This window comes from Sphaerodactylus townsendi, linkage group LG09 (assembly GCF_021028975.2).
Source record: "Sphaerodactylus townsendi isolate TG3544 linkage group LG09, MPM_Stown_v2.3, whole genome shotgun sequence".
NCBI lineage: Eukaryota > Metazoa > Chordata > Lepidosauria > Squamata > Sphaerodactylidae > Sphaerodactylus > Sphaerodactylus townsendi.
The window spans coordinates 66831664-66957489 of NC_059433.1; the positions used below are offsets into that span (position 1 = coordinate 66831664).

Here is a 125826-nt window from a genome sequence, read left to right on the forward strand (position 1 = left end):
AAAGCCTGTACAGCGCACATCATCCTTGGCCTCTAACTTCCAAAGAGTTCCTCCCAGGCTTCATCCAAACAGAGCTTGGGTTCCTTCAGCGGAGTAGCCAGCAAGCGACAAAGCTAAAACGAGCGCTTTATTGCAACCTCCCACTTGTCCCTGCAAATATAACCCATTTTTACAAAACCTTTATTTTTGTATCTAACAATAGCAGACCCTGCTCCTCTGATTTACTCAGCATCTGTCCTTGTTATAGTAGCCTGTGTGTTTACAAGCTGCCTTCGGTGCTACAGAATTGACGACTCGGCGGCCCAGCTATTCCTGGAATGGTGCGCTGATTAAATCATGGCGAAGACAAGGTCCTTCTCTGCTCCTCTGCCCCTTTTGCCCCATGAAATACCAATTATGGCCCGCACTCTATGGACAGAAGGGATGGGGGTGGGCCAAGCCTATCTTAGATAACAAGGATTACTCATTAAAGTGTTTTTTGCTCCTCAGCCCCGAAGAGGTTTGTTCAGCAAATGAAGTTTCACAATTTCGAGCAGGGCGCTTCCTCAATAGCTATACGATGTTGCTAAATCTACAGTAAAGGAGGCATACCTTAATGGAAAGTCTTGTACAATTACTAAGGAGAAGAAGAGTTAGGATTTCTATCCCACCTTTCTTTCCTGTAAGGAGACTCAAGGTGGCTTACAAGCTCCTTTCCCTTCCTCTCCCCACAACAGACACCTTGTATGGTAGGTGAGGCTGAGAGAGTTCTGAGAGAACTGTGACTAGCCCAAGGTCACCCAGCAGGAGTGTAGAAGTCAGAGGTGGGATCCAGCAGGTTCTCACAGGTTCCCGAGAGTAGGTTACTAATTATTTGTGTGTGCCGAGAGGGGGTTACTAATTGGTGATTTTGCCATGTGATTTTTGTCTTAGTTATGCCCCTCCTTCGCTCCTCAGCAGTAGCGCGCAGAACTTGAAGCAGTCTAGCAGGAGGTGCGTGGCAGCTTGCAACTGCGTGCATTCGTTTCCCGCCCAAGGACCGGTGCAGTGGCTGCATCCTTGCCACAGCCCCGCCCAGGAATGCCCCAACCCAGAATGCTTGGCCACGCCCCTGTCGTGCCCGCCCAGCCCCATTGGCGCTACACCACTGTTTGAATCTCACCACCATGGGAACCTGTTACTAAAATGTTTGGATCCTACCACTGGTAGAAGTGCAGAAACACATTTAGTTCACCAGTTAAGCCTCTGCCACTCAGATGGAGGAGTGGGGAATCAAACCTGGTTCTCCAGATTAGAATCGACCTGCTCTTAACCACTACACCACGCTGGCTCTAAGGAGCAAGAGTGTAGCCCTATGGATAACCATAGAGCTCAGGGATCCCCAACATGGCATCTGTGGATACTGTGGAACCCTCCAACACTTTTTACAGTAACCATCTATTATTTTAGAAATTGAGTGGGGACAGTAGAGCTTTTGTAGTTTTAACAGCTACAGTTGCAGGGTTGGTTTTATTGTGTCTCTCAATCCTCTTTCCTGATGTATTTTGTAAAATTACCCCTCTCTTCCTCTGAACTTGGCCTTGCTGTATGTGTTCTAGTTCCAGCTTGCATGGCAGCCATTTTGTAGTTGGCTCTATATCCCATGGCGCCATTTTGTGGCTGGGTCCACAACACTGTGTCAGACTCAGTAAAGTGCTCATAGGCTCAAAAAGGTTGGGGATGCCTGATAGGGTTGGTTGAAAGCTTGACCTGTGCTCTGGTCCCATCCTGTTGGTGGGATTTGGGTCCAGATTATATACAGCTATACAAAGCTGTTTCGTCTTACTGGAAAAGCTGTGTATTTAGTTGGCGTGTCAATGCAATGAACCAAATCCATCAATTTAATCCCGATGAGAAAAGTTCAGTAACCGCCTCTCTGAGCTCGGGTTTCTGTGTATTTTAGTGTCTACGAATTGTTAGCTCAAAATATATATCAGCTGAGCAAATAAAGGAACTTTTGAGCTCCAAAGCTTTTTATCTCCTTAAAAATGAACATTTTCCTTAAATAGGTTACCCCATTCCTTTTGAATCACCCTGGCATATTCATAGTCATAGTATTTAAAGGCAGATTCAGAGGTGAGATCCAGCAGGTTCTCACAGGTTCCCGAGAGTAGGTTACTAATTATTTGTGTGGGCCGAGAGGGGGTTACTAATTGGTGATTTTGCCATGTGATTTTTGCCTTAGTTATGCTCCTCCTCTCAGCAGTGGTGCGCAGAACTTGAAGCAGTCTAGCAGGAGGTGCACTGGTGTGCATGGCAGCCTGCGCCTGCGTGCATTCGTTTCCCACCCAAGGGACTAGGCTTGGCATGCATGGCTGCTGTCCTTGCCACAGTCCCTTGCCCAGGAGATGCCCTGTCCCTCGGGAATGTCTCGGCCATTGCCTCCGTCGTGCCCCACCCAGTCCCATTTCTCATGCCACGCTGCATACAGTTTGAATCCCACCACCATGGGAACCTGTTACTAAAATTTTTGGATCCCACCACTGGGAAGATTCCCTCCTTGTCCGTGTAATAATAATGAAGAAAGGAAAAGATTGGATTTATACCCTGCTTTTCTCAATTATAAGGAGTCTCAAAGCAGCTTACAAGCTCCTTTCCTTCCTCTCACCAAAACAGACACTTTGTGAGATAGGTGTGACTGAGAGAGTTCTGAGAGAATGGAGAGTACTATGTTTGGCCCAAGATCACCCAGTAGGCTTCATGTGGAGGAGTAGGGAAACAAACCCTGTTGTCTGAGTCCACTGCTCTTAACCACTATACCACTCTGTCTCTCTCCATGCTGAAGGAGATATTGAGTCAGAGATATAGACTGTTGGGCTAGGACCTAGAAGACCCATGTATGGATCTCTGCTTTGCTGTAGAAGGTTGACTGGCTAGTCCAGTCATATGCTCTCAGCCTAACCTACCTCAAACAATTGTTGCGGAGGAGAAGAGAATGATGTGACCTGCTTTGGGTTCCCACTGGGGAGAAACGTGATGTACAAATGGAAAGAATAGATACATTTTGCTATCAGCAGATCAAAGAACTCACAGCAAAAAACTGCACAGCCTGGAAAAGTGACTGGTGTGGTTTTGTGATATGGTCAGAAAGATAGATCCAAAAGATGTCTTTGCTTTCCTTTCCTGCTCTTTGCTCAGCTGCTTTGCTTAGAATCATAGAGTTGGAAGAGAACCCCAAGGGCCATCAAGTCCAACCCCCTGCCATGCATGAACACACAATCAAAGCACTCCCGACAGATGGCCATCCAGTCTCTCTTTAAAAACCTCCAAAGAAGGAGACTCCACCACACTCCGAGGCAGTGCATTCCACTGTTGAATAGCCCTTACTGTCAGGAAGTTCTTCCTAATGTTTAGGTGGAATCTCTTTTTCTGCACCCTGAATCCATTATTCCTGGCCCTAGTTTCTGTAGGAGCAGAAAACACTCCCTGTTCAACATGACATTCCTTTAAATATTTAAACATGACTATCATGTCGCCCCTTAACTTTCTCTTCTCCAGATAAAACATACCTAGCTCCCTAAGGTGCTCCTTATAGAGCATGGCATATGGATCTTTTACCATTTTGGTCTCCCTCCTCTGATCCCATTCCAGCCTAGCACTAACCCTACTTAGCTTCCAAGATCTGATGAGATTGGGCTGTACCATGTCACCACTCAGCCATCCCACCCTCCTTCTGTTACCTGAAATAGTGGGGTCTGCTCTTTTATAGTGGGGGGATCAGGAAGGGCAAACCTAGCTTAACGAGAGGCTGGATAAGCTTGAGATCTCTGTCACCAAAGTTTATGGAGGTGGGTTTGCTCAAGAAATCCACAGGAAATGAGAGTAAAAGTTTAACAATTTTTCATTAACAATTTTTATTAAAAGGGTAAAAATAATAAACGTACAAGCACACAAATCAAATAAGCAGAGAATTCGCAGTCCTAGACAATAGACAGTGCTGAGGGTAAAGATCTGGAACAGGTAGGGTTCGGGGAATAGAGACAATATTTGCCATATCTTGAAGAGGATTGGTCTGATAACCAGCATTCGGTGACCTTCACAAAACTCCAGTAAAAGAACAGGGAGGAAGGCAACTTATTGGGAACACTAATAGCCAAACAAAGAGATGTCCAGGGAAATACTGAGTGCTGAGTTCTGGATGAGGGGGGTAGTTATAGGGAGAAACAGACCCTCCGGTCAGGCTAAATGACCCTAATCCCCCAGGACAAAGGAGGCTCTTACCTTCTGGAGGGAAGCCAAGAGAAGGACACTTAATTTAAATGCTGGACACTTAAGTTAAACAGTGAATAGTTAAACTTAATTGTTTGGCACTTGGCCTAATGGTCTAAGCCAGGGAGCACCTGAAGATAGTTAGCTTTTAGGGTGAAGCTGATTTAATAACATCTTTGGGACAAAGCCAAATCAAATGAGGGTGGTCTTTGGAGAGGTTAGTCAGAAACTAGAAGATGAGATTAGTATTTTGGCAGGAGCTCTTGAGGAAACCTTTATTAGCATATCCTTTGGGTCACAAGGCATGTGAGTCAGGGCTAAAGTTGGAAACTGGCTTTTAAGGCTAAAAGCATTGTCTTTTCCTAATCTTTTAAGGAAAAGGTGAGGTGAGTTATTTCGCAAGGCTGATGTTGGCGAGAACTAGTCCAGTCAAGGTTTTCTGTCCTCATGGGTGACACTGAGCCAATGCGGAGGATGGCATCCCACCTTGGCGCCACATTCCTGGACCACCCTACACGGTTGGCAGAATAGGTAGGTGCATTTGCTTTGAAAGCAGGCCCCCCTGCCCCCATGGGTCTGTCTGGCAACACTTGTGCTCACTTGCAAAGGGGACTGATGCATGCTAGAATGCAGAGGAGAAACTGTCAACGAACAGAATACACATTTGAGCAGATGTAGGACTTCCGGTTGACTTCCAAATCAAGCAACTGCAAAAAAACTGACCAGGGTCGTGTGCAAAAATGGCCAAAGCCAATTCAGGCATAGTCCTAGGAGGTGGGTTGAATTCTAAAGGACAGAATGTGAAGCTTGCTGTACTGCTAACAGGTATGTTGAAAACCAAATTTCGGCGTGTGGCTTTTTACCACAGGTGGCAAAACTTCCCTTTCCCATGGAATCAGAACTGCAGAGGAGTTTTCAAAAAAGATATCTGCATATAAAGCTGCCTTATCTTGAGTCAGTCCATAAGACTGTGAAGAGTAGTAGTAGTAGTAGTAGTAGTAGTTTGAATATATATCTCCCTTTCTCTCCTGCAAGGAGACTCAAAGGGGCTGACAATCTCCTTTCTCTTCCCCCCCCCACCCACAATGAACACCCTGGGAGGTGGGTGGGGCTGAGGAATCGCCGAAGAACTGTGACTAACCCGAGGTCACCCAGCTGGCAGGTGTTGGAGTGCACAAGCTAATCTGGTCCCCCCGATAAGCCTCCACAGCTCAAGCGGCAGAGCGGGGAATCAAACCCGGTCCCCCAGATTAGCGTGCACCTGCTCTTCACCACGACACCATGCTGGGTCTCAGGGGCAGGTCACGGTGCAGCACTTCTGAACGTCTCTTGCCCGGAAAACCCTACAGGGTTGGCAAAAGTCAGCTGCCACTTGATGGCCAAAAAAGGGGAGAAAAGAGGGGAGAAAATCACCATGTGCTGATTTTTAGCCCTTCCAGATCAACTGTGTAAATTGTTCCCACCTCTGCAATGGAATACAGTAACAATGACTGTTTCTTTCCTTCTTGCACTGTACAACATAGCAGTTCCAGTTACGTTTGGTGGTCGATGTAGCAATTTAAAACGTTGTGTGTTTGTTCCTTTAAAATGAGAGGTAAATTGTAGTGGGAACAGTGTGTGTGAAAGGGGGCTGAGAGAGTGACGTCGTCGCTGGACCTTGACTACTGCGAGAGAGGCTGTATCTGCTAAACTTATAGTGTTATATGAAGTGTAGAATTGCCAGAGAAATAGGTAGAAACCTCGAGAGACGAGGAAAGGAATCAAAGCCTAATATGATGAGTTCCGCGAAGTGAAACCCACCTCAATGTCGGTTTCCACAGATAGTTTTATTTATTGTAAACCATTTCTTGAAACCTTTACTCTAAAGAGCTTATATAAATAATTTTTTATTTTGTTAAATGTAATCTGGAATCCCACACTAGTAATTTCCTCAGGACTACATAGCCCCGTGGTGGTGAACCTTTGGCACTCCAGATGTTATGGACTACAATTCCCATCAGCCCCTGCCAGCAAGGCCAATTGGCTATGCTGGCAGGGGCTGATGGGAATTGTAGTCCATAACATCTGGAGTGCCACAGGTTCGCCACCACTGAGCCATTTGAAACCGCTTGGAAGTTACGAAGGGGTTTGGAGTTAAAGGCATAGAGAAAGGCATAAATAAACATTATTTCGCACCTGTTCTAGTTATTTGCTAAGAAATAAGTGAGTGGGCATTGCAGTCATGTTGTAGAGGGTATCCTGCTCCTTTGCAAGATCTTACAAACTATGCTGACAATATGTTAGGCACAGAAAAGGGTGTTGGGGGAATCTTTGCAAAAGTCCCTTTATTTAACCTCTCAGAACTCTCTCTCGACTCTTGCAGGCTACCTCTTCAGGAGACCTTTGGCTGGGAAACCGAGAAGTGAAGTCACCTTTTCCCGCCACACGCCTGCTCTGCGGAGTGATACCCCCCAAAAAAAATGATACGGGAATATAAAAATAGAACAGGAGAGACAATTCAGGCTAGACCAGATGCTCAAATTGCTGCCACCTAGGTTGATTTAACGCCGCCGTGCTTCAACTGGAGAACAAAAAAGGAGAGAAACGACAAGTGCTAAGTAGACTGCAGCCTTTGAAGATTGCGATGGTGAAATTATGTTGGAAACAAACAGGAAATCTCCCTGTTTGGAGTATTTTACTAAATCTCAGTTTTGTGAGCAGATGCAAAATGCTTGACGTAGGTTGGCCGGTAGAAAAGAAGAAGAGTTTAGATTTATACCCTGCTTTTTCTCAACCGTAAGAAGTCTCAAAGCAACTTACAAACCCCTTCCCTTCCTCTCTCCACAGGAGACTTCTTGTGGGGTAGGTGGGACTGAGAGAGTTCAGAGAGAACTGTAACTGGGTCCAAGGTCACCCAGCACGGTCCATGTGGAGGAGCGGGGAAACAAATCCACTTCCCCAGATAAGTGTCTGCTGCTCATGTGGAGGAGCGGGGCATCAAATCCTTTCCTCCAGATTAGAGTCCGCTGCTCTTAACCACTACACCACACTGTTTTGAGCCATGTTACGTTTGGTTTGGGATCACAGAGGCACTTGACGCCTACAGAATCACACGTGCAAGCCCTTGATCGGGGACCACATAGCGAGCTTTGCTTATCAGCTCCCTTAAGACATAGTTCTTGCTCGATGGAAGCCAATTCACACTTGTGGCAACCAATCACGGAATGATGAGAAAATCATGTGATATACTAAGACCTATGACGTGGCCCTTTTGGCTTGGCAGCAGTTGGAGCAGCAGTGGCGTAGTGGTTAAGAGCAGGTGCATTCTAATCTGGAGAAACCGGGTTTGATTCCCCGCACTCCCGCTTGAGATGTAGAGGCTTATCTGGGGAATTCAGATTAGCCTGTGCCCTCCCACACACACCAGCTGGGTGACCTTGGGCTAGTCACAGTTCTTCGGAGCTCTCTCAGCCCCCCCCCCAAGGTGTTTGTTGTGAGGGGGGAAGGGCAAGGAGATTGTAAGCCCCTTTGAGTCTCCTACAGGAGAGAAAGGGGGGATATTAATTCAAACTCTTCTTCTTCTTCTTCTTCTTCTTCTTCTTCTTCATGGGATAATATTTGTATAGACATCAATCCATATTCAAGAGCAAAGGGACAAGTTCATTTTTCGTTTTCACTTTCATTTGCACGTAGTTACGAGGCCAGTTTCATAACCTTTTTAATTAGATCAATATTCCATAGCAAACATAGCATATGCTATAAGCCTTATGCCAAGGACATAAGAAAGCAAGTGAGGTGCAGTGGTTAAGAGCAGGTGGGTCAACAACAGGTCATACGTTTGATTCTCCACTCCTCCACATGAAGCCTGCCGGGTGACCTTGGGCCAGTCACAGTTCTCTCAGAACTCTCCCAGCCCCATCTACCTCAGAAGGGGCCTGTTTTGAAAGATGGACAGGGGCGATGTTGAGTGAACATTAAGTCAGTGGTCATGACGGTCAAACAGCCTGGTCGGAGTGAGTTGGCTATTGGTTCCTGGCTAGCAACAAGGAAGACTCGTGGTCATCCTATTCTCAGGGTTATTGAGAATGGTCCTTGTTGGAGACAGTATACTGGGCTAGATGGCCAGGTCTAGCTGTGTGATGCTCCCATGGATGGGGCTGCTTCTCATATATGTTTGTTAGTCATACCTACATACATAAAACCTTTATTAGGCATAATACCAATATAACAACCAGCATTATCCAGACAAATGTTCCATACATAAAACCACCACAGGTATTATTCCAAAGTTCCTAAAAGGAACCTAGCTACAGAATTTAAAATCACAGAAGAAGAGTTGTTTAGTAGGAATGCAACCTTCCCAGCAACAGAGTATTCCTCAAACTGAGCAGGAAGAAGAGTCAAAAGCCTGGTCCTAGCTTCCTGGTATTTGGGGCAGTTAAGCATTATATGTTCCATGGATTGTACCACTATAGTACAGTGGGGGCATTTCCGCTCTTCCATGTCAATTTTAAGAAACCTCCCTTGGAGTACAGAACAAGGGAAGGAATTACAACGAGCCCTTGTGTATATCCACCTAAGCTTGGGCTCTTGGGGTATACTCAGATAGTCTGCCATCAGATTGGTTTTGAATTTGATGTTGAAAAAGAAGGGGGAGCAGTTACTTCACGCTTGGTCTTGTAGAACTTGTAGCTCCTGGTATGTTTGTTAGTCAATAGAGAAATACACATTGATGGGCTACCATGTGGGTGTCAGTTTCCCATAATATACTCACAAGCCACCTGAAACCACCTTCCCAGGTAGGCAAAAGGTTGCAAGCCAAGTTATCCTAGCTATCCTGGAATTGACCCAGGTGAGGAGGCACTCAAATCACATGTCAGTGTGATGGCATAACCAAGATGATTGGGACTCCCTTAAAATATAGGCCTGGGGTCTCCAGTGTGGGTGTCCAAAGCCCATCGTTTCTGCCAGCACATTTCTGTGCACCCATCTAGTGTTTTGAGAAAGTGGATGGGGTCAGGTAGGACTTTTGCCCAGCAAGGACTCTGAATAGCCAGTAGAAATCTGATTGGCTGCATAGATTTACAATGTTGCTTTGGCAACGGCTATGGCCACCGCACAAGGATCTTTATTGTGTGACTGAAGGGGAGCAGCAGCAGCGGGTGTTTTATGATTGGCGCCACCTCCTGGGGTGGCATTTTACGTCAGCCATTCTATGCCTCTGCCCACCACGCTTTGTCAGAAATCAGTGGCGTAATGAGGGATGGTACAGGGGTGGGTGGGTTGGGCGCTGGAAGCCACTTCCCAGGTGGGGATGTATTGCCGGACCACCCCTTTGCAAGTACACCCTGCCACGGAACTACCCATGGCGTTCAGGGCAGGGGCACAGTGGAAAACCGACCAGTGGGACTTGCCATGTGGAATTCAAAGGCAGGTTATCAGTGGTGGGATCCAAAATTTTTAGTAACAGGTTCCCATGGTGGTGGGATTCAAACAGTGGCGTAGCAATGGGGCTGGCTGGGGCACGACGAGGGCGTGGCCGGGCATTCCAGGGGCGGGGCATTAATAATTTCTCTGTTACTGTAAAAAGCTCTTACTGAAAAAAAAACTGCCTAATTTCCAGCTGGTATCTTTCTGTCCATAATTTAAACTCATTATAGCAAGTCCTATCGTCTACTGCCAACAGAAACAACTACTTCTCCTCTAATTGACTGCCTGTCAAATACTTAATACTTTCAAATACTTAATTTTGTTTCTAGAAATCAAAAGAAGGAGACTTTCCTTAAACCAGGAACTTGACCATATTTCTAAAACTTGTTTTGAAAACAGCCCAACAGGGAGAATTATCCCATTTTCTACCTTCGCTAACCAGCCACACAGGAAAAACAGGACTTTATGATGTTTGGCCCTAATGGAATTTCTAACAGAAAAGCGGACCCAATTAGTAACCCCCTCTCGGCACACACAAATAATTAGTAACCCACTCTCGGGAACTGGTGAGAACCTGCTGGATCCCACCTCTGCAGGTTATGGAGTGGGTAGGAGCTGGGGCATAGCCGTGTGTGTGTGTGGGGGGGTACCCAGGGTTAGTCCCAGGCCCCATTTCACACAGCTATGCCCCTCATCAGAATTTCAAAAGTGCTGCAGACTCAAAAAGGTTGGGACTCCTGGTGCAGGCAAGGAGACTCCAGCAGAGAGATCGGCCTGAGCATTCTGCCTCTTCAGTTCCTGATTTCTCATCTCATATTTTGGGGCAGGAGAGTCCCAGACCTTGACAAAAGTGATTCAGAGGTGAATAGAAGGCATTCTGCATGTGTTCAGAGGCACATACTGTTTTGCATGGAAGCTCCCAATTGAAAGCAGGAAGGTAGCTTGCAATGAATGATTAAGAAGAAGAAGAGTTTGGATTTATATCCCCCTTTTCTCTCCTGCAGGAGACTCAAAGGGGCTTACAATCTCCTTGCCCTTCCCCCTTCACAACAAACACCCTGTGAGGTAGGTGGGGCTGAGAGAGCTCCGAGAAGCTGTGACTAGCCCAAGCTCACCCAGCTGGCGTGCATGGGCGTGTACAAGCTAATCTGAATTCCCCAGATAAGCCTCCACAGCTCAGGCGGCAGAGCTGGGAATCAAACTCGGTTCCTCCAGATTAGATACACGAGCTCTTAACCTCCTACGCCACTGCTGCTTCTGGATTGAGTGGCAGCAGGCATTTATTTTTCTGCTTCTGCCCCTGCTTGACTTCATGTTCTTCTGATGGAAATTCCCTACTGCAAACAGGGATAGGCAACCCCAAAACAGCACCCATATCACTCAGATGTCCCCCCCCCACTTGCTGTGGGGATAAAGAGAAGAGCCACAAGGAAGAAAAAAAAACCCAAAGGTCCGAGGGGATCAGTTATGGCACACAAGAAATGAGAATGGATTTGATCGGTACAGAGTTAACAAATTCATCTCCACGGCCTTCCTGCAGTTTCCCTGTCTCCATTTCTTTCTAGGCAATCCCACAGAAAATGGACTGCACGTTTCCCCTTACATCTCTGCAAAGACAAGGGCTAGAGGTGCATCTTTTTAGAAAAGGAAATCAGAGAAGGGGCTTGGGGGGATCACCTGAAAGTGGTACAATCCAGAAATATTAGACCTGTTGACTAGCCTTGTCTCTCGGCCCTAGGAACCAAAGACCCATGTATGCTGTAACGAGAATATATTCATGCCCGAAATCTGCATTGCTTTTGTAAGCAGAAGGAAGAATTAGGCAGGGCCCCGGGGTCCTTCGACCAAAGGCCTTTTAGCCAACAGCTGCGAAGAAAAGGCAGGATGGGAACAGAGCAGTAATAAAGGCCTGCCTGAGTCAAGAACTTTGGGAGGCCCATGTCGTAAATCTATGATTAACCAATTACTCTTGATTGATCGATCGATGCATTTCGCTCCAGAGGAAAAGCATGGGCCGAGCTTGGTAATCTGATGCTACCTAGGAGCAGGGAGAGGATGAGAGATGTCAGATCGTGGTGCGGTTTTTATTCCCGGGGAAGGAAGAGAGAGGGGGAGAGAAATGGCACCGTCTTGGGTAACTGAATGTACTGTGCTGCATTTCTTGGGATGGTGCCGACGGTCCCCTCCGGGAGTTCCTGAGTGTTATTTGCAGGCCAACCTTCCACTGAGCCCTTAAGCTTCCCTTCCCAGCAGAAATGGGTAATCATTCAAGGGGACATTTTCATTCCAGGCAGCTGCCCGCAGGTTGCGTTCCTCGGCTGAGCGCTATTTTTAGCTCGGCTCCTTCTTCGCTATTGATCCCCGGTCACCCGCTGTTAATTAGATACACACAACACACACCCAGCCTAGGCGACTCATTTATCAATTCTCTTCAGCACCTCCGTCCCTGGGAGATGTAATTCGGAGCCCTGCCTCTGTACCAGCTATCGATTCACACCACCGGTTTTTACTCCAGTGTTGCCAATTGTATGTAGAACCTTCCTCTCTGCCCTGCTTGCCCACAGAGGGAAACCAGAAGTGGCCGACATCAGTCAGAGGCTGAGGTGTGAGAAGAGGGGTGGGGAAGGAAGGAGAAATGCCTCGGCATAATTATTCTCCATTTCTTGCCAGGCAATCCCACGGAAAATGGACTGCACATTTCCCCTTACACCTCTGCAACGAAAAGGGCTAGAAGTGTACCTTTTAAAAAGGGAAGGGGCAAGCGGTCTTACTGAGGGAGCATGGCCACCAAGTGCTCCCCTGACTACAGGCCTGTGTAGTTGTGGCTGAAGCTGACCACACAGGATGTGGTAATTGCACAGTAGGGACCGGTAGGTGGAAGAGAAAAATGCTTTTGATGGAGCAGACCAAATGGTCATCTGGTTCAGGGGTGCTCATGGGGTCCATGGCTTGGTGCTCATGGGGTCCATGGCTCCCACTGATACCCTTTTCTGATGCCTGCCAAGTATCCAAGAAAGTGGGTGGGACCAGGTAGGACTTTTACCGAGCAAGACTTCTGATTGGCTGTGGATATTTTCAAAACACAGTACAAGGATATTTACTGAGAGCCAATATGGTGTAATGGTTAATCTGGAGAACTGGGTTTGATTCCCCACTCATCCAATGTCAGTGGCAGACTCTACTCTGATGAACCAGGTTTGTTCCCCCACTCCTCCACCTGAAGCCAGCTGGGAGACATTGGGCTAATTACAGTTAACTCAGAGCTCTCTCAGCCCCACCTACCTCTCAAGGTGTCTGTTGTGGGGAGAGGAAGAGAAAGGAGTTTGTAAGATGCCTTGAGTCTCCTTAAGGGAGAGAAAGGTGGGATATAAGTTCAAATTCTTCTTGTTGTTGTTTTTCTTGTTTTTCTTGTTCTTTTTCTTGTTGTTGTTGTTGTTGTTGTTGTTGTTGTTGTTGTTGTTGTTGTTGTTCTTCTTCTTCTTCTTCTTCTTCTTCTTCTTCTTCTTCTTCTTCTTCTTCTTCTTCTTCTTCTTCTTCTTCTTCTTCTTCTTCTTCTTCTTCTTCTTTGTGATTATAGGCGTGCTGCAGGAGCCATTTTGAGGTCATGCTCACAGTGCTGAGTTAGAATTCCAAAGGTGCCCATGGGCTCAAAAAGATTGGGGACCATGATACAGTTTTGACACTAGTTTTCCAGTTGTCACTGAAAAGCTTACAGGCAGATCAATTCTACAGGGGTTGGGGGTGGGGCAGGAGTGGGTTGTCCATGTACCACCAGATTTGCAGGTCTCATGTTATCCCCAGATGCTTGACAGTTGACAGCAGAAGAGGGCTATCGCCAGTGGGCCCTGACTCGAGCTTCACTCCGGTGGCATATGGCTGACCACCATTGGAGACAAGAGGGAACATTTGTCAGATCCAGCAGGACTTCTCTTAGATTCTGCTTCAGAGCTGTTGAAGACTCTTCCCAATAAATCTTGTTTTGCACCCTTGACTAATCCCGATGTTTTGATTGACTTCATTTGCCCCATGCTTTTCTCCCCACTGAGCCCCCAAAGCAACTGACGTTGTTCTCTCCTCTCCATTTTATCCCCATAATAACTCTGTGAAGAAGGCCTCCACATTCCACGCAGCTTGGTTTCCCAGACTGTACTCTGACATTGTAACCATTCTACCACACTGGCTCTCAGCCGATTTACTGTAACCACTTGAGAAATTCCACATTATCCTGAACCTGAACACAGAACTCTTAAAATAGAGCTCTTGGTTGTGTGTTTTGATGGCTTAGCCATAGAGGGCTGTCCCCTTTTCAAGTAGTCCCCCAACATATAGCAACATTTATAGCATCTCAGTATTTCCTCTCTGCAATTCCCACTAGCCTTTCATGGATCATCATAATGAGCTATTTGCAGCTTGTATAGGCAAAAGATCTAAGAACATCGGAAGAATCCTGCTGGATCAGACTAGTGGGGCATCTAGACCAGCATCTGGTCTCCCATGATGGTCCACCATTTCTACTCCGGGGTCAGCTCAAGAGTCCCCTTTTCTTCCTGGAGAAATGACCGCTGTCTATCTGGCTGTCCGGCCCTGTATATATTTATCAGGGGAATGCAGGATGGGATGGGGGAGATCAGAGGTGTATTCTCACAATACTAGAACCAGGGGGCATTCATTGAAAATGCTGGGGGGGAAGAATTAGGACTAATACAAGGAAACACTTCTTCATGCAACGTGTGATTGGTGTTTGGAAGATGCTGCCACAGGAGGTGGTGATGGCCACTCACCTGGATAGCTTTAAAAAGGGCTTGGACAGATTGATGGAGGAGAAGTCAATCTATGGCTACCAATCTTGATCCTCCTTGATCTCAGGTTGCAAAGGCCTTAGCAGACCAGGTGCTCAGGAGCAGCAGCAGCAGAAGGTGGCCATTGCTTTCACCTCCTGGACGTGAGCTCCCAAAGGCACCTGGTGGGCCACTGCGAGTAGCAGAGAGCTGGACTAGATGGACTCTGGTCTGATCCAGCTGGCTTGTTCTTATGTTCTTAGGTATATCTAGGGAAAATGTAGCCCGGTGCAAAATCTGAGTTTTTAACCCCCCCTCCTCCATGTATGGGCGCCCCCCCATGACCAAACAACTTTTTTACACCAGGTCATCTCCCGGGGGAAGAAGAAGGGGTGTGGCGGGTGAATTTCCACCCCCACATGACTAAATGGTCATAGCCCAGGGACATTTGACCCTATATGTCCCCCTGGGCGGTTTGCCCCGGGGAAGATCCTTGTTTCCAAACTGTCTTTATTTCTCATTTATAAGGACTGCGTAGAAGCGCCTCCGCTATTATTCCAGCAAAACGTCACCTACAATTAAGCAGCAGGATTAAAAAAGCAACCCTGCTCTTGTCGCGTCTTGCCTTTGTTCTGTTCTTCAGCTTTTTGGTGGAGGGTTTGTTGAACACACGTATTAAGTAGTGCATTAATTGTACGGACACCCTGAAACTTCAGGCGCTGCTTATATAAATGGGGAAAAAAACACACAACTAAGCTGGAAATCCCGCCTCTTTGCATTTCTATAGAGATCTTGAAAAGGAAAGCGGACCCGCGGTTGAGAAATGATGGGGAAGGGGGCTTTGGAGGCTTCATGGGGGCTTGCTTAACCCATGGATTGGTGCTGAGACAGACGACGACTGTTCATTTCTGCCCTGACCTGGATGGTTAGTATGGGGATGGGAGACCAGACCACCACGGAGATCCCTAGCCACTATGCCAGTGGTGGCGAACCTTTGGCACTCCAGATGTTATGGACTACAATTCCCATCAGCCCCTGCCAGCATGGCCAATTGGGCATGCTGGCAGGGGATGGTGGGAATTGTAGTCCATAACATCTGGAGTGCCAAAGGTTCGCCACCACGGCACTATGCAGAGGCAGGCAATGGCAAACCTGCTGTGTTCCTTTCTTGCCTCGAAACCCCTGTAGGGTCACCATTAAGTCAGCTGTGGCTTGGCAGCACTTTACATAAACAGCAGTGGCGTAGGAGGTTAAGAACTCATGTATCTAATCTGGAGGAACCGGGTTTGATTCCCTGCTCTGCCGCCTGAGCCGTGGAGGCTTATCTGGGGAATTCAGATTAGCCTGTGCACTCCCACACACGCCAGATGGGTGACCTTGGGCTAGTCACAGCTTCTTGGAGCTCTCTCAGCCCCACCTACCTCACAGGGTGTTTGTTGGGAGGGGGGGAAGGGCAAGGAGATTGTCAGCCCCCTTGAGTCTCCTGCAGGAGAGAAAGGGGGGATATAAATCCAAACTCTTATTCTTCTTCTTGTCAGTGTGTGCCAACTCCGAAGTCCTAAATTCAAGCTTCCTAGATCCCTGGTGTCACCTGAGGCTATATGGGAGTAAGATCATTTGAGGAATTTATTATGATCTGATAGGGTGATTTTAAGCACAGTCCCATACAACAAATTCAGCTATATTGAAGAGTAGTAGTAGTAGTAGTAGTAGTAGTAGTAGTTTGGATTTATACCCCACCTTTCTCTCCTGTAAGGAGACTCAAGGCAGCTTACAGACTCGTTCCCCTTCCCCTCCCCACAACAGACACCTTGGGAGGTAGGTGGGGCTGAGAGAGTTCTGAGAGAACTGTGACTGGGCCAAGATCACCCAGAAGACTTCATGTGTAGGAGCAGGGAATCAAACCGGGTTCTCCAGATCAGAGTCCACTTGCTCTTATCCTCTACTCCACGCTGGCTCTCCTCACACATATACACACAATTGGAAGTTTCTTTTTTATATATGCATATACATATATACACATACACACATACACACAATTAGATGTTTCTTATTTATATATGCATATACATATATACACATACACACATATACACACAATTAGATGTTTCTTATTTATATGTACGTATACATATATACACATACACACATATACACACAATTAGATGTTTCTTATTTATATGTACTTTATATGTACATATACATATATGTATAGGTATACGTATTTATATGTACGTATACACACAATTAGAAGATACACACATATACACACAATTAGAAGATTCTTATTTATATATACATATAAACACACACATATATGTGTGCTTGTGTGTATATATGTGTTGTGTGTATATATGTGTTGTGTGTGTGTGTGTGTGTAGCAGAAGGGGCGGGGCCGCCTCTGGGGGCGGGGCCAGCGGCCGAGAGAACGAGCGAGCCGGAGCGTGGAAGACCCGGAGCGCCGCTGGAGAGACAGCAGCTAGACGCGTCCGGCTTTTTCCAGACAAGGTGGGTGGATCAGACGAGCCAGGGGTTTTCTCTCTCTCCCTTTCCCTCTCTCTCCTCTGGAGGAGCCGGGCAGCTCCGAGCGAGCCAGGCGAGCGCAGCAGCAGAGGGGTCGCCTCCCAGAAAAACCAGTCTGGAAAACCAAACTCGAAGGAACTCTTTCTCTGGAACATCTCAGGGGCTGCTTTGCTTGGAGGAAGGAGTGGGGTGGGGGGAGAGGGAGAATTTGGCTGGCGCCCCCCCTCTTCCCTGCTTGGGCGTGGAGGTCCCCCCAACCGCTTCAGGGAGCGCAGGGCGGCCAAGCCCAACCGCCTTGCCTTCTTGGCTCGGGTTTTCGCCTGGCTCCGTGCGCGCAAAGCCAAGGCGCCGTCTCCCCTCCTCGCCCAGCCACCCCCTCCCCCCGGCTCCCCCTCCCGCTCCTTAACCATGACTGGTGTTGCTTCTCCTCCTGTGCAGCCGGCATGCTAGCGAGGGACCCGCCTCTCCTCCTCCTCCTCGCCGGGATCCGGACGCTTCCATGCGCAGGTGCCTGCCCCAAGGGCCACGCGAGGGGACAGCCCGGCCTCTCCAGACGGCCCCCGGAGCCCTCCGGTGATTCGGGGCTTCCCTGGGACTCTCAGACGCCTCTTCTGCCCCTCCTTTGCCAGCCAGCTCTGGGGCTGCCCCTTCTCCGCCTCCCCGTCCCCTCCAGCCAAAGCCCTGCAACTACAGAAGCCGCCCGAGGGCGCGCAGGTGCCCGCGACGCTCCCGGGACCGCCTGGACTCCAAGCCGCCGGAGCTCCGTTCAAAGTCGGGCTATGGTCACCTGGGCCGGCGGGCTGGCTCCGAAGGCGCGCTCCTGCCCCCCGGATCGGACTTCCAGAGGCTCCTTGTGAGGCCAGCCCCCTTGGCCAAAGCCGGCAGGTCAAGCCTGGATCTTCCAAGCGCCGTCAGTCTCTTCTCCGCCCCCCCTCCAGCCATTCCCCCCTCCTTTGAAGGAGCAGCAGGTTCAGCTGCGAAGGAGCAAAAGTTAGCCATTGATCCCCAAGACGGGTGGCTCCCTCGCTCGCCTTCCACTCCCAGCCGGTGGGCTTGCCCCGAATCCAAGACTCTGCGCGCATCCAAGACGCCCCGCGGCCCCGGATCCTCGCCTGGCCTCTGTGGAGGGATTTCACTCCGCCTCAACGCCCTCCTGGGGAGCCGGGGTCGCCTGCCGGAGCCGAGCTCTTCGCTGCGCCCTGAAATTCGCTTTGGGGCACGGGGGAGGCGCGGCTGCAAGCGGACCAGTTGCCTTCCCGTTTAGGGAAGTTCTTCTTTGCACCCCCTCCCCTAAAAAAAGACAGTTCCCCCCTCCCGCGAATAGTCTTGGGACGCAACCGATGCTGCGCCGGGATCCAGACCGACGGCAGCTGGAGAAGGGAGCTCCCAGCCTCTCGGGGTTCCTTCGGGAGCGCCCTCGACGTCTTGGCTGGACTGGAAGGGTCGCTCCGCTCCGCTGATGGGACCCCCGCACCCTTTCCCCCCTCCCGGGGCTTGAAAAGTGTTCCTTAAGAGTAGCCCCCATAAGATCCGCGCTCCAGAGAGGAGGGAGACAGGGGGAGAGAGCAGACCCACCCCCCACCCCCCGGCTGACTGGACTCCTCTTTGACAGGTGGTAGGGAGTTGGAAGGGGGGGGGGGGTTGCCAGAGTTGGGGCGGGTGGGAGGGGGCGGGTGCAGCTCTGGTGCCTTGTCGGTCCCTAGGAGGGGGGGGTCTGAGGCCAGCCACCCCCCTTGGACTCCCGGTGGGCAAACTCTGGCTTCCCCCAGGAGGCGCCGTTGATGGCCCTGCAAGCCGGGACAGCTCGGCTTGGGCAGGTCTGGCGTAGAGTCCGCCGGCTGAGAGGTCCTTGGGCGAGGCGGTCCAGCAGCCTCTTGTGCCTGTCCGCCTCCCAGGAGTCCGAGCAGGGAGGCGGCGAGCGGCGAGGGCCGTTTCAGCACCACGGACAGCAGCCCCCGGGGCGGCTCAGCCTCCGCCGCCCCCTCCCGCTGGCCTCAGCCGGCAGCTGCTTCTGCCGCACCCTGTCGGACCCCCAGGAGGCCAGGGGGGGACATGGTCCCCTCCGAGGGGCCTTGCTGGCGGCCATGAAGAGGCAGAATGTGCGGACCCTGTCCCTCATCATCTGCACCTTCACCTACCTGCTGGTGGGGGCCGCCGTCTTCGACGCGCTGGAGTCCGACTACGAGGTGCGGGAGGAAGAGCAGCTGAAAGCCGAGGAGACCCGGCTCAAGGGGAAGTACAACATCACCCAGGAGGATTACCAGCAGCTGGAGCTAATCATCATGCAGTCCGAGCCCCACCGGGCCGGGGTCCAGTGGAAGTTTGCGGGGTCCTTCTACTTCGCCATCACGGTCATCACCACCATCGGTAAGTCCCCCCAAAAGGGCTGGAGGGCGGGGGTGGGACATCAATCAGGCATGTGTGTGTGAGACCAGGGGAGTGTGGACTTCGTGGGTTGGGGGTTGGCGGTATGCCCCCCTCCCCAAAAGAATCAACAAAAGGATGGAGATGCAGGTGGTGAGTTGCATCTGAAAGTCAGGAGTTGGGGGAGAAAAATGAGTAGATTTGGTCTAGACCAGGGGCCTGCAACCTGCGGCTCTCCAGATGTTCATGGACTACAATTCCCATCAGCCCCTGCCAGCATGGGATTTGTAGTCCATGAACATCTGGAGAGCCGCAGGTTGCAGACCCCTGGTCTAGACCAACGTGGGTTGGCTTCAAGAGTTGGCCAACTGCGTGATTTCAAGGGTTGCACTAGCAAAGGCAGGTAAAGAGGAATCTTAAAAGCCTTGCAGAGCCCAGATATAAAATATTACCTCCCACATACTCTTCCTTGTAACTGTCGATGTTTATCTGTGGAGCTTTGAGTCTCTCCCTTGGACCCATTTAAACTTCCAAAAGATCAGATGCATTATTGAGAGGAGTGGAAAACAGAACTGGGGACTGTGGAGCCTTTAAAATGGTATCAAGGGTCACAGATACCCCCCCCCCCCGCTCCCCATGACTGGGTAGGAGTGAAGTGATCGAACAGCATGGGAATCCGTTCAAGTGGCAGGCTCACGGAGTCGTTCCTGGCACAGTGTCTTTGGCTTGGAAGGTGCTCAGGCCAACAACTTTGAAAGGAGAATGCTGGTCATTAATCCAAAAATTTTTAAAAATGGATTTCTTTCTTTTATATCTGAAAATGGGGGAAACAGTGTCAGATGTCCCCCTATCCCTACACCAATTGGGGTACGGATGTGAACAAGCCCTTCTGTTCTCTTCTTGACTAAGAATTGCCTCTCGTAGGAAGGAAAGTAAGAGGTCCAGTAAGTGCTATAACCATTAGTTAATGTTGCCATAGCTCTGCTTCAATGTAATACTCCTAACTACTCTGAGGATGACAGTCCCGTTGGCGTTGCCCCCAAAAGGTGCTTTTACAAGGGTGTGTTTTGCTCCCAGCAACATTGCCGGAGTCTCCGGAGAAAGTTTTGCTCCCTTGACGTTGACTGATAGGCTGATGAATTCAACAGGTCGCCCACTTAATCCCACAGAACTGCGATAGGCGATAGCAGGCAGGCAACTTCAGAAAAGGTATGCCTTCTAGACACTAAACTGTACCTGTCCGGATCTCTTCTTCTGTGGCTCATTTCTCATTTGCTGGTTTGGGTGTGTTACGTGTCCTCATGATATGCTGTTCGGCAAGGTTGGCGGAGCTCCAAGAATGTCACTCCGATGAGGTAGCTGATTGAGAGCGCATCGACTTACTGAACAGGAGGTCAAAAGACCAGAATAATGCTCTTGATCCAGAGAGACGCTACCTGTGGACTGTTGGATCCCTTGACCTGCAGTGGGACCACTGCCTCATAAAGACAATGTCAGTTTTAAGCAGAACATCCATCCTTCTTTCCCCTTCAAGCTGACCGAAGCAGGTGTCTACAGGTGCTGGGTTTTGACTGATCTGAGGTAATGCGTTGGTTTGCTCTAGAGGTGATCTGGTGTTTGCAGAGGCTGTGTTAAAAAAAAGTTTCTTTCTGAATGGTAGATTTGTCCTTCACACCTTACCGGAAAGTCTTCTTTGCAGGAATACAAATTTGGCTCAAGCAGGGGCATACCACCCAAATGTCCCCAGGCTGCGGCCATTGAGTCACGTGGGGTGGTGGTGGAAAATTTACCCCACAGCCCTCCTCCTCCTCCCCCCCCCCAGGTCCATACACTGACTTCAAGACCTGGTGCTAAAAAAGTTGTTTGGTCATAGCGGGGGAGGGCGGCCGCCCATATGGAGGCGGGGGGCCGAAAACTCAGATTTTGCACCAGGTTACATTTTCCCTAGATACGCCTTTGGGCACAAGCTGTGTGCATGTTTTTTTGGTGATGTCGGTGGGAGAAATAAATTTTTTTTCTTCCCCTCCAATGTTTTAACACTTTACAGTTCATTTCTACTCAGCAGTAACTTCCTTTTGTGAGTTCCAGTGAGCCTGCAGACTCAAATGTGTCAGCAGGACAATGCCAAGTTTCGATAGTCCGCTGTTGTCTACTGAAAAAGCGTGTCAACGGCTGGCTCATTTTGCTCTCTAGTGGCATGGTTGCTTGGATGTCAACTGAACGTCAGATATACGGGGGGAAAAGCTGAGCAAAGACCTTTCACTGTGTGTGCAAACTGCATTACTGGGGAAAATCTCTGCTAGAAAGAGGACTTCCAATGAACCAAAGATATGACCCAGCCAATGTTCTATTGATTCTACTGATTCCCCACCAACCTCACAGGGTGTTTGTTGTGAGGGGGAAAGGGGAAGGGTAAAGAGTTTGTAAGCCCCTTTGAGTCTCCTATAGGAGAGAAAGGGGGGATATAAATCCAGCTCTCCTCCTCCTCCTCCTCCTCCTCCTCCTCCTCCTCCTCCTCCTCCTCCTCCTCCTCCTCCTCCTCCTCCTCCTCCTCCTCCTCCTCTTCTTCTTCTTCTTCTTCTTCTTTTCTTCTTCTTCTTCTTCTTCTTCTTCTTCTTCTTCTCCTCCTCCTCCTCCTCCTCCTCCTCCTCCTTCTCCTTCTCCTTCTCCTCCTTCTCCTTCTCCTTCTTCTCCTTCCTCTTCCTCTTCCTCTCCTCCCCCTCCTCCCCTCCTCCCCCTCCTCCCCCTCCTTCTCCTTCTTCCTCTCCTTCTTCCTCCTTTTCCTCCTCTTCCTCCTCTTCCTCCTCTTCCTCCTCCTCCTCCTTGGACCAGCTAAGCATGTTAGGCTCAAAATCAATGGGACTTCAAGTGTGCAATTTTGACAGGATCATGCCCAAAGAGTTTCCTTCACTTCATTTGTAAAAGTACCGGTGCCTGGCCTGTTATCAGCTGCAGGGTAGAAATAGCCTGTGGTGAATCAGCCCATGAGAGAAATATACTCTGCACATGCTCAAAAGCATTAGCCCGCTGGTGAAGGTTTAAAAAGTCCAGATAGTTTTAGAATCATAAAATCATAAGAGTTGGAAGAGACCCCCAAGGGCCATCGAGTCCAGCTCTCTGCAATGCAGGAACACACAATCCAAGTGAAGGGGTGGTATAGAAATCGAATAAGTGAATGAAGCTAGAACTTTGGGATATACAACCACAGGTCCATCTGGAGATCAGGTTTGTTAACCTTAAGCACAAGTTAGGGAGGGCTGAAAACCTGTTGGGTGAGCCTGCATGGCATAAGCAGGCCCTAGATGTGTTCCCACCTCTCCCAACATTTCCACTTAAAGGAATCCCAGGTAGGACAAATCCTCCCCGAGTTGATTCTGGACAGAGTAGAAACTGGGAAGGACTAATGCTAGGATCAGTACGAAGCAGCTTCAAATATCCAGATTATTTCTTATTTATTTTTATGGTATTAGATTGCTATACCACCCCTCCCCTTTGGGGCTCAGGGCAGTTTCCAACCTAATATACATATAATAAATATCTACTGTACAGTAAAATTCTCTAAAAACTATACACGCATATACTAAAGCGAGAAGATGAAGCTTCTACTGTATTGAGCTCCCATAAATCTTGAGAAGGGGCAGGGAAAACAACTCAGTTATCTCACAACAAGGGGTGGTCTGGGGGAGGGGTTTGGCGAAAGCTGAATCTTAAACTTCTAAGATTAAGCCTTTTCCAGATTAGTAGCGCATTGCACGAATCTGACTGGAACTGATGAGTGATTTATTGGCTCAACGTTAAGAATAATTAACTAACTGCGACCCCTCTACTCACCTGGCATTTATATTTGCCATTTCTTACATGATCTGGTTACGTTACATTAGAAGAAGCTTTCCCGTCTTCTGCGCCGCGCAACCACGATGGTAAACTTTGGGAGGACGTGCCACGAAAAGTTTCTAAAGATACTCGGCAGCAGCGAGGCTTCTAAAGATAGTCGGCAGCGATGAGAAATGTTCGGAGTGAGATCTAATTTTAAGTTAACCTTAAATCTGTTGCTCACACACTTTCTTCTCTCTCTGAAACTGCCCCTTTGTGAATTAAAGTGCCAGATGGCCCAGGTACGGCAGTCTTCTTAGCAGAATGGGGTTTGGCAACGTCAATCCGAATGTAGGATTTTTTTCAGACTGTCAAGGAAGACTGTGTTGGTTGCTACACTGCATCACGTTCTTTTTCAAACGTTAGGAAGCAAAAAATAGGTTTTCTCCCCCAAGGGAAGATTATTGAAGAGATCTGAAGTGGCGAAATGGAAGGAATGTCAAGGGATGACCTAGGACAGTGATGGCGAACCTTTTCGAGACCGAGTGCCCAAACTGCAACCCCAAACCCACTTTTTTATCGCAAAGTGCCAACATGGCAATTTAACCTTGAATAATTGAGGTTTTAGTTTAGACAAACGGTTGGCTCCAAGGCGTGCATTACTCAGGAGTAAGCTTGGTGGTAGTTGGTGGCTTTGCTTTGAAGCAACTGTTCGAATGGGTGAACCATGACCCGAGGAGGGTTTACTCAGCAAGCCACATTGCCAGCAACCAAGCTTACTCCCAGGTAAAGGATCAAGCTTTAGTTCTTTGCATGAAAATCAGTGGGGTTTAACAGTGCTTACAGGGTTACCTATACTGCTTCCCCAAAACTAGGTCTTTGGTTTAATGCTAATAATTGAGCCCAGCAGCCCAGGCCAGCCTAGATGTGTGAGGGGGGGACACTCTGTTTGCGCGTGCCCACAGAAAGGGCTCTGAGTGCAGCCTCTGGCACCTGTGCCATAGGTTTGCCACCACTGACCTAGGATATAGGGTCAAATATTTCTTCAGCCTGGAAGCTTGTGCGATTGACTTTTGGTGTGCTGCTGTCTCCTCCCGATCTTGCCTACCTCGCAGGGTTGCTGCGATGATAAAATGGAGGAAACCATGTGCATTACCTTGAGTTCCTAAGAAGAAAAGCAAGCTACAACAGTAGTAACAGAGAGGGAAAGGTTCAGAATTTTGTATTTTGTCAGTGAAGAGAAGTTGTTAAGTTTTGTGGATTCCAGTACGGGTGTTAAAAATATTCCGGTCATATCAGCACATCTGAAACCACAGCTTTTTAGAATGTTCCAAGGTTCTGTCTGTGTGAAGTGTTCTATCCTGTATCACATTGGTTACTTAAAAAAAACACCTTTAATTAATTTGGTTGTTCACCATATGTTATTAAGCACCCCTGTTCTACTAAGTCAGAATGGTATTGATGAGCTCTTTAGAGTGAGACTCAGACACCAAAGTTCCAATTCCATATTGCCACATTTAAGTTGGGAAAAAAAGGGGGCCAGTCAGTCTCACTTGGTCTAACCTACATCGCAAGGTTGTTGTTTGGAGGTTAAAATGGAGGAAGGGAAAATTCTGGTCTGAGCCACTTCGGGTCCTCTTGCGGAGGATAAAATGCGATATAACTATAGAAAAAAGAAAAAAATAAAACCATCGCAGTGGGTCAGAGAAAAGAAGAAAAAGAAGAGTTTGGATTTATATCCCGCTTTTCTCTCCTGTGAGGAGTCTCAAAGTGGCTTAGAAACTCCTTCCCTTCCTCTCCCAACAGCAGACATCTTGTGAGGTAGGTGGGGCTGAGAGAGTTCTGAGAGAACTATGACTAGCTCAAGGTCACCCAGAAGGCTTCATGTGGAGGAGCAGGGAAACAGATCCAGTTTGTCAGATAAGAGCCCGTTACTCATGTGGAGGAGTGGGGAATCAAACCTGGTTCTGCGGATTAGAGTCCACGTGCTCTTAACCACTACACCCCGCTGGAGGAAGGGAGGCCAGGGAGCAGACTTCAAAGGACTGAGTGCGAAGGATCCACACACTTCAGCTCCTTTGAGGCTAGGAATGTAGTCTGAGAAGCTAAGCAAGGGGTTCATGAAGATGTGTTTTTGAGAAAGAATTTGAATGGATCGCCAGAGAGGGGATCTGTGGACCTTCTTAATTCAAAATCTCATTTCATGACCCTAGAACAGTGGTTCTCAACCTTCCTAATGCCACACCCTTTGACATACAGCCTCATGTGGGGACCCCAAATCATAAAATTATTTAGGTCTCAGCCTCAAGACCATCGGAATATGTGTTTTCCGATGGTCTTAGCTTACATTCATTGAAAATGCTGGGGGGAAGAATTAGGACTAATAAAAGGAAACACTTCTTCAAACAACATGTGATTGGTGTTTGGAAATACAAGCTGCCACAGGAGGTGGTGGATGGCCACCAACCTGATAGCTTTAAAAAAGGGCTTGACAGATTTCATGGAGGAGAAGTCGATCTAGCGGCTCTCAATCTTGGATCCTCCTTGATCTCAGATTGCAAAGCCTAGCAGACTGAGGGTGCTCGGCGTGCAGAAGGCCACTGCTTTCACCTTCTGCACGTGAGCCCCAAAGGCACCTGGTGGGCCACTACAGTAGCAGAGTGCCACCAGATGGACTCTTGGTCTCATCCAGCAGGCTAGTTCTATGTTCTTATGTTCTATGACTCCTGTGAAAATAATTCGGTCCCAAAGGGGTCATGACCCAGAGGTTGAGAACCACTGCACTAGAAGATAGCAACATTTTTCTATATAGTGCAGTTATAAACTGAGGGTTACCACGAAGTCTGCGCTTGAAAAGTACCCAGAGTCAACTCCATGTTTCTGAGGAACATCTGGTCACACTAGTGGCAATTCATTCATTTGATTTTGCATCTAGATTACATTTCATTTCGCCAGCATGGCCAATTGGCCATGCTGGCAGGGGCTGATGGGAATTGTAGTCCATAACATCTGGAGTGCCAAAGATTCGCCACCACTGCACTAGGTTCTAGATGGAAAAGTGTATGAAGAGATGTTCATTCACCAAGTGATTTAAATCTAGATCACTCACTGAAATGCAGTGACTTCAGTATCAAGCTAAAACCAGGGAAAATCTGGGATCCAATCCTAATTGCCCATGACACTGACTGGATGAATTTATTCCAGTCTCTCTTTCTTAGCCTGACCTACCATATAGAGTTTGGGAAGAATGTATCAAAGGCAAGGAGAACTGTTTACACACTACTCTGAGCCTTTGCTGGCAGAAGGGTGGGATACAAATATAATAGGCAATTAACAAACCCATTCTGTACAGCACCAGCATGGTTTAGTGGTTAAGAGCAGGTGGATCTAATCTGGAGAACCGGGTTTGATTCTCCACTCCTCCACCGGAGGAGAAGGTCTATAAACCGATGTGTTTCTAAAAAATTCCCACATTCCCAGGGTGGCCTTGGGCTAGTCACAGTTCTCTCAGAACTCTCTCAGCCCCACCTATCTCACAAGGTGCCTGTTGTGGGGAGAGGAAGGGAAAGGAGCTTGTAAGCCTCCTTGAGTCTCTTTATAGGAGTGAAAGGTGGGGATATAAATCCAAACTCTTCTTCCTTTCTTCTTCTTCATTAGTACAGTAACTCTACATATGATTTATTTACCAGTTTATTTAAACCATTTATTAATTGGCTTTCTTCCATAAAAATATCGATAAAATAGAACAATTAAAATAAAACCCATTAAACCCATTAAAATTTTAAAACAATCACTTAGACCTGCTGGTGCATTAATGAAGTGCAGGCCTACTTAAAACCATCTTCAACTGCCTCCCAAATATTGAAAGTGATGGGGTCAGGTGTCTTTCTCTCGGGAGCTACAATCATGGGGTTGCTACTAAAAAGACCCTTTTTCATCTCCCCACCAAACGAAGTTTCTAGGTCGATAGACAAATGGTGATGGTCTCCCTGTGATTCCCAGACAGGACCATATGAGAGAAGTACCCCAGTTCCAAGCCATATTGAACTTTAAAGGTCAAAAACAATGCATTGGCACTGTAGTAATCCCAATTTACAGTCAGGGTCGAGGCCAAGAATGGAACTGTATCCGACTTTGGAATTCAGTCACCTAGTTGCCCCTTATTCAAGATAAAACAGTAGAGAGAAATGACAGTTAGCCTGCTGAATCTTCACCCCAGCACAGATGGGAGTAGCCTGTGTTCGGGAGCTTGCTTGGGCTGGTGGGTGTGGGTGGGGGAGTTGCGTTTGAATTGCAGGGTCGCGGAGGGATGCCGATGATGATTACAGCTCATCTCTTCAATTGCATTCCCCTTTCCAGAGCTGCCCATCCCAAATCTGCTTCTTAGTAATGGGGCGTCAGCTGATTTGTAGCCGTAGACCACGTGTTTAAGTTTTTCCTGGCATAGCTCCATTTTCAGTTAACTCTCCCTGTCTTGCCAACCATTTATGGGTTGGGTGCTGTAATCTTAGTGAGGGGGATCTGTGATGAAGTTCCTCCATTGCAGTATCAGGAAAACTCACACTCGCCTGACAAGGGCTTTGATCTCCGGATGGAGACCTTAGTGCTGTAATCTTAGGGATGGGGAGCCAACCAATAGATGGGTAGACAAGATGGTCGAATAGGTTCTTGCTGGTAGAAGACTGTCCGGATTGCTTTCCTGTCGACTGTCATTCCGCCTCCTCGGCAGTGCTGAAGTGGACAGCTCCTCAGACTCTGCCTGCTGGGTGGAATTGTTCTAAGGTTAGAATAATAGAATCATAGAGTTGGAAGAGACCCCAAGGGCCATCAAGTCCAACCCCCTGCCATGCAGGAACACACAATCAAAGCATTCCTGACATATATTCCTCCAGCCTCTGTTTAAAAACCTCCAATGAAGGAGTCTCCACCACTCTCCGAGGCAGTGAATTCCTAACGTTTAGGTTCTTCCACATTAAGAACATAAGAACTAGCCTGCTGGATCAGACCAGAGTCCATCTAGTCCAGCTCTCTGCTACTTGCAGTGGCCCACCAGGTGCCTTTGGGAGCTCACAGGCAGGATGTGAAAGCAATGGCCTTCTGCTGCTGCTGCTCCCGAGCACCTGGTCTGCTAAGGCATTTGCAATCTGAGATCAAGGAGGATCAAGATTGGTAGCCATAGATCGACTTCTCCTCCATCAATCTGTCCAAGCCCTTTTTAAAGCTATCCAGGTTAGTGGCCATCACCACCTCCTGTGGCAGCATATTCCAAACACCAATCACACGTTGCGTGAAGAAGTGTTTCCTTTTATTAGTTCGCAACAAGAAAGGCCACTGCTAATCATCTAATGCAGTGGTTCTCAACCTTCCTAATGCCGCAACCCTTTAATACAGTTCCTCATGTTGTGGTGACCCCCAACCCTAACATTTATCCATTTTACAGATGGAGAACACTGATGCAGAGAGTCTTAGGTGACCCCTGCGAAAGCGTTGTTCGACCCCCAAAGGGGTCGCGACTCACAGGTTGAGAACCGCTGATCTAATGGTTAAGGTGTCAGTCTACTACCTGGGAAAGTCAGGTTCAATTCCCATTCGTGCCAAGGAAGCTTGCTGGGTCATTCATTCTCAGTCCTGACCCTGGCAAATATTTGGACGGGAGCCCTCCAAGAGATACCAGGGGTGTGAGACAGAGGCAGGCAATGACAAACCACCTCTGAACATCTCTTGCCTAAGCCATCTGTGACTTGAGGGCAAACAATTAAGTGGGGGAGAAACATCAAAAGATTTCCAAACTGAGTGGTGGCAATAACACCGGCCAACTTTGTAGATTTAACACGACCAAATCTGTCTGTGACTTCATCATTAAGATGGAGCGATTTCGGGCACAGACACGAGAGAAGGTCTGGCTCAGCAGCAGCAGTGGCGTAGTGGCTAAGAGCAGTGGCTAAGAGCAGGTGCGCTCTGAACTGGAGGAACCGGGTTTGATTCCCAGCTCTGCCACCTGAGCTGTGGAGGCTTATCTGGGGAATTCAGATTAGCCTGTGCACTCCCCACACATGCCAGCTGCGACCTTGGGTCACAGCTGGAGTTTTCCTCTCAGCCCCACCCACCTCACATACAGGGTGTTTACAGAGGGGGAGGGCAAGGAGATTGTCAGTCTCTTGAGTCTCCTGCAGGAGAGAAAGGGGGGATATAAATCCAAACTCTTCTTCTTCTTCTTAATTCATCCACCTTGGCCCTCAGAAGAGCTCTAACACCGTCTGGAAATATTTATTCTAAAATTCCATAGAGACCTTTTTCCAATTTGAACCAAGGTTTTAATTCAAAATGTAATAGTCAAGAGGTTTGTGTAATGGCTTCCAAAAACTTCCTTATCGCTATATAGAAAATAAATCATCATATACCGCTGGCGGTATTGAAGTGACTTCTCATGAAATTTTCATGATTTGGTGGTTCAAAATAGTTTTCAAGTGACGAAGAAGATTTGCTTTAAAAAAAATTATTCTGTTCTGTTGTTCTCCTGGGAATTGTTTTCTGACCACTGCACCCCAACGACACGGTTTTTCTCTGTTCCCCAAAAACCAACAGTTTGGGGGAACAGAGAAAAACCGTGTTGTTGGGGTGCAGTGGTCAGAAAACAACGTCTGTTTACCCACCTTTATCTGGTTTATTCCTTCCCACTGTTTCATAAAGTGAATCTTCCGTAAGAATTGCCTTGCTGGATTAGGCTAAATTACAGTTTTCTGTTTCCAGAAGAAACGAGTCAGATTTTTTTTCTGGGATGCTCAGAAGCATAAAGATGACGCATTTCCCAGGCATTTGGAGTCAGAGGAAGGCCCATTTGCATGGAAGATCCATTTAAATATCACAATTATCAAGAGGGATAAATCCCTCTTATTGTCCCCTTTCTATGCTCAGTGATTTCAAGCTCTTCCCCTGCTTCTCTCCCACAGCTTTAAATTCCTCGTGGTTTGGTAGAGGATTAATTTAGACAGGTGTTATGGATTAAGAGCCATCCCCCCGGCACTGCTGGCAGGGGATGATGGGAACTGTAGTCCATAACATCTGAGGGCCGCAAGTTTGACACCTATACGAGATTTTATAATTCAGAGTTATGCGTGGATTCACATCAGTTTCGCCGGCCAATTGGCCATGTTGGAAGGGGCTGATGGGAATTGTAGTCCATAACATCTGGAGTGCCAAAGGTTCGCCACCACGGCTCTAGGGTTAACATTGTACCAGCATGACACAAACTCATACAATGCTCATACAAACTCATACAATGCTCATACAAACTCACACAATCCCAGGACAGCAGCATCTCTAGGCAGAAACGTGGTAGGTTGATCTGGCTTGGAGTGTGGAGTTGGACTATAGATGGCCTTTAAAGACCCTTCCAAACTCATGATTCTATGATTGCATAGGTTCACATGGGAGAGGGAGGAAATATGAGCGGCTCTCTGCATGTGAGAATATTCAGTATGTTCCATACAATGGAGGTAGGCCATTTTTTTGGTATTTGGAAATCCAAGCAAATGTGTGTACTGTTTCTTCATATAAAGATGCCAAATTTCAGTCTTGCAAGGTTCGGCCTGGTGCCTCTTCAGGAAGTAGCAGGGTGTAGGTATTAAGAGCTCGTGTATCTAATCTGAGGGAACTGGGTTTGATTCTCGGGCCTGCCGCCTCTGAGCTGTGAGTTTATCTGGGGAATTCAGATTAGTTTGTGCACTCCCCACACACGCCAGCTGGGTGACCTTTGGGCTAGTTACAGCTTCTGGGAGTTCTCTCTCTCAGTCTCACCTACCTCACAGGGTGTTTGTTGGGAGGGGGGAAGGGCAAGGAGATTGTAAGTCCATTTGAGTCTCCTGCAGGAGAGAAAGGGGGGATATAAATCCAAACTCCTCCTCCCCCTCCTCCCCCTCCTCCCCGGCCATACAGCCCGGAAACCACACAGCACCCCAGTGATTCCGGTCGTGAAAGCCTTCAACAATACACTGATTTATTTATTAAATTTATATCCTGCCCATCCCAACCAGTCAGGCTCAGGGTGGTGAACAAACAATATGCAACAATAAAATCCACACATTCATTAAAACTAACCTTGCCATCTTAAACTTAAAAGATCGTGGGGGGTGGGGGTGGGGGTGGGGGTTGGCATAATGATCAAATGATCTTACAGATGGTGAACCACACATTAACATCCTATAAAAATATCCTTCCCACCTCTTCACAGTCCCTTGATTTGTGACGGTCCGAATATGGGGGAGGAGGTTAGGAGGAGGGAATAATACAAGATATAATATGTGCATTGATGGTAAGTGGTTGGAGAGGCTGGTAGATAGAAGTGGGCAGATCGTGGGGCACAACGAAAGGCCTGATGGGGCATCTCTGTCTTACAGGCCCCATGGAATGGTTTAAGGCCCTGCTGGGCCGTGGTGTCAGCTGATAGAGAGTTCCAACAGGCTGGAGTCAGGGCAGAAAAGGCCCTGCGAATGCAAAAAGAGCTGTTGCTCTCTTGCTCTAAAAGAAAACAGTGCTGGTAGAGATAGAAAAGGTGAAGTCCTTTCCTATCTTTGGAACCTACAATAAGGTGACCAGACGTCCCGCTTTTGGCAGGACAGTCCTGTCTTAAACCAATCTGTCCCGCATCCCACGGGGTTTAATTCAGTTCGAGCCTGCTCTTCTGGGTGTTTCCTTTTCCCGCCTGTCAAGGGAAACCAGGAGCCTAAAAAGGCAAGTGCCTCTGCAGTTGCGGCCTCCTGCAGCACGCGCACACACGCACACACACACACCCGTCCCGGTTTTAAAAGGTGACAATCTGGTCACCTTAACCTACAACAGAGGTTAAAGTTGGACAGGATACCAAAACACACTTGTCTCTCAAGATGATATGCAAATATTTATAGAATCATAGAGGAAGAGACCCCAAGGGCCATCAAGTCCAAAACCCTCAGGTGCAGGAACACACCATCAAAGCACCCCGTCAGATGGCCATCCAGCCTCTCTTAAAAAAACCTCCAAAGAAGGAGACTCTACCACACTCCGAGGTGGTGCATTCCACTGTCAAACAGCCCTGACTGTCAGGATTTTTTTTTCCTGATGTTTAGGTGGGAATCTCTTTCCTTCACCTTGAACCCATGACTCCCGGGTCCCAGTCTCGAAGCAGCAGAAAACAAGTTTGTCTCACCAACATGACATCCCTCAAATACTGGAAACCTGGCTACTGACACCTGGCCACCACACATGATGGACAGAAGAAGGATGGTGATAGGCACAGTGGCTAAGAGCAGTGAGCAAGTGGCTTAGGCGGGTTAAGAGCAGGTGCACTCCAATCTGGTGAAACTGGCTCTGATTCCCCGCTCTGCTGCTTGAGCTGCGGGAGGCTTATCTGGGTGACCTTGGCTGTCACAGTTCTTGAGCCTCTGCCCCACCCCACCTCTCACAGGGTGGGTGTTTGTTGTTGGGGAGGGGGAAGGGAAAGGAGATGGTAAGCCCCTTTGAATCTCCTACAGGAGCTCAAAAAAAAGGTGGGGTATAAATCCAAACTTTTCTTTTTCAACACAGAACCAAAAAAAAGTGTGTGTGTGTGTGTGTGTGTGTGAGAGAGAGAGAGAGAGAGAGGGGGTGGAATCACGAAATGGCAGCTAGGAATTTGAAGAGGGTGTGTATGAACAGAAGGGGGGGAGGTGTTGAAAACATTTTACAAACGTTTCAGAAACATTTCAGGAGATTTGTGTGGAAAGGGCCAACAGCAAACCATCTCTGCTCATCTCTTGCCCTGAAATAACCCATGAGCTGGAACCATGAATTGGCTGAGACTCGGTGGCATGCTTTATCTTTTTTCAAGATCCTGTTTGAACAATTGTTAAACCGGATTCTGCTGCGGGTCTCGTCACGTGGAATCTGTGGTTTGCAAAATCGCTCGTCTTTAGCGTTTCCAAGTCCCAGAGCGCCGGCTGGCTCTAAACTCACACTACTTCTTCTGAAAGCTTCTCCTGAAAGGTAGGATTTGGAAGCTTTCTCTGCACATAGAGGGAAAAGGACTTCCAGTCCGCTGAAAGTTGCTTTTTGATGATAGCTTTTCACACTCTAATGCTCTAGCCTGGAGCTGAAAACGGATTCTGCTTCCAGGATGTCTAGTTAGTTCCTAGGAGCAGCAGTGGTGTAGGAGGTTAAGAGCTTGTGTATCTAATCTGAGAACCGGGTCGATTCCCCCCACCTGCTGCTTCTGAGCTGTGGAGGCTTATCTGGGGAATTCAGATTAGCCTGTGCACTCCCACACATGCCAGCTGGGTGACCTTGGGCTAGTCACAGCTACTCAGAGCTCTCTCAGCCCTACCTGACCTCACAGGTGTTTGTTGTGAGGGGGGAAGGGCAAGGAGATTGTAAGTCTCTTCTTTGAGCTCCCTGCAGACACAGAAGTTGGGGATATAATCCAAACTCTTCTTCTTCCTCTCTTCTTCCTGTGGACATTATCCCGTCCAATGTATTGTCGAGCTTCATCGGCCGGATTCGAGTTTGGTGGGTTTTCTAGGTTGATCAGCCTTAATCAAAGCCTAGAAGCTGGCATCTTCAGAGGTGTATGATATACCTCTGAAGATACCAGCCACAGATGCTGACGAAACATTAGGAACAAGATCCACCAGACCACGGCCACACAGCCCGGAAAACCCACCAGAACCAATTGTCCGGTCCTTTTGGTCCAGTAACAAACTCCTTCTTTTTCAAAAAGTCTTTCCTCTTCCACGTTGGAAGCATACTACAAGCCAGCAGAGAAACCCTTTCCTTTCTACGCATCCGATCGAGTGAGAACTGCAAAGATGCTCCTTAACAAAACAAAACAAAAATTCCTCTTTTTGGCCGTCATCTCATTGCCATCTTGGAGATGGCAGTTTTAGCCCCTCTTGAAAAGAAGCCGGAGCGCCAGTAGCCCTTTAGCCAATTGGAAGTTGCATAACCTCTTAGTGGCAAACATCCAAAAGTTAACGAAAATTTTATGTAATGCTGCAAAGAGAGAGAGAGAGAAAAGACGAAGCGATAACTGGCAAAATGCCGAGATTCTTGGAGGCCTTTTGCATTGCCGCTTCAAAAGAGAAGACGGTTCCTTTAAAGGACCAGTGGAAAAATATACCTCTGATGAATGGAAGTGGGTGTTAATAAGTCGGGCAAATGGCGAGGCAAAAATGTAGGGTTGGAATGCAAATGGAATAAAAATTCTTCGGTAGAATTTCCCTCCGTTGAAAATCGCTAGTTACACAACTCTGGGATGACACGGGGCCATTGATTAGGGAGCTGAAACACGGGCTGACGGTGAGGAGTCAGAGCGGAATCTCTTTCGTGACTTCTTCCGTGGCAAGGATCAAAGATAGCTGAACTTTATTTCTGTCATTCTGATTTCATCCCATCGTGGGAGCCAAAGTGGCATCGTGAGGATCCCGGAACGTGCCCCGTGTGGGCACCGAGCAAACCAAAACCTACTTAACTAATCTGGAAGAAGAAGAAGAAGAAGAAGAAGAAGAAGAAGAAGAAGAAGAAGAAGAAGAAGAAGAAGAAGAAGAAGAAGAAGAAGAAGAAGAAGAGGGGAGGAGGAGTTTGATTTGAGCCCTGTACTTCAAAGGAGCTGACAATCTCCCGTTCTTCTCACAACAAACACCCCCAGGAGGGTGGGCGGGGCTGAGGAGTCATAGTTGTGACTAGCCCCAGGTCACCCAGCTGGCATGTGGGAGCGTACAGGCTAATCTTACCCCAGATAAGCTGCTTCACAGGCTCAGATAGGGAATCAAACCGTTCCTCCAGATTAGATACACGAGAACCGGCTTGATTCCCACCCTTCACCCAGAGGGCAGAGGTTTATCTGGTGAACGATGCGTTTCCACACTTCTACATTCTGCTAAGGGACTTGGGCTACACACCGCTCTTCGGAACTTCCCCAGGCCCACTTCACCCAGGTGTCTGTTGTGGGAGAGGAAGGGAAAAGGCGCTTGTCAGCCACCTTGAGTCTCCTTACAGGAGAGAAAGGCGGGATGTAAATCCAAACTCTTCTCTTCTTCTTAACTGCAGCAATGTTGTCACATCAGAGTTCTGGTTGGAACGAGATGCCCCGCCTGGTGCTCATGAGTCCCATGAGTCTTGCAGACACCTGGTACCTGTTGAGTGTTTTTAAAAGTGGGTGGTGCTAAGCTGTAGTTTTGCCCAGGGCCGTACTGGGGATCCGATCGCCTGAGCAGATTTTTAAAAGATGCTTCGGCAGCAGCTGCTACCACAGCCCAGGGGCCTTCGCTGTATGACTGAAGATAAGCTGTGTGTATACAAACAATATGTTCGTTTTAAAAAGGCATCCAATTAAGCTGAGCGTCTACCCAAAAAATTGATGTCAGTGGTGGAATCCAAAATTTTTTGTAACAGATTCCCATGGTGGCGGGATTCAAACTGTGGCATAGCGCCAATGGGGCTGGGCGGGGCACGACGGGCGTGGCCAGGCATTCAAGGGCTGTGGCAGGACCCGTCACAAGTGGGTCCTTAAGCGGAAACCGTAGAAGAGGGTCGCCACAGCTTCTGCCGGGTTCACCTCCCAGACTGTTTCAAGTTCCATGCAGCACACCATGAGAGGGAGGGCGAATCCAAGGCAAAAAAATCACATGGCAAAATCACTAATTAGTAACCCCCTCTCGGCACACACAAATAATGAGTAACCTACTCTCGGGAACCTGTGAGAACCTGCTGGATCCCACCCCTGGTTGAAGTGTTACGAGGGGAGTTATGCGTGAGCTCACTTCCTGTCAATGTTAGGTTGGTTCCATCTCCCGTGGTAGCCATTTGATAATGGCGTCCACAACCTGTCTCAGAATTCCAAAAGCTCAGGACCGAGGCTGTTTCTTCACCATGCCATTTCCATAATGCATCATCCTCAGATTGGGAACACCTGGGATCTCAATTAGCTTTCTCAAAAACAAGTCATGCCAGACTAATCTTATTTTTTTTTGATAGAGTGACAAGCTTGGTAGACTAAGGGAATATTGTAGATGGAGCGTACCTTGATTTTAGTAAGGCCTTTGACAAGCAAGGCCTTTGCCCTATGATATTCTAGCAACAAGCTAGTAAAATGTGGACTAGACAAGGCTATTGTTAGATGGAGTCATAATTGGCTGACTGACCAAACTGAAAGGGTGCTTGCTCGCCAATATCGTCATCCTGGAGAGAAGTGACTAATGGGGTGCCGCAGAGTTCTGTCCTGGGCCCAGTGCTATATTTTTAATCAATAACTTGGATGATGGAATAGAGGGTTAATCAAATTTGCAGCTGATACCAAATTAAAAGGGGTGGCTAATACCCCACAAGACAGGGTCAGACTGCAGAATGACCTGGATAGATTACAGAGCTGGGCCAAAACTAACAAAATGAATCTCAACAGAGATAAATGTAAGATACTACACTTAGACGGAAAAAAATGAAATGCACATATAGGATGGGTGACACCTGGCTTGACAACATCACATGTGAAAGGGATCTGGGAGTCTTAGTAGACCACAAATTGAACATGAGTCGTTAGTAGATGGGCAGCCAATGAAAAGCCAATGCGATTCTGGGCTGCATCAATAGGAGAATAACGTCAAGACTGAGGGACATAATAGTGTCTAGATCGAGGTACTCTCTATTCTGCATTGGTCAGACCTCACCTGGAATACTGTGTCCAGTTCTGGGCACTGCCATTCAAGAAGGATATTGACAAGCTGAGTGTGTCCAGAGAAGAGTAACCAAAATGGTTAAAGGTCTGGAACCCATACCCTACAAGGAGAGACTGAGGCTCATTCCATGCAGAATAATGCACTTTCAAACTGCTTTCAGTGCTCTTTGAAGCCGTGTTGAATAGCAAAACTACTTGCAGCAGTTGCAGTGGTTTGAAAACGCATTATTTTGTGTGTTAGCCTTAGAGAACTGGGTTTGTTTAGTCTGGAAGAAGAGAAGGTTGCGGGTGATATGACAGCCACAAGCTTAAATATTGGAAGGAATGTTGAAGTGTTGAATATGGAGCAAAGCTTTGTTTTCCTGCAGCTCCAGAGAGACTAGGACAAGGGACAAGTGTATTCAAGGTACAGGAAAGGGAGCAGTGGCGAGAGGTTAAGAGCTCGTGTATCTAATCTGAGGAACTGGTTTGATTCCCCAGCTCTGCCGCCTGAGAGCTGTGGGAGGCTTATCTGGGGGAATTCAGATTAGCCTGTGTACACTCCCCCCCCCCACACACGCCAGCTGGGTGACCTTGGCTAGTCACAGCCCCACCTGGACCACAGGTTTGTTGTGAGGGGAAGAGCAAGGAGACAAGCCCTTTGAGTCTCCTACAGGAGAGAAAGGGAGGATATAAATCCAAACTCTTCTTCTTCTAAACATTAGGTAGAACTTCCTGACAGTAAGGGCTTTTTGACAGTGGAATACACTGCCTTGGAGTGTGGTAGAATCTCCTTCTTTGGGGTTTTTCAAACAGAGGCTGGATGGTCATCTGTCAGGAGTGCTTTGATTGTGTGTTCCTGCATGGCAGAGGGTCAGACTTGATGGCCCTTGGGGTCTCTTCCAACTCTATTCTATGATTCCAGCTCCCACCCCTGAGACTTCCCATTTGCCCTTGGCCCAATGATCTCTCTCAATCCAGCCTATATCACAGGGTTGCTGTAAAGGTAAAGGGCATTCAATAAAATCATTTCAATCCGAATACATTTCTTAAAATATAATAAGATTAGGTTTAAAAAGCAATATGACCCAGCTATCCATGAGTAAATGAATGCCACCCGGACACATGCAATGTAATTTCATAATTCTACACACCTGTGGAGGGAAAAAATATACACCCCACCGCACAATTGTTCCACACTGAGCCACAGAGGGAAACACATGTTACCATCACATAGCTCTGACTATGCCAGCCACAGAGATGGATGAAGTATTAGGGAACAAAACCACCACCACAAGCCAACAAGGAAGCGCACACGTGACAGTCCCTGGGAACCAAGGACAGTCCACACACAGGTCTTAGCAGGTTCCAGTGGCTGCTCAGGGCTGGGTGCGCGGACGCACCGGGCGATGCGCGGATTTGGATCACGGAGGGGGGGCGCAAACTTCCTGGTCTTCCCCTTTCCCTGCCCTCATTTATTTTAGAAAATCAGGCCTTCACAACTACATCTAGGAGACCCCTGGGAAATGGGGTTCCACCAGAACAGGAAGGCCTGTTCTCCAGCCTGCTCCGGCTTCTAAAGTAAATGGGAGTGGAGGGCGCTCGGCCATGGGGGGGCAACCACTGGAAGAAAACCAGAGTGTGCACTGGGCTTAATTCCCCCTGGCCCAGCTACGCCTCTGGCAGGTTCAGATGCTTAATGTGCACGGAGCAAGGAATCCAGACAAGACAAGAAACAGTAGCCTGCAAACTAAACCACAAGGTTGCTGCCATAAGCTAGCTCAGCTGCAGCCTCCCTTGTATAGCCAGCCTCCTATTCCCTTGTGCAATAACCTCTTGCAGCTGGGTGGCGCTAGTCTGGCTCCTGAAAAGACTCTGCATCTACTCTTAGCTCGGCTCTTCAGAAGCTGCTAGCCTGCTGCTGCGTCTCCTCTGCTGTAAGCTAGCACGTAGTCTCCTCCTGAGGGGGCATCCATTGAAATTGCTGGGGGGAAGAATTAGGACGAATAAGAGGAAACACTTCTTCACGCAACGTGTGATTGGTGTTTGGAATATGCTGCCACAGGAGGTGGTGGTTGCCACTCACCTGATCGCTTAAAAAAAGGGCTTGGCTAGACTAGATGGAGGAGAAGTCGACGCATGGCTACCACCTTGATCCCTCCTTGGATCTCAGATTGCAATGCCTTGTAAGACCAGGGTGTTTCCGAGCAGCAGCGGCAGAAGGCCATTGCTTTCACATCCTGCCTGTGAGCTCCCAAAGGCACCTGGTGGGCCACTGCGAGTAGCAGAGAGCTGGACTAGATGGACTCTGGTCTGATCCAGCAGGCTAGTTCTTATGTTCTTATGTTCTTATGAGTTGCTCCTGGGGCCTGGGGGGGGGGGGGGGTGGGTGGGTTGAGGGAGCTGTCAGGGTCTCCTCTGGATCTGTGTCAAGGGGCTGAAGAGTCTTAGAGCTAAGCTCTTGCTGGGGAGTCTCAGAGCTTGGACCTGGCTGTGGATCCCAGCCTGAATTCTCAGCCTGAGCCCAGGGACCTGGTCCTGCAAGGACTTCTGGCTGCTCAGTGTCTGCATCTACAGGTAGTGCCTGAGAATCTGGAACCAGCACTGTCCCCTCTTTTCTATCTGGGCCCTCCTCTCAGGGGTTCCCATTCAGACCAGGCTGAGCCCTAACAGCTAGAGACTGAGCAACCTGATAGATTGTCTACTTGGCTTTATTTTTTTCCCTTGTGAAATTCAGAATTCACTGAAGATATTTTCCGAGCACAGCCATATTGGTCTGCGAAAGAGCAGCTGTGAGGCTGGGCACACTTGTGACAAGCCTAATTTCTGAAGCAAAGGAACAATCTTATTGGATTTCCATGCTGTCTTAAAATAGTTGGTGGGTGCCAACCGAGGGTTCTGCCCTCAGTTCCAGTTTATATACAGGTAGGAGTGGGCAGTCGTTCCTAGTGGCGGGAACGGGGATAACTGGGGAAACAGAAACTTAGCATGGAACAGAAACTTAGGCAAGGGTCGTGACCCTGACAGCAGCTACATTTGAATCCAGTTGCTCCTTAGAAACCAACAAGATTTTGTGGGTAAGGACATTTTGAAAGCCAAAACTCCCTTCGTCAGCTTTCCCTTCATCGGTTTTGACTTTGAAAGCTTATAATCTGAACGCCTCTTGTCAGTCTGCACGCAGCCACTAGACTCGAATCTAGCAGCATGAACAGCAGTCGAGTCTGTACTGGAATGTGTTGAAAAAGTGGTTCGGATCAGATGGTGGTTCGGATCAGATGTAGATCTGTGGTCCTCCAAAGCCATTTCCTCCCCAGACACCGATGCCGAAATGCTGACGCTGCTGCGAAGCTCGTGGCAGTTGACACGGCCCCCCTGTTATCTCTTCCCCGGCATGTGCCGTCCTGCACTTCTGCACCACTGAACAGTTGCTATGGATAAAATGAGATCAATCGAGTTCCAAGCAACAAAGACAGGCCACAGAAACTTTCTTTCTCGCTCTCTCTTTCTGCTTTGCCCAAGGGACGCATTTCAGCTCCAACTTTATGCCCGAGAGCTTCAGGCGCATGAACGAGAGCAACAACTTGATGATAATATTTGGCTCATTCTTGTTTCTCAGGTTATATTGCAGGGAGACCAGGTGTCTCTTTAGCCAGACAGGTAGCAGAATCCGGCTCACTTGTGGGTGGGAAATATCTGTGACAGTGGAGAAGGCCAGCTGTTTAGCAACACCACTAAGATGCCCAGGCTGGGCTTCGAGATGCCAAATCCCAGGGGGCTTGGAGAACTCTCAGTGCAGAGACCAACCCCCCTGGAGAAAATCTCATCAAGAAAGTATAAACTGTGCCACAGCTTAACAGTATAAAAACTGTAAGTTATGCAATACCTAAAGGAATAACAAAATTAAGCAGTGTGATGCAGCGGCCAAGAAAGCCAGCGCGCTATCTGGCTGTATCATTAGAGAGTAGTGTCTAGGGACATAGGTGGCACCAAGAGTTCTTCCAGATGTTAGGATTCATAGTTCCCATCATCCCCTGCCAGAATCATGCTGGTGGGGGATGATGGGAACTGTAGTCCATAACATCTGGAGGGCCGCGAATTTGACACCTGTGGTCTAGCCTGAGGGATGCAATTGTACCTCGCTGTTCTGCACTGGTTAGACCTTACCGGGAATATTGTGTACAGCTCTGGGCACTGCAATCCAAGAAGGATATTGGCAAGCTGGAACGGGTCCAGAGGAGGGCAACCAAAATGGTAAAAGGTCTGGAATCCATGCCCTATGAGGAGATACTTAGGGAACTGTTTAGTTTAGGGCATGTTTAGTTCGGGGGAGAGAAGGTTAAGAGGTGGCATGATAGCCATGTTTAGATATTGGAAGGGGTGGCATTTTGGTGAGGGAGCAAGGTTACCCCATGTCCCCCGGCAGATACGCCCCTGGTTCCAGCCGCTTTACAGTAGCATGGCCCAAAGTCTGTTCAGCAGATAGACGCTCACATTGCACAGCTGAGCAAACTACACCCAAAAACGCTTTGTTCTCTTCTTAGTTTAGTGCTATTCTTTTTGCCCAAGGCCAGGACACTTGTCACAGCTCTGATGCAGCAATGCGAAAAGTCCCCAAAGGCTCGAGGGAACTGCGGGCAAGCCCAGGCAATGACCCCCGGCGAGCTTTTTTGCACAGTTTCGTCTGAGCTGTGATTAGTGTCCAGAACTTGGAGTATAAGTTCTGCAGGATGGTTTTGTGAGTGGGCAGATGAAACTGATGCTGCTGCAAGATAATGTCCAGCCAATGCTGTGACCCCGAAGAGCGCCCTTGGGGATGGGGAGGGGGGGGGAAAGAGAAATCTTCCCCCCCCCGAGAGTTCTCTGAAAATGTTCATAAATACTCAGCGGATTCTAAATGGAGCGAATGGGAGTTCACCTCCCGTTGGCCAAGGAAGAAGTCTGCAGTTGACAGTGGTTGTAAGCTTACAAGCCCTGGTTGTGAACCGGGAATCAAAATGGTGGTCACGCCGAGCGCCGGGCAAAACTGGAATGGAAGTGAATCAAAGTTAGGAGCTATACCCTGTAGAGCCAGCGTGGTGTAGTGGTTAAGAGCAGGTAATTTCAACCTGAGAACCGCTTGATTCCGCCGCCGCACCGAGCTGTGGAGGTTTATCTGGTGAACTAGATTAGCTTGTGCACAGAGGTGGGATCCAGCAGGTTCTCACAGGTTCCTGAGAGTAGGTTACTAATTATTTGTGTGTGCCGAGAGGGGGTTACTAATCGTGATTTTGCCACGCGATTTTGCCTTAGTTATGCCCTCCCTTTTACTCCCCTCAGCAGCAGAACTTGAAGCAGTCTAGCGGTGAGGTGTACCGGAGGCGTGGCAGCCTGGCGCCTGCATTCGCTTCCTCGCCTGTTGACCGCCACAGTGGCTGCATCTGCTACAGCCCCGCCCAGGAATGCTCCCCGCCTCTACCGCCTCCCTCCCTGGCCACCCCCCGTCACGCCCTGCCCAGCCCCATTGGCACTACGCCACACTTTGGAATCCCACCACCATGGGAACTTGTTACTAAAATTTTTGGATCCCACCACTGCTTGTGCACTCCAACACATACCAGCTGGGTGACCTTGGGCTAAAGGTCAGCGTTCTTCAGATTTCTCTGGCCCCACTGGACTCCCAAAGGGTGTTTGTTGTGAGGGGGATATATGGGATATATGGGGAAAAGCTATTAACCATGAAATGCTGTAGTGGAAATCAGTTCCAGCAAAGATCGCTTGCATGCTGTTCGCAACATCCTGTCAATAAACCGACTTCTGAACTGAGGATTGTAAGCCACTTTGAGGTAGAGAAAAGTGGGGTACAAAAAACCAACTTCTTTTTTTTTTTTCTTCCCTCCATCGCATGTTTTGAGAGAGTTCTCCGGTCACCCAGTAGGCTTCATGTGGAGGAGTGGGTAATCAAACCCAGTTCTCCAGATTAGAGTCCATGCTTTGAACAACTGCATCCTGCTGGTTGTCAAGGATACTTGGGACTCCAAAATCCAGGGAGAAATTGGGCTGGGGAAAGCATTGGGAGCACTCTTCCACTTCGGGTGAGGAAACTCTGTATAGCATTCACAGACGTGGCCCCTTTGATCCAGTGATTCAACATGGTGTCTGATGCATGGCGTACTTCAAAGGCACCACTGCTGTTGCACGTAAGAACCAGTGGTGGGATCCAAAAATTTTAGTAACAGGTTCCCATGGTGGTGGGATTCAAACTGTATGAAGTGCCAATGGGGGGATGGGCAGTACCTACCGGGTGTGGCTGGGCATTCCAGGGGCAGGGCATTCCTGGGCGGTGCTGTGGCAAGGACACAGCTGCTGCGCCAGTCCTTGGGTGGGAAACTAATGCATCGCAGGGCGTGAGGCCGCCACGCATCGGGTAACAACTCCTGCTAGGACTGTTTCAAGTTCTGCACGCCAATAAGCGAGAGGAGGGGGGTGTAACTAAGACAAAATCAATGCAACATCACCACTTAGTAACCCCCTCTCCGCACACGCTAATAATTAGTAACCTACTCTCGGGAACCTGTGAGAACCTGCTGGATCCCACCTCTGATGAGAACATAAGAACGAGTCTGCTGGATCAGAGTCCATCTAGTTCAGCACTCTGCTTCTCGCAAGGGCCCACCAGGTGCCTTGGGGAGCTCACCTGCAGGATGTGAAAGCAACGACCTGCTGCTTTTGCTTCTGCTTCTGCTGCTCCCGAGCACCTGGATGTTCAATGTCCAAAGTTGGTGGTGGTTTCTTGACTACGTTAACCTGAGGCAACTGGGTACACATGCCCCTGGAAGCATGGGATTCCACTCATCCCTCCTTCCGCTATCTTGGGGCTACAAAATGCTATTAGTAGCCATAAAATTACCCATTAAAGCCAGAGGGAGTATTTGCGTGTATCGCTGAGGGGGAGAGGGGATAATTCACTAAACAGGCTTACAGCTGAAATTCTGTCTTTAATTGCTTTTATTAACGCAGAGGCCCCCATATCAGACATCATGTTCTCTCCAAACATGCCGCGCAGCTGTTTGTCTTCGTAAGTATAGTGCCAGGAGCCTAGAAGTGAATTCTGGGTGAGAGTTTATAGAATCATAACACCACTTAGCTTTTATTTATATTTCCCTTTACACCACACGTCTCTGTTCGGAAGGCAAACAAACAGGAGTCTTGTGACATTTAAAGGATAAATTCCTGGAGATTTGGGGTGAAGACTGGACAGGGTGGGGGCCAAAATTTTTATCTCCGCATTGTGTATTTTTGTGGTGGTGGTGGTGTTTGGCGGGGGAGGGGGGGTGGGGGGGAGACCATAGTTTGACAACAGGCATTGTGAGAAATTTGGAAGAGGAGGAAAATAAGTTTCTGTCTTTCTCCCCATGTCATAAAGATAGCTGGACAAAGTGGGTTGCGTCCCTTCGCAGATCAAGCCACAAAAACAAATACGTTACATTCACGGCTGTGTAAACTCACACAAACATTAATTAGGATTTTTAAAATAATATTTTTAATAAACTTGTATTCATATATATGAAAACAAATAGAAAAAAAAACAAGATGAAAAATAACTGACCATATAACAAACAATACAACAACAGATCGGATCTTGATCTATATATATAAAAAGCTAACAGTGTTTTTGTTAGTGGTAATATAACTCAGTAACTGCTGGGCCAGTTCCTCTGAAAATTCCCAGCCACTATAGTCAGCCAGGTGAGAGTGTTTTTAGATGTTCACATACCTGAAATTTCACACCTGGCCCAGGTAAAACGCCTTTTTCCTGGCGCTCTCTGGTGAAGGACATGCAGCTGCCTGTGTGTAACTGTCACCCTTAGAATGTTTGTGCTGCTTAGAATGTTCACTCAGATGGCCAGATAGGAGCAGTGGAAACAGTACATAGGCAGTAACTCGAGTGGAAGTGAAACACATACACACACATACACACGAGGGAGAGGGAGAGGGAGAGGGAGAGGGAGAGAGAGAGGGAGAGGGAGGGGTGGCATGCAAGGGAAGAGAAGTGAGAGAGGGGAGACAGTGAGGGGTGGCATGCAAGGGAGGGGAGGCAGGGGGCCCAGCAACTTGATATGACCCACCCACCCTAGCTGGAGTGGGAAAAAAGGGAAGGAAGGAGGGGGGAGGGGTGGCATGCAAGGGAAGAGAAGTGAGGGAGAGAAGAAAGTGAGGGGCGACATGCAAGGGTCGGGAGGGAGGGGCCAGGCACCCTAGATTCCCCTGAATACCCGTGGTTAAGACAGCGTTAAGAAAACCAGGCAACGACAATTGTCAGGAGTAAGCTCCTCGTACAGCCCGTGACAAACTTTGGAATGGCCAAGGCGTCGCGCCACTCAGAGGGTTTCCTCAGAAGCGACACTCCATTGCCATACCTCGCCAACCAAACTGTACTCCCAGGTAAAGGATCACATGACCATTAGTTTCTCAAATGTGTGGGAGGGTGCCTTTCCATTCCCCCCCCCACCAAGGAATGCGGGCACACACATCCATGACATCGCACAGTATCAGGCTGCGTGTTTGCATGAGCACGTACTGCTGGCCTCTACAATTGATTTGCTGCTACTGTTCCTTTTCCATTTCACCACAATAAGCCACAGCAACGCGTGGCTGGGCCCCACTAGTCTATATATATAAAAAGCTAACAGTGTTTTTGTTGATGACAGTATACCTCAGCAACTGCTGGGCCAATTCCTCTGAAAATTCCCAGCCACTATAGTCAGCCAGGCGAGAATGTTTTTAGATGTTCACATACCTGAAATTTCACACCTGGCCCAGGTAAAACGCCTTTTTCCTGGCACTCTCTGGTGAAGGACATGCAGCTGCCTGTGTGTAACTGTCACCCTTAGAATGGGTGGGTAATCTAAATGGGTAATCACATCGCTCTTCAGAAGCAAAATGAAACAGGAGATCCATGGCACAAAAAACCAGTATCAAGAAGGATATTGACAAGCTGGAACGGGTCCAAAGGAGGGCAACTAAAATGGGTTAAAGGTCTGGAATCCATGCCCTAGAAGGAGAGATTTAGGGAGCTGGGGATGTTTAGTTTGGTGAAGAGACAGTTAAGAGGTGACATGATAGCCATGTTTAGCTATTTGAAGGGATGTCATGTTGGTGAGGGAGCGAACTTGTTTTCTGCTGCTCCAGAGACTAGGACCAGGAGTCATGGGTTCAAGGTGAAGGAAAAGAGATTCCTCCTAAACATCAGGAAAAACTTCCTGACAGTAAGGGCTGTTTTGTTGGAATTTCCAGCCTTGCTTTGCATGCAGCAGCAGCAAGAGCAGCATGGAATTCTGGGAAGCTGCACGAACATTCTAAAGGTGACAGTTAGAATCCGTTGGTAGTGTTCTGTTCCCTTACCACACTCCTCCTGACTAACTAAAAGAAAGATGCTCTGTACACTGCTCTGTAAACCAAATGATACATAAAGTGTTATGACTATAAGATATTATAACACAACCAAACTGTAACAGACTATGAGCTGTGCATGTAACTATTATTGGTGATACTTTGTTAATGTATATACTGTATGTTTTCTCTCTCAGGTTAAGTAAAGTTCTGCTTATGTTTTTATGAACTTCTGAGGTATAACGGCTGGTCTTTTGAGAGATAAACTATTCTAATTTGATGTGCCGCACAATCCACATTTCCGCCCGTTACTTTGCTGAACAGGATTATAGATACAAAATATACCTGTTGCCCTTCATATTTGACAGTGGAATGCACTACCTCGGAGTGTGGTGGAGTCCCCTTCTTTGGAGTTTTTTAAACAGAGGCTGGATGGCCATCTGTCGAGAGTGCTTTGATCATGTGTTCCTGCATTGCAGAGGGTCGAACTTGATGGCCCTTGGGGTCTCTTCCAACTCTAGGGTGCCATCCGCACATGCAGAATAATGCACTTTTTAATTTTATTTTTATTTATCATATTTATATACCGCCCTCCCCCAAAGGCTCAGGGTGGTGTCCATCAGTCATAAAACAATTTAAAAACATATCATAATAATACATAAAATACTAAAACTTGCAGATGGCTTCAACCCCTCCCTCCCCCCTTTGTGTACCCATGGGAGGCCAGATGTTCCTTATGGTGAAGTTGAAATCACCCCCCGTTGGCCAAATGCCACCGGCATGGAACAGGGTCCCAGCTTTGGCAGGCCCCCTGCGGAAACTCTGTAAATCCCGCAGGGCCCTGATCTCACCCGAAAGCCTGTTCCACCAGGTAGGGGCCAGAGCCGTAAAAGCCCTGGCCCTTGTAGAGGCCAGCCGGATCGCAGCCTGGGATGACCAGTAGTCCTGCCTCCGACGAGCCTTTGAGCCTTAGAAGGGCGGTATAGGGAGAGACGGTCCCTCAGATAAGCAGAGCCAAGGCCGCGAATGGCTTTAAAGGTCAGTACCAAAACTTTAAACATGGCCCGGTACTCGATTGGCAGCCTGTGTAGTTGGTATAGGATCGGCGTAATCCGGTCCCTAGATGTTGCCCTGGAAAGGAGCCTGGCTGCTGCATTCTGCACGAGTTTCAGTTTCCGGATCATGGCTAAAGGTAAGCCTACGGTGACCAGCGGTCCCGATTTTCGCGGGACACTCACGCTTTTGCGTAGAGTGTCCTGCGTCCCGCCGGGCTTATGCCATTGTCCCGATTATGGACAATGGCCCGCAGCAGCACACTGCCTTTTGCGGTGGCACTCCCCAGTCAGGAAACAGGGAAGTGCCCCAGAAGGCACCTTCTGGGGTGCTTCCCTGTTTCCTGACTGGGGAGTGCCGCCGCAAAAGGCAGTGTGCTGCTGCGGGTGCGTGCACGTGCCCCGCTTTTTAATACGAGAAATCTGGTCACCTTAGATAAGCCCGCGTAGAGCGAGTTACAGTAGTCTAATCTAGAGGTGACCGTGGCATGGATCACAGTGGCCAGATCGGGACGTGACTTTCAATCCACTTTCAGTGCACTTTGCACCTGTGCAGAATAGCAAAATCCGCTTACAAACAATTGTGAAAGTGGATTGAGAGTGTATTATTCTGCATGTGCGGAAGGGGCCTCAGATTCTAAAACATCTGACCTCTATTCTAGCTGAAGATGACGCAGGAATAAACATTGTTAGGTGCCACTGGACGGCTGTTCTTATTTAGCATGAAACGTGCCTCCCATAGTAATTTAGGAAAACCTGGGCCTCTGCTATCAGTTGTTTGGGGAAACATTGAGCTAAAGCGGGTCTGACAGATGCCTGCTCAGGTTTTCCTCTGCATTACTGCTTCCCTTGCAAACAAGCGTTGGCCTGCGTGAGAACTCTGCTCCCAGGTGAAGGGGAAAGCAAGCTGAGCCCGGAGCCTGTGTGCATTCTGCTCGGCGTGGCGTGCAGAGCAACAGCTGTGCTAACCATCCAGCGGCATTCTCTGGCATGATTGATTTGCATGAATGGCAAGTGCAGTGAATGGGCCATCGGGCAGCCCATTCACACAAAATGCAGGACCGCTCTGAATCATTCAAGGGAGCGGTGAATCACTCCTGGGAGCTCGGCAAAGTATAGATGAATGGTTGTTGATCCTTCCTCAGCCAGGCTTAAGCAAACCTCGGAGTCCTTGAAGCATCCATGGCATGCCATTCTGTGTCTGCATGCAGACGGACTAGCGGCTTTCTTTTATTAGGGAGTTGATAATAAAACTGCAAGGATTGTCATGCCCTTATATAAAGCCGTGGTGCGACCACACTTGGAGTCCTGTGTTCAGTTCTGGTCGCCACATCTCAAAAAAGGATATCGAAGAGATAGAAAAAGTGCAGAGATGGGCAACGAGGATGATTGAAGGATTGGAGCACCTTCCTTATGAGGAGAGGCTGCAGCGTTTGGGACTCTTTCGTTTGGAGAGGAGACGTCTGAGGGGGGATATTATTGAAGTCTATAAAATGATGCATGGGGTAGAAAATGTTGACAGAGAGCAAATTTTCTCTCTTTTTCTCACAATACTATAACCAGGGGGGCATCCATTGAAAAATGCGGGGGAAGAATTAGGACTAATAAAAGGAAACACTTCTTCACGCAATGTGTGATTGGTGTTTGGAATATGCTGCCACAGGAGGTGGTGATGGCCACTAACCTGGATAGCTTTAAAAAGGGCTTGGACAGATTTATGGAGGAGAAGTCGATCTATGGCTACCAATCTTGATCCTCCTTGATCTGAGGTTGCAAATGCCTTAGCAGACCAGGTGCTCAGGAGCAGCAGCAGCAGAAGGCCATTGCTTTCACATCCTACAGGTGAGCTCCCAAAGGCACCTGGTGGGCCACTGCGAGTAGCAGAGAGCTGGACTAGATGGACTCTGGTCTGATCCAGCAGGCTAGTTCTTATGTTCTTATGTTCTTAGGGATCCTTGCTGCTTGATTCGAACATTGCTATCATTCAACCCTTTCCCTATTTGGTAATTGGCTTACTGATCACCGAAATGGTTTTATCGTTCTTGTAAGCTGTCTTGAGTCCCAGTGAGACTCAAGGGCAGACAGGAAGATAGGGAAGGGCCACTGCTTAGTAACTGAGCATCTGTTGGGCACCAGAGGGCCACAGGTTCAACCCCCATTATCTCTTGTCTGATAGTAAGTGATATGAAAGGCTTCTGGAGGGCAGCAGCCAGTCTGAGTAGACGACACTGCCCCGTGTTGGACCAAAAAATTGATTTAGTATAAGGCAGCTTCATAGGTTCAAGATGTATTAATTAATTAATTAATTAATTAATTAATTAATTAATTAATTAATTAATTAATTAATTCATTCATTCATTCATTCATTCATTCATTCATTCATTCATTCATTCATTCATTCATTCATTCATTCATTCATTCATTAGATTTAGGAACCGCCCACCCCCGAAGGGTTCTGGGCTGTGTACATCAACCCATAGATCTTATTAATTACAATTACAGATGGGTCATGACTAGAACAAGTTGTAACTCTTTTCCGCCAGCACATCTTCAAGGTCGATTCTCTGGTATTCCACAAAATGAGCGTCGCTGTCAATTTTGTCCTGATACAACTGATACACTTTCTCATATTCTGCTCCATTGTTCAAAGTACAACAACATCAGAACCGATTTGAGAACTGTGTTACCAACAGGATTTATGCTCCTTTCTGATAAAATAAAAATGGCTAAGCTTCTAAATAGCTCTAGTGTTGAAATATCTGAAGCTGTTGCTATGTTTTTGCTCTGTGTACTGCAAGTAGAGCAATAATGATCTTTTATTGTATTTGAAATTCTTGGCACTGGTTTTATGCCTAATAAAGGTTTTTTGGATTTGGATTTGGAACCCATAGATCAATGATACTCAATAAATAATTTGAAAACATACTAAGAACTCTATAAAAGCATAAAAACATGGCAGCATTACATGTACAGTGCAACAATGGAGCAATAATGGTGGCACTCGGTTCCAAGGCTGGGAGGGGACAGACAATGCTGAATAGATGTTATATCAGGCGTGCTGAAGATGATATAGCACGCAGTGCAGGGGCATCAGGGAGGGGGAATCCGCGGCCGGCCTCACCAAAGGCCCAAATTAATATCTAAATGAATATCTACATACATAAAAAACAAACCTGTTTCTTCCTCCTACCAGTAGTTGATGGTTAATTTAAGTGAATTTCAATTATATATTTCTGGCACCATAGAATGTATAATGTTTTAGTGATATAGAAAGCCATTAGTTATGTTTTTAAGGTTTGTGTTCAATGGTTTTATGGAATTATTATGTGTAGTATTGTTACCTAAATGTTGTTAGCCATCTTGAACCTGGCTTGTGCTGGGAAAGGGAGGGATGGTAAATTGGAATTCATCATCATCATCATCATCATCATCATCATCATCATCATCATCATCATCATCATCATCAACAACAACAACATCATCATCATCTCTATCTTCAAATCATGACATTTAGAAGGTCACTAAATATCAGGATTTGAAGATCGGGATTCAGCGACTATGGCAGAAACCAGCTGAGGTCATCCCAATGGTAACTGGAACTCTGGGCGCCATTCCGAAAACCCTAGGGCAGCACTGAAAACATCTTCAAATTGACAAAATTGGTGCTATTTCCTCGTCACTCTCCATTTCCCTTCACCTGTTTATTTGCTCATTTCTGTTGGGGTGGGGCATAATCTTCTCGGCATCGATTGCAAGGGGAATACAGAATCAATGGGATTGAAACTAGGACCTTGTGCATAGTATGCAGATGTCCAAGCACTGAACCATGACCTTTCCCCTGAAGAGTCACAGTCTTAGTGAGGCTTGTTTCTCCCAACTCCCTGAAGCTGTTTTTAACTCTTTAAGACCTTGCAATAGATTCCGAACAAGACTCTCTCTTGGCACACATCTTGACTGGGCTGCCTGTTTAAAGGTGAAACAATGTGCCATAATCAAGCCAATAATAACAACAACAACAACAACAACAACAACAACAAATTATTATTATTATTATTATTATTATTATTATTATTATTATTATTATTATTATTAAATTAAATTTAGTATACCGCCCTATCCCCGAAGGGCTCAGGGCGGTGTACAGATAAAACATCAGCTAAAAACATACATATAATTAAAACAACAGTAATATCTTAAAATATCGCCCTCGCCCTTACGAAACCCTCCTAATGTGAAATAATGGGTCCTGATGTCTGTCTGTCTGTCTGTCTGTCTGTCTGTCTGTCTGTCTCTGCCTGCCTGCCTGCCTGCCTGCCTGCCTGCCTGCCTGCCTGCCTGCCTGCCTGCCTGCCTGCCTGTCTGTCTGTATGTAAGTGTGCACATTGAGTAACACTGAACAAGACCTTGGGGTACGGGTGAACAGTAAGTTAAATATGAGCAGCCAGCCAGTGTGATGCAGCAACATAAAAGGCTAATACGATCATGGGGTGTATCAACAGAGGCATAACATCCAAAGCATGAGATGTCATAGTCCCGTTATACACTGCATTCTTCAGGCCTCACGGGGAGCATTGTGTGCAGTTCTGGAGGCCTCACTTCAAAAAAGGATGTGGTCAGAATGAAGCAGGCACAGAGGAAAGTGACGAGGATGATCAGGGGCCTGGAGACCAAGCCCTGTGCGGAAAGGCGTGCAGGGAGCTGTTCTGGTTGGCAGCAGAGGACAGGACTCACAATAATGAGTACAAATTACAGGCAGAAAGGTTCCAACTGGATATTAGGTAAAAAGTTTTTACAGTAAGAGTTGTGCAACAGTGGAATCGGCTGCCTAGGGCAGTGGTGAGCTTCCCCTCACTGGCTGTTTTCAAGCAATGGCTGGATGAATGCTTGTCAGGGATGCTTTAAGCTGAGCCTGCAGTGAACAGGGGGTTGGACTAGATGGCCTCTATGGTCCCTTTGGACTCTATGATTTAATGTATGTATGTATTATGTATGTGTTCGAATCTTATACAGCTCTTCTTGTTGCCACAGTCTCAGAACGGTTTTCAACAAGGGTTCACAATAAATATATAAAATATAAATACTATAAAATGCAATAAAATACTCTGTAACCAATTGTGGCCCCTAGAAACAAATCTGGACCAAAGAACAGGCTAAATAGCTCCATACAATTATTTGGCCTTAAATCAACCTTTAAAGAAAAAGGACAAGGGAAAGGAAGGCCAGCTAAGAGGGAATAAACCCGCCGCTGATCACAAGGGTTAGAAACTTTGCTCTTAAAAACTGAAGGTCAGAGGTTGCACAGTTATGTGATACTGACTGGGTCGGTGGTACAGCTCAATTGCTTGGTGGTTCAGCCTCATCGCCAGCCTCCAGGGAAAAGTTGGGTCCTATGGTATGATGTAAACGCTTAGCTAAAACTGATCAGTTTTGGGTTAGAAATCTCCTTGGGCATCTTATGCCCCCTGCCTGGATCTGGGGACTCTAAATGATGGAAGGAAATGTGGACTCTAAATGCAATAAAGCGCTTGTTGAAAAGGCAAAAGGTTGTCGCCTCGAAAAGAACATTTGTCGAAAGCAGGCTGGGACCGGGTTCGCAGCTGTCTGCTGTCGTGGCGTTTTTATCTTGTTCAATTAAAAATAATTAATGTGCCAATGACTAGTGCTTAATAAACAAACCTCAACCCACACAGCCTTTTAGGTGTTTCGATGACAGCAGATTGCTTTGGGGTGGGGGGTGGGGAGCGTGTCTTGGATTCAAGCGCCAACAGCGAAACCAGAAGTTCTTTGAAAATCCTGTCCAAGAAACCCAAGTGATTACACAAAGCAGTGCCCTGGGGCAGGCCTGGTTTCTAAAAAAGAGTCATCCACCTGCACGTCGCACTCTTTAGAAGTGAAAGAACCTACTCAGATTCTAAATCGAGCTTGTCACTAAATGGCTAACTGCCCTGCCGTTTTTTTGGTGCTGAATTTTCTTCTTCTGATCTGCCCATTTATTCAAATATGCTGCTAGTACCTCAGCAGGGCGGCCAGGCTATTTTAACATCTTGCAACAGGTCCTTTCAAAGATGGGGGTGGCGGAAAGTGCCTTCAAGTCGCAGCTGGTTTATGGCAGCTCTGCAGGGTTGGGAGCAGCAGTGGCATAGTGGTTAAGAGCAGGTGTACTCTAATCTGGAGGAACCTAGTTTGATTCCCTGCTCTGCCGCCTGAGCTGTGGAGGCTTATATGTGGAAGCTTATCTGGGGAATTCAGATTAGCCTGTACACTCCAACCCGCGCCAGCTAGGTGACCTTGGGCTAGTCACAGTTCTTCTGAGTTCTCTCAGCCCCACCTACCTCACAGGGTGTTTACTGTGAGGGGGGAAGGGAAAGGAGTTTGTAAATCCCTTTGAGTCTCCTTGCAGGAGAGAAAGGGGGGATATAAATCCATCTCTTCTTTTTTTCAAGGCAGGGGATGGACTGAGATTGTCTGCCATTGCATAGCAACCCTGGGCATCCGTGGTGGTCGCTCATTCCTGCTTAGCTGCTGAGATCTGGTGAAATGGGGCTAGCCTGAGCTGTCCAGTTCAGCACTTCAAGGATGTTATTTTCCCCCTACTAGTGGCCAACCCTGCTCTGGAATCAGCACCATGGAGAGCTCATGACTGATACCAGAGGTTAAAGCTCTATCTCCATTTCGTACATTATATTGTATTGTATTAAGTACTGTATTAGGTACCCTTAGATAAATTGTACTTATCTTGAATGTCTCCTCTAAAGTAACTTTAGGGACCCGGCTGTGTAGTGGAAGCAAAAGAGAGATGTTTCCGAAGTGAAACTAGATAAGAAAAAGGATCAACAGTTTTAAACTTTCTTTTTGTTCTTACCTGAATCTTGTAACTTTTAAAATTTTCTTTCCTTTCCTTCCCCCCTTTTAAAATCTCCTTTCCTTTCTTTTTTCTTCGACATTTAAACCATATGGTAATACTTTATGCGACTTTGAATGTGAAACTTATATAATGCACTGACCCGATTAGGGTGAGGTGTTGTATTTGTATATCACTTTATTTTCCAGTTTTGTTCTTCTTTGTTTACCTTAATAAAGTTTAATTATTTTTTTTAAAATTCAATATACTCTTATTCAGAGCAAAGATGCCACATGACCCGTGGTGGGATCCAAAAATTTTAGTAACAGGTTCCCATGGTGGTGGGATTCAAACAGTGGTGTAGCACCAGTGGGGCTGGGCGGGGCACGACAGGGGCGTTGCCGGGCATTCCGGGGGCGGGGCATTAATAATTTCTCTGTTACTGTAAAAAACTCTTACTGTAAAAAAAGTTCCTAATTTCCAGCTGGTATCTTTCTGTCCATAATTTAAACTCATTATAGCAAGTCCTATCGTCTACTGCCAACAGAAACAACTACTTCTCCTCTAACTGACTGCCTGTCAAATACTTAATACTTTCAAATACTTAATTTTGTTTTTAGAAATCAAAAGAAGGATACTTTCCTTAAACAAGGAACTTTACCATATTTCTAAAACATGTTTTAAAAACAGCCCAACAGGGAGAATTATCCCATTTTCGACCTTCGCTAACCAGCCACATAGGAAACAACAGGACTGTATGATTTTTTGGACCTAATGGAATTTCTAATGGAAAAGCAGACCCAATTAGTAACCCCATCTCGGCACACACAAATAATTAGTAACCCACTCTCGGGAACTGGTGAGAACCTGCTGGATCCCACCACTTCCCATGACTACAGATTTGCATGCAGATGTGACCGATTTGGGGTGCAGGGAAGAGAAGTGTTTGGATTTATACCCCACTTTTGTCAACCGCAAGGAGTCTCAAAGAGGCTTACAAACTCCTTCCCTCCCCCACCCACAGGAGACACCTTGTGAGGTAGGTGGAGCTGAGAGTGTCCGGAGAGAACTGTGACTGGCCCAAGGTCACTCAGGAGGCTTCACATGGAGGAGTGGGGAAACAAACCTGGCTTTCCAAATTAGAGTCTCTCCACTCTTAACCACTACACCATGTTGCTTCACTTTAGAAAGCGAGTGGGTCTTTTGCTCAGCTGGGATTCTGCAGATTGGAAAGACATCCATTAAATAGGGTTTCCGCCTGCAATGTTGAAGAGATACTATTAGAGTTATTTATTCATTTCAATTTATATGCCACCCTTTCCCTCATGGGCTCAGGGTGGCTTCCAACATTTTAAATAAAACGATAAAATCCATTCAAAACAACATATAAACCCCATTTAAAACTACTTATAACTCACTGGCGGCAGTTCATTAAAATATAATACTAAACCACTGGAGCAAAGAAGATGGGAAAGGATGGCAGATGGAAGAGCGGGAGGTCAAGATGGGAAAAACCTGTAGCTGACTCAACCATATGCCTGGTGGAGCCACTCTGTCTTGGGCCCAGTGGAACTTCAATAGGTCTTGCAGGGCCTGGGTCTTACTGAACAGAGCGTTCCACCAGGTTGGGGCCAAGGCTGGTTGAGGCAAGCCAGATATCTTTCAGGCCAGAGACCACCATAACCTCAATCCCTGACATTTTGTGATTGGCTCAGCCTCTTGCAGTGCCCATTTGGTGATTGGCTCCAGCAGATGTGGCAGCCATTTTATGATTGTGCCCACTCCCCTGTGTCAGAGGTCGATTCTGCACTTGTGTTATCGACCTAAGTTCAAGCTGCATTCGACCTAAGTGCTCCGCACAACACTGGGATCGATGTGGTTTTGTACCAGCTTCACCCCGTGTAACACTCAAATTTCCGACTCCAGTTGGGAACTACTACTTTTTCAGGGAACCCCGCTCGAACTCAGCTCGATTCCAGTAAAGTGCGGAATCTCTGGTGCCAGGAGTCCCCCATTCAGCCAATCACAGCTGAGTGTTTCGGGCATGTGTACAGCTGGCCAATCAAAAAACGCCACCTTCGTCCCTCCATTCCTGTGGCAGTTTTTTTTATAAAGTGTGTGGGGATAGACGGAACATGGCTGTAGAACAGTAGCCAATCGGAACGGAGCGGTGAAGAGGCACAGGATGATTCCACCCTCCGAGCTGGGATCAAGCTGGTTGCAGTGGCAATACCCTTCTCAGGGAACCGGGTCGAACCTATTTTACTCATGTGTGGAATCGCCCAGAATTCCACGGGTTCAAGACGGTTGGGGAGCCCTGAACTGAGAAGATGCGCAAGGACATTTTCCTGGCGCTATGACAATAGCGAGTGAAGGAAAGATGTACAAGTTGACTTTGCTGTGTGACGTCTTCCCCCGAGTCAGGGCTTTCTCTCCACCCCCCCCCCCGCAACTCCCCAGTCTCCACACTTCTGCTCAGTGTATTTCCTTCACTTGTGTAATTCGTTGCACTCAAATACCGCCACTCCTGACAAGCTGGAAGCAAATCAAAATACGTGTTTCATTCAATCTCGCCCCCGCCTGCACAAGAGACTTTGGGGGACTATCCCCACCCACAGTCTGCTAGGTATAGATTTGGTTGCCAGAAAGGACAGCAAGTAAAGGAACGGTCAGTTCTTCCGCAGAGTTTAATCTAATAAACCCAAGGAGGGAGAAAATTATTGATTATAATATTTGGCTCCTCCAGACCGATGCACTTGTCCCTATTAAAATTTGTAGCTATTGTCATACATGAGTAGAGCAACTAGTCAACCTATATGTGTGCATGTATATATATCTTCACCTGTGCTTCCTCAAATGTTATGTGTGCATGATTATTCGTAAGGCCTGAATAAACTAAGTTGCCTCTTCTTATCAAGTGCCTAATAGCTAGGCTCCCCAGCACCAAGAACCCAATATACATGTTAGGTCTCGAACCTTGAAGCAATAAATGGACTCTGTATGGTTGATCAGTAGCGTTTATTGATAGGCATTGAAACACCCAGCATGAAAAAGCCAGTTCTGGCAAACCTGGCTTTTGCTACCCCCTTTATTCCAATGTTAATCCCCCCTTCCATTTTCCCAAGGAATGCGAGAAAGAGTTAGTTTGGAGCTAAGGCACCCAAAGTTCAGCGATAGAGATAGAGAGCCATCCTATCCTGCCCCCATAGGACAACGGAAAAAAATCCTGTTTCCCATGAGACCAAAGCGTCAGGGGAAAGCCTAGTTGTCTACTCAGTGTGTGAAGCCATAAAGCAAAGATCAAGGAAAGAATGTCCCAGGTTGACAGTGATAACATATAGCAGGCTGGTCACATATATCTTTTAGCGATTACATTGAGATAGATATGCATCTCAATCAACTAGATCCAATCCCCCCTACAATATAGTAGGCTAAACATTGGCTCTTCCCTGCCATGTGGATGCGCAGGCCCTTCCAAAATGTTGACAAAACCTACCGGATGCTACGGAATCTTCACAAACATTTTTAAGCCCTCAGTATATGCAGTCATATGGAGCAAAAAGAAAGAGACAATCGGTGCAGTTGGAGAAGGAATTTTAATGCACTCTGAAATCCCCAAGCATTTCACGTATGCTTCCTCGGGGGGGGGGGGGGGATCTGTAAAATATCATAATTGGAACATTTTCCACAGCAACAGTGTTTGAGTTTAAAAAGAAAGAGAGACCAAGACTGCAATTGTTGCAAGGGAAGGTTAAGGAAAGGTTTCATACAAATTCCAGGCATAGGAGGGGCACTGGTATAAAGGGTAGCTGAATAAGCAGGGGGCATGCAGTACTTGGGTGAAATAAGGAGAAATGTGGGACTACTTTGGAATAACTACATGGTGTAGAATTTCTTTAAGCGTGTCGGTGAGCTGTCACTAGGAGTGCCAGCCTCCCGGTAGACTTGACTGACTCTTGGAATTACATCTGCTCTCTGGTCTACAGAGGTCATGTCTTTGGGAAAAGATAGCTGCTTTAGAGGGTGGGCTCTACAGTCTTTGCCCTCACCAAACTGTTTGCTCCCCTAACTTTACTTGCAAATCTCCAGGAATTTCCAAATCAGGAGTTGGCAACTGAGCTTGTCAAACCTTGCAGATATGTTGGTTATAACTGGAAGTTGTCTGGACATAGAATATAGGAGGTGCTGTGTGGTTTCTGGGCTGTATGGCCGTGTTCTAGCAGCATTCTCTCCTGACATTTCGCCTGCATCTGTGACTGGCATCTTCAGAGGATCTGGTGGTGACTATAACTACCAGACTATAACTATCAGATCCTCTGAAGATGCCAGCCACAGATGCAGGCGAAACGTCGGGAGAGAATGCTGCTAGAACACAGCCATACAGCTTGGAAACCACACAACACCCCAGTGATTCTGACCGTGAAAGCCTTCAACAGAATATAGGAGGTGTTTGGGATGTGGGATCATGAAGAAGAATAGTTTGGATTTATATCCCCCATTTCTCTCCTGTAGGAGACTCAAAGGGGCTTACAATCTCCTTGCTCTTCCTCCCTCACAACAAACACCCTGTGTGGTGGGTGGGGCTGAGAGAGCTCCAAAGAGCTGTGACTAGCCCAAGGTCACCCAGCTGGCGTGTGTGGAAGTGCACAGGCTAATCTGAATTCCCCAGATAAGCCTCCACAGCTCAAGCAGCAGAGCGGGGAATCAAACCCAGTTCCTCCAGATTAGAATGCACCTGCTCTTAACCACTACGCCACTGCTGCTCCCATGAACATTTTTTTGTGTGCATGGGTGCTTCCAGTTCCTTAGTCTGCAATGTACATGGAACATCCACACCCCTTGTTTTAGGTTCAAACCCGTACAGGAGAAGGGAGAGTTATGTTCATCCTCAACTCCTTGGAGGAAGGGTGAGATAAAATTTTACTAGGTAGATTAGAAAGTTGGGCCAAACCAAACCAAATGAATTTCAACAGAGATAAATGTAAGATACTACACTTAGGCAGAAAAATATGAAATGCACAGATATAGGATGAGTGACACCTGGCTTGACAACATTACATGCAAAAGGGATCTGGGAGTCTTAGTAGACTACAAACTGAACGTGAGTCAGCAGTGTGATGCGGCGGCCAAGAAAGTCAATGCGATTCTGGGCTGTATCAATAGGAGTATAGTGTTTAGATTGAGGAATGTAATTGTACCTCTCTATTCTGCATTGATTAGACCAAATCTGAAATATTGTGTACAGTTCCGGGCACTGCAGTTCAAGAAGGATATTGACAAGCTGGAACCGATCCAGAGGAGGGCAATCAAAATGGCCAAAGGTCTGGAATCCATACCCTACGAGGAGAGATTTAGGGAGCTGGGGATGTTTAGTTTGGTGAAGAGCAGGTTAAGAGGTGACATGATAGCCATGTTTAGATACTTGAAGGGATGGCATGGTGGTGAGGGAGCAAGCTTGTTTTCTGCTGCTCCAGAGACGAGGACCAGCAGTAATGGCTTCAAGGTGAAGGAAAAGAGAGTCCACCTGAACATCAGGAAAAAACTTCCTGACAGGGTGGTTCGACAATGGAATGCACAAACTCGGAGTGTTGTGGTATCTCTTTCGTTGGAGATTTTTCAAGAGAGGCTGGATGGCCATCTGTCAGGAGTGCTTTGACGATATGTTCCTGCAGTCCAGGGGGTTGGACTTGATGGCCCTTGGGGTCTCTTCCAACTCTATGATTCTATGATTCTAGATACAAGAGAGGCAGAGAGACTCCTTCTTATTGTCAAACTGTTTCTTTTTATTTGGAAAGGGGGGTGTTTTTGGTATGAAAAGGGTGCTGAGTCATTTGAGCCCCCCATCAATCAGATGAAGAGCTGCCCTGACATATGTTTATTCAGTGAGAAGTGGGCCACAGAGCATAAGATCTGAATTGTTTTGATGCCAACTGCCCAGAGCTTGGCTTCAAAAAGCTCGACAGCCTGAATGATCTATCTGATTCTCCATCTGGTTCCACTTACAAATCTTGCAAGGGCTGAAAAAAGATGCGCGGGAAACTCCCAAATGTTTTCGTTTCCGGAAGCAATTATGCCCCTGCTTCCAACAAATGCCAGATGAGATGCGTGGCGGTAAACCTGGCCCCGAACTGTACCGGTTGAGTCCGCAAGGTGGGAATTAGATGACTCAATATTCCTTCTCCTTCAAACATCCTGCATAACGCAAGTTAGATAAAAGGGCGAAGACTCATCCTTTCAGACTGGGTGGAGCAATAAGATAAGTCCTTATCTTGCTCCTGGATTTAAATCGGCCCTAGGAGCCATTTTTGATTAGGTGGATCACGGAAGGTTTAACACCATGCTTTCCCCAATGCCACTGTTCCAGGTCATGTCCGCGACCATGATTAGTGTGGTGGAGAAAGAGTGCAGTGGTGGCAAACCTTTGGCACTCCAGATGTTATGGACTACAATTCCCATCAGCCCCTGCCAGCATGGCCAATTGGCCAATTGGCCATGCTGGCAGGGGCTGATGGGAATTGTAGTCCATAACATCTGGAGTGCCAAAGGTTCGCCACCACGGAGCTATGGTGACCCTGTATGGTTTGCAAGGCAGGTCCTCAGGAACCAAAGATAGTCCGGACACAGTTCTTTTGCAGGTTCAATTGTTTAATGAGAACACAGAGCCCGGAACCAAGACAAAGCTAGGAACAAAAACAGTGACCAGCAAACTAAACCACAAGCTAGCTCAGCGGCAACCTCTCTTTTATAGCCAGCCTCCCATTCACTAGTGCAGTGGTGGTGAACCTTTGGCGCTCCAGATGTTATGGACTACAATTCCCATCAGCCCCTGCCAGCATGGCCAATTGTAGGGGCTGATGGGAATTGTAGTCCATAACATCTGGAGTGCCAAAGGTTCGCCACCATGGCACTAGTGCAATAGCCTCTTGCAGCTGGGTTACTTTAGTCTGGCTCCTGCAAAGACTTTGCATCTAATCCCGTTTGCCTCATAGCTACTAACCTGCTGTTGCATCTCCTTTGCTGTAAACTAGCATTCTATCTCCTCCTGAGTTGCTCCTGGGGCTCTGGAGACGATTTCTTTTGCACAAGCGTGGGACTTCAGTATTTACATTGCAAGTGTATTTGAGCATGCCCGGTGCCCCGCATTCGGATTGGCTGTTGTTTTTGAGAGGCAGCTTGAATGAACGTCAGGTGGGGAGATCAGGGGGGCAGGTAGAGGGGTGGGGAGATCAGGAGGCTGGGCGGGAAAAATAAATTGGTTCTGCTCCTGTGGTGTTTTTTTACGGTAGCAGGCTCACCCCAGGATTTCTGAAATTGATGACTTTTGAATACCCTGAGATGAGGGAAATATCACAGCGCAAACCCACTTTGGGACCGGGAACTGTGCGAACTTCCTGCATGGAACGGGGCATTTCTCTTGCTGAACTCAGGATATTTGGCCCATGCAGAAGATAGCCATAGATAGCTAAAGACCATAGATAGCTTAAAAAGGTGTTTAATTCTTACTTTTTTGACATCATGTCAAAGCTGACTTTTAGTGGCTCCAGCGGTGGCATTGGGGGTTAAGAGCTCGTGTATCTAATCTGGAGGAACCGGGTTTGATTCCTCGCTCTGCCACTTGAGCTGTGGAGGCTTATCTGGGGAATTCAGATTAGCCTGTACACTCCCACACACGCCAGCTGGGTGACCTTGGGCTAGTCACAGCTTCTCAGAGCTCTCTCAGCCCCACCTACCTCACAGGGTGTTTGTTGTGAGGGGGGAAGGGCAAGGAGATTGTAAGCCCCTTTGAGTCTCCTACAGGAGAGAAAGGGGGGATATAAATCCAAACTCCTCCTCCTCCTCCTCCTCCTCCTCCTCCTCCTCCTCCTCCTCCTCCTCCTCCTCCTCCTCCTCCTCAAGGCGAGAGATATTCAGGGGTGTTTTGCCATTGCCTGCCTCTGCCTAGCAACCCTGGACTTCCTTGGTGGTCTCCCATCCAAATACTAACCAAGGCTAATCTTGATTTGTGCCCGAGATCTGATGAGATCAGCCCGTGGTGGCGAACCTATGGCATTCCAGTTGTTCGTGGACTACAATTCCCATCAGCCCCTGCCAGCATGGCCAATTGGGCATGCTGGCAGGGGCTGATGGGAATTGTAGTCCATGAAGATCTGGAGTGCCATAGGTTCACCACCACTGGCCGCCGCTAGACTGAACTGTTCAGGTCAGGCATCGAGCCACAGCTGACTATTGATAATCCCATGGGGTTCTCAAGGCAGGAGATGTTTAGAGGTGGTTTGTCATTGCCTCCATCTGCATAGCAACCTTGGCCTTCTTCAGTGATCTCCCATCTCAGCATAAAGTAGGGTCAACCCTGCTCAGCCTCCAAGATTGGACTGTCCAGCTGTGGGCAAGTCTCTCCTGAGAACCAACCAAAATCAAACAGGACAAATGTGTCCGCTTTCTTGTTCTGCCCCCGAGTGAATCCTGGCCGCTTCCGGGGTGCAGGGCACTGTCCTTCAGTGGATTGCCTCGTTTCTCCGGGACCGGGGTCAGCAAGTGTGGTGCGGGGACCAAGCTTCCCGGAGGTGCCCACTTCACTGTTGTCCCCGCTATTATTTAACATCTATATGCGACCCCTTGCTCAGTTGGTACGGAGCTTTGGGCTGACCTGTCATCAGTACGCTGATGACACTCAGCTCATTCTGTTGATGGAGAGGGAAACGGTCATCGCCCCTGCGGCTCTCCAGCATTGTTTGGAGGCAGTTGCTGGTTGGTTGAAGCAGAGCAGGTTAAAACTGAACCCGTCAAAGACGGAGTTCCTCGGGCTAGGGGGGGAAGGAGGGGGTGGGGATTTCCAGCCGCCGATATGGGAGGGGGCTACATTGGCACCGGCTTCCTCCGTTCGTATTAGCCTGGGGAGGTCCACCTGGATTACCGATACTCTTTCAATACTGGGGGAACCCAGGTGGCCCACTATTAACTTTCCGGGTTGCGCTTTTTTCCATCTGCGCCAAGCCCGGCCTGCTGGCCCCTTCCTCTCTCAAGCACAGACCTGCAGCCACCGTGATCCACATGGCAACGGTCACCTCCAGACTGGATTATTTACGCTAACTTCGGCTCTCGCCTGGGCGCTTCCCTATGCGTCTGATGCAGGAGAAATTAAAATTGGTGCCAGAATGCGGCGGCACGTTTTTTGCTCACAGGAGGTGTACGCCGCCAGAGACCACATATCTCACCGCAATGTGCTGTGCCGCAGCCTGCTGCACTGGTTACCCGATTGAATTTCGAATTGTTTTCAAGGTGTTGGTTTGTGACCTTTAAGGTCCCTTGCATGGCCTGGGACCCTCAAAGTACCCTCACAGGGACCGTCTTGCCCCATATGTTCCCAAATCCGGCGGCCTTCCTGCGGCTCAGCAAGAGGCAAATTTACTGGTGATCCCTGGCCCCTCAATGATCGTCACGGCTGGCCTCCACCCGGGCCAGGCAGCAGCTTTACAGCTCTGGCCCCTGCCTGGTGGAGGCACGCTCTGCCTCAGCAGCTACCGCGGGTCCCTCACCCGGGATCTTAATGAATTTCTCGCCCAGGAACTGCCAAGGCGGAGCTGTTCCATTTCCCGGAGCCTTTAGGGGAGCCCGGCCGCTGATGCCCCTACCTCTTTCTAAAATCTGTGGACCCTGCGCCATTTCCCCTCCCTCTTCTTTCCTCCCCCCCCTCGCTTCTTAGGGGGGACATTACAGGTAGGACGCCATTGGAATTCCTTTGATAAGATGCTGCATTTTTTAATGGGGGTCGATTTTTAACATACATAGAGCCATATTTGTAATAACTTTATTTAAAATTTGAAGTTTTATTTGATGCTCTATCTATATTGTACGTTTGTTCACCGCCCTGAGACCCTTCGGGAGGGCGAAGTCGACAAATATAATACTCAATAATAATAATAATAATAATAATAATAATAATAATAATAATAATAATAATAATAATAATAATAATAATAATAATAATATTTTGGTGCCCTGTACTTGGCTAGGACAGAGTGCGGGAGACACAAGCCAGGTTCAACAGTTCTTACAATAGGTTTATTACTTGAGAGAATCAAGACCCTAAATCCTCCCTTGGGTCTATCTAAATCAGAGTACTTGCCTGTCTTGAGCAGGTTTTAAGCTGTAGACTGTGTCTTCTCTTGGCTGCTTTCAAGAAAGTCCACTTGCTTCCTTTCAGTTCTTCCAGTCTTTGTCTAGTTCTAATTACTGTTAAACTTAACTTGTGCTCTATGGACCACCATATACTAATATGGATGTCACGAATATTCCAGTCTCCAACTACCCTTAGCACCTCGCTCTGACTGACTGGCTAGAATTAAAACAGGGGATTGCTGGGTAAAGAAAGAAAACTGCCTATTGGGAAATGTCTTAAAGGGATAGGGGCCAACTAAAATACCCTCCCTTAGAAGACTTAACAATGAACTAAAACCATGCTAACTATGGGGAAACTGAATCTTAATGGGGAAATAACAAAAGCCTCTGTGGGGGCGTGGCATTTGTAGTTCTCCAGACCTGTTCATCAGATCAGAAGATTTGGAATTCCTGCTGCTTCTGTGTATGACCCATTGATTCATATTTACATTTCTTAAAGTTAGGGTGTCCTCAGGGATTTTGGGGGAGGGGGCATGTCTGCTCTCCCACAATTAAAAAAAGCTCTGTAAACAAACTATTCATTTCAAACAAAGTCAGGTGCCTTCTGTTGGCACATGACAATCAATTACCAAATACCCATTAAGGCAGAAGATAGTTTACCTTTCTGCTTTTAGCAAAGTAAGCCTGTTTTTAAGAACCACAACAAAACCTTATCTTTTACAAACTGTTCAAGAAGAGAAGAAGGGGGTGAGATTGATAAACTAAGAAGCTCTCTTGGAATGAAACATCAAAAACTTAGTGTGAATGGAAGGGCATGAATATACGATATAGATGACTGAGTTCTCCCCCAGGGAATGAACTATGATTGTAGAGCTCCCTCTAGAGGCTTCAAGGAGAACTGGCACATTTAAGTTAACCTGCTTGAACACCTAATCTAAAAAAATTTAACATTTTGGGGCTGGGGGGTGGGGGGGTTGGGAACCTTTGCAGTGTAATTGCATGTTTTCTGAAAGGAAAGTCTTGCTAATTCAATGGGACTTCTCAAGCAAGTGTGCAGTCTTACATTGCCTTACTTGGATTCTGTACTTTAGCTTTTAATGACAAATGTGGCGTCAGAGAGCCAAGCGTTCTCTTTGCTCTGGCAAGGAAAACCTCCACAAAAGAATGCTCCTTCTGCAACACTGTTATGTCGAAAGCTACTTTGCGACTGGAAACACGGTACGGCTGTGCCGACATCAAAAGGTTTGAACATACATACAGACCTGTGCCTCACTTGACTGTGCTACATTTGATTACTTGGGCCTCGTTCAGACATGCAGCTTTATCAGTCGATTACTGAAACATCGAGTAACAACTCAGATGTGTGAATCAGCCAGATGGGGATCTATAATATTTTTTAAATCTCAACTATCATCCAAAAGGATATCAAAGAGATAGAAAAAGTGCAGAGAAGGGCAACGAGGATGATTGAGGGACTGGAGCACCTTCCTTATGAGGAGAGGCTGCAGCGTTTGGGACTCTTTAGTTTGGAGAGGAGACGTCTGAGGGGGGATATGATTGAAGTCTATAAAATTATGCATGGGGTAGAAAATGTTGACAGAGAGAAATTTTTCTCTCTTTCTCACAATATTAGAACCAGGGGGCATTCATTGAAAATGCTGGGGGGAAGAATTAGGACTACTAAAAGGAAACCTTCACGCAACGTGTGATTGGTATTTGGAATATGCTGCCACAGGAGGTGGTGATGGCCACTAACCTGGATAGCTTTAAAAGGGGCTTGGACAGATTTATGGAGGAGAAGTCGATCTATGGCTACCAATCGTGATCCTCTTGATCTGAGATTGCAAATGCCTTAGCAGACCAGGTGCTCGGGAGTAACAGCCGCAGAAGGCCATTGCTTTCACACCCTGCATGTGAGCTCCCAAAGGCACCTGGTGGGCCACTGCGAGTAGCAGAGTGCTGGACTAGATGGACTCTGGTCTGATCCAGCTGGCTAGTTCTTATGTTCTTGTGTTCTTAAGAGAGTCAGGATAGCACGCATGATTTTCCCTTCTCCATATTATCCTCAGGACTAACTTGTGATCCAAGTTGGGCTGCGAGAGAGAAAATGAGAAGTCTAAGTGAGCATCATAGCAGTGACAGGAGATGAACCCAGGTCTCTCAAACCCAAGTCCAGCAACTACATCACACTGACCTTCTTATCCAGTTTTGCACAGTGGTGGGATCCAAAAATTTTAGTAACAGGTTCCCATGGTGGTGGGATTCAAATAGTTAGTAAAGCCAATGGGAGCTGGGCGGAGGCACTCGCGGCAGCGCGTGGCGTTAATAATTTCTCTGTTACTGTAAAAAACTCTTACTGTAAAAAAAAAAGTTCCTAATTTCCAGCTGGTATCTTTCTGTCCATAATTCAAACTCATTAGCTTAGCAAGTCCTATGTCGTCTACTGCCAGCAGAAACAACTACTTCTCCTCTTAATCTACATCAGCCACCCTGTCAAAGACTTAATACTTAATTTTGTTCCTAGAAATCAAAAGGACACTTTCCTTAAACAAGGAACTTTATCATATTTCTAAAACATGTTTTTAAAACAGCCCAACAGGGAGAATTATCCCGTTTTCTACCTTCGCTAACCAGCCACATAGGAAACAACAGGACTTTATGATTTTTGGACCTAATGGAATTTCTAACGGAAAAGCAGACCCAATTAGTAACCCCCTCTCGGCAGACACAAATAATTAGTAGCCCGCTCTCAGGAACTGGTGAGAACCTGCTGGATCCCACCTCTGGTTTTGCACATTCACAGAGGATTGATTCAAACATGTATTCATTTATTTTGGATTCTCTATCTTTAAGGAATATAGACTTGAGGACTGGCAGCAGCTTGTGTGAACTGACTCATAGACAGTATGGTCGTAAAGGAAAGTGCCGAGGATGTGAGCCCCCAACAAATCAGATGAAGGCCTGCCCTGGCATATGTTTATTCAGTGAGAAGTAGGCCACAGAGCATAGGATCAGAATTGTTTTGATGCCAACTGCCCAGAGCTTGGCTTTCAAAAGCTCGACAGCCAGAATCCTCTATCTGATCCTTCATCTTGCAAATGCTGAAAAAGATGCGCGGGAACTCCCAAATGTTTTTGTTTCCGGAAGCAATTATGCCCCTGCTTCCAACGAATGAGTGATGGGATGCGTGGTGGTACACCTGGCCCCGAACTGTGCTAGTTGAGTCCACAAGGTGGAAATTAGATGACTCAATATTCCTCCATAATGAAAATTCGATAAAAGGGTGGAGGCTTTTCCGTTTTAGTCTGGGTGGAGCAAGAAGATAAGTCCTTACCTTGCTCCTGGATTTAAATTAGCCTCAGGAGCCATTTTTGATTAGGGGGATCACGGAAGGGTTAACACCGTGCTTTCCCCAACGCCACTGTTCCAGGACATGCCCACTACCATGCTTAGTGTGGTGCTGAAAGTTCCGTGAAGTCACAGTTGACTTCTGGTGACCCTGTAGGGCCGTGGTGGCGAACCTTTGGCACTCCAGATGTTATGGACTACAATTCCCATCAGCCCCTGCCAGCATAGGGCTGGTGGGAATTGTAGTCCATAACATCTGGAGTGCCAAAGGTTCGCCACCACTGCCATATTGTTTTCAAGGCAAGAGATGCACAGAAGTTTGCCAATGCTGGCCTCTGCATGGTGGTCTTGGACTTCTTTGGTGGTCTTCAAGAGCATAATTAGGGTGAGGCAAGCCAGGACTTGGGCCCCGAGTGCTGCTTGAGGGGGGTGCCAGGCAGCTCAGAGCCCCCTGCCCCCCACTATCAAACTGCATCTTGCCCCAAACTCCCAGTTGGCATCCCTACAATAGAGTCAAAAGTGAAACAGCAAGCAAATGCAGCTCTGCAGTCTGCCTATTCCAAGTGTTTTTGTTAACTCCTATGTGGTCGGTGTACATTAGAAGAAGAAGAGTTTGAATTTATATCCCCCCTTTCTCTCCTGCAGGAGACTCAAAGAGGTTGACAATCTCCGTGCCCTTCCCCCCTCACAACAAACACCCTGTGAGGTTGGTTGGGGCTGAGAGAGCTCCGAGAAGCTGTGACTAGCCCAAGGTCACCCAGCTGGCGTGTGTGGGAGTGGCCAGGCTAATCTGAATTCCCCAGATAAGCCTCCACAGCTCGGGCGGCAGAGCTGGGAATCAAACCCGGTTCCTCCAGATTAGATACACGAGCTCTTAACCTCCTACGCCACTGCTGCTCCATGCCTCTTTTGTTTGCTGGTCTCCATTTGTAATCGAGGGAGTTGCAGTCTGGGCGTTTGAAGGTGCTGTTCCTGTTGGTTTTTATCCTGGCAACTAGAAGTTGCAGATTGATTGGTCTGTCGGTGTGTCGGTGTGTCGGTCCGTCCGTCCGTCCGTCAGTCTGTGCATGTGTGCGTGCCTTGGTCTCATTGGATAGAGCATTCCACCAGGCTAGGACCAGAGCTGAAAATGCTGGACCCTTTGCAGGGCAGGGACCACCAACAGGTTATTATCCATAGAGCGAAGTGTGCTGTCTTGGGGGTATGTTTGGGGATGCTCGCCACAGTGGATTTTCCCCACCTGAGTTATTCAGCAGCTTGCTAAAAACATCAAAAGCCAATGCTTGGGGAGTGGGGGTGCCTCATGAGGCAAGTGGGGTGCTGCAGTGAGGGGGAAGAGGTGATGTTCCATTGATTCACATTCTTTCCCTAGCGTGCTTCCTTTGCCAGTAAAAGGGAAAACACTGCCGTGGAGTTCAGCAAACTTCCCACCTGACCCTTAGTATTGGCCTTGGGAAAATCTTTGAAGGATGTGTAACCTCTATCTGTGGGTTCTGTGGGGCAGAACTTGGAATGAGTTTGCATCAACAAAATGTAAAAACAAAACAGTTTACTTTCTTAACATATAACATCAACATTTAACATCACACTTCAAGGTCCTGTTCAGGTTGCATTTTCAAGTCCTTCTAGTTACAGTCTACTGATACTGCCAAGTCCAATTCTTCTTTGCAAGTGGGTTGGCTCCTGAAGACTCCAAGGGCTTGGTGAACAGGATTCAACAGGATGAAGGTTTCCAGGAGAACTCTCACCCATTACAAACATAAAAAAACCCTGAAACAATAAACTCCAACATTTACAACATATCAAAAATAAACAACTACTTTCCCACTAGTTCCCAACAACATTTGCAGTTACCTTAACAAGGTGTTAAGGGCTTATACAAATTAAGGTCCGAGTCTGGTAGCCTTGTCTCCTCCAAACTACATGAGCTCTGCAGCCTTCTCCTGCTTTGAGTCTCCACCCCTTTCTGGGTCAACCCATTCTGAGCATGGGGGTTACAGATGCACTCGAGAAGTCCCAAACCTTGAAATAGCCTGTGAAATTCTAACAAAAAGGTGATGGGTGCAAATACAAAATGGCTTCTGCAGGAGGTAGAGTCAAGGACAAAATGGCTGCTGCAAGAGGCGGAGCAAGGTGGCACAGGGGAAACTCAAGTCTAGGGGAGAAGAGGGGCAGTTAAAAGACACTAGAAAGAGAAGCGAGAGAAAATAAAACCAACCCAGTGGTGGCAGCTGCAATGGGAACCGAACAATTTTCTTCTGCACAGCCAATCAGATGTCCAACAGCCTGTCGGCAGCCCTGCTGGGAAAGACCCCCTCGTGGCTCCGCCCACTTTCTTAAAACACATTGTGGGCATCAGGACAGGTGTCAGGGGATACCACGTTGCAGACTCCTGATCCAACCCGTTCCTTTCTTGTTTTGGATCAATTATTGCTGGTTGGATTGATTTTACTGATGGTTTATTTTAAGCGCATTTCATCACGAGCCGTGTCTGCCGTTAGAGTAACAATAACATAAATGAAAAAAGAGAAAGAAACGAATGGACGCAGAATCGGAATAATTTGCACAATGGTTATTGTGTGTAGGAGGGGAAAAAATAATCATTTTCATACCACAATGGAACAGGCGAGACAGTTTATTTTTGATTTTTTCCAGATTTCCCTGTAATTAGGTCGGATTGCCTGAGAAAAGAGTATTTCCGAAATAAGCTTTGATTGCGGCTATTTTAAGACACGAAACCTTGTTGTTGTCTGCCGTGCAGAATTTTTCGGGGAAAGAAATCTCCATTTCCCCTACTCCACCTCCCCCCCATGAGGTAAATGAAATTATGCATCAGACAACTACATGTAAAGCATAGGTGTCAAACTCGCGGCCCTCCAAAAAATCCAAACTTCACATACACGCTACAAGGGTCAGTGCCATCAGTCACAGACCAGGAAAGGGATTTGGGCGTCTTAGTTGATAGTTCCATGGGAATGTCAACTCAATGCATGGCAGCTGTGAAAAAGGCAAACTCTATGCTGGGGATCATTAGGAAAGGAATTGAGAATAAAACTGCAAAGATTGTCATGCCCTTATATAAAGCCGTGGTGCGACCGCACTTGGAGTACTGTGTCCAGTTCTGGTCGCCACATCTCAAAAAGGATATCGAAGAGATAGAAAAAGTGCAGAGAAGGGCAAGAGGATGATTGAGGGACTGGAGCACCTTCCTTATGAGGAGAGGCTGCAGCGTTTGGGACTCTTTAGTTTGGAGAGGAGACGTCTGAGGGGGGATATGATTGAAGTCTATAAAATTATGCATGGGATAGAAAATGTTGACAGAGAGAAATTTTTCTCTCTTTCTCACAATACTAGAACCAGGGGGCATTCATTGAAAATGCTGGGGGGAAGAATTAGGACTAATCAAAGGAAACACTTCTTCACGCAACGTGTGATTGGTGTTTGGAATATGCTGCCACAGGAGATGGTGATGGCCACTAACCTGGATAGCTTTAAAAGGGGCTTGGACAGATTTATGGAGGAGAAGTCGATTTATGGCTACCAATCTTGATCCTCTTTGATCTGAGATTGCAAATGCCTTAACAGACCAGGTGATCGGGAGCAACAGCCGCAGAAGGCCACTGCTTTCACATCTTGCATGTGAGCTCCCAAAGGCACCTGGTGGGCCACTGAGAGTAGCAGAGAGCTGGACTAGATGGACTCTGGTCAGATCCAGCTGGCTTGTTCTTATGTTCTTATGTTCTTATGTCATGGACTACAGTTCCCATCATCCTCTGCCAGCATCATGCTGGCAGGGGATGATGGGAACTGTAGTCCATAACATCTGGAGGGCCGCGGGTTTGACACCTGTGATGTAAAGGATTCCTCCAGTCGGTTACCTAAGTAGGAAAGTTTCACCTTAGTTGGGGGAATTGGCTGAAAACAAGAGAGCAAGAGGGGGGGTGACTGGGTTCAATAACTGTTGTATACCAGGATAGAGTCCCAGATGAAAACTCTCAAATGGACAGACGGTTGTACAGTGGACATGAATTAAGTAATAAACCAAGAAATATATCTCAAGCGATGAGTGGACACGCTAAGAGAAAAGGGAGGAAAATGGATAAGGGTTCAGGCAGAGGTGTAGCAAGGAAAAATGGCGCCTGGGGCAACATCTGCCCTGGGCGCCCCCCTGCCCCACTTGCCTTAGGTGGTGGCGGTCCCAGGCAGCCTGGTGGGGCCGGGTCTGGTGGGCGGGACCAAGGGGGGAAGGAGGAGGATGTGAGGGTGATTTTCTGCCCCCATGTGACCGAATGGCGGCCCGCCTGGAGCAAAAGTCCCCCTATGTCCCCATGGAAGCTCCACCTCTGGATTCAGGGATGGGAGATGGTTACCAATTTTGAAGGGACATCCCGGTCAACCAGCACTTAAGAAAGTGGCCAGCATTTCCCAGAGCAAAGAAAAGAGCTCCCATGCAAATTGGGGGGGGGGGGGTCTCACATGGATCCAGAAAAACACACACTATGATGGCCGAATATTTATACCCCAAAATGGGTCCTGATGTGGTATAGTAAACTGGTGGGAAAGCCAGAGATAAACAGTTGATTACTTTTCTGGAGTTCTAGCAAAAGAGACGGAGAAGCTTGATGAGTTCTGAGGACCCAAGAGAATGTCTGGACTATTCTCCTGAAAACCGATTAGTTGCTCAAATGGGTGCAGATAGGGTAAGTGGCGTAGTGGCTAAGAGCAGCAGTGGCATAAATATGAGCAGCAGTGGCATAGTGGCTAAGAGCAGTGGCTAAGAGCAGGTGCACTCTGATCTGGAGGAACCGGGGTTGATTCCCAGCTCTGCCGCTTGAGTTGTGGAGGCTTATCTGAGGAATTCAGATTAGCCTATACACTCCCACACACGCCAGCTGGGTGACCTTGGGCTAGTCACAGCTTTTCGGAGCTCTCTCAGCCCCACCCACCTCACAGGGTGTTTGTTGTGGGGGGGAAGGGCAAGCAGGGGTGTAACGAGGCAAAACCTGAGTTGCAGAACAAAGATTCTGCAACTCAATGCAGAACAAAGATTCTTGGGCAAATTTCTAGGATGTTCCTGAAGGGGGTGCATTTTTGGATGTATCAGCACCAAAATGTCAGGGTATCATCTGGAAACTATCCTAATGGGACCCCCCAAGTTTGGTGCAGTTTGGTTTAGGGAGTCCAAAGTTATGGACCCTCAAATGGGGTACCCCATCCCACATTCTTTGCTAAGGAGATGGGGGCTACCCTTTTGAAGGTCCATAACTTTGGACCCCCTGAACCAAACTGCACCAAACCTTGGGGTTCACATAATGACAGTCTCCAGATGATACCCTGAAATGTTGGTGCTGATGTATCCAAGAATGCCCTCCCTGCAAGAACATCCCAAAATTTGCCCAACAATCTTTGTTCTGCATTGAGTTTTCTGCATTGCTGTCAATGGGGGTTGCAGGCTGGGGGGGCAAATTTCTGAAGGCACAGTCTCAAAACTGTCAGGATCTCATCAGGAGACTGCCCTAATGATACCCCCCAGGTTTGGTGCAGTTTGGTTCAGGGGGGCCAAAGTTATGGACCCTCAAAACTGTAGCCCCCATCTCCTATTAGCTCCCATTGGAAACAATGGGGGATAGGGGCACCCCCTTTGGGAGTCCATAACTTTGGACTCCCTGAACCAAACCTCACCAAATCTGGGGGGTAGCATAAGGACAGTCTCCTGATGATACGCTGAAATTTCGGTGTTGCTAGATTGAAAACTGCACCCCCTGCAGGCCAAAAATGGAAAACCACTAAAATACCCAAAAAGTAACACAGCATTTTGATGCCCCCCACAAGGTGATGCCCTGGGCAGCTGCCCACCTTGCCCAATGGGCATTACGCCAGTGAGGGCAAGGAGATTGTAAGCCCCTTTGAGTCTCCTACAGGAAAGAAAGGGGGGATATAAATCCAAACTCCTCCTCCTCCTCCTCCTCCTCCTCCTCCTCCTCCTCCTCCTCCTCCTCCTCCTCCTCCTCCTCCTCCTCCTCCTTCTTCTTCTTCTTCTTCTTCTTCTTCTTCTTCTTCTTCTTCTTCTTCTTCTTCTTCTTCTTCTTCTTCTTCTTCTTCTTCTTCTTCTTCTTCTTCTTCTTCTTCTTCTTCTTCTTCTTCTTCTTCTTCTTCTTCTTCAGTAATGAATGGTGTGCTTGGAGGGTTGATTACATCACCTTAGAGTGACACAATGGAGATTAACTAGCCCCGGTGTCCAGTCAGGCACATCTTAGGGTCAGGGCAAAATTCCGCTGCCAATCTCCTTCCTGGCCATGCTTGACACACAAGATGGATCCCACAAACTCTCTACGAGGCATCCATTTTTGTAGTGAGCAGTGTCTTGCTTGTATGCCAATCTTTGGCCCCCGTGCCTTCATGGCGCCCCTTAGTGAGAAGAGGGGTATGATTACTGACCGTTCATCAATAGACTCCACCTTTCCTTTCTCATCTTGATTTAAGAACATAAGAACACAAAAAAGAGCCTGCTGGATCAGACCAGAGTCCATCTAGTCCAGCATTCTGCTACTTGCAGTGGCTCACCAGGTGCCTTTGGGAGCTCACGTGCAAGATATGAAAGCAATGGCCTTCTGCTGCTGCTGCTGCTGCTGCTCCCGAGCACCTGGTCTGCTAAGGCATTTGCAATCTCAGATCAAGGCGGATTTGACTATTTAGAAAATGACACCTTAAAGCATTAATCAAAACAGAAATAATTTCTTCATATTCCTGATGAGGGGAAAGTTTAGCAGGGAATTATTGCATAAATATCAGTAGCGGGTGCAGCGTAAATAGAAGCTTTCCTTCCTGCCCTAGAGGGCCAAGCATGGTGTAGTTACAAGAGAGGGGAGAAAATATATGGATTTAATAATGCATATTTATAGGGTTCTTTGCAAACATCTTGCCTGCACTCTGCACTCTGATTATTTAACAGATGTCTAACATGGACAGTTGCTTTAGCCTTGATTCATGGCCCTGTCTGATAAACTGTTGTTCCAGGAAACAGATGAGATGCGTCCACCGACACAGCAGAGTGGTGTTAAAACCTCTTAAATCACCTTGCTAATTCAATTAAACAGGATCTAATTAGGCACCAAGTCTCTGTATCGTGCCCAGTCTTATCCCAAGCCTGATTATAATTCTCCTCCTGTCTCTTCCCGCCCCTTTTCCCAAGCTGTCCTGGGAATCCACCTGGGACTCCACCTGGGATCCCTGTTGTTGGTGTTAGCCACCTGGGGTAAAGATAAGGAGACAGAGACAGTATCTAATTTGCAGAAGGGAAAAGAACCTGTCTGGCTCTAGTGCGAAGTTAAAAACTCTATTTTTAATGAAAAGAATTAAAACGTTTATATTGGAGTTGGAATTTTTAATTGGTATACCACCCTCCCCCAAAGGGCTCAGCGTGGTGAACAACATCAAACAATAATATATAACAGTAATGCATAGCAAATCAACGCATCAAAACAGTATACACAGCAATAAACTCGTTGTAGCAAAAGCAATAATATACAGTCAATAACAGAACCACAACTCTTAATCCGCCCACTCTTGAAAAGACCATCCTTAGATCCTAGTGATCTGGCGGTCTTCCTCCAGCAGTTAGGGCCCTGCGGGACCTCGGAGAGTTCCGCAGGGCCTGCAAAACTGTGTTGTTCCACTGGGCTTTTGGGGGGGCCGGCCGCTGAGCCCGCCCCTCTTTTGTTGCCCGCGCGCTGTCTATATATTTTACCATCTGCCTACCCCCTCCCGCCCAGGGTTTGTCCACTGGGGTTTGATCCCAGACGCCTTTTATTATCATTCATTTTTTGTAGGTTACTGCTGCTATAGTTGTAATAGTTTTTAAGGTTTTGTATTGTTTTAATTGGGGCTATTCGATTTGTTTTATTGTTTTGTTATTTGCTGTTGTACACCGCCCTGAGCCCTTCGGGGGTAAGGCGGTTTATCAATCAAATCAATCAATCAATCAATCAATCAATCAATCAATCAATCAATCAATCAATCAATCAATCAATCAATCAATCAATCAATCAGTCAGTCAATCAATCAGTCAGGTGTCTGATGCCTGTAAATACTCAACTTCGGTGGGTGAGCTTCGTGTACTCATTAGACATTTGGTATCCTTCACATCTACGCCATTAGTGGATCTCTTTTAAAGTGATACCTTTATTACAAAGACTTGATATTATTGTCTTTGGGATCCCCCGTGTATGTCTTATTCATTGTTTTGTTGTTATTTATCATATGTATACTTTGTTGTTGATTAAGAGTTGTGGTTCTGTTACATAAATGTTTTAATTATTATTTTTTGTTAAAAATAGAGTTTTTAAATTTGCACTAGAGCCAGACAGGTTCTTTTCCCTTCTGCAAAGTAGAGATAAGGAGATCCAGCTGCATTTCTTTCTAGCTGAGAGAGAAGTTGGGTTTCTCTGGGAAGGGTGTGTGTGGTTTGGAGTGGAACAGTTAGTCATTTGCTTTCTGTATTTGTAGAGGAGTTTTGGAGGGCATTTGGTTGGCCTCCTTGGATACCCGCTCCATGGCTGCTGGGGTTGGGGTTATTGGAAGGCCACTGCTTTCACATCCTGCACGTGAGCTCCCAAAGGCACCTGGTGGGCCACTGCGAGTAGCAGAATGCTGAACTAGATGGACTCTGATCTGATCCAGCGGGCTTGTTCTTATGTTCTTATGTTCTTATTTCAATGTGATTTTTATTGCTGTTTTATTTGTTGTATGTGTTGATCTGCAGTAAAAAAGCTAGATGCTGGTTCAGTAGCACCTGAAAGGACCTGACTTGAATCACCCAGAATAGCACATCACATCTCAGAAACTAATCAGGATCAGTCCTGGATGGGAGTTGAATGGGAGATCACCAAGGAATAACAGGGTTGTTACACAGAGGCACGCAATGGCAAACTACCTTTGTAGGTCTCTTGCCTTGAGAACCTATGAGGTCATCATAAATTGGCTGTAACTTGATAGAACTCTACAGACATAGTGTAACCTCTAATCTGTGGGTTCTGTGGGGCAGAACTTGGAATGAGTTTGCAACAACAAATTTTAAAAACAAAATGGTTTACTTTCTTAACAAATAACATCAAACATCAACATTTAACGTCACACTTCAAGATCCTGTTCAGGTTTCATTTCAAGTCCTTCTAGTTGCAGTCTTCTGATATTGCCAAGTCCAATTCTTCCTGCAAGTGGGTTGGCTCCTGAAGACTCCAAGGGCTTGGTGAACAGGATTCAACATGATGAAGGTTGCCAGGAGAACTCTCACCCATTACAACCACAAAAAGAAACCCTGAAACAATAAACTCCAATATTTACAACATATCAAAAATAAACAACTACCTTCCCAGTAGTTCCCAACAACATTGCAGTTACCTTAACAAGGTGTTAAGGGCTTATACAAATCAAGGTCCGAGTCTGGTAGCCTTGTCTCCTCCAAACTACATGAGCTCTGCAGCCTCCTGCTGCTTTGAGTCTCCATCACTTTCTGGGTCAACCCATTCTGAGCATGGGGGTTACAATAGCACCTTAAAAACCAACAAAATTTTGGGGGTATGAACTTTCCAGAGTCTGACAAAGAGATCGGACAAAGGGATAGTTGACTCTCAAAAGGTCATATCCCCCAAAACCTTTTTGGACTCTAAGGTGCTACTGGAGTTTCATCTACTAATGCTAGGTATGTAGCATATGGGATCTCTGTGTAGTCACAATTGCGTGACTTTGAAGAGATGGGCTATTTACCAGACTGAAAAATAAATGCCATGGAAGGCCCCTTCCGCACATGCAAAATAATGCATTTTCAAACCACTTTCACAACTGTTTGCAAGTGGATTTTGCCATTCCGCACAGCTTCAAAGAGCACTGAAAGCAGTTTGAAAGTGCATTATTCTGCATGTGCGGAATGAGCCGAACTGAGTTATGTGCTAAAGGAAAAACTGAGTTGAGCATTTAGCACCAATTTCTGGCCCAGACTCCTATTTACATGCATAGTCATTGTCACAAGTCAGCACACAGTATGATGTATTTATTTTATTTTATTTTTATTTTATTAAATTTAATACTTCATCCTTTCCTGGCTAACGTCATGCTCAGGACAGCTTACACACATTACCATTAAAAATTCAACACACACAATTTAATAAAATAGCTTAAAGCATCAACTAATTCAACAAAATAAAGCACAATAAAACAGTAAGATTATGGCTGATCAGGACAAAAACCTTGATATAGCCTGAAAAATCCCTCATCCCAATCCCATCGTACATCTAATAATTAACCTTCTTAGGTGTACGGAAAAAGTTGGGAGGCCAGCAAGATGGACGGGACACACGGACTGCCTCAACCAAACGCCCGATGTCCCCGGCCCCTTCCACACATGCAGAACAATGCACTTTCAATCCACTTTCACAATTGTTTCCAAGTGGATTTTGCTATTCCGCACAGCTGCAAAGTGCATTGAAAGTGGATTATTGGCCACTGAGTAGCAGAGTGCTGGACTAGATGGTCTGATCCAGCAGGCTCTTTCTTATGTTCTTATTCTGCATGTGCGGATGGGATCTCTGTCTTCAAGGCCCCATGGATTTGGTTCAGATCCCACAGAACTCAGCTGACAGAGAATTCCACATGGCTGGAGCCAGAGTGAAAAAGCCCTGGTTCTAGTTGAGGCTAATTAAATGTCCTTGGGGCTGAGGAGTTACTACCGGAGGACGAAGAGCCCTCCGTGGGCAATATGGGGAGATGTGCTTGTGATTATATTAGGCATGTAGCAGTCGTAGTATTGGACTAGGACCGTGGTGGAGAACCTATGGCACTCCAGATGTTCATGGACTACAATTCCCATCAGCCCATGCCAGAATGGCCAATTGGGGCTGATGGGAATTGTAGTTCATGAACATCTGGAGGGCCATAGATTCACCACCACTGGACTAGGATGTGGGAAACCCAGGTTTGAATCCCCACTAAGTGGTCTCCCATTTTTACATGCAGAGAACTGTGATTGTGGGAGCAGTTCTAAGCAGGTCTAATCGATTTGTTCAATTGGTTTTAGTCCTAGGAAAGCGGTTTTAGGATTGCAACATGTGGCCATGGACTGGATTAAAATTACACTGTTCAATTTCATTGGTGTTGCAGTTTAACGATTTCCAACGATTGAATAAATGAAATAATTACAGAGGTATTCAACTGCTTCCCTGCTGCAGGAAAACTCAATATTGGTAGCGCACAGAAGAAAAGGAGACTATGTTGGCATTTTTTTTCTTAGAAACCCACAGACTGGCTTTTCCCAAATGTAAAATTAGTATTCCAGAGAGTTGTTTGCTATGCTAAAAAACAAAACAAAAACCATTTTACAGACTTTGTTTTCTCCAAATACATTTTTTTATAAACAGAAAAGCAGATTCTATTTTTTTAACCATAAAACCAGTCAGGAAGCAAGCTAAGTTGAGCTGCGCATGCCTTCTAGGTGCACAGAAAAGTTTTCATAGGGTGAAGCGTAGAAATGTTTGATCCATCCTTTATGAAATAGTACAGCCTAGTCTAGTGGTGTCGAACCTATGGCACTCCAGATGTTCATGGACTACAACTCCCATCATGGACTCCAGATGTTCATGGACTACAACTCCCATCAGCCAATTGGCCATGCAGGCAGGAGCTGATGGGAATTGTAGTCCATGAACATCTGGAGTGCCATAGGTTCGACACCACTGGCCTAGGCAGTGATGTCAAACCAATGATGTGTCAAAGGTGAACATTTTGTTGTGACACCCCGGCATTCACCAACACCCGATATCAACTGCATTTAAAACATAAATAAATGAGTAGGTAAAATTGTCCTGCCCCGAATTTGTACTCAAATCAAACTCTGCAACGTTCAGTTCAAAAGTCTTTATTGACAGACAATGGTCAGCAAGAGGTTGAAAGCCAATTCTGAATATGGCTTTCCTGAGCACTCTATATCAATCCCAACACCTGCCCCTTCCGTTTTTCCTGCATTCTACCCAAACTGCAAAAACACATAGAAAGGAATGTGTGAAAGACTCAAGGCCAGGGAAGAGATAAGGCCATTTGGTCCTGGGCGCCTCTGCTTGGTTCCCTAGGCGAAGTGGAAGTACTCCTCCAATACTCCATCCCTCTCCCTCTGTACCAGTCTGCAAATATGACTCCCGAGAAGCCAGACTCCCACCTGACAAACATATTGTTTCTCTTTTGTTTGGGGAAGGGTGACAAGAAGCCAGTACAGTCAAGTTAGCCATTTCCTGCATTTCTGATGCTCCAAGCCCCAACGTTTCGTCATCAGTGGCCTAAGGGAAGCTACCCATTTGATTCAGCTGCTTGTAAAAACCGGGCTGTCGTCAGACGGTTTCCAAAAGGGCCAGGATGACTGTGTCATCACTTACACTAAAATTGGTCAGGTTTGGTTCTCGGTCAGCTCGGCTATAGTGGGAAATCTCCCATGGGCAGCCGCCACCCTCTGCCGTACAGACTGGTGGGGGGAAAAACTAAACTAAAAATTGTTATTGTGTTGATGGCATGATAGGAACGAACAATCCAAATTGGCACACTAATCTGGACTTATATGTTTATAGCCATTATAATGGGACTCTTTAGTTTGGAGAGGAGACGTCTGAGGGGGGATATGATTGAAGTTTATAAAATTATGCATGGGATAGAAAATGTTGACAGAGAGACATTTTTCTCTCTTTCTCACAATACTAGAACCAGGGGGCATTCATTGAAAATGCTGGGGGGAAGAATTAGGACTAATCAAAGGAAACACTTCTTCACGCAACATATGATTGGTGTTTGGAATATGCTGCCACAGGAGGTGGTGATGGCCACTAACCTGGATAGCTTTAAAAGGGACTTGGACAGATTTATGGAGGAGAAGTCGATTTATGGCTACCAATCTTGATCAGAAGGCCATTGCTTTCACATCCTGCATGTGATCTCCCAATGGCACCTGCGAGTAGCAGAGAGCTGGACTAGATGGACTCTGGTCTGATCCAGCTGGCTTGTTCTTATGTTCTTATAATAAATGATTCGAACATCAGTTTGTACAAAGTATTACTTCAATTATTCTTCATGTAAATAATTTACAATAAGACAATTATCCTAACACTAACCCTTTTCTAATCTCAAGTTCATGAAAATCATAAAGTGCAATACCTTTAAATAACGTGCCAGTGTCAATGGAACAATATCAATATACAATTTTCATAATATACTTATATATATACACACCAAGAGATCTTTATAATTGTCTTCCAAGAATGACTGTTAGTCTTGTCCCATTAGTTGTCAAGTGTATATCAAAAGTCCATATGAGACTTCAAGAATAATAAGTTCCAAGAATTATTTATATTTCTAATTTCATGTGATTCCCATATGGAACTTCACAGAGGAGCTAGTATATCCCGTATCTTTAATCCATACAGAGATGGTATATTGGAAATGAGAATCCTGTATAGAATTGCACCACGCGTCTGAATGCGTTTTCGAAGGTATCTTCCTCAGTATGCCGATTCCCAATAGCTTGATTTCATCCTGGGGCTAACATTTTTATAAAGTGTCATCCTTCCCCTAGAGATCATCTTACCCGGAAGTGACATCACGTCACTCTAGATTTCATGGAACTCTATGGTAAAACCATAACGCCTCTTAGAGATCTGACAAAGGTAGATTTGATGCTTGGAAGCTCATAACTCAAAAAAAAAATTGTTGGTCTCCACTGGATTGCAATCTGGCAGAATTAGATGAAGCTTTGATGAGACTTTGCGTTAGGCTGCATCGGCCATCTGCAAGATTTGGTTCGCGTCCATCTTCCTGCCGTTCATCAGTTGCGCAACTGAGAAATTTAGCGGCTTAGGACACAAGCAATTGCTTTCTTTCAACATGCTTTTTATCGCTCCCCCTATTTAACTAAATGGGATAAAGTAGACAGTTACAAGACCTTTCTGGCCATAAACGGTGGCTCCAATGGAACCCATTTTAATCAGAACGTTCGGCAAGCTGTTTCAGCGAATATGAGCCCAAACACATTTGGGAAGAGAGACAGCCTTCGAGCGAACGCATCGACGATCAAATATGCGGCAATGTTTTCTGTCGGCCGAGGATGTGATAATGAAGTTGTGGGGATGCGTGTGATTCTCTCGGTCGCTTTTTAATGAATGTCTGAGGCTACTTGACTGTCAGAAGTCAGGGAAACATTTTCTGCATTGCATGAACAGCTTCATCGATGTCCTGAAAATGAAGTGGATTTATCTGGATAGACACAATTAAATCTTTTTGTTTCTACCACGGGTTTCTTCTTCAAGGATATTTTTCACCCTTTCAAACTTTGCATGCCCTCTGCAAGAGGAATGATGTTTCTTACCTAAGTGGGATATCACAGACGTGAGGCAGGAATCCACGCAATTCTCCAGGGACTTTCCAACCCAGATCTGGCAAACGTGCGCTATCTGTAAGGTAGTCCAAGTAGGAATCCAATGCAGTTCCTAATTCTTAGATGCTTAAAATCCATTCCAAAATTCTTGACTTTCCTTCCCATACATTACTCCTGTGTTTGATCCTTCAGCCTCGCCTGACATCTTGTGACTTCTACACATCATAGAAGGGTAGGGATGGGTGGAGGAAATTCATAGACAGTCAGGTTATAGCTTGGTCATCCCCTCTTTTCAAAATGTGATTGTCAGTGTATTTGGGGAGAATAAGCGGAAGGGGGAAGAGGCTGTGAGTGGGAGGAGCTCTGGCTCCATGACAGAGCATTCACTTATCATAGAATCATAAAATCATAGAGTTGGAAGCAGTGATGGGATCCAAAAATTTTAGTAACAGGTTCCCATGGTGGTGGGATTCAAACTGTGGCATAGCGCAAATGAGGCTGGGTGGGGCATGACAGGGGCGTGGCCGGGCATTCCAGGGGCGGTGCTGTGGCAAGGACGCAGCCGCTGCGCTGGTCCTTGGGCGGGAAACGAATGCATGCAGGTGCAGGCTGCCACGCACGCCGGTGCACCTCCTGCTAGACTGCTTCAAGTTCTGCGCGCTACTGCTGAGAGGAGGGGCAAAAATCATGTGGCAAAATCACCAATTAGTAACCCCCTCTTGGCCCACACAAATAATTAGTAACCTGCTCTCGGGAACCTGTGAGAACCTGCTGGATCCCACCTCTGGTTGGAAGAGACCCCAAGGGTCATCAAGTCCAACCCCCTGCAATGCAGGAACACATAATCAAAGCACTCCTGACCGATGGCCATCCAGCCTCTCTTTCAAAACCTCCAAAGAAGGAGACTCCACCACCCCCCACTGTCAAACAGCCTTTACTGTCAGGAAGTTTTTTCTGATGTTTAGGTGGAATCTCTTTTCCTTCACTTTGAATCCATTCCTCCTGGTCCTCGTCTCTGGAGCCGCAGAAAACAAGCTTGATCCCTCACCAACATGCAGTGGCGTATCTGCCTAGGGACAAGGGGTATTCCTTGTCCCCGGGCGCCACTCTTCTGGTCACATGGGGGGCACAAAATCGGCCCCCCATGTGACCAGGAAGTCCTGCTGTCTCATCATTTTCATGTGCCTTGACCCCGTCCAAGGCATGCAAAAATGACGAGACAGCAGGACTTCCTGCTGCCTCCAAGCCCCCTCAACCCTGCCGAGGTGGGCAGGGCAGGGGCAGAGCCTGGGGGGCGTCATGGAGACAATTTGTCTCCGGGCTCCATTTACCCCTGGTACGCCTCTGCCAACATGACATCCCTTCAAATATCTAAACAAGGCTATTATGCCACCTCTTAACCTGCTCTTCACCAAACATAACATCCCCAGCTCCCTAAGCCTCTATTCATAGGGCACGGATTAAAGACCTTTTACCATTTTGGTTGCCCTCCTCTGGACCCGTTCCAGCTTAGCAGGCAGAAAGACACAGGTTCAGTCTCCAGCTAGAAGGGTCAGACTGTAGGTGATGTGAAAGGTGACGTGTGTAGGTGATGTAAACTGTTTCATCAATGCTGTCCAAGCAAGCTGCGGAGGGGGTCTTAGAGGGAGCGGAATGTCAGGAGGCCTGTATTTGGGGATTTTGCTTATGCTGCTGTTTCATTGCACTGGGGATGGTTGGGAGGGGTGAACTGCATTTCTAACTGTCTTTTTTACTGTTGCTGTAGAATGTGGAGTATTTCCAGGTGGTGCTCAAGGTCATTGCTTGCCCATCTCTTGTTATCTCCTTACACTTACTTTTAGGCACACTTTCCCAGTCTGGGGGGGGGGGGTGCTGCCAGTTTCTTAACTATTGCTGTTTACATGGGCTTTTTTCAGTCAGGGAAGATCCCGAACCAATAAAGCTGCTGTTCTACAAGAAGAGTTTTTGTGCGTTTTGGGGATTCTGACACCTTCCTCCACCTGAGATCCTGGAGAGCCAGTGTGGCTCATTGGTATTGCATCGGCTTGGCACGCAGAAGGCCTCAAGTTCAAGACCAGGTAACAGGGGATGTAAAACCTCTGCCTGAAACACTGGAGGGCCACTGCCAGTCAGAGCAGACAATATTGACACTGATGATCAGGTTGAGTAGACCTTTCTTCATATTTCCAAAACATTTTCACACACACCCTTTTGTCCACAGTTACCCTCTCAAAAACACTTCTCGGCTGCCATATTGCGGTCATTCCATTTTTAAAAACTTCTTTGATACTTCTTAGATTTGTAGTTACGAAGCGACAAAGCCTCGTACTGTGATTCTCTAGGGGTTGTGTATGTCTGCCGCCTGAGCTGTGGAGGCTTATCTGGGGAATTCGGATTAGTCTGTACACTCCCACACACGCCAGCTGGGTGACCTTGGGCTAGTCACAGCTACATGCTAATCTTTGCTGAAACTTTTGCCCTCATTAAAGAGAGGCTGTTAGCAATGGACTATCAACAACTGCAGAGCTTGGCAAATAAATCTTGTTCACCAACGAATATGTCAATTCCTTTCACGCAGGGATACCCAGCCTATTATATTACAGCGCTCACAAATCCCATGCACAGGAGAGCCTATATGCTGGCTAGATTTAACAGCACACCATCTCCGCTACATAGAGGAAGACTTAAAGGTCTTCCAAGCGATAAGAGGTTCTGTACCTGCAGCATAGGACAGCTGGATTCCATCCCACACATTCTCCTGAACTGCTTGTTATACCAAGAACTCCGATCCAGTCTGTTATCCCAAGCCATAGACTCTGGCCCTTTCCCCACTTACCTTAAGCCCCGCGCTACTCTCCTAAAGTAGCACGGGGTCCAGCTGCACTCCCCACTTCAGGGGCGGTGAGAACGCAGCCGCCCCGACGCTGCCTCTCTCGCGCCTCCTTAGCCCCACTGGCGCCTTTTCAAATGGCACCTTTTGATGACTCTCTGCGCGGGGTCGTGGGGAAGCTGGGGCGCACGCCAGGAATTGCGCGCAGCAACCCTCCGACAAGGGTAAGTGGGAAAAGGGCCTCTATGATTGATTATACTGAACCAGATAAAGTAGTTACGCTTTTAAATTGTCAGGCTTTTCATTGTTGCCTTATAGTGGCAAAGTTTTTGTCAGAAGTTTGTAAACTGAATGTATGACAAATGCGAAGTTTTTTACTATTCATTTTTCAACTGGAACTGTATTTTTATACTATCATGTATATGCCAATAAAGGCTTATTGAATTGATTGATAGTCACAGCTTCTCGGAGCTCTCTCAGCCCCACCCACCTCACAGGGTGTTTGTTGTGAGGGGGGAAGGGCAAGGAGATTGTAAGCCCCTTTGAGTCTGCTACAGGAGAGAAAGGGGGGATATAAATCCAAACTCTTCTTCTCTTCTATGTAGCAATGTAGATGCAATCCTCCCAATAAACAAAAATGACGAAAACACAGCACAACTTCAGAAATTGGCGCTGGCGAGAAAGTCCAGAGACTGCAGAGAGGTGTGGGGAACATTTTGAAAAAAGATTGCAAATGCCTTAACAGACCAGGTGGTCGGGAGCAACAGCTGCCGAAGGCCATTGCTTTCACATCCTGCATGTGAGCTCCCAATGGCACCTGGTGGGCCACTGCAAGTAGCAGAGAGCTGGACTAGATGGACTCTGGTCTGATCCAGCTGGCTTGTTCTTATGTTCTTATGTTCTTATGTTCTTATTTTATAGGATCACTCAGCCAATGAAAATGTTTTCAAGACGTTTTCACAAAAGACAATTGCTAGGGGACAGTGTGCAAATTAAACAACTTCAGGGCATAAATGAAATGTTTGGAGCTAAAAACCGTGCGGAACTCCATGGAGGAAATGGCTTACTTCCCGCCTGAAACTGTTTGATTTGTGATGTGAGGAAAGGGCCAGTATCAGGCAGCTTCATGTGTTCAGGCGGAACGCTACGTACTAGATCTGCCTCTACTAAAACACAGCAGCCTTTTTTCCCCCTTTGTTGGCGCTTTTATGCCTTCTCGCTCGCTGCTTCATGATACCTTGTTGTACATTCCCTCTTGGTGTCAGACAGGACTTTCATCTTCCCCCCGGCATGGGGCCTGAGTTGCTGCCTGCTACTTCCCAACTCTTTAAAAGGCTTTTGATCACATCTCTACCCAGAAGCTCTCGGGGCGGTTTAGCAATCGCTGGTGAGAGGTGAAACACAGGCGGGGATGTTTAAAACAGTGGATAAGAGGCAGGGAACAAACAATAGGAGGGAAAGTTCAATCCTCCGAATGAGCACAGGTTAATAGAAAGACACCCACAGGGATCACGGTAGTCAAGACGAAGAAGCCTGGAAAGAGCAAATAAACCTCAGGAGTTGCCGGCACAGGGGCTGACGGATTTCAGCATCACCGAGCAAAAGGAAACTCAATCGGAAAAGAGCAACTTGAGCAAAGTGAACAGGAGCTTGTACAAACGGGTATCAAATTAGTCTCCACTCTGCTGGTCTCTGAATGAATTAAGGTCGCCAGGCAGTGCCTGGCAACCGACGGGAGGGTTGTAAGTAGAGGGAGGGGGGACGACGACTGCAGCACCATGGAATATTTTTTCAGTGTGGGGAAAAATGTCTACCAGTGAGAGAGCCAGCATGGTGTCGTGGTTAAGAGCAGGTGCACTCTAATCTGGGGAACCGGGTTTGGTTCCCCGCTCTGCCACTTGAGCTGTGGAGGCTTATCTGGGGAACCAGATTCGTTTGTGCACTCCAACACATGCCAGCTGGGTGACCTTGGGCTAGTCACAGTTCTTCGGAGCTCTCTCAGCCCCACCTACCTCACAGGGTGTTTGTTGTGGGGGAGGGAAGGGAAAGGAGTTTGTAAGCCCCTTTGAGTCTCCTTGCAGGAGAGAAGGGGGGATATAAATCCAAAACAACAACTCCAACTCCAACTCCAACTCCAACTCCAACTCCAACTCCTCCTTCCTCTTCCTCTTCCTCTTCCTCTTCCTCAAAGGTGGCCTGTAAGTGAAATAAATGAAAACAAAATGAAAATGCAGCCTTCTGTCCTTGTGGGAAGTTCATACCGGAGTGTAGTTCCAAGAGGTTTATACCAGAGTGACAGAGGGTAGCTCTAGGAATTGCCGGACACTCTATGGTGAATGGCCTGTGACTCAGTGGTAGAGCATCTACTTGGCATGTAGAAGGTCTCAAGTTTAATCCCCAGCATTTCCAGCCAAAAGCACTGGGCTGCAGATGATGCGAAAGACCTCATCCTAAGGCCCTCAAGAGCGGCTGCCATTCTGAGCAGACAACACTGACCTTGACAGACCAAGGGTCTAATTCAGAAGCCTTCTTTCGGAATGCTCAGGAGGGCTTTCAAACAGGGGACAATGCAGGGGCTACGTGGCCAGAGTTTCACAAAGGGAGACTCCACAACAGTGTCAAAGAAAAGTGCAGGAGACCTGGTATCCCTATCTGTCATCATGGTGTTGTGGTTAAGAATGATGGTTAAGAGCGTGGCGTGGTGGTTAAGAGCAGGTGAACTCTGATCTGGAAAACTGGGTTTGATTTCCCTCTCTTTTCCACATGAGCAGCGGACTCTTATCTGGTGAACTGGATTTGTCTCCCTTCTCCTACGCATGAAGCTTGCTGGGTGACCTTGAAGAAGAAGAAGAGTTTGGATTTATATCCCCCCTTTCTCTCCTGCAGGAGACTCAAAGGGGCTGACAATCTCCTTGCCCTTCCCCCCTCACAACAAACACCCTGTGAGGTAGGTGGGGCTGAGAGCCCGAGGCTCAGTGTGGTGAAGCTGCAGATCAGGCCCAAGGTCCACCAGCCACAAAAGCGTGGCGTGTGTGGAGTGTGCAGAGCTAATCTGAATTTCCTTAGAGAAGCCTCCACATTGGTGCTCAGGCGGGCAGAGCTGGGAATCCAAACCCGGTTCCTCCAGGGATTAGATACATGAGCTCTCTAAACCTCCTACTTTTACTGCTGCTCCTTTGGTCTTTGGTCTTGAATCACATTTTCTAGGTATAGTCTAGGCTGATACAATTTCTTTCTCATTGAGATTTGGTTTCATAGGGGCTCCTTTCTTCTCTGACAATAGATTACCTTAGGAAAGGTAGATTCTTTGAGAGAGTTCTCAAAGAATCTTCCTTGCAAGGTGTCTGTTGTGGAGAGAGGAAGAGAAAAGAGTTTGTGAGCCAGGAGTCTTCTTAAAGGAGAGAAAGGGTGTGTGTGTATAAATCCAAATTCCTCCTCCTCCTCCTCCTCCTCTTGCTTTTCTCCATGGTGGCAAATCCTAAATTTTATGTTTTGTCTATTAAAACTAAGAAGTTCATACCCTCTACCCAATAAGGTTGTTTAAATTGCAGCCTTAAGATTTCAGCTGTGGTTTGTGTACTGGGCAGGGTTAAAATAGCAACCAGGTGGGATTTATACTTCATACTTGCATTTGATAAAGTTCTAACGTTACTCTCATATGGTATGTTCTTGTGCATGTTTATCTCTGAGGTTTGTGCTCTGATGTGACTTATGGTTACAACATTTAACTGGATTCAAAACTTACCTTTGTTCAACATTTCTCATTGGAATATTTGATTAAGTAAGAAACTACCATCCCTGGGCAATCCAGGTGGATTCTCTTTTCATAGAAAGGCTTTTATTTTTCTGATGGCATTTTCAAAATAATACTGTAATAGCCTCTTTGAAGCTTCCAGTGTGATCTAGAATACTGAGAAAAAAGTATTTTAAGTTATTTTAAAAAATTTAAACCTCTCAGCTTGTCAGTTAACCATTGTCCAAATTATTGCTGCTGCTGCAGCTGCTTCTGCTTCCTCTTCCTCTTCTGTTGTTGCTAGGAGTGGATTCTTTTGTTGCTAGGAATGGATTCTGAGGTTACCTGAGGTAAAAAAAGGGGGCTGGGGACTCGCTGGCAGCAAACAGCTGTTGCGAATGCTTGCTAAGCAATGCACCGGCAGAGTTCGAGGACAGTTTATTTATTTGCATGAAATACTGCCCCTCTATTTGTAAGTCAGGCTGCACTAATGCACTCAGCCACCATGAAGTGAGCGTTTGTCCTTATTCTAAGGCTCGTCACACAGCCTCAGATGCATAGCAGCCTCCCTATTTCACTGTTTACAAACTATTATCCTGAAGAACTTGGAGCCTTCAATCGAAATCCTGACTACTTTAAGAGGGAAATTGCCTTGGTCACTGAAGCTCATAATGGATTATGAATGCTGAAGGCTCATCAAAATTGATTCCAGCTAGGGTTGCCAACTCCTGGTTGGTACATTCCTGGAGGTTTTGGGGTGAAGCCTGGAAAGACAGGTCAGTGGGGTGTAATGCCATAGGGCCGTGGTGGCGAACCTTTGGCACTCCAGATGTTATGGACTACAATTCCCATCAGCCCCTTCCAGCATGGCCAATTGATAAGTCCTTATCTTGCTCCTGGATTTAAATCAGCCTTAGGAGCCATTTTTGATTAGGGGGATCACGGAAGGTTTAACACCGTGCTTTCCCCAACGCCACTGTTCCAGGACACGCCCACTACCATGATTAGTGTGGTGCTGAAAGTTCTGTCAAGTCACAGTTGACTTATGGTGATCTGCAGGGGTTGCGGTTCTTATAGACTCTAGGGCCATGGATCACAAATCCCATCAGCCAATTGGCCATGCTGGCAGGGACTGATGGGAATTGTAGTCCATAACATCTGGAGTGCCAAAGGTTCGCCACCACTGCCATAGGGTCTTACCTCCTCTCCAAAAAAGCCATTTTCCTTATGATCGAACTCGATCCCTGCTGTCTGGGAACCAGTGATGTTCAGAGGTAGCTCTTGCCACTGCTCCGCCTCCATGAGAGAGAGAGCTGAGGGACTCTGAGAGAACTTCGTGACCGCCCATATCGTTCAGCAGGCTTCGCATGTGGGCTTAATGCACGGGCTGTCCAGCGTCCAGGGATTAGCACTCTGGCACTGGGCGCCACTTTGCGGGAGACAATGCATGGGCAGGGTGGGGGCATTCCGGGCATTCCGGGTGCGGCAGAGGTGGGCAGGGCATAAAGAAGTGCAGGGCGCAATGGCCATGCCCCCCCGGCTAGTTCCTCAAGCCACGTTCTGCGTGTGGAGAAACGTGGGAATCTGATCCCAGATCTCCAGGATTAAACCGTCCTTCACCTCGTGAACTCACTACACCTGGCGCTAACCTCTTGCTTGGCTTCTGTGAGTAGCACAGTCCAATTTGTGGCTCTCAATATTTTAATCGTTCAATTTTAAGGACAGAAGTGGCAAAGCCATTGGACAGACGTCACTGTCAGACTAATAGTCAGAGCACCGGGGAATAGATGGAGCGAGTACCTTCCTGAGGGAATGGTTAATGTCACTGATCAACCCCTGAGCACAGCTTCCTACGATAATCAAGCTGCACGCATCTTGAGCATGCATTCGAAACATTATTTCGGGGTGTACAAGACAGTAAATAGAAAATGCCATTTTAATGTGAGCTAATGCGGAATGGTACGGCAGGAACGGCAGACTGTGTCTGTTTCTCCTAGCAGCTCTATAACCAGCCAGCTGGTTTAGGGGATTTATTGGCCAGTGATGGCAGATTATAGGACAAGGCAAAAAATTCTGGTTCCTGGCTGGGTGCCGGGCTTACTTTGTTCTGTCAGCTGCTGCAAAATGTCGCAAATTGATGTTGTTCTCCCCAGTCCCGTTGTCTGGGGCATAATGTGGCTTTTCCCCTGTTCTACATGGCCAACACTCAGCGGGCGCTGCGGCGCGATAATTTTTAAAGGATAAGTGGAACCAAAGAATTCCAGCCCTTTATGCTGTTTTTTTTATTTAATATATATATGTCATAATAGTGATATCCTGTTTTGGTCAGGAGAGAATTCATCCTCCTTGGTGAAATGGGTTAGGATGGTGTGAAATGTGGTTGTCATTTATCATTCCTGGGCCCAATTCAAGATGTTGTTGTTATTATTGTTATTGTTGTTGTTTGTTGTTGTTAACTTCTTCCTCCCTCCTCCCTCCTCCCTCCTCCCTCCTCCTCCTCCTCCTCCTCTTCTTCTTCTTCTTCTTCTTCTTTTCTCCTCCTTCTCTCCTCTCCTTCTCCTTCTCCTTTTCTCCTTCTTCCTTTTTCTCCTTCTCCTTCTCCTTCTCCTCCTCCTCCTCCTCCTCCCTCCTCCTCCTCCTCCTTCTTCTTCTCCTTCTTCTCCTTCTCGTCCTCCTCCTCCTCCTCCCTTCTCCTCCTCCTCCTCCCTCCTCCTCCCTTCTTCTTCTTCTTCTTCTTCTTCTTCTTCTTCTTCTTCTTCTTCTTCTTCTTCTTCTTCTTCTCTCTTCTTCTTCTTCTTCTTCTTCTTCTTCTTCTTCTTCTTCTTCTTCTTCTTCTTCTTCTTCTTCTTCTTCTTTTCCTCCTTCTCCTCCTTCCTCTTCTTCTTCTTCTTCTTCTCCTCCTCCTCCTCCTCCTCCTCCTCCTCCTCCATCTCCTTCTCCTTCTCCTTCTCCTCCTCCTCCATCTTCTTCTTCCTCCTCCCCCCTCCTCCTCTTCCTCCTCCTTCTTTTTCCTCTTTTTCCTTTTCTTCTTCTTCTTCTTCTTCTCCTCCTCCTCCTCCTCCCTTCTTTCTCCTCCTTCTCCTTCTCTCCTTTCTCTCCTTCTCCTCCTCCTCCCTCCTCCCTCCCTCCCTCCTCATTATTATTATTATTACATTATTATTACATTATTATTATTATTATTATTATTATTATTATTATTATTATTATTATTATTATTATTATTATTATTATTATTATTAAATTTGATAAACTCTACCTACCCCCCAAAGGGCTCTCATGTGTACAGCAAAATCACAACTAAAACAATGTGCACAATAAATAAGTGATAAATAGTCAAAATACATAACTCAGAATAAGCAGCATTCTAAAACCCAGACAAACAATATTAATAATGCTAATGATGGCTCCCAGTCCCAAGGCCGGGAGGGGACATTGACAATTTCAATTTAAAAGATGTCACAATCTGTAGTGCTAATGATGGTACAGCACTTGCCACACAGGGACATCCACCCACAGGGTTGGCCTCCCCAGAAGACTGGTGGTGGGACAGTTCGGTCTTACAGGTCTCCCCCCATGGAAATCACTTCAAGATCCCTGCAGGGGTCCGGACAGTTGGGAGGTAGGGAAGTGGTGGTCTCCACCAGGCAGGCCAGGAGTCCGTGAAAAGCCTCCTGGCTCCGGTCTGTAGAGGCCAGCCGTATCACAGAGGGGCCAGGGATCATCAGCAAGTTGGCCTCAGCAGAATGCAGAGGCCTACCAGGGACATATGGGGTGAGACGGTACATGTTGATGTACAAAGCCCTACATGGCTTGGGGCCTGCCTACCTGAAAAGTGCTGGTGCCTATAGGTACAGGCCCAGGCACTGAGATCACAGGGGGAGGTGCTCCCAGTGGTACCTCCCTCTGCCAAGGTGGGGGAGGGGCTGGGGGCATCCAGGAGGGCTTTTTCCGATTGCCCCAGGCTCTGGAATAGTCCCCACTTGGAGATTTGCCATATAGCTAATCTTTATGGGTTTAGGCACATGGTGAAGACCTTTCTATTCACTCAGGTTAGCCTCCCTGGTCACCCCCTCTACAGCTGCTGATCTGGGGTGGGAGTTATTTTAATGTGATTTTTATTGCTGTTTTACTTGTTATATTTTTATTGCGGTTTTTATTGTTTTTTAACCTTTTCCAACCATCTAGTGATGCTAGTATGAGGCAGGGAGTAAATATAGTAAATAAATGAATAAATAAAATTACACTTGCATTGACTATGGTTCCCAGTTTATGTGTTGGCGAGGGTTACAACCAGAGGTGGGATCCAGCAGGTTCTCACAGGTTCCCGAGAGTAGGTTACTAATTATTTGCGGGTGCCGAGAGGGGGTTACTAATTGGTGATTTTGCCACGTGATTTTTGCCTTAGTTACGCCCCTCCTCTCAGCAGTAGCGCGCAGAACTTGAAGCAGTCTAGCAGGAGGTGCACCGGCGTGCGTGGCAGCTCGCATGCCTTCAAGGCGGTATCTTAAGCTGCTTCCCCGCTTCAAGTGATCGACGCAGCGGCTGCGCCCTTGCCACAGCTCCCCGGGCTTCTGGAATGCTCCGGCACATGCCCCCCCCCCTCTATCATCATGCCCAGCCCTCGCCCTACTGGCTTGCCACGCTTTACACAGTTTGAATCCCACCACCTTGGGAACCTGTTACTAAAATTTTTGGATCCCACCACTGGTTACAATGCAAAGGCAGGTAATGGCAAACCACCTGTTTGTCATTTTTATTGCGAACCCTATGGGGTCGCCATAAGTTGGTTGTGACAGTAAAAACAACAACAACAACAAAAAGACAATGTCCCACATAAGAGAGGTTTATGCAAAACACATTGGGTGCTGCTATCCCTTTCCCCAGATGTTTCTGCAGCTGCTTGGATTCTCCTCCTTGCTTCCGAGTAGAAGTGGTCTTTCAGGGAATGACAGCATGAAGTCTGGGAATTTTACCAGGAAACTGTAATTGAGCTTTAACAGCTATGTTTAGGAGACAAAAAACGGCCGTGGCTTCTCTTCCTTTCTTTAATTATCGCAGTTTATTGACGCAGCAATAATCCTGATTGCTCCGTGACGTTGTCAGACATGATGCATTTGGGCAGATTGCCCAAGTCCTTGACTCCTAGCATGGTAGGCATTTGGTGCTACTAATACTTCGGGCCTTTTTGCTCAGCTTCCTTACTGCTACTATGAGTAGTACTATTACTGATAACTTTGCTGCAGCTTAACGCCGGACTAGGTTAGGGACACAGTTGCTGTTTTAGATTTGGGGAGAGGCAGGGAGCAGCAGTGGCGTAGGAGGTTAAGAGCTCGTGTATCTAATCTGGAGGAACCGGGTTTGATTCCCAGCTCTGCCGCCTGAGCTGTGGAGGCTTCTCTGGGGAATTCAGATTAGCCTGTGCACTCCCACACACGCCAGCTGGGTGACCTTGGGCTAGTCACAGCTTCTCGGAGCTCTCTCAGCCCCACCCACCTCACAAGGTGTTTGTTGTGAGGGGGGAAGGGCAAGGAGATTGTCAGCCCCTTTGAGTCTCCTGCAGGAGAGAAAGGGGGGATATAAATCCAAACTCTTCTTCTTAGAAAAAAAATAGATTTGGGGAGAGGCACAAAAGGTCTTTTTTTTTTTGAGAGGAGGAAGCGAGCTGTTTTCGGAGCATTTTTCTTGTATGTATTCAGAATAGGGGCCCCCTAAACTTTAAGAGCATTTGTGATGCCTGTTTCTGAGATCTTGTGATATTTAGATATTTAATTAATAATATTTAATATTTAGTAATGTTCATTAATACTATTTATTATTTATCGTTATTAATTAGTAACGAATATAGATGGCCCAGAGGGTGAAGCATATGGAGTGGGTTGTTTACAGTCCCTTAGCTGTGAGGATGAAAAGGTTCTTCTGTCTCTGCAAAGTGGGAAAGGGTGGATTTTTGCTGATTCTCCTTTGTGCTGGAGAACTTCTGCTTCCTCTACTATTCCTAAAGTTGCCAAGTTCAGGTGGAGAAATTCCTAGAGGTTCTCTGGTTGGAGTCGAGGAGAGCAGGCTTTGCGGAGGGTGGAGGGACCTCAACAGGTACAGAACCACACAGTCCACCTTCCAAAGCTATCATTTCCAGAGGTGGGATCCAGCAGGTTCTCACCAGTTCCTGAGAGTGGGTTACTAATTATTTGTGTGTGCCGAGAGGGGGTTACTAATTGGGTCTGCTTTTCCGTTAGAAATTCCATTAGGCCCAAAAATCATAAAGTCCTGTTGTTTCCTATGTGGCTGGTTAGCGAAGGTCGAAAACGGGATAATTCTCCCTGTTGGGCTGTTTTAAAAACATGTTTCAGAAATATGGTAAAGTTCCTGGTTTAAGGAAAGTATCCTTCTTTGGATTTCTAGAAACAAAATTAAGTATTTGAAAGTATTAAATATTCGACAGGCAGTCAATTAGAGGAGAAGTGGTTGTTGGCAGTAGATGATAGGACTTGCTATAATGAGTTTAAATTATGGACAGAAAGATACCAGCTGGAAATTAGGAACTGTTTTTTTTACAGTAAGAGTTTTTTTACAGTAACAGAGAAATTATTAATGCCCCGCCCTGGAATGCCCGGCCATGCCCCCGTCGTGCCCAGCCAAGCCCCATTGGCGCTACCCCACTGTTTGAATCCCACCCCCATGGGAACCTGTTACTAAAATTTTTGGATCCCACCACTGATCATTTCCTCTTGGGGAATTGGTCTCTCTAATATGGGGAGACCTCTGGGATCCAGCTGGAGGTTGGCATCTACTTAGATCTGGCAACCCTATCCCTCGTTCCCTGCTGATCTGAGGCGTAGTGAGTTTGAGAGGGGGAAATGCATGTCTACCCGAGAGTCCAACCAAAAGGGAATGATTCTGAACGCTCAATGCAAAGGAGAGTGCAAGTGCAGGAAAAGAAGAAGAGTTTGGATTTATATCCCACTTTTCTCAACCACAATAGTCTTACAAGTGGCTTACAAGCTCCTTCCCCTCCCCTCCCTACAACAGACAGCTCGTGGGGAAGGTGGGGCTCAGAGAGTTCTGAAAAACTGACTGGCCCAAGCTCACCCAGAGTGCTTCGTGTGTAGGAGCAGGGAAACAAATCCAGTTCACCAGATAAGAGCCCGTTGCACACGTGGAGGAGTGGGGATTCAAACCTGGTTCTCCAGATTAGAGTCCACCTGCTCTTAACCACTACACCTCGCAGGCTCAGAAGAGCTTTTTGAGGGAAGTTTCTTCCGCCGGGGAAAATTTCTTCCACCCATGCAAAGGATCCGTGGTGCCCAACAGTTTCTTTGAACGGCAAATAATCACAGTAACACACATAGAGCGAGACTCACAGAGGTCGGCAGCATCCCTGCGGATAGACTAACGCTAGAGTGATTGGACGGGGAATAAGGGAAGAGCCTGAGATGAGCCAAGTAAATGGCAACGCTAAAACAGCAATCAATTGGCCTCCGTCGCTGTCATTCAGGTCATCACACCCAGAGCGTCGTCGATGCAATTTGTAAAGTTCCAGGACAGTTATTATTTTATTTATTTATTATTAGGTTTATATACCGCCCTCCCCCTGAGGGCTCAGGGCAGTTTACAACAAGATTAAAACATACAGTAAAACATAATTTAAATATTAATTACATAAAAAACAGAACCCATTTAAAAATGTGGATGGCGTCTGGCTACCCCCCTCCCCCCCTTGTGCCCACAGGAGGCCAGATGACATGGTAGATGTATTTTTAACCAGGCTGGCCAAACGCCCGCCGGAACAGGTCCGTCTTGCAGGCCCTACGGAAACTCTGTAAGTCCCGCAGGGCCCTGATCTCCCTAGGGAGCCTGTTCCACCAGGTAGGGGCCAGGGCTGAAAAGGCCCTGCTCCTCGTCGAGGCCAGCCTGATCATTTTGTCCACAAAGTGCATTTTACTCGGCTGATTGCAAACATTTCGGGGCAGTTTCAGGTGGATTCCGCACAGCTTATGTATAATGGGTTACCACTGCTCCTAACTGCTACACAACACTGTCCTTAGATAGATTCACCTTCCAGCTATCATTGTGGATACCAATGTCACTTCAACAAGTGTTTTTTTATTATATTTTATTGAGTTAGAAAAATTGACAATTTGAATTTCAGTTATTGAAGGACTAACAGAAATTGTTACATATAAGTTTTAACATAAAGTTATTACATGAAAAAATCTATCCATTTAAAAACAATTCATTCTAACTTATACATTACAGTTTTGAAACTAATATACTTCCAGCTAGGATACATATAATCTAATACATATAATACAGTTCAATTTTGATCTATCTATTTAGTATATATACTTCTTGTTGTTTTATACAGAAAGAGATTTGTATATTAAATTCTAACTAGATGACCTGAGATACATATAAACTAGTCCATCATATCTATATACTTTGTTACTTAAATCTAATATTTCCTCCTTAATAATTTGAAGTTGAATAAGGTTTGTTACATCAGTACATACATCAGTACATATTATCTATACATAAAAGAAACAACTAATAGTCTTCCGTAAAGTGCTGTCTATAGAGAGGAAAAGAGAAACACTTCAACAAGTGTTTGGGTTCTAGTTTTGGTCAAAGTGCCCCAGGGTATAGTCCTTCCAGAGAAGGAGGTCTGCAGGGAGATCTATGGATGGTTGCCCGTGGGAAGAATTTCTAGTTTATTTGTTGTTGTTTTGGGATAGTGACCTGAAGGCAGAAATATCTGGCAGGTAAGGCAGGGACGCACCTGCGAGTGGAGCATGACTCAGCACTCTGAGTCAGGCATCGGAAACCCGGGCTGCAGCCCAGACCAACCTCTTGCGCATAAGCTTGTGGAGAAGTTATTTTTATCTCCAAAACAGGGGAACCAATTCAGGTTTTTTTGTAATGGGACAATAAAAGATTCTTAGGTCGATTCCGCACTTGGGTTATCGACCTAAGTTCGAGCTGCGTTCGACCTAAGTGCTTCGCACAACCACTGGGATCGACGTGGTTTTGTACCCGTGTAACGGTCAAATTTCTGACTCCAGTTGGGAACTACTACTTTTTCAGGGAACCACGCTTGAACTCAGCTCTATTCCAGTAAAGTGCGGAATTTCTGGTGCCAGGAGTCCCTCATTCAGCCAATCACAGCTGAGTGTTTCGGGCATGCGTACAGCTGGCCAATCAAAAAAGACCACCTTCGTCCCTCCATTCCTGTGGCAGTTTTTTTATAATGTGTGTGGGGATAGATGGAACATGGCCATAGAACAGTAGCCAATCGGAACGGAGCGGCGAAGAGGCACAGGATGATTCTGCCCTCCGAGCTGGGATCAAGCTGGTTGCAGTGGGGAACAACAATGGCTTCGACCTAGGTCAGTACCCTTCTCAGGGAACTGGGTCGAACCTATTTTACTCGTGTGCGGAATCGCCCTTAGCCAACTTGAATGACCTGGGCTGTCTCCTCACGAGTTACTTACAATTGCAGGAAATAAAAACAATAGAGAGAAGCATCTCCATGCAAAGGCGTGAAAGCAACCTGGATTGTTTCCGTGGGCTCCAATTGCTGCCTTTACGAGTGAAGGGCAAACATATGAATGGGAAACAGGAAAAAGGGGTTCCTTTATAATAGCTGCAAACCATTATACATATGCTGTGCAAAATCCACCACAGGGACCTGTGGTAATTATGTTATGGAATATTTTCTGCCCCAAAATACTCACGAACAAGGCAGTCAGCAGTAAGCAGTTTATTGAAGGCACGAATGCAAGCGTGGAGAGAGGGCACCTTGGTGGGTGCGGCTCTCTAAAGTCTGTGGCGCAGCACAGCTCATTTTTAAGGCCCCTGCTCTGCCCTCTTGCCCACCCCTCAAGCGGACACGAGGTTCGCAATCTGACCAATTAGCTTTTAACACATATCCCCGTGATACATCAGGGGCTTTCCACATGCAGGCATTAGCTAAGCGAGCACAGAATACTTTTATTAGGAAATCAGCTAATTCTATATGTGGCACAAACATGCGTCAATATCCTGTGTTTCTGGCAACCACAGGCCTAGTTCCCTGTTCTTTCCTCCCTTTAGTTCCTCTTTTCTCTCTGGCTCATTCCGCACATGCAGAATAATGCACTTTCAAACTGCTTTCAGTGCTCTTTGAAGCTGTGCGGAAAGGCAAAATCCACTTGCAAACAGTTGTGAAAGTGGTTTGAAAACGCATTATTTTGCATGTGCGGAAGGGGCCTCTGTCTCATTTTCCGTAGTGTGACCTTCACACTCAAGAAATAAGAACATAAGAACAAGCCAGCTGGATCAGACCAGAGCCAACTAGTCCAGCTCTCTGCTACTTGCAGTGGCCCACCAGGTGCCTTTGGGAGCTCACATGCAGGGTGTGAAAGCAATGGCCTTCTGCGGCTAAATACATTTTCCCATATCATTATGGGTGATCTCCAGTCACCCCCTGGATTCTGGCAACCCTAACGTGTGTTAAAGACTGGTCTTTAAGTGGAAGGGGATCGGATATGGTGCTGAAAGTCTGCATGCATCCAAAGTGTGCAGAATTCAGCAGACTGTCACGCTCACGGGCACACAAAACTACAAACCCTTATTTCAGCGAAACCTCATTTTGCAACTCAGGTAATGGATTTACTGGGCTGAAATTTCAGCTCTCTCAGATTGCCGATGTGTCTCAAGTAAAGCGCAGATTCAAACTGTCAGAAAGCAGCTTCGTGGCTGCATTTAAAGGTTTAAATGTCTTTCCCTCCCAGACAGAGGGGGATAAAAATAAAGAGCTAGCAAAGGAGGAGAGCTAAAACTCACTGCAGCTCTTACCCAAAGGTGCTGATGCATTCTCAAAAAACTATTTGACCATCAAATGCTGGGGCCAGATTTTCCCAGTTCGGTGCTGTGTTGTTACCTGATACTTTGGGTGGAGGCGCCTCACCTGTTTTAGCCTATGGGCACCTTTGGAATTCTGGCACAAGGTAGTATGCAGGTTCAACCACACATTGGCTGTCAGAGAAGGCAGACGCCCCCCAGGCTCTGCCCCCCACCACCCTAGCTCTGCCCCCTGATGCCCCCAGGCTCCACCCCCACTGCCCTCGACATGGGCAAGGTCTAGGGTGCCCACCCCCCTGCCAGCTGGGATCCCAGCCAGCAGCCTGCAGTCTCTTCTGACCTCCGGCAAGCCAGAAGAGACTGCAGTCCCGGCCTCAGAGACCTTCCTTTATAAGGGGTGGGACTTCCTGCTCCCCAAGCCCCACCCCCGGCCTCAGTGCTTATAAAAGGAAGTATCCGAGGCCGGGACTGCAGACTCTTCTGGCCTGCCCAGAGGGAAGGTCAGAAGAGACTGCAGGCTGCATGCTGGGATTTTGCGCCCCCCACATGATCAGAAGAGTGGCACCCGGATACGCCACTGGTAGTAACACACTTTCAGGTTATACCAGGAAGACCAAAGCTATCTTCCTTAGCAGATGTGTTTATTCCTGAACTTATTGAAATGTTTTTGACATCTTGGGCTTCCTTCAGAGACAGCCTGTGGATTTTGGGTGGGAGGGTTTTCATGGCAGAGGATTATATTTGAAGACATGCCGCAAAGGTGCCAGCGAATGACAGCTTAGATCTAATGGTGTGCAAGTTTCAATAATCTTGCTTGATCATGATCACCCCTAAAAAAGACATGGGCCGGGACCATAATTGCTTAAATAACGGGGTGAAAATCTGTTTGAGATGGGCATGGAGGCAGAATACTAAATCACCCTTGACGGCTGGGTGTATAACCAACAGCACATGAAACCCTGTGTGTTTCTGGGTCAGACGCTGCGTTCTTGAAGGAGTTCATTTGCTCATTATGACTTCTAAGGTCAAGCAGTTCCACCCTTGGAGGTTAACTTTATTTCCATCTGCTGCCATTTCTACATTAGTGCTCTGGTCATTTCCATTTACAACCTTTTCATGTCTGTTTTAAGTGCTACATTATTATAAATGGCGATCTGTAAAAGGACATGACCCATTGAGATCCTTAGTGATGCTGGACTGCGTGGCATTGAAGAGGATACGGCTGTTATCCAGAAGGCTTATACTATAGAATCATAGAGTTGGAAGAGACCCCAAGGGCCATCAAGTCCAACCCCCTGCAATGCAGGAACACACAATCAAAGCACTCCTGACAGATGGCCGTCCAGCCTCTCTTTAAAAACATCCAAAGAAGGAGACTCCACCCAGTGGTGGGATCCAAAAATTTTAGTACCAGGTTCCCTCGCCAGCCCCCCCTCAGCAAAGGGGGCAGAGGCGTACCTAGGCAAACCTGAGCCCTGGGCAAAACCTGTTGGATGCCCCCCCCATGGGCAGCCACCCCACCACGACCCCAAAAAATTTTTTTTGCACCAGGTCATTTCTAAATCATCATCACATTATAGAAAATGCCCCAACTCACAAATCTGAACACAGCAATGGTGAAACACACAGGTTCTTTGATAGAGACTGGTGAGATAAAAGGTACGAAGGGCTGAGAATCCATGAATTGCAGGACCTGAAAGGGATTAACCCAGTTCAGGGAATTACATTATTAGTCACAATTGCTATATGGAACCTTCACGTTCAAAAGCAGTATGCCTCTCAGGAAGGCGAGGGTGTAGAGATGGAAAAGCGGACCCAATTAGTAACCCCCTCTCGGCACACACAAGTAATTAGTAACCCACTCTTGGGAACTGGTGAGAACCTGCTGGATCCCACCTCTGACTCCACCGCACTCTGAGGTAGTGCATTCCATTGTCGAATGGCCCTGACAATCAGGAAGTTTTTCCTGAAGTTTAGGTGGAATCTCTTTTCCTTCACCTTGAACCCATCACTCCTGGTCCTAGTCTCTGGAGCAGCAGAAGACAAGCTTACTCCCTCACCCACATGACATCCCTTCAAATATCTCAACATGGCTCTCATGTCACCTCTTCACCTTCTCTTCACCAAACTAAACGTCTCCAGCTCCCTAAGTCTTTCCTCATAGGGCATGGATTCCAGACCTTTGGCCATTTTGGTTGCCCTCCTCTGGACCCATACACTGTACTGGAACCTTGACCCAGTTCACCATTAGTTTGATGTTTCTGGTAGCTCCACTGATATTATACTCTAGGTATGCCAACTCCTTCTTGGATGATTCCTGGAGATTTGGAGCGGGATCCTGGGCAGGACAGAGTTTAGGGCGGGGAGGCAGGTCAACAGGGCCCTAACCCATTCAGCCAATCACAGCTGAGCGTTTCGGGCATGCATACAGCTGGCCAATCAAAAAACGCCACCTTCGCCCCTCCATTCCTGTGGCAGTTTTTTTTATAACATGCGTGGGGATAGACGGAACATGGCTGTAGAACAGAAGCCAATCGGAACGGAGCGGCGAAGAGGCACAGGATGATTCCGCCCTCCGAACTGGGATCAAGCTGGTTGCAGTGGGGAACAACAATGGCTTCGACCTAGGTCAGTAACCTTCTCAGGGAACTGGGTTGAACCTATTTTACTCATGTGCGGAATCGCCCTATGGCTTACTTTCTGCTGGCACCATTCCACAGGTACAAAATGCCCTTCAAACCAATTTCTTTTCCCTCCCTTCTGCGGCTTAAAGCATTCCAAATGGTCCATTTTAATAAGGAAAATAGCACTGGTGGAGAAGAATGTAATTCCAACGGTGCAGTGCTGTAGTCTTAGGGTGTTTTACCTTCTGCCCCGCGCTACTGTAGGCAAGTAGCGCGGGGTCCCCCAGCACTCCCCACTACGGCACTGCCCCAACGCTGATGTTGTCGTGCCCCTTCAACGCGCGTCATTCCTGGCGCTCTTCCCTTTGGATGACCCTGTGCAGAGCGTGGGGTCGTGGGGAAACCCGGGCGCACGCCAGAAATGACGCATGCTGAGAGCAGCGCGTGGCATACGGGGGGTCGTGGCAAGTGGGGAAACGCCCTTAGTCCAAACCAGCTTGGACTATTTATAGAGAGGCAATGTAAAAATACTTCAAATGCATAAAATATGACCAGGAGTGGGTTGGTGGTGGGGCGGCGGTGTCCAGAGGCTGTTTTTAAGGACAGATATGGACTTCCAGTTTTGATAACCTAGATTCCTGTCTAGCTTAGTTTCAAGGGTTCAAACAGATGATGCGCCTCAGTTCACCCAGAAGATGCAAATTGCAGGCTGTGATGAATATTTTAAAGAAAAAGTGACCAGTCTTTTAAAAGCATGTTTTTCCTCCCTCCTGAAAAACGCTAGCAGCGAAACCGGGGAGCCAATTTTGACTGCTGAAAATGAACAGAGTTTAACCTTCATTCCACAATTGAGCCACAAAGGAGCAGCAGTGGCGTTGGGGGTTAAGAGCTCGTGCATCTAATCTGGAGGAACCAGGTTTGATTCCCCGCTCTGCCGCCTGAGCTGTGGAGGCTTATCTGGGGAATTCAGATTAGCCTGGACACTCCCACACACGCCAGCTGGGTGACCTTGGGCTAGTCACAGCTTCTCGGAGCTCTCTCAGCCCCACCCACCTCACAGGGTGTTTGTTGTGAGGGGGGAAGGGCAAGGAGATTGTAAGCCCTTTTGAGTCTCCTGCAGGAGAGAAAGGGGGGATATAAATCCAAACTCTTCTTCTTCTTCTTTTCCTGCACAGCCCCAGGGCAAATTGTGGCTGCGAGGACCTGCAATTTGTATTGTCCATAGACGATCCACAATTGAGCCTGCAGTTTGCCTGTCATTTTTGCCTCCACCAGTGATGGTTGATGCTGGTGGAAATGTCACAGTTAAGATAGAGAATTGCAATCCCAATATTTATTTGTAGTTCAGTCTGTAAATAGGAGGGGGCATTTGTAGAAAGAGATGCAGCCAAGAATGCTGTTTATAGCAATGACTAGTCAGATTAGACAAGAAGAAGAAGAAGAAGAAGAAGAAGAAGAAGAAGAAGAAGAAGAAGAAGAAGAAGGAGGAGGAGGAGGAGGGAAAGCAGGAGGAGGGAGATAGGGAGGAGGGAAAGCAGGAGGAGGGAGATAGGGAGGAGGGAAAGCAGGAGGAGGAGGAGGAGTTTGGATTTATACCCCACCTTTCTCTCCTGTAAGGAGACTCAGAGTGGTTTACAAACTCGTTTCCCTTTCTCTCCCCACAACAGACATCTTGGTGAGAGAGTTCAGAAGAACTGTGACTAGCCCAAGGCCACCCAGCAGGAATATAGGAGTGTGGAAACACATCTGGTCCACCAGATAAGCCTCTGCCATTCAAGTGGAATCAAACCCGGTTGTCCAGATTAGAATCCACCTGCTCTTAACCACTACACCACGCTGGCTCTCCAGCAGAGACATGACATCAGCAGAGACACGAAGGGTGCAAGTTGTTCGCCTTCCTCCCCTATGCTGCCTTAGGTAGGCCCCCAGGCTCACAAAGGGTTAAGACGGGTCTTGTGAATTGGCCCTCATGGTTTTGTGCCAAGGTCTTTCCAGCAGCTGCTTCTGTTCTGAGGCTCATCTGTCAAGTCCCGGGGTGGGAAGAAACAAAGATGACGGATCACCCTGATTATGCCCAGTCAGGGACTTGAAATGTGATGCCAAAGTCCAATGCGGTCTGCCAAATGTACTGTGGGATGCCAGCCACCGACACAAGGGAAATCTTATCTTTCTAAACAATGGAGGGATAGAATTGTTACATGCAAACCTTTCAGCCCCCTATAGATGAGCCAAACTAGGTTCAAGGTGGCCTACTGGGAGAGGTCGATCAATTCCCAGATGAAACCAGGCAGATCAACTTCCTCTGCTGCATTGGCTTAGAGCAGGAGTGTCTGAAGTCGTTACGGACGAAGCAATGAAGAGACGAGACGCAGCGATATCAGGATCCGGTGGAGAGAAGCCAGTGGCGATCTAGCGTGATCCGTGGATCTGGCTAATCTGCCGAACTGGGGTCCCTGGCACCTTTTATTAAGGGTTTGGGAAGGCGGGAGAGCGGGAGAGCGGGAGAAGGTTGCACAATTCATGACTCATTGGGGCTGCGTACATGCGGGAGGAAACGTTCCTGTTTGGCCTAATCCATACCTGGGGGTATTGAGACCCTTTGTTCGGGGTATCTTGTGACCCGTGAGTCATAGGGGTCTTGTGATGGGTGTGCCTGTGTGCCCAGAAGGGAACAGATGGCACAGGCATTCCTGTGCACTTTCTGAGACTCTGCTGGGATTGCTGGCTCACCCCAACAAGTGTCCAACTCTGGTGCCCCAGATGTTCATGGACTATGATTCCCATTAGTCCCTGCCAGCATGGCCAATTGCCATGCTGACAGGGGCTGATGGGAATCTTAGTCCATGAACATCTGGGGCCCGAGAGTTGGACACCCCTGGCTTAGATAAACGTTTGCAACACTCCAGTGTAGTTCCTCATCTGTGCCCCGGATGGAATGTCATAGTGGCTTGCTTGCAAAAGGTGAAAAACGGGAAAGGTTTTCAGACAAACCTTCTTTGGAGGTTTTTAAAGAGAGGCTGGATGACCATTGGTGGGGGAGTGCTTTGATTGTGTCTTCCTGCATGGCAGAGGGTTGGACTGGATGGCCCTTGGGGTCTCTTCCAACGCCATGATTCTATGAAATATACTGCGGAACAAGACCTTTTGTGCCTGTCTCCTGGAGGAAGGAGTTTCGCTATTTTCAAATCCATCCAACGATTCCATTCTCTCTCCCTCTCCCCTCCGCCCAGGGTAGCCAGAAATGGAAAAGTGCAAGGAACCCTTTAACCCCTTCCTGGGCTGTTTCTGAAAATGAGGCTTGCCAGAGCTATATTACGGGCACGGAAAGCGCATGGCAAATAGGATCGCTTGATTCCAATTCTCCAAATCTGGGCAGTCTAATTTGCATAGGATGCCAGCGGTTGGCGCGAATCGAGCGCGTTCACGCTGGCATGGCCTCAAAGCTGCTTTGGGTCTGCTTCTTGCAATTACCATAAAAAGTCAGGGAGGGGGGGAAGGAAAGAGGATCAAAGGGAGTCTCTCTGCCCGAGCATTTCCCCTCCTGCTAGGATTTTCTCTGGCTTACAGCCATGGTTGTCAGACAGCCAGTTCTTTTGTTCTCTCCCTTCCACGTTCTGGTGTCGCGTGGCCCTGTATTGGCTCAGCAAATGCCCAAGTCTCCATCTCAGGATCCACCTCTTCTCCCAAGCCGAGGTTGGGGATGGAGATCCGCTGGAATCGTAACTGATCTCCAGATGACAGAGATCAGCCCTTCTGGAGAAAATGGCAGCCTTGGGAGGTGGGCTCTATGGCTCCAAATCCAGCAGGGTGTACTGGTTAGAGCAGGTGGATCCCAATCTGGAGAACCAGGTTTGATTCCCCACTCTTCCCCCTGAGTGGCAGTGGCTTATCTGGTGAACCAGATGTGTTTCTCGCACCTACATTCCTGCTGGGTGACCTTGGGCTAGTCACAGTTCTTTGGCAGTCTTGCGTTAGGGGCGGGAGCCGTGCTAAGGTCTCCTCTGGAATGGATTTTTCCCCGTCCCCAGCCCAGGTTTATTGGCGTGTGTAGGAGGCACCCTTGTGATGCTCTGATCAGCAGTGGCGTAGGAGGTTAAGAGCTCGTGTACTCTAATCTGGAGGAATTGGGTTTGATTCCCAGCTCAGCCGCCTGAGCTGTGGAGGCTTATCTGGGGAATTCAGATTAGCCTGTGCACTCCCACACACGCCAGCTGGGTGACCTTGGGCTGGTCACAGCTTTTCGGAGCTCTCTCAGCCCCACCCACCTCACAGGGTGTTTGTTGTGAGGGGGGAAGGGCAAGGAGATTGTAAGCAGATATAAATCCAAAACTCCTCCTCCTCCTCCTCCTCCTCCTCCTCCTCCTCCTCCTTTTCCTCCACCACCACCACCAGTAGCTCATGGGTAGAAAAAAGGCAAACATCCATAAAAACTTTAGGTGAGGATATCATTTTATGATGTCGACGCAGCTGTTCGTTTTCGAAGATCGCTTCCTACTGAGTCATTTGCAGGCAGAAAGGGGTCGGGATGCAACTTCTGTGTGCGGAGGGCTCTGCCTAAAGCATGAGACAATGACTAATTGCAGGTCTTTAGAAGGCATGGCTAATACCAGGGAAGGAGAAACAGGTGGGCATCCAGCAAAGGGTAAACGGGCTGAAATAGAGCAGAGAAACATAACGTGGGCTACATGTAAGGAAAACGTCCCAGTGGTATTGTATTGTCGAAGGCTTTCACGGGCAGATTCAACTGGTTCTGGTGGGTTTCCGGGTTGTGTGGCCGTGGTCTGGTGGAGCTTGTTCCTAATGTTTCATCTGCATCTGTGGCTGGCATCTTCAGAGGTGTATCACAGAAGGAAGTCTGTTACACACTGTGTCCTGTGTGGCCATGGTCTGGTGGATCTTGTTCCTCACGTTTCGCCTGCATCTGTGGCTGGCACCTTCAGAGGTGTATCACAGAGAAAAGTCTGTTATAAGAGAAGTCTGGACACAGTGAGCAACAGACTTCTCTCTGTGATACACCTCTGAAGATGCCAGCCACAGATGCAGGCGAAACGTTAGGAACTAGATCCACCAGACCATGGCCACACAACCCAGAAAACCCACCAGAACCTGTCCTAGTGGCGATTGTTGTAAGTATAATAGGTTTCCCGAAGGCCTGTGCTGAGGAACGCTTCCACTCCGTTTGTTCAAACTATTAATATAAGGTTCTGGCTTTCCAGTGGCGCTCCAGGAAATCCAGGGGTTCTTTAGTGAGAGCCTGTGTGATGTAGTGGCTCACAGTGGACTCATTGGACTTATATTTAGTTAACTGACTGAACCCAAGGGGTGCTCACCAATGATTCATCTTCATCTTGGACAGAAATTATTAGGGGAGTGCCACAGGGTTCTGTCCTGGGTCTTGTACTTGAACGTTAACAGGTCTGTCTGTCTGTCTGTCTGTCTGTCTGTCTGTCTGTCTGTCTGTCTGTCTGTCTGTCTGTCTGTCTGTCTGTCTACGGGGAGAGGAAGGGAAAGAAGAAGAAGAAGAGTTTGGATTTATATCCCCCCTTTCTTTCCTGCAGGAGACTCAAAGGGGCTTACAATCTCCTTGGCCTTCCCCCCTCACAACAAACACCCTGTGAGGTAGGTGGGGCTGAGAGAGCTCCCAGAAGCTGTGACTAGCCCAAGGTCACCCCGCTGGCGTGTGTGGGAGTGCACGGGCTAATCTGAATTCCCCAGATAAGCCTCCACAGCTCAAGTGGCAGAGCTGGGAATCAAACCCAGTTCCTCCAGATTAGAGTCCACTGCTCTGAACCACTACGCCACTCTGGCTCTCAGTGTCAGATTAGGATTTGGGATATCCTGGTTCATATCTCCACTGGGTCATGGAAGCTGGGTGGTGGCTTTTAGACAGCCTTTCTGCAAAGCACAAATAAAACATCCTGCAGATGGTTTCAAAAGATCCGTTTTCACTTTTTTTGTCCACATAGCGCTGACAAAGTTTTGGCAGATGAAGTGTTTTATTTCCCCTCCCCTCCCCAGCTCTCACTTTTGGTTTCTCCTCAGCTCATCCCAACAGTGACGTAGGAGGTTAAGAGCTCCTGTATCTAATCTGGAGGAACCGGGTTTGATTCCCCGCTCTGCCGCCTGAGCTGTGGAGGCTTATCTGGGGAATTCAGATTAGCCTGTGCACTCCCACACACGCCAGCTGGGTGACCTTGGGCTAGTCACAGCCCCACCCACCACACAGGGTGTTTCTTGTGAGGGGGGAAGGGCAAGGGAGTGTACAGGCTAATCTGAATTCCCCAGATAAGCCTCCACAGCTCAGGCGGCAGAGCTGGGAATCAAACCCGGTTCCTCCAGATTAGATACACGAGCTCTTAACCTCCTACGCCACTGCTTAGAAAGATAGGTTAGTCTGGGACTGTGGGACTGGCCCAAGTTCACCCAGAGAACTTTCATAGCAGAGGGGGGATTCGAACCCGGGTCTCCCAGATCCTCGTCTGACACCAATCATGCAAGAGCGTATCATGTTATACGAGCGGATACTGTTGCTGAGCAACTCTGCGAGTGCAAAGCGACGCCGCTCCTCCACGGGGCCAGGATGTGCTGACTCGGGGAGCATCATCTCTATCTTCGCTGACCTCGTCTACTCGGCCTCTTTGCTGCCGTTTGCTTGATTTGCTGAGAGGCATTTCACTAAGTCGATTTGATTTACTTCCAGACATCTCTGTGCCAGGGCGGGGGCACATTTCAAGGGGAGCCAACCACCCATCTTCTGACTCACGCTGACTCTGAGATGCAGCCTGGCCTCCCAGCCTTCAGAATAAAAAAAGCGAAGGCCAGCATCTGACCCAACAGAGCTGATGAGGGAAGCGGTGGCCTCTAGCTTGTGCCATTAATCTCCTGGACAGAGCTATCGTCTGCCAGAGGGCTTACTTAAACTTCCTTTAGACTTCGTTCAGATCAGCTGGTGCGGTCCAGGGATTTGGCTTGAGATGCTTAAACAACAAATGCCTTCAGAGAGTCTGTCTACCAGCATTGCCCTTTCCACGAGTCCGTGAAGCCACTTTAGGGTTGCCAGCAGAGGCGTAACTAGGTAAAATGCAGCCCAGTGCAAAACTAATGGTTCAATAGTTTTACTGCCTTTTCCTTTTTTTGGTCAATTCTTATTGTACTGTCGAAGGCTTTCACGGCCGGAAACACTTGGGTGCTGTGTGGTTTCCGGGCTGCGTGGCCGTGTTCTAGCAGCATTCTCTCCTGACGTTTCGCCTGCATCTGTGGCTGGCATCTGCAGAGGATCTGATGTTGGGAAAGCAAAAAATTGAGTATATAATCTGTTAGAGTGTCCAGGGTGGGTGTGGGAAACCTTGTTCGTGAGCAACAAAGGCGCAACCAGGTCAATAGCAGAGGCATCTGGAATAGGAAAGCATGAGTAACAATGAAGACTATAGCCTGGGAGTAACCCTGTAGATAGCAAGGTCACTGGTGGGAGCATCTGAATAGAAGTAACCTGGCCTTTGTTTCTTTTGTCTATGGTCATCCTGTGTTTGTGTGGAGCTGGTTCGACACAGTCTTGACCCCAGTATTTTTCAACACTGGCAGGCAAGTTCTGTTCATTTTCAGAGTTTCTTCCTTCCTGTTAAAATTGTCCATGTGCTTATGGATTTCAATGGCTTCTCTGTGTTTCCCCACCCACCCTGGACACTCTAACAGATATATACTCCACTTGCTTTCCCAACATCAGATCCTCTGAAGATGCCAGCCACGGATGCAGGCGAAACGTCCGGAGAGAATGCTGCTAGAACACGGCCACGCAGCCCGGAAACCACACAGCACTCAATTCGTATTGTTTGTCCAGACATGATTGTTTTAAATTGATTCATTTGGTTTCCAAAATTTCCAGCCTCTTCTACCCGTAGGATGTTTTTGTTAGTGCAGTCATTGAATGGAAAGTTTTGATTTGCAGCATTGAAGCAACCTACATTGTCAACTAACTGGCATATTTTGGGGGTCCATGAGTGATTTTCCTGTGGTTGCCGGTCCATGCAGTAGAATAGTGGGTTTTTAGAAGCAAGCCTTTATTGGCATAGACAGCAGTACAACAATAATAAAAACAGATTAAAAAGCATATACAATACAGGATATGCATGTTAGGACGAAGGAAATCTACTGGCGTTTAGTAGTTTCCAGGAGAAAGTCTGCCGCTATCATACAGAGGGAAGGATCAGGGTTGTCCAACAAGTGAAGCGTAATCTAAAATAAATCCGAGGGAGATGGGGTAAATGTGTAAAGGAGTGAGATTCACATACTTGGATCTGATTTCCTTGAATCTGAGACAGTGAAGTAATTGGTGGGCCAGAGATTCAACTGAGCCATCATTACATGGGCACAATCTTTTAGCCCAGGGGTAGGGAACCTTTAACACTCAAAGAGCCATTTGGATCCCTTTTCCATGGGAAAAGAAAACACTTGGAGCGCATAAATAATTTTTTTGGACATTTAAAGAATAAAAGATAACACTGTATATATTGGGTTTTAATCTTTTTACTCCACTCATTCTGAGAAGTGCATGGATCGCGTCTGCCCTGCCGAGTTCGCAGGGATGGGCAAGGATGGGGCCAATGAAGCGGTTTCCGGCCTTACCGGCCGTCGCTGAAACCTGCACCGTCCTTCTCAATGGGGCAGAGGCGAAGCGGGGAAGCCCACTTGGCTGACCCAAGCCGGGTTGGCGGAACGTAGTTGAGTGCCACTCCGCCCTGCTGCCTGCAGTGTGAGGCGGGCAAGGATGGGGCCAGCTGACTCTAGGCTAGAGGAGCCGCAGTGCAAGGGCAGAAGAGCCGCATGCGGCTCTCGAGCCGCAGGTTCCCTACCCCTGTTTTAGCCTTTTCTTGCTTATTAAATCTGCCATGTAATAGTGGTTTTTTTCCCCTAGTTGTTTGTTGAGGCTGCATGAGATAGCATGCATGATTTTATATGGGTTTTTTCTGTTCACTTCAAATATTTTATATATTTTACTTCCATGGACAGGTGTGTTATCTGTATCCTTTTCCACCCCACTCTGTATGGGCGGCCGCCCTCCCCCACCGCGACCAAGTAATGTTTTCTCCCCGACAGCCAGTCCATTCCTTTTTTGTCAACCAAGGACACAGTCGACAGATGTAGAAAGTAAAGTACGATCAGTGGCTGTGACATTTGAGATCTTGTGGGTAGATTCCCTACATGCCTGTTCTGTAGAGCTGCCAAGCTCCAGGTGGTCTTTCAAAGTCAGTACAGTCTACTACTTAGACAGCTAGTGAATCTCCAGTGAGCTGCAGGTAGAGGTCTTCCACATCATCTATCACCTGATCTTTTTAGCTGGAGCTTCTGGAGATTGAACTGCATGCTAAGCAGATGTTCTTCTATTGGCTGAAATGGAATGAGGCCCAGTGGTGGGATCCAAAAATTTTAGTAACAGGTTCCCATGGTGGCGGGATTCAAACTGTGGCGTGGCGCCCAGCGGGGCGTATTAAAGCGAGCGAGGGCTGGAAGTAGGAGCACGATGAAGTGAGTGGCTGGGCATTCCATGCAAGCTGGGTTTTAAAGGCCCTGCATTGCTGTAGGCGGGAGCTGTGGCAAATGATGCAGCTGCTGCGCGGTCACTTGAAGCAGGAAACGAGATGCACGAGAAGCAGGCTGCCATACGCATCACGGGTGCACCTCCTGCTAGACTGCTTCCAAGTTCTGCGCGCTACTGCTGAGAGAGAGGGGCGTCACTAAGGCAAAAATCACGTGGCAAAATCACCAGTTAGTAACCCCCTCTCGGCACACACAAATAATCAGTAGCCTACTCTCGGGAACCTGCGAGAACCTGCTGGATCCCACCTCTGATGAGGGCCATAGAAGAATGCTGGAGAAGACGCTTGGATGAGACTCTGGAGCAGTGGTGCCGGTCAGAACTGGTCTAGATTAGGATTGCTATCACTGCCTGTGTAAATGCCAGCAGATATTGAGGATGATGCCTGGTAAGGAAAGGATGGGTAGGAGTTTGGGTAGGATATGATGTCACTTCCTGGTACTGCTGAAGGATTTCCTCTCCCCCTGTCCGTACCATGTGGCTGTTGTAAATGCAGACATTGGGTGATTCTGCACAGCACAAATAAGATGCCCTGAGGATGGGGAAGAAACATCTTGGGGAGGAACTCTGCACAGCTTTCCCCCCAAGATGTCCTCAGGATGCATTATTTCTGCTCAAGCCATCTTTTTTTGAAATCACTAAAATGCCGACTCCCCCCCCCCCACACAGAAGTCATCTCCTCTTGCTGTGCGGAGCTCAGGAGATGTCTTATTTTTTTTCCTGCCCCCAACTGTTAAATCTGCCTTAGTTGCCTCTGCTGCTGGCACCCGACATTTTGCGGTACTGCAGAGATTCTCTGTCCCTGCAGCTTTTTGCTTCAGGTTTTCCCGGGACGTTTGCTCTGCAGGCTCCGAACCTAGGTGCCTTTTCATGCCTGAAAAGGGCATGGTTGTACTCAGCTGGTCCTGCTGATGCTGGCAATATATAGTTTCCCCGCATTTTTTTATTTTTGAGGAGCTGTATTCAAAGACACAAACACATGCACACAAACAGGCATACCGCCCCCTGCATCTGAAATAACATTTCAGCAACTACAATTTGATCAAACAGCCCACATCAACATCAATATTGTTTCTGCCAAACAAACCTCGTATTTATTTATCTATATATACATTTTAAATTTATGCCTCTTGGGTATGCAACCAACGTGTCCCAGGAGTGAAAGAAAGAAGGCCAATGTCATGTATAAGATGAGCTATACCAGCTGTGGTGGCGGTTCCCAGGAGACTCCAGATACCATTCATGAATTACAATTCCCACATCAGCCCCCTGCCAGCATGGCCAATTGGCAGGGGCTGATGGGAATTGTAGTCCTTGAACATCTGGAGTGCCATAGGTTCACCACCACTGAGCTATAGGTTTGTGATTAACCTGAAACACAACTGGGACACCTGCTGGAGGTAGGGATGCCAAGTTTGCCTTAGCAACCAGCTAGAGATGGGGGAGGCAGAGATTTAAGTTTTTTTTTGGGGGGGGTAGGTACCCCTAGCACAAGGATATGACCTCCGGTATGACCTGGAATCATTGCCATTTTGTCAGGGATGCTCTAGAACAGTGGTGGCGAACCTTTGGCACTCCAGATGTTATGGACTACAATTCCCATCATTCCCAATTGGGCATTCTGGCAGGGGCTGATGGGAATTGTAGTCCATAACTTCTGGAGTGCCAAAGGTTCACCACCATGGCTCTAGAATATGCCCCAAACCATCACGTTTTGGGCAAATGCTGTCCCAATCCCCACAAGATGATGTCACTTCCAGGTTGCATGGGAAATGACATAATTGCAGAGGAGAACACAGATTTTTCCCTCACATTTTGCTTGGTGGTTTCCTCCTGTTCTCCAGCAGAAAGGTGGGAAGAGGTAGCAGGAGGTCAGGATATCTTCCAGTGTATCGGGAGACCTAACAACCTGGATCTGGCTAAGTTCACAGAATCAGCACTGGGAAGATAATTGGGATCTCCAGGTGTTATAAACACTCTCTGTCACCTATTCAAGTTCAGGAGAAATAAATCATCAAACCCAGTGGTCAGAATTTAAAGCAGCTTTATTAATAAAGAGAGCAGAACAGGTGGTGCTTCCTGTTCTACTCAAAGCAGCACAGTGTTTACAGTTGATTTCCCTTCATTCTTATGATGCAATGGTCTCTGTTCCCCTATTGGCTAAGGCAGGGGTAGGGAACCTGCGGCTCTCCAGATGTTCAGGAACTACAATTCCCATCAGCCTCTGTCAGCATGGCCAATTGGCCATGCTGGTAGGAGCTGATGGGAATTGTAGTTCCTGAACATCTGGAGAGCCGCAGGTTCCCTACCCCTGGGCTAAGGGTACTTAGAGTTACACCCTTTCCGATCTGCCTATTACATATCATAAACATATCAAAGCCCCTTCCCCATGTGTAGAAAGTTCCCTACCATTCCCATGATCATTATCAATACCATTTATTCATTCGGGGGCATAAAAGTTAATATTTAATAGCTTATTAAGCATGATCTGTTTAAGCAAACTTCTGACCTAAGCTTGTGGTTAGCTTAAGCAACCTTGTAAGTTTCATTCTAACTCTCAGACACTTGCTTTTTCCTGTTTGCAGTTGGAATTTTACTTAATCTGCTTAAATCTGTTATTGATTTCATACTTGATAAACTTCTGCTAAATAGCTGGAGATCCTTAAGCAAGCATTTTAGCAAGTACTTATGCAACCCTTATGCAAGTCTTAGTCTGTTAAAAATCTTTTAACCCTTTATAACACAGACAACCTGCACAGAGATGGTCAGATTCTACAGTTTGCTGCCAGCTTGTATTTATTCAAGCTTGATGTTTATAAACACCCGTCTAGCCAGAGAACGGCCTTGCTAATGGGAAACGAGCATTGTTTTGGGAAACAAACAACCCTTTCCTCCCCGGGCAAATATTGATTTCTCCTGCACTTTCTAGCCGAACTTTCCAAAGGAATTCAAAATGCCAAAAATGGATTTTGTGTGTAGCAGGGGGATAATAAAATGCAGGTCTGCAAGGAATTGTGAGAGGAAGGGGAATGATTTGAAACTCCCCGTATCCATAATCTCTCCCTCTGTATTGTCGAAGGCTTTCACAGCCGGAATCACTTGGGTGCTGTGTGGTTTCCGGGCTGTATGGCCGTGTTCTAGCAGCATTCTCTCCTGACGTTTCACCTGCATCTGTGGCTGGCATCTTCAGAGGATCTGAATTCAGATCCTCTGAAGATGCCAGCCACAGATGCAGGAAAGCATTTTAGCTTGTCTCTTTCCTTGAAAGAACTCCTGGTGAGTTACTACATCATTAAAAAAAACATGTTGGAGTTGGAATGAGCCATCTATAAAAAATCAAAATCAACCACTGGGTAGTGGTTGGCGTATCCAACTAGGATCTGGGAAACCCAGGTCTGAATTCCCACTCTGCCATGGAAGCTTGCTGGGTGAAATTGATCCAGTCACACACTCTTTGCCTTACCTACCTCACAGGATGAAATGGAGGCGAGGCTAAAATGGAGGAGAAGGAGGTGAGGCTAAAATGGAGAAGGAGGAGAGGATAAAATGGAGGAGAAGGAGGAGAGGATAAAATGGAGGAGAAGGAGGAGAGGATAAAATGGAGGAGAAGGAGGCGAGGCTAAAATGGAGAAGGAGGCGAGGATAAAATGGAGGAGAAGGAGGAGAGGCTAAAATGGAGAAGGAGGAGAGGATAAAACAGAGGAGAAGGAGGAGAAGAAAAAATGGAGAAGAGGAGAACATTGTAAATGCTTTTGGGTCCCAGTGGGATTGTCAGGATTTAGATGGGACCTGGAGATCTCCCAGAATTAGAACTGTTGTCCAGGTGACAGAGATCAGTTCCCCTGAAGAAAACGGCTGCTTGGGAGGGGAGGCTCCATGGCATTATAACCTATTGTGGTACTGCCCCTCTCCAAACCCCTCCCTCTCCAAACTGCACCTCCCAAATATCCAGGTATTTCCCAACACAGAATCGGCAACTATGCAGGGGGAGAAAAGGTGAAATATGGATGAATAAATAAATAAATAAAGACTAAAAACAGAGTTCAAACAGTAGTGATACCATTCTACCCCATTAACTCCAAATTAAACTAGAGGACAGTCAACTTGGAAAGACTTTTTGTGTTGCTAGACATTATTCCCAGGAGTCGGTGTGGGGAAAGTCTTGCAAAGGGTTTAGAGGAAGAAACCAACATTTTTCCAGGTAATAGAGATAGTTTGAGGTGAGCAGCCATGATGGTCTGAGTAAGTGGAAGAGTAAGATTCAAGTCCAGTAGCCCCTTAGAGGCCAAGACAATTTCCAAGGTATAAGCTTTCAAGAGTCAAAGCCCTCTTCAGTGACTCCCAGAAAATCATGCCCTGAACGGTTGGCTGCTCTTTATGGTGCAACTGGGCTTAAATCTTGCTCTAGATAGAGGAGAACATTTCTCAAATAACCCAGAAAATATTCAGGATGTGTTGGATTGCCAACTCATGGGGAAATTGCTGGAGATTTGGGGGGAGAGTTTGGGGAGAGTGGCGTTCAGGGAGGGGAGGGGCCTCAGTCGGGTAAAATGTTATAAAACCCACCCTCTAAAGCAGCCATTTTCTCTAAGGCAGGGGTCTGCAACCTGCGGCTCTCTGGATGTTCATGGACTACAAATCCCATCAGCCGCTGCCAGCATGGCCAATTGGCAGGGGCCAATGGGAATTGTAGTCCATGAACATCTGGAGAGCCGCAGGTTGCAGACCCTTGCTCTAAGGGTACTGATCTCTATAGTCTGGAGATCAGTTGTAATGTCCAGATATCCAACCTCCATCCCGAGGTTGGATGGCCCAATTACAAGCAGTTAAAACTCCTTTTCCTGGTTAGGAAGCAAACCAATGCCAGTCTGGTCGTTTCCCCACTTACCTTGGCCACTCTTTGCTGGGCGCTACTCTCAGCGCGCGTCATTTCTGGCGCGCGCCCAGGCTCTGCGCGGGGTCATCAAAAGGCGCCGTTTTGAGGAGCGCCAGGAGTGACGCACACTGAGGGGGCGCGAGAGCGGCAGCATCGGGGTGGCTGAGTTGTCGCCGCCTTTGTAGTGGGGAGTGCCACGGGACCCTGCGCTACTTGGGGAGAGTAGCGCGTAGCAGACGGTAAGTGGGGAAACGACCACAATTCAGAAGTAAGTTCCCTTTATTCAACGAGACTTGCTATTTTACCACTATCATAATCACTGATAATCGTATCTTATTTTTACTACCCCGTTTTCCCGAATATAAGACATCCCCGGAAAATAAGATGTAGTAGAGGTTTCGCTGAAGTGCAAAATATAAGGCATCCCCCAAAAGTAAGATGTAGCAGAGTTTTTGTTTGGAAGCATGCCCGACGAACAGAACACAGAAATATAAGACATCCCCTGAAAATAAGACATAGCGCATCTTTGGGAGCAAAAATTAATATAAGACACTGTCTTATGTTCGGGGAAACACGGTATTACCGTTTTATTTTTGGAGCTTGTTTTTGTCTCGAAATAAACACCGACTGACTGGCTGACGGGTTGAAAAACGATGTGACTTCCTGGTTTTGTCTTTTGTGTCTCCAGGATATGGGCATGCGGCCCCCGGGACCAACGCTGGGAAGGCTTTCTGCATGTGCTACGCAGCCTTGGGCATCCCTTTGACGCTGGTTATGTTCCAGAGCCTCGGCGAACGCATGAACACCTTCGTCAAGTATCTCTTGCAACGGATGAAGAAGTGCTGCCGGATGAGGAGTACGGACGTCTCCATGGAGAACATGGTGGCCGTCGGCTTCTTCTCGTGCATTGGGACTCTTTGCATCGGAGCGGCGGCCTTTTCCCAGTGCGAGGAGTGGACTTTTTTCCAGGCCTTCTATTACTGCTTCATCACATTGACTACTATCGGGTTTGGGGATTACGTCGCCCTTCAGTCGAAAGGAGCCCTCCAGAAGAAGCCGCTGTACGTGGCGTTTAGCTTTATGTACATCCTGGTGGGATTGACAGTCATCGGGGCCTTTCTCAATCTGGTTGTTCTCAGGTTGTTCATGAACATCGAGGAAGAGAGGCGGGAGGCCGAGGAGCGGGCGTCCCTGGCCGGGAACCATAACAGCATGGTCATCCACATCCAAGAGGATTCCCAGCACGGCCGCCCACGGTACAAAGCGGAGGTCACGGACCTCCAATCCGACTGCTCTTGCATGTGCTACAGATCCCACGAATACACCAGCCGGGTGGTGTCCCACCAAAACTCCTTCAGCTCCAAGCTGAACCTCCAGTACTTTCACTCCATCTCTTACAAGATTGAGGAGATCTCTCCAAGCACATTAAAAAACAGCCTTTTCCCATCTCCCGTCAGCTCCATCTCACCTGGTTTGCACAGCTTTACAGACTGCCGGAGGCTCATGAGACGGCGGAAGTCCATTTGAGAAGCCCCTCATTTTGGGGTTTTTTTCGGGGGGGGGGGGTGTCTTTTATTCCTAAGCTTGTTTTTAAAGAGAAAAAAAATCCTTCAAGTGAGCCAGAGTGAGGATAAAGAGGGATAAAACAAAGGGGAGGGGGGGAGACAACACCCCTCTGAGACTCAGCTCTGGAGCATGAAGCATGGATGAACCCTTTTCCCAGCAACGTATGCCTTACATTTCCCCCCCCCCTTTGGTAGCTGGTAGTTTCGAGGTGACAGGAAGTGGGTATCCAAATTCCAAAGTTGCACACATAGTCGGGAGCCTTCAGGTGCCACGGGGCACTTTTATCCTCAGAAACTATTCTCCCCCCCCCACTCCTCACAAGCAGGTTGCTGTGTGTGTGAGCACAGGTGTGTATGTGTGGGTGGAGCATGTGGGAATGGGTGCACACGCACAATTCCGCAAGCAGTGCCATGCGACTAACAAAAGTCTTAATCGGGGCATCAGGTGTCGGGTTATAATTTCCCTTTCTTCTTTTTTTTTCCCTGTCTGTTTTCTTGGTCTGCTTTTTGGCTTCCAAAAGAAGGGGGAAGGGGGGGAAGGGAAGGGGGGGAAGGAAGCTGCAATTATTATTATTATTTTGGTTTGCTGAATCAAGCATGCGCCATAAACAATCAATATTTCGAGTGTATCATGGTATTTTTTAAACGCTAGATTTTATTAGATTGTATTAACATTAAGGGGGGGGGGAAGGAACAAGGCAGGAAAGAAAGACTGCTTTTGCTTGCCAGGTCAGATCCTTAAAAATATATATATTTAAAAATACAGCATGCGTTTTGTAAAACCGGTATGCATTTTGAAAACTCACACGAGGAACACGAGGAACCTAGTGACAGAACTGCTCGAGGAAACAAAAGCAAATAACTTGGGTTTTTTTTAAAAAAAACACAGTTGCTTTAACCCTTTCTTACAGTTTTGACAATTTGCCACAATCGTAGAGATTTTTAGGGGGGAACGGTTGCAATTAAAGAGTGTCTATTTTTATTATTTCTTGGCTACCGCACGATTCCTTTCACTTGGTTGAGTTCTGTTTCTTATTTTTTTATTTGTGGGTCAAGTGCGAGGTGTCAGCGTCTTGGCGATGTGTGAAGTGATTCGGGCAAATCACCTTGCTATACAGGATAGCTGGGTTGCTCCACTCTGGGTGGGCCTAGAGAGCGTGCAGAATTACAACGAGAAAATGGCTTCAGGGGCAGGTGGATTCTAGTGCATTATACTCCACCGAGATCTATCCCCTCCTGAAACGCCATTCTTCCTAGGCCCCTTCCGCACATGCAGAATAATGCACTTTCAATCCACTTTCACAATTGCTTGCAAGTGGATTTTGCTATTCCACAGCTGCAAAGTGGATTGGAAGTGGATTGAAAGTGCATTATTCTGCACGTGCGGAAGGAGCCCTAGGCGCCACCTCCCAAATCTCCAGGAATTTCCTACCCCAGAGCTGGCAACCCCAATGGAATCATTTTTTGGGGGGGGGAAATACGTGGACAAAACTGGTTTAAAGAGGCGATTGTACATTTTTTTCTTCTATAAACAAACGCAGGGCATTCCTTGTTTTAGCTACCGATCTGGGGATTGTCTATAAACGCTTCTAATTTGTAAATAACAGAAACCTTTTGCTGGTCTCAGGAAGAATACAAGATGTCCGCGTCTTGTGTTTTGGCCTTCTGGAAACTTTGATACTTTGTCCTTTTTTTTGCTGTCTCAGCTTTGAGTAATACGATTATTGGAAAACGTCCAAACTCGTTCCGCTCCACCGTTTTGAACGACTGCATTGAAATGGGCTTGCTTGAACTAGATGAGCACCGTATGATAGTATCTCTTTTTTAGGAGGGTGGGGGGAAGTTCTGTCCCAGAAATTGAAAGTATATGCAGGGCAGACGTTCGGCTGAGTCATGCTTACCATGCCATATTGCCAAACTGTTTGAAAGGGCAAATGGATTAAAGAAAATTTGAAGGACTCCAGTGAGTTCTAAGTACCCACCGAGAGAGGAGGCTGCCCACTGTGTCTCTGTTGTTCCCTTCCTTCTTCTAATCAACCTCTGCTGGAGAACGGGCTAAAATTAGCACTTTTGATGCAGTTGAACAAATGATCTCACCATGCCAAACAATGAAGTAATTTTGATGCTGTTGAGCAGTCTTTTCTCTCCCAGATTGCCACTTCTTCCTGGCACTATTTTCTTTCTTGCCTTTACTGTCCTTGACCTCATTTGCCCCATACTATCATTTGCCTTCACTGCCCTCGGCCTCACTGTATACTGTTAGGATGTCCTATGTGATTTGTTTACGAGTGTCCATGATTGCTGACAACCTTACCTAAAGGCTGTTTATTTTTCCACTCTGTTGATGGTCATTTTGAAGTCTTTAGCTACTAGAGTTCAGTGTGAGTCATGTTTATCCTCCTCATACTTAGCATCTCAAAAACCTAGAGGTAAGAGTCATGTTTATCCTCCTCATACTTAGCATCTCAAAAACCTAGAGGTAAGACTCCTGTTGCCCTGACCTGAATGGCTCAGGCTAGCTCCATCTTTTCAGATCTCAGAAGCTAAGCAGGGTTAGTGCTGGTTAGTATTTGGGTGGGAGACCACCAAGGAAGTCTAGGGTTGCTGTACAAAAGCAGGTAAATCTCCTTTCTTCACCTCTTGCCTTGAAAATCCTACAAGGTCCCCATAGGTTGACTTTGACTTGGCATTACCTTTCCTCCATCACAGATGACTTTTAATGGAAATTCAGAGATCTTCCTCTGGCAGAACATCTAAGGAATTTCAGCAGCATTTCTCAGGAGGTCTCTGTGTACCCCACATTCAAAGGAAAGTTCGGAGCAAATTTGATTGGTTCCTCATTAGATGGAGCATCTGAGGAAATGCTGGAGAAGTCTAGAAAGTTTCAACGAGAGGAAGATCTCAGGAAGGTGCTGCATATTTCCAGTGGGAAGTACGTGGCACCAGAAGTTCCTCGCGTTTGCTGTGTTGATGGCTGGGGGTCAGAATGGGACGTGGGTTTTCAAAACGAATGCACTTGAAAAAAAACTTGGATTTAAAAATGTTTGACGCATTGAAAAGCTGGGAAAATAATCATAGTACTGCACAGGCATAGTTCAAATGGCACTATCCCTTGAATTAGTAAAGGCACTTAGTGAAAAACTCAGGGAAAGGTTTTTAATTAGGCATTATTATGGACCAATAGCAGTTCTAGTCCCTCTCCCTAACTGATAAAGCTCTTTCACAGAGGTGTAGCAAGAGGGAAAAGTGCCCTGTACACTGGTGCGTCTTCCGCCCCACCTTGGAACGCCCACACCCCATCTCGGAATGCCCCGCCCCTGCCATGCCCCACCACGCCCGGTGCGTTGCGCACCCCCTGTCCCCTTGGAGCTACGCCTCTGCTCTTTCAGTAGTGTTAAATACAACGCTTCAAATATCTGTGGCTTGGATCTTGTATTATTTTTGCTATGTTGTTCTCTGTTGTGGAACTGGTCTTGAGTGGCAGAGTTCATTACTTTAGCACTAGGGTTTTTTACACTTATGCAAGACCAGCCTCTTTCCAGCAAGTGGAAAGTGCCTAGTTCCAATTTGCTCTGCAAACAGAGAGCAATTTCTGCTGTAAAGGACAGCACTGTTCAAACCAAAGGAAGGTAGAGAATCCAATGCAAATATTTTCTTTCCAGATGGCCCAAACAGGTAGCATCACATCTATCTCTCCCCCAAAGTGCAGTTAAGGCAGAATATTTAGGCAGAATGAACCACTGCTTCGGATGGAGGAAGCTGGAGAAGACCTGACACATGTTGGAATCCACTACCAAACATTATAATGGATAGCCCTTCCCATAACATATAGGTGTCAAACTCATGGTCCTCCAGATGCTATGGACTACAGTTCCCATCATCCACTGCCAGCATCATGCTGGCAGGGGATGATGGGAACTGTAGTCCATAACATCTGGAGGGCCGCAAGTTTGACACCTGTGCCATAACAGATCCTGAGCTTGGTGGCCCTGGCTCTTTCTCTAAGGCCCCTTCTACACATGCAAAATAATGCACTTTCAATCCATTTTCACAATTGTTTGCAAGTGGATTTTGCTATCCCGCACAGTAAAATCCAGCTGCAAAGTGCATTGAAAGTGGGTGGAAAGTGCATTATTCTGCATGTGCAGAAGGGGCCTAGGACTTGATAGAAAACCTGATTCACTTCACTTTTATGACTGCGAATTTACAGACTACCTCCTTTTCCTTCCAGTTTCCAGACTGATGTTTCTTTACAGCCCCATACATCTGTGTTCTTGAACTTGGCCCTTTCCACACAAATCTCCCAAAAGGCTTGTAAAAACATTTATGAAACTTTTTCAATCCCACCTTTTTGTTTGCACTCACCTCTTTGAAATGATTCCATTTGTGATTCCCCCGCCCCTTAAGTTCTGTTCTGAATCGATGCTTCAGTGCTTCATAGCTTCATGCTGCATTCTCGATTCCTTGTATACCCAATGCTTTGAAGATTGCCCCCCCATAAAACAAACAAACAGATAAATTTTCCAAATAAACAGGCAAGGGGGGACTGAGTGAGCTCAGAAAATGGCACTGAGGAGGAAATTCAGGTAAGCAGAGAACTGTGGGAAACATGGTCAATAGATTGCCCAGCAACTGAAGACGTTTTCAAAATATTTCAGCCAGAGAATCGTTTCAAAGGGGGATTAATTTTAAAAAAATTGAGGCCAGAAGTAAAACATTTGGGGGTTAAAAACAACATGGAACTCCATGGAGGAGACATTTTATTTCCTGCCTCAAAATGTTTTAAGTGAATTGTGCCGAAAAGCCCCCCCACGGTTTCAGTCAAATTGGACCGAATTTTCCCTGTGGCATCCAAAACTTTGACAAAACTTGTCCCTTATTTCTGGGTCTGCGCTGAGTTCATCACGGGAGTTTTGCCAGTCTCCAAGTGGAGCTGGAAATCTTCCAGAATTGATATCTCCAGACTACAGAGATCACTTCCTCTGGAGGAGATGGCTGCTTTGGAAGGCTATCTGGGTCATTATATTCTGCTGAAATCCTTAGAACATAAGAACATAAGAAAGAGCCTGCTGGATCAGACCAGAGTCCATCTAGTCCAGCACTCTGCTACTCGCAGTGGCCCACAAGGTGCCTTGGGGAGCTCACGTGCAGGAGGTGAAAGCAATGGCCTTCTGCTGCTGTTGCTCCTGAGCACCTTACCTCTCCTCTCTAGGCCCATCTCCAAATTTTCAGGAATTTCCCAACCCGCAGTTGGCAAACCTATTCAACACTTTGTTATTTGGTTTGAGCTCATTTCTATGGAGCAGCAGTGGGGTGGGAGGTTAAGAGCTCATGTATCTAATCTGTAGGAACCGGGTTTGATTCCCAGCTCTGCCGCCTGAGCTGTGGAGGCTTCTCTGGGGAATTCAGATTAGCCTGTGCACTCCCACACACGCCAGCTGGGTGACCTGGGGCTAGTCACAGCTTCTCGGAGCTCTCTCAGCCCCAACTACCTCACAGGGTGTTTGTTGTGAGGGGGGAAGGGCAAGGAGATTGTCAGCCCCTTTGAGTCTCCCGCAGGAGAGAAAGGGGGCGGGATATAAATCCAAACTCTTCTTCTTCTCTTCTATGTCCAGCAGCAGCTGTTGGGCCTATGGATTTTGAACCAAAACTATACAGATTCTAGTGGTTGCGTATATTAACGGCTGAGCCATGATTGTTGAATATCCACAAGATACTTTTTGTAGCTGCTTCTTTTTCTCTAACGTCTGTTTCTGCAGTGGCTGGAATTAAGTCATTCCATTCTCATTTCAACCCTGTCGCTCACGCACTGGTGAGAGAACCGGTGGCGGGTGACCATTCAGCGGCATTAATTGCAATTAGAGCAGACATCTTTAGCAGCAGCCACGAATGATTTTTCAGAAATTAAAGATGGCTTTTAATCAAAAGTTCTAAGCCTGTTTGCAATTTTATTTTGGCGGTTTGCACGCTCTCGTGCTGCAGCAAGGGTACGAAGTGTGCAGTGACGCGCTATGCTTCCTTACCTGTGGGGTGTATTATGTTTTGTCATCACGCTTGGCTTCCGTGCTCTGGATTTGAAAGATCCACTCTCGAAGGAGGAATAGGTGACATTGGCAGCAGCTCTGGTAGTGTTTAAGATAATTATATTGACAAAAAGAAAACTTCAGTGAATTTCAGCAAGCAGCGCCATTTCATCACGATCAAGCAAAGGGATTAAAATCAGAGGTGGGATCCAGCAGGTTCTCACCAGTTCCCGAGAGTGGGTTACTCATTATTTGTGTGTGCCGAGAGGGAGTTACTAATTGGGTCTGCTTTTCCATTACAAATTCCATTAGGTCCAAAAATCATACAGTCCTGTTGTTTCCTATGTGGCTGGTTAGCGAAGGTCGAAAACAGGATAATTCTCCCTGTTGGGCTGTTTTGAAAACATGTTTTAGAAATATGGCAAAGTTCCTTGTTTAAGGAAAGTATCCTTCTTTTGATTTCTAGAAACAAAATTAAGTATTTGAAAGTATTAAGTATTTGACAGGTAGTCAATTAGAGGAGAAGTAGTTGTTTCTGTTGGCAGTAGACGATAGGACTTGCTATAATGAGTTTAAATTATGGACAGAAAGATACCAGCTGGAAATTAGGAACTTTTTTTTACAGTAAGAGTTTTTTACAGTAACGGAGAAATTATTAATGCCCCGCCCCTGGAATGCCCGGCCACGCCCCCATCATGCTCGCCCAGCCCCATTGGCGCTACGCCACTGTTTGAATCCCACCACCAAGGGAACCTGTTACTAAAATTTTTGGATCCCACCTCTGGTTAAAATGATCAACTTTTAAAAAGGTGCCAAGAGATGCTTCTGACTTTGGCTGAATGCTAACTGTGCAGGTATAAAAGAAATATAGAAAGTTGGAAAAATTGTTTTTAAAAGGAAGGAACAGTTTCAGGGCCGGGAGACTCTGCTCAAAAATAAGAACAGGGGCCATGAGCAGGGAAAATCGATACTATGGCTCTGTTTTTGGACCACAGTACGTAAATATTGGAGGTGTGTCAAGATTTGCACTACTGTTTCCACCGTCTTGCCATCAGATTTCTGGTTCTCACTGAGGCGGAAAATGGTCATGAGGGTTGTGTGCTGGCGTGTGTGGGAGGAGATGACACTGCTGAATGTTGATCCGTACAAAAATCCACGTCGGTAGAAAATAGCAAATTCGATTCCAGATTTCTGTTTGATGAACTGTGTGCAGGGATTATAGGTGGGTAAGGAGGAATGTACCATTCGGCGAGCCCGAGCAGCAATTTACAGTGGCAAACCATGGGTAAAGTTGCCAACTTCCCTGCGGGGCCTGGAGATCTCCCACAAAGAGTTGATTTCCCGACCACTGAGATCAGTTTCCCAGCAGGAAATGGCAGCTTTGAGAATGGACTTTCATGGATTTGGAGAGAGGAGGAACCTCAGCAGGCTATAATGCCATGAAATCTATCCTCAAAAGCTGTCATTTTCTCCAGCTGAATGGATCGCCTGAATTATTGTGTACAGTTCTGTGCACCGCAATTCAAGGAGGATATTGACAAGCTGGAATGGGTCCAGAGGAGAGCAACCAAAATGGTAAAAGGTCTGGAATCCGTGCCCTACGAGGAGAGACTTAGGGAGCTGGGCATGTTTAGTTTGGTGAAGAGAAGGTTAAGAGTTGACATGATAGCCAGGTTTAGATATGTGTAGGGATGTCGTGTTGGTGAGGGAGCAAGCTTGTTTTCTGCTGCTCCAGAGACAAGGACCAGGAGTAATGGGTTCAAGGTGAAGGAAAAGAGATTCCACCTAAACATCAGGAAAAAACTTCCTGACAGTAAGGGCTGTTCAACAGTGGAATGCA

General features: G+C 47.2%; 1 protein-coding gene across 1 annotated transcript; it reads left to right on the forward strand.

Moving 5' to 3' along the window:
• Positions 1 to 17931: 17931 nt before the first annotated feature.
• KCNK9 (potassium two pore domain channel subfamily K member 9) lies at positions 17932 to 118950 on the forward strand. Its single transcript, XM_048507204.1, has 2 exons — positions 17932 to 19304; positions 117087 to 118950. The coding sequence occupies exons 1-2, from the start codon at positions 18719 to 18721 to the stop codon at positions 117923 to 117925; spliced, it is 1425 nt and encodes a 474-aa protein (XP_048363161.1). The 5' UTR covers positions 17932 to 18718; the 3' UTR covers positions 117926 to 118950.
• The last annotated feature ends 6876 nt before the right edge of the window (positions 118951 to 125826 follow it).

What these genes read in the sequence shown, in the direction of transcription:
- KCNK9 (XM_048507204.1), top strand. Translation starts at nt 18,719, where the DNA reads ATGGCCCTGCAAGCCGGGACAGCTCGGCTTGGGCAGGTCTGGCGTAGA. An exon ending in CACGGTCATCACCACCATCG is followed by an intron (nt 19,305 to 117,086) that starts GTAAGTCCCCCC and finishes TTGTGTCTCCAG; the next exon opens with GATATGGGCATGCGGCCCCC.